Source organism: Taudactylus pleione, unplaced genomic scaffold (assembly GCF_031769625.1).
Source record: "Taudactylus pleione unplaced genomic scaffold, aTauple2 ptg000319l, whole genome shotgun sequence".
Taxonomy (NCBI): domain Eukaryota; kingdom Metazoa; phylum Chordata; class Amphibia; order Anura; family Myobatrachidae; genus Taudactylus; species Taudactylus pleione.
Window position 1 is genome coordinate 776,495 of NW_028284720.1, and position 144,179 is coordinate 920,673.

General features: G+C 41.1%; 1 pseudogene; it reads left to right on the forward strand.

Moving 5' to 3' along the window:
* Positions 1 to 8,423: 8,423 nt before the first annotated feature.
* Positions 8,424 to 90,613, forward strand: LOC148509554 (vomeronasal type-2 receptor 26-like; annotated as a pseudogene).
* Positions 90,614 to 144,179: the final 53,566 nt, after the last annotated feature.

Below are 144,179 nucleotides of genomic sequence, written 5' to 3' on the forward strand. Positions count from 1 at the left end.
TTGATATTTTGTAATCCAATGGTTCTGCAATAATATGGTAAAAAGTATGCTCTCTATAATGGAAACAGGAGGCTGGATTCAATAATATCAGTGGCAAATGCAGGATTTCTAGAGGTGGGTTTCCAAATGCTTGATTTTAGAGTGAGTGTGGCCAGTCCACAAAAAGGGTAACAAGCTTTAATATGCATCATACAAAGTATATTATGTGTCATAATTCCAGCATGTACAGGACCAGCGATCACAATAAGCCATTAAATGTGTCAATATGGCTATCCTGCCTAAGCTGAATGTTTTTATTTTAGATGTGGGCACCATTCCAGAGTATTAAAGCAAGTCCAGGATTCTGGGAGCAACCTAGCTCTGCCCTGGACATATATGTACATATTGTGCTTTATAGCAGCACATACCTAACAAGTCAAGTCAGTTACATATATCCTTGTTTGTATGGTCTGTTAGTACCAGCGTGGCCACGCTGAAAGACACCATGTGATGGATATTTTGCTCCTGTATGGAGAGGTGGCTAAAGGTACTGCCACAAGCCATTATAACTACTGAGTTTTAAAGCACAATCTTTATGGGTGGGAGACAACAAGTGACCGGAGCCAGGGTAATAGTAGTAGAAGGGGAGTCCGCAATCAATGTGATTCATCCCTTGGGATGCTGGGACTTTCTCAAAACTGGTGACCTTGATCTCTATTGTCTCCTTTTATTCCCCCAATGTCCAATTAGTTAAATCTTTAATCTATGACACCTGAAACTAGTTTAACTTCAGTTGCAGCATTTGGTTACTTTTTGTTTGTATTCATCGTTAGGTGGACCATTTATTTTTGTCAGACACTTATTTGCCTTGTATGCATATGTGTTTATACAGACAAAATTAAAATAGCAATGACCATAGAACATTATGGCAGAGTAAAAAGGATAATAAAGATAATTACAACAGCCAGCAATAAACAATAAACAATGTTTCTGTAGAATACATATATATATATATATATATATATATATATATATATATATATTTCAAGAATATCTTCAAATCTTATTTACAAAAAGTTACAAAAAACAGGGTTTCCTGGCCACATAAGCAGGGGTTCCTAATTATACATTCAGCCCTCTGTGAAGTTTGGGAAGGTGCCAAAATTCACACCTTCTGAGACCAGTGTATTTCTGTGTAAACAACTATCTTTTGATTGCTGTCACCAAAAAGGACACAGGGATCTTAATGACAAGTTTATCATGGGTCTGGCCAAGTGTCCTATAATTTCCATGGACATATTTCATAATGCCCTATACATTGTGATAGGTTTATGGCTGACCCAGGAAGACAGACCTTCCTTTAACCTCTCTTGCCCAACTTCAAAAGGCTTGTCATCTTTCCACACACTAATGATGCTACATACAAATGTACAAGGAAAAATTACATGTTTTTACCAACCCAATATCATGCGCCGTTATCCCCATGCTTCTGTGAAATTAACTTTTCTGCTATAATAGTAATATAATAAACATATAATAAACTTTGCCATATCTCATCTAAAAGGAGAAAGAAGCGAGAAAAGAGAATGTGTAAAGCATAATCTATTATTAACATGATAATCAAAGTTATAACAATTGTAATACAATCATTCACACCACTTATAATTTTATTTCATGTAAAATAATAATGTTTCTATACTCTTTAAATTATTTTAGTCATTTACTGAGAACATTAAACAATTAGGATTAATACTTGATGTGTATAATAATATGCTATTTAGGTAATGTTACCTATTACCTATTTCCCTGGCTCCTCTACCCGGCAGTAAAAACGTGTCCTAAGCTTTTTGTATTATATGCTTCCATGCAATTGAATGCATATTATCTCATGAGATTATTGTTGTTACCTATGTGATTTTTTTAATTGAGATATATGTATATATATTTAATTTGTGTTTGAATAAATATATGTGGTATTATTACTCTTGGAAAGTTATGTACAATTATTTGGATTGAGTTCAAAGTGATGTGGTGAGTTCTGAGGTGGTCCCAGATGTGATTACCTGGTCAGTCAGTCAGCAGAGACTTGGTGACATCCTTCAGACATGGGGCCTCATTCATCAATGAGTTTTATGATGCAAAATGAGTGATAAAACTTGCTGCATATGATAAATGGTGCTCCTGCCAATAAGCTCCCAACTGTCATCTATTTGAAAAATTACAGTTGGAAGCTGAATGGCTTCAGCACCATTTACCATATATGTAGCAAGTTTTATCAGTCATTGTGAGTGATACAACTTATTGATGAATGAGGCCCATTGTGTGATGATCATTGGATAAAAGGGATAAACATCCTTTTCTCTAGGCTCAGACTTTGAGAATCAATTTAATTGAGAGACTGTTCCATCATTTTATCACTGTGCCCCAGCACATAATTGGCTGCAGTTAATTTGTATATTTTTCATTTTTATTTGAAAGGTCAATGAGATTTGGGGATATATTTTTCTAAAGGTTGTTTTATTTCATGTGTGGTCAATGCTTTATGACTGAAGGTTCTGTATTGTAGAGATACACTCTAACCTTGTTACCTTGATTTCTCTTATAGCTGTTACCACACAATTAGACCCTGTCTCTTTTATAAATAGCCTATTAATACATTCAAATTGTTCCTTGAAGATTAGAAGGACTTCTCAAAATAAAATAGGTCCTGACACATTGTGTCCAATACCCTAAACTTATTTCCCTATTTATTGGTGACATTATGGTGCAGATTCAATTAGCTGTGATATTAGCGCTTTGATCCACAAAATCCTGTTTTCATCGGCATTGTGAGGTTTTCAGTACTTTTGTTTTCAATATTTTCATGAAATCCAATTAGACACCAACCTTATGGCCCTGATAGTGTAAAGTAGCCAATTATGCAACCTAGGGGGGATGGACACTTCAGAGGGGATGCAATTTTGGTGCTTTTTTCTCTGTACTATTTAAGGTCTGTTTGGGCTTTAGCAAGCCACAATTTTGATCTGCCTGCAGTGTGCAGAGAGTGTCAGTGCCACACACAGATCAATTTGTCTATTTTGCTGTTGGCAAGGACACCTTTGGTGAATGCAAGCACAGCAAATAGAGAGCAGCTTCACTGCAGCCAGGATAGAGAAGATAGCTTCTGGGAGAAGAGGAGACAGCCTTTAAAGGAATATCTCTGGACCCATTTCTTTTATTTTTAGGTAAGTACAAACTGTCAAACTTTTGTTTTGCCCATCCACCCTCACCCATGATCCCACATAAGCAGCACTGCACCTACTCACATGTATACATAACTCAGCATACCATGTACCCCTATAGCCTACCCTTAATCATGCTGAAAACATACAGACCCTTGCAACCCTATTGTTTTACTACTCACATCCATAGATAAAATTTTGCAAACCTTGCCTCCATATTGACACCCTACCTCCCATCCGTGGTTATTACACAAAAAACTCTGCACCCCTTATATTCCCCCATTAACCATGCTCATATATTTATTCACTACTCCACCCATATAGCTTTCATCACCCACCTAACCAAGCAAACCCAGAACCCATAAATTAAATTAAATAATAATATATTTATTTTTTTTAGGTTGAATTGAAGAAATGCCCAGGGAGAAACAACCCCATTCACCCCATTTGTCCCACTATACTGAAGAGTCCCCAGACACTGGTGATGAGTGAAATGCATCATGAGAATATTGGGCAAGACAGAGAGAGAGGAGAGAAGCCAGGACAATGCAGCACCACCGATGAAGAGATCCACCAATACAAGTGGAGTGTTTTTACACAAGTACAGACACATAACACTGACACTATCCTTCATCAACTCAGGCAACCCACTTTGCACTCACCAAGGCACACACATTAGTATGTGACACTTTAAACCTAGCCTTACTTCACTTAATATGCTAACAGTAGCACTCATTCTCACTCAGGGACACATAACTTGTCACCGCTACACTTTAAATATAGTCAAAAATCACTTGCTATGCTCCCACTTACACTCACACTCACCCAGGCACACTAAACATCTCACCACCACACTTTAAACATAACCACACTTCACTCATTATGCTCCCACTTATACTCACACTCAACCAGGCACACTAAACACCTCACCACCACACTTTAAACATAGCCAAACTTCACTCATTATGCTCTCACTTACAGTCCTACTCACCCAGCCACACATAACATGTCACCACCACACTCTAAACATAGCCACATTTCACTTTAATATGCTCACAGTAACACTTCCACTCACCCAGGCCTTCCCACACCCTAACTTAGTACATGCCTACCTACATTTACCTACATTCACTCTAACAATTACACTCACACTCACCCAGGCACTTCTACAACCTAAATTAATCATCTCCCTTATACATTCACACTTACACAAGTACATTCACTGCTACTCAGCCATTACCACAAAACCACTTGCTCTCACCTCGCAAACTAATACTCCTGCAAGTTATACAACCAGTTAGATTATAAACACACAAGATTATGTGCTATTTCATGTTAATAATAATTTGTCTTTTTTGTCTGTAATTTTTAGATCCAGACAGAGGATGAACGATCATCTGAAGATCAAGAATCAGTGCATGGAACACCTGAAGAAAAGAAGGGGACATGTTCAACAAAATTCAAAGACTCCAAAAATTGTGCACACATCGATGGGTTGGACCGATATTATGAGAAGATATTTGGCCACCATGCACAGAATACCACAGAGTAGGAGAAGAAAGACTTATGGAAGGAGATTGCCTCATAGGTTACAGCAAGCTCAGGGAGGCAAAGAGAAGTTGATGTCTGCAAGAAGAGGTACAACAACTGCCAAAGATGTAAAAAGAAGAAAATGGCCTAGCACCATCAACACGAGCGAGGCACCAGATAAGGCCCAGAACTGGATGTTTGTTGCCTCAAATGTTGGAGAAGATGTGGGATCGTATGAATCTCATTGTGGTCGCAGGCATACAGGGGATGTTGGATAGCCACAATCCATCAATCTATCATCTGAGAGGTATTTTTTTTCATTCAAAGATATTTTCAAACTATGAAAGTTTACTGATAAATGTTAAATACATTTGATAGAGTATCAGCCAAGACCTGCAACTGCAAGAAGACCAACAACTTCCACACAATGCACAACTGGAGAACAGGCAAGACCCTAAGAAAGACAGCCAGCAAGACCATGTGAGATGGATATACCATGAAGGACTCAGAGTGAAGGAATGATAGTCAATTTTAGGAGGGAGCTATAAATGTTTGCAACATCTTTGTTATCCAAGTTGAATTAGATTTCCTAAAAGTTGAACCTTAATGATATATATGAGGGTTGTTAAAAAAGTAATGCCTAAATGCTCATAACTCTGAAATAATAAACAACATTTATTTGAAACTTTGTCAGTTTGTACTTTAATATGTCTGCTAACTATATACAGTATGTAGTTTTGTTTAGGTAGTCCAAGAAATACCATGGAATCCAAGATGAAGCAAAGAGCCATCATTGAATTTCTGGAAAAAGAAGGCAGCAGTGCTACATAAATCCACAGAAGACTGAAAAAAGTGTATGGTGTGTGTACAAATGATGATAGCAATGTCAGAAGGTGGATGAAGCATTTTTAATCGGGAGAATCATCTGTGTGCGACAAACCTCATGGTGGCAAACCATCAACTGCCGTGACAGCAGAGAACTGACACAAGTTGATGCCATGATTCAGAAAGACCATTGTGTGACCATCCGAGATATCAGTGATGAACTGGAATGTAGGAATGGCACTGTGGAAACACTAATCAGTGATTTGGGATATCGTAAAGTGTGTGCTAAATGGGTTCCAAAGCAATTAAGCAGGGATCATAAGGCCCAGAGGTTGGAAGTGTGCAATGACCTTTTGACAAACTTTGAAGCCAACCCTGAGATGATTTTGGAAAATGTTTTTACAGGGGATGAGACCTGGGTATTCCATTATGACCCAGAAACAAAGGCCCAATCAAAGCAATGTAAACACCCAATTTCACCTAGGCCAAAAAAGTTTAAATCCCAGCGATCCGTAAACAAAAACATGGCCACATTCTTCTTGGATTGCCGTGTTGTTATTCTGATTGATTACTTGGAACAAAACCAATCAATCAACAGTGATCGATACATTATTACACTTAAGAAGCTGAAAGAAGCCATCCGCAAAAAAAGCCAACAATTCGACTGTCAAATGTCATCTTACACCACGACAATGTCTGACCTCACACTTTGATGGTAACATCTGTGGCCATTGCCAAAATGGGGTGGGCAATAATGCCACATCCACCATACAGTCTTGATTTGGCCTCTTCTGACTTTCATCTATTTGGCCCTCTCAAAAACTGTTACCGTGGTTAACTTTTTGAAGACATAGAGGTTGTTAAAAAACGCCATACATTCCTGGGTCAAACACCAACCACTGGAATTTTTCCAAAGTGGATTCACAGTTTGGATTGAGAGGTGAAGAAATGTTTGAGGGCAGATGGTGAACTTTTTGAGTAAAGTCATTCTGTTACTAAGACTTCAAAATATTTTACTGCAAATTTTCAAATCTGTATCTATAATAAAATTTGAGTTGTTAGCATTTAGGCATTACTTTTTGAACAACCCTCGTAGATTGTAGAAATGTTTGGTGTTCAGTGACACTGTACATTTATGTCATTCCTGGAGTGTGATGACATTTTGTACATTAAAATTTGTTTATTTTTGCAACAGTTTGTTAATTGCCCCCAAAAATCCTTTATATTTTTTATTGTAATTTAAAATATATTTTTTACATTCAAAGATTAATCTGCAATAAGAAGGCCAAGAACTGAGAAGGAGCACCAAAGAAGAAGGGAGGACAGGATGGCCCAGGTTCAGCCAACTGTCCAATGTGAGGAGTCTGTTGGGCAGCAATGGGAGCAGGAGGTCAGTGCATCACCAGAGATTTCAGAATGGCCCCTGCTTGAGTCATCTAGTCCCACGGACTAAATTTTTCTTGGATTTGAAGGTAAATCCCCCCCCCCAAATGAGTATTAAACTGTCAATTTTTTAGGGTTCTAAAGATATTCATTTATATTTTAAAAATTTTGAAAAACAGACAGCATGAGTCTGGATCCACAGAGAAGGGGAAAAGATGAAGGAAAAACAATATGAAGAAATCTAGAACAAGCATGATGGAATATTTGGGCTTAGGGCAGCCTGAAACTCAGGAAAAGCTGGGTATGAATTATTTTCTAATTAAATATGTGTATTTTTATTTTGTTAAAATTATGTAAACTTTGATGTGTTAAAAACTTTTCTAACATACAAATTATCCATAATAATCTGACTTTTATTGTGTGACCGTGTGCTTTGGTCATCATTTTTAATCTTCCTGCATTGCAGCTTGATCGGTGAATGTAGTGACCGACACTCAGTTTGTGCAAATGGCTGGTCTATAACTGTAGGTAGTCTTGTGGTGGTATACTGCAGTTGCAATATATAGGATGTGCAGAAAAAAACATAAAAAAATGTGTTTTAACTTTTTTTTTTAATTACAGAGGAGAGAAAAGCAGGTCCTACAAAAAGTGGTGTGGCAGCATCTGGAATCAGCCCCTACTTCCACCCATATCTTCTTGTTACAGACAATGAGGAGAACATGGATGTGGCAGAAGAACCATAGAGAACATCAACATTAGTTGGTATGAATATTTTTTTTTAAATGGTAACATCCTGTTAAATATTACAGGTCTATAATTAATTTAAAATCTCTGACCAGCCTTGATTATTATCTACCCATATCATAAAGTGATATTTTTGTTTTCCAGGAAAATATCCTGGCAATGTACAAAGGGGAAACTTGCACAGATATAGATTGTGCTGTCCTTGTGGGTTATATACATGGCAAGTTGTAGAAGCCTTTCACAGAGGTGAAAGATTTATCTGGGGAAAGTTGGCAGTGCACATGCACACAGTGTCAGCTTTCAGTGCTGGCGGGGGGCTGCGATGAGAGGAATCAAAATATCTCTCTCATGCCCCTGGAGCCTCCATTTGCTTATAGTAGTTTACACTAACTGAAGATGTGTAAACTACTGGGGCTAATTTCCGATAAACTCTATTTTTTTGAAGTTTAGTACATAGGGGTCTGATCATTGTCGCCATTGATATAAATGATGCCTGTGATCTGCAGCACTATTTAGCAATTCCGAGAGTTTTTGTGGGAATTATACTGCATTGTGCTTTTAGTACATAACTATGATACATAAAATTATGCAGAAAATGCATTTTTTTGTCTAATTTTATGTAAAATACAGAGTGAAACATCGGCCCCTTAATGTTACAAATAGCAATCTCACCCTATTTTTCATGTTTATTTTAAATTACAGCAGAACAGTTTCAAGTTATTGAGGATCTTCAGCGTGGATATGATCCAGAACATATCCAGAGGATACAGGAAATTGCTGCAGAAAAGGAGGAAAGACAAAACAGCTTTAGGGAAGTCATGGAACAAAGATTGGAACAATGGACAAAACAATGGGACGAGTGCTGGACATTATGCAAGAAGAACAGTAGCAAAGAAGACTGGAGAGTCAGGCTACAGGAGAGATCATGAAGAACTTCACTGCACAACTGAAGGTGATAACCGAAGTCCTCAACTTGTTGGTTGAGAGCTCTGTGTGTAAAGCCTCAAGCCAAATTCAGACTGCGACCAGCACAAGCCTAATCATAACATCTCTACAACAAATAAACACCCAACATGTCTCAATATCTCAGCACACAGATAACACTATTAAACTATTAAAATGATTATATATAATTTGACAAAACAGTATTTAACAACTTCATGCTTTTATAATATTTGTCTGTATTATTTTCTTATTAAACTCATTACCAGACTATTTTTTTCCAAAATGCATTGATAAATGCAGTGTATGGGTGTTCAAATTGCCAGTAAGCATTAAAGTTCAATAATTTCTATATACTATATAATAACTGTAAAGGTATTATCATAAGTACAAAGTATGAAATGTATTACTACTAAATTAAGTACCCATTGTAGCCCAGATTTAAATCTTCAAGTTATTAAATTTTATTGTGATGTCATCCAAATCCATCCAGTGGAAGGTCCAGAATAGACTCCCTGGGTCAAAGTTCTACCTAGTGCACTCCACTGTGAGATCTGGCTGGACCACACACAAACACTCTTTTAGGCATCCCAGACCATTTGCCACCCCTCTAAAGTTTCATCCAAATCCATCCCAGTTGACAGTCTAGAATATGGTCCATGGGTCAAAGTTCTGCCTATTGTACACCAACGGGAGGTTCAACCGGGATCTCAACTTCCTAATATGACTTGTGGGATCCAATGTTACCACTCTTTTAAGCTTTCATCCAAGTCCATCTAGTGGAAGGCTCAGAACAGACTCCCTGGGTCAAAATTCTGCCCAGCGTACACCAATGTGAGGTCCAACTGGGACCCTAACCTCCCTAAAAAATGGCCAGAATCCAACTAGACCACCTCATATTGTTTTCAACCCAATTGGTGCAGGGGTGTATGAATGTGTAAACAGACATATCCCAGTACAACTCAACTCTGTATGTATAATGTGCACAAACCACATTTTAGTGTAGATTGGGATGTGACACTAGAGCAGTGTTCTCAACTCCAGTCCTTAAGAACCAACAGGTCATGTTTTTAAGATTTCCATCTGCATAAACAGGTGTGATAATTTCTTACTTACTCGTCTCACCTATCCATGATTACAGAAACCCATAAACACGAGTTTTACATTTGTTGTTTTACAATAAATTCACCTCAAACTTTGCTTCAATATGCTGATTATTTTCTGAAAAATTATTTTGGGAGTTAACTCATCTTTATATTACTGTCTCTACAAAGTTAAAATTGTCTAAGAAAAAGGATTTAAAAATGTCTTGTAAATTTAGAAATTTGAGTTAATAAATTATGGTGAACACAAAATAATGTCTGGTGCCCTGCAATAAAGAAAACATAAATATGTGTCAGCATAAACATACTATAATAGGAGATGTTGTGCAAAATATAACTACAGTGGGTAAACTCATCTACAAATGTCTCATGTACTGTAGCTGAGTCCATAACTTCTATAACACAAAGTGTACTCGGAATGTCTTAGAAGAGACCTTCCTGGGTCCACATTTGCAAAGTGTGCAGCGGCCTTGAAGGGAGGGAGTTCTATAGATAAATATCTATAGAACTATATTCTAATTAGTTTGCTACTTACCAGGAATCTGTAAAAGCATACAACTAGCAATTATACTTCAATTGAAATCTATGGCACATTTTCATATTGGAAAGTTACCCAAACCCAGGTTTAACTAAACAAAGGAAACAGTTTAGTGCACCACCAATGTTGCAACTATACCAAGACTGTAATGATATTGAACTAAACCAGCTTAGAAAATATTTTCAGATTTCGTAATTAAGATATACAGTTGCAAATCATCAGAAGTTATCAGTGGGGTGAAAGTATGTACTGTACATATACCTTGTGTTAGTTGTTTGAAAAGGAAGTATTAAAGTGATTTTCAAATAAAAGGTGTATTTCAGCATAATAACTGGTAATCCAGACTTGATTAAATGAATTTTTTTAAAATTATTAAAATATAGGATTGCATTGAAATCAATGCATTCTATACAATTTTTGTAGGTCAATACATGTCTAGCTCAGCTCGTGGAATTTCTACCTAGAAACTCTGGGTCTCTGAACTCTGCATTGTCTTTGTATTAAACATTTCATCAATAATTACAAGAAACATTATTTATATGGTCCAATAATAATATGAATTAAAGTGGTAGACTAATAATTCAATTGGTTGATGTGCGGTTCGGTTCTCCAGAAATCTGAATCCACATGAATGTCATGTATCTGGATAGATCAGAATTGCAGTTCTGATCTCCTAAGAAGATCTGGACAGATGCAAGTCACGGTTCTGGGCTTCTCATGGTTTGGAATTCAGGCCCCTTAGCACCCTTGCACTCTCCTCCAGTTTCTGCTGTGCAGTCGATCACTGACTGGGCAGCATGTCAGGTCCCTCCCACTTGGTGGCTGCAGAGAATAGCAGCCACGAGGGAATTGCACAATGGTGTGAAGTTCCAATCTTCAATGATCTGATTTTTCATTTTGTCTATGTTTTAAAACTCAATATGTTATGTGTTAAAAAATATATATTTGTTATAATTAAATTATGTTCGATTAGTTATAAATTTATGTTCTTGATATAATTCAATCACAAAAAATCTAAATTTCTGATTTTTTTTTTTAAATATTATTAGCCAGTTAAGTGGTTAAAAGTACAGTAAATTAGGGAAATAATGGAAAGACTCTATTGTACAATGGTGTTTGTGTATTCATTTGCAATATTGTCTATATACTGTAATGTCACAGGTCCCAGTGAGCCTCGGAATTCAGTACATGTCGGCACTAATACAGAAGCCCTGTATTGCAGTACAGTGTAGCCATCGGGTTTATCCCCATCAATAGTATCTGTACATTAAAGAGCTAATTATACTTTAGTACTCAATGTATAATGCCAACAGATATATTATCTACACATATAATCTTAATGTTTTTCTTCCATTATCTGTCAAATTCAACATACACCACCCTCACTGACACAGCTGATTTGTCCTGAACTTTTATCAGTCATTACAGAGATGATACCTTGTATTTGTCACTGCAATAAGAAGACTTTATCATTTCCAAATCAATGTATTAGTTAAGATCAGGAAATTCCCTGAAGATGTCTACATGGTTAAAATCACAAATGAAATCAGCACTTTAATTCCAGAACAATTTTACATTGCCCTATTAATAATCATTTTATTTCCCAGGTTCCACAAGGTTTGTGTACTGAAGTCTGTCTTCCAGGAACTAGACAGGTATGGAGAAAAGGCTATCCGGCCTGCTGCTATGACTGTCTCCCATGCTCAGAGGGAGAGATATCCAATGTGTCTGGTAATCATCTAATATTTGATCAATGTACCTTCCTGCAGTTCTGTGTCCATCATGTGGAGGAAAGTAGAGATGATATATTTGACTGATCTGGTAGTTTATAATTGTGTAGCCTTCAAATCTGACAAAATTATACATTTGCTTAGAATGAATGGTTTCCTTTGGAAGAATTGTTTGGCTTACATTTATAGTTAATGATTAAAATTGCACTTAATCATCTATTGCCATATGTAAACACGGCAATAAGATCTGCTACATGGATTCATTACTATGATAGACAATTTAGATGTTGCCTGTGCCAAAAACATTTGTGGCCTAATGCAGAGATTCCAATCTCTCACTGCTGTTAATAAATTGCCATCAGAAGCACCGAGATGTGGGTGAAGCATGTACTAATTACTCGAGCCCGGACTTGTTGGAGGGGTCTTAGTCTGCTGTTGCTTCCCCCTCCCTCTTATCTGTCAGCAGACCCTCTCCCAAGCCCAGCACACTGTGTGCTGGGTTGCAGTTGGTCAATGGAGAGTAACCCCCTTAATTTGCCCCTGACTAAGGACTCACAACACACCCACTCAAGCGAGGAGGTGTGGCCACACCACCCATAATTAGACCATGTCCTACTAAAATAACTGACCCAGACAGGGTTTCTACAGGCCTGCTTGCCATGATCACCACTTATTTTAGTATGCATAAACTGAGATTGAAGCAGGGTTAATTATAAAAAACACCTGGTGTGTCTAAAAAAGAATGCAATCAAGAGTTTCTCACATGTACTAATTATTCTCAAGTTCTGCCACCACTGAGGTTTTTTCAGGTGCGGCTCCCTCTAAAAAATGGAAACATTCAGTTCTCTATACATAACTACAATGAGACCTTTTAGTAAGTTGCTCCCAGTTATACCGGTAGTTACCCAAATTATATCTGATAGTACAGATATGTAGCTTTGATTCATTCATAATTCACAGACAAATGAATCTGATAAAAATTACAGAGACCAAGTTGTATAAATGAAGTTTAATATTATAAAATTATATTTAACATTAAACAGTTTTAGGCACATCTTTTATTACAAAATGAAAGGAAAAAATAACTTTTATAAACCATAATTGAAGGGAGCTGAAAAAACACCAGAGCAATTCCCAATTTCAGATTTACTTCCAAAAATTGAACACTTCTATACATTTGTCATGCCAATTGATCCCTATAGTTGGCTGACAAATTTCCCATTTTTCTGGTGTTCAGTGTAAATGCAAATTAGGTTTCACAACATTTTCAGAGACCATTCTTGACTAATATTTTAAACATATTATTTCTCTGCATGTAGATATCAGTCAGTGTTGGGTTTAAATAATACAGCATCTCTTTCTTACCAAATAAAGTAGGAGACAACTTTACAGGTTATGATATTACCCTATTTATTTTTCTGACCCCCGGGAGCATCTTTTAAATAGGTTTAGGAGCTGGGACTTTTCACAGATCTCTCAAATGAATTTACATGTTATATGATATCTGATAAGTTAAGAAGAAGAGTTAGTAGGCTAAAGGGGCACATCCATAAGACGATCTACTCCCTGTCCAATCTCTAAACGATTTTCCCTTGATTTTTTCCCTTGACATTTTATCTTTCAGTCTGAACGATTTGCAAACTATCTTTAATAGATCAAGTGAAATTGACCTGCATGTTCAGTCGACTGACTGGACGATCAAACGACCAATGTGAGAGCCCATAGTTGATCGTTAACAACCAAACACTGCACGATTTACAAATGATTTTTAGTTGAGTGAACGATAATTACGTCGTTATCGTTCAATCGCCTACTAAAATTGTATAGTGGATGCCCCCCTTTAAATATTTACAGAGCTAATCAGAATTGCTGATTTAAGCAGCTCCAACATATCTCTGACTGCCACCTTGACTCTAATCAGGTCATGTATATGACTTGAAGAGACGGCACTCACCAGTAATTGCAGCTTAATTTTAATATTCAAAATAGGCTCATGTAGAAAGCGATGTTTCGGTCCCCAAATGGACCTTTCTCAAGCAGTCCAGCCTCATAGTCAAAGAACAGGTCCCAAGTATAGAAAACACACTTACCTGAAACCTGCTGGTCTCTTAAATGCTGTCCTCATGGCACAGGTGCTGCTAGCCGCACAGTGTGCACTCCAACGCTGGAGCGCATATCCTGGAAGTGACATTACTTCCTCTCCAGCGATAGCACTTCATCTAAAGCGGGAATGGGTACAGTATAGCGTGGTCAGTGGAAGTGTATTATCGCTCACACAAGCAATCCACAACTCCTCCTAACTACTGGCAAACAGGGCAAAACGCCCATACCAGTGCCCATCTATGTACTCATAATGACATAATACAATTTGACGCTTTTGAATTGTGGTGCTGGAGGCGAATGCTGCGCATACCATGGACAGCAATGAATACGAAAAAGACAATCCTAGAGCTGGTCAAACCAAAAGTATCATTAGAAGGCAAGATCACCCAGCAACGACTCTCGTATTTTGGACATGTCATGCGGGCTAATTCCCTAGAAACAGCACTAATGCTTGGATTGGTCAGCTGGTCCAGAAGAAGAGGATGCCAAAGAACTCATTGGCTGGACACAATAAAGGCTGACATGAACATGCCCATAAATAACCTGAAGGAAGCGGTCAGAGAAAGAGAAGCGTGGTGTTCACTGATCCATAAAGTGTCCGAAAGTCGATGTCAACTAAACGGATAATCATCATCATCATCATCATCATCAGGAAGCTCTGCATGAGGAAATTTTTGTCTGACTCTGAATCAAGTGAGTATACTATGAAATTATCCTTTAAAAAACCTGGGAACTTTGATCCCCAATGTTCTAATGCAGGTATTAAGACCTTTTTGAGGATTACAGAGGATGAAATCATGAAAAGTGATAAACAGATTACATATCATAATTTAAGTAAGGATCAACGGTCAGCTCTTAAAACATTGGTGAATAATCGCAACTTGGTGATCCGCCCCGTGGATAAAGGGGGTGCGGTGGTGGTTAATGAATTGGTTGAATTATGACAATGAGATTCAGCAACAATTGATTGACACTAATATTTACACTCCTTGTATCAGTAATCCAATGTATACATCAAAGAAAAAAGTTGATTTAATTGTACAGAGAGCAGTGCAATGTGGTTGGCTTGAGGATAAAGTAAGCAACTTTCTGATGGTAGATCACCCAAGATGCCCCATATTGTATGCTCTCGTCCATAAGACCATGCAAGATCCCCCGGGGCATCCAATAATCTCGGCCCAAGGCTCAATACTTCAGCCAATAGCCCAATTCATTGATAGCTGTTTACAACCTATAGTACATCAAAGTTCAAGCTATCTGAGGGACATGGGTGACTTTCTGGAAAATATTAAACTGATTGATTCTGTTGGTGATGGGACTTTGTTGGCCACCTTAGATATTAACTCCCTGTACACCATCATACCTCATAATGAATGTATGGTGGCAGTACCGGAAGCTCTACTTATAGCCGGTCACACTAAACCACCTACTGAGTTTTTGCATGAATTATTGGAAGTGGTACTGGTTGAAAACCATTTTCTTTATGGTGCCAAGTACTATAAACTGAGTTCAGGGACAGCAATGGGCAGTAATTTAGCGCTGGCTTATGCTAATTTATATATGCTCAAATCTGAATGCACCAATATTTTGCCCAAGTTTGGTTCCATGATTATGCAATATAACCATTTCATTGATGACATTTTTGTAGTGTGGAATGATACAGAGGAGAGGTTCTGGGAGATGGTGGAGGCCCCCAGTGAAATATACTGCTAAGACCAATAAAGACTCTATTGATATTTTGGATGTAACAGTCTACAAAAGAGGCCAGAGATTATACACAACTCTGTTTAGGAAGGAAACAGACTGCAATACATTGCTATATGCAACTAGCCAGCATCCTCCAAGATTTAAAGAGAGGTTGCCAATTTCTCAGTTCTTGCAAGACTTGCAGTTAAATTCTGAAGAGGAGATAGCGGAGAGGCACATCCTGGATATGAAGGCATGATTTGCTGAATGTGGGTATTCACATACTACCATCGAAAGATGTTTGAAAAAGGCAAGAAGAAAATTGACCAAAGCATCAACAGTAGTTGAGGCAATTAGCTACAAGATGATGATTCTCTCAAGCCAATATAATAATAAAGCCCACATAATATAAATAAATAAAACATTTAGATGACACTGGCCGATATTGGCAATGGACCCAAGTTTGAAAAGAGATATGCAGCAGCCCCTTATTATGTCCTATAGGCATGGTCCCAATTTAAGACCACTTCTAATGCATCCCTTATGCCAACCTGGCAGGGAACCAAGTGATACATGGCTCAAATCAACAAAGAAGGGGTGTTTTAAATGCCCAAGCTGTGTGACATGTCGCTCTCTGGTGGCTGGTCCAACATTTCCTCATCCCCTTAGTGGAAATTTAATTTCAATCTTTATTGTACACTGGATCATGTGATATACTTGATTATGTGTCCTTGTGGATTAGCCTATGGGCCTTATGACTTAAAATTTTAGAGAGTGCATGGCAAACCACAGAAGCTCGATACGTGCAGCCATCAATACTGGGAGCTCGATTAAACCAGAAGCAAGACATTGGCAACATAATGACCAGCAATTGTCATCATTAAGGTGCAGATTGATCGACTGGGTCCCACCCCAGACAAGAGGTGGTGACCGTGAAGCAATGATTCACAAATTGGAAGCCCAATGGATAATCAGACTGGATACCATCTCACCTAGAGGACTGAATGAACATAACACACTATGTACCTTTTTGCCACACTAAATAGAGGATTTGTGGCTTATATTGCTTCTCAGTTTTTGACTTTGTGTCTAGGTACCTTATTACAGTGCTCCACTGATATATACTTAGTAGGATTTTGTCTCCATATGTGTTATTTTTTAACACTATTTTTAAGTGTGTTTTCTACTTTTTTATGTTTATATTATTTGTATATGTGATTGATCCTCTCTTTCCTTTCTTTTGTATTGTGTCCGTCACATTGGACACTTTGTTTTTTATATAATATTTGCATAATATGTATATTCTAAAAAAAAAATTTCACATGTTATATGCAGGTAAAAGTCTAGGTGTTAACAATATTTGTATTGTATGGATTGCGAGACCTGCTGGTTACTTATATTGCTGGTCCTCTTTACACTTTATAGCTATGGGGATTACATGATAGTGTATTTATACCCTTATTCATTTTTGATATGCCCTTTATTGATTGTTGGTTTACTTATTATATTATGTCATTATGAGAACATAGACAGGAACTGGTATGGGTGTTTTGCCCTGTATGCCAGTAGTTAGAGGAGTCGTGGATTGCTTGTGTCAGCAGTAATATACTTCCGCTGACCATGCTATACTATACCCATTCCCCTTTAGATGAAGTGCTATCACTGGAGAGGAAGTGATGTCACTTCCAGGATATGCACTCCAGCGCTGGAGTGCATGCTGTGCGGCTGGCGGCACATGTGCCATGAGGACAGCATTTAAGAGATAGGCAAGTTTTAGGTAAGTGTGTTTTCTATACTTGGGACCTGTACCTATTATTTCTTTGACTATGAGGCTGGACTGCTTGAGAAAGGTCCATTTGGGGACCGAAACGTCGCTTTATATGTGAGCCTATTTTGAATATTAAAATTAAGCTGCAATTACTGGTGAGTGCCATCTCTTCAATACCTATGCATGCTGGTGAACCATGTACTCTGGACACACAGCTGATGTGCATCCCATTGATGTGACAGCTTAATCTCAGAACTATATATATATATATATATATATATATATATAATACATGTGTGCCAACAATAAACAATGCACTTGTCATGACTATCTCTGGAGGATCTCCTACTGAGGAGCTGAAAGCTGAGGTCCCAGTTTGTGGAAGGAATCGGAGGTGAGGGGCCAGGATGTAATTCCTCCTCGTCCACAGATATCAGATATTGGCGAGACCTGACCAAATGTGCAGAATTAACCTGCTGGGAGGTATTCACCAGTGACCCCTCCAAGCGAGAAATGGGTTTAAGCTGCATCCAGAAAGCATGTCACTACCCTTTGGTCAGGTGTCCGATATAGGTTGGAAATGGAGGAAAATAACACCAATGAGGCCCAGGGGAGTGCACTAGCACTTGCTAGGATGTACTGAGTATGTAGGCAAGGTGTTCAGATGCACCACTGGCACTGGAGAGTGACATTGTGGTTTGTACTCAGAGGATCTACTGAGTATGTGGGAAGATGTTCAGATGCACCACCGGCACTGGAGAGTGACACTGCAGTTTGTACTCATAGGATGTACTGAGTACATGGGCAAGGTGTTCAGATGCACCACTGGCAATGGAGAGTGATACTATGGAATGTACTCAGAGGATGTACAGAGTATGCAGGCAAGGTGATTCAGATGCATTGCTGGCACTGGAGAATGACTGGAGATGACTCGAGAGAAAACAGCAAGGGAATCTGGAATGAAGTGATGGCAAGCAAACACTAAAAGTAACAATGTTGTACAGGCAACTTCCTGCTGACCGGAGCCTAGTTATATACCCTGAGGTAGCAGTCCATTGGAGGACAGCATCAGCTGACAATCACCATGCAACCTTTGGGTAAAGGGTAATAAGGGGGTGAAGACTGTCATGATTACATCCATGATGGCAACCACAGCAACCAGGACATGGAGCAGCTCATGGATTTCTATGTGGTCCATAGGTATAATCCTCAGCGCATCACTCACTGCCGCACCTGACATATAACTGCTATAGGGATTAGGGGAAGCCAGCACTAGGGTGAGTAACTGTTGATCCTAGGCCGAAACCTGACAGCACAGATCAAGAAAATGGATTAGTCAATCTATAGACCTTAATATATATATATATAATTATGGTAAATCTCTTGACTGTTCAATTTAATTTCCTTTTCTATTTACACTACTAATTTATTTTAATCTTATGACTGGTATATTTATTGGAAATTTGTTGGTATTATTATAGGCCTAATTCAAGTAATTATTATATTACTATAACAGGAAACTGAGGCATTGATTCAGAGCTGGACACTCTGACAGAGCACTCGCTCTGAATCAGGGCCGTCCTTCCTAATTTTTAGAGTGGCCTCCTGGCCACTTGTATAGCTGTGGGTGACCACCCACAGCTATAGTGAGCGGCCAGGAAGATGGCCGCGATGGTCAAGACCATCACAACCATCGGGCTTGCGACGAGACGCTTGTGGTAGGGTCTCATTGCCACAAGCCTTGGAGTGCATTCTGCTCTATCAGAGCTGAAGGCACTCCCTCTGACATCACTTGTGAAGTCAGTAGGGCCGGCCCCAGATGGTAGATGTTCCCATGGGAATGCCTCTGTCTGGACAGCCACGCCCCCGGCACGCCCACTAAAGTCACCATCGACAGCATGCCCCCTTTGGTGCGAGACCCGGAGCGACGGAGTGCCCATTGCTATCCGGGTCTCATGCATGCGCACGATGGAGCCGGCTCCATAGTGTGCATGCACACTTGCCTACCATCGACCAGTTTGTGAGCGCACAGTGCTTGCGACAGGTCTGAATCAGGCCCTCTGACAGTTCTTTTTTCTGTCTCTCCTCTCATGACTCCTTTCCCCCCATGTGCACTAACACTAAGTGTTTCCCAAGGTTATGTTCTTAGACATCCCCTATTCCCCATCTAAATGTCCTATACTCATCAGCTATTTTGACTTACAATATCATCTCTATGCTGATGATACTCAGATCTACCATTCTTCCTCCTCTGACCTCTCCCTTCTGTCACACCTGTTTTTCTGCCATTCTCTTTTTAGAATGTAAGCTCTCATGAGCAGGACACTCTTCCATCATGTGCATCTCCTTACTTATATGTTCCTTACTACCCACCAGGGCACCCATTAACTGGTTACTTACACCCTGTTGCTTATTTAAGTGTTATAATCGTTAAATCAGCAATGTGTACAAACCATGTCCTTGTCCTGCATTGTACTGTACTGTAAATCATTGGATTATTTTTCACTCATGTGACTCATATGTACTTTGAGAGGAACTGGAGAAAACTTGTGGATCAATATAAAAAAAGGATAATAATAATAATAATAATAATAATAATAATAATAATAATAATAATAATAATCCATATCAGATAAATTGAAAAAAAAACAATCTTCTAAAATTTCAATGAGATTTTTAAAAGGGGAAACTGACAGACTTCTGGACAATAATATAGATTCAAGGCAGGTTTACAGTCAAATCAAGTTGACAATTATTAATGATATGATTATGTGAATTAATTATACTACTCTGTATATGTAGTAAACCAAAACTAGTTTGTACAGGGGGCTCCAAATTACCTTTTATTCCTCCTGGTATTCAAAGGGACTGTGTGATTTGCTAATTTGATAATTTTTATTAAAATAATCCTCCACCACTTTTGATGGTTACTGTATACTGATTGCGGTAGATAATTCAGAGATATCAGGTGCATATATTTGCAAAAATATAGCTAAGCCTTTAGGCCACGAAACGGCTTCTCTGATTACTGGATGTTCCTACATCTAAGTCAAAGTCTGGGTTGCAGAACCCCAAAAAGCCAGCAAATGTCAGCCACACCAGGGCAGCACACCAGTGAGAGACTAAGGTGTTAGTAAGTGTTAATAATAATATTAATAAATCAAAAGCTATGATTGAGTCATGGTAGAGGTGTCAATAATTCTGGGCAATTCTTTTAAACCGGACCAGATTTCACAATGTTTCACTCTGGTGCTTTGAGATAACTCATCTTCATTACAAGTGGATCTCTTGGACAAGGTCAGTTTTTGTTGGCAGCAGCATTTGCAATAGAAACTGAAGCTGGAGTCATCATCATGGCATGTGCCACTTGAACTGACAACTTTCTCACTAGGAGTTCTATGCATATCTTAAGATCCATGTCAGTTGGAAAGAAATAGATTACAAACAGTATGACTTAAATCTAAGATCAAGAATGGTTGCCAAAATCTACTAATCTAATTGTACGATGTTGCAAACCTTTTGGTCTGGTCGAACCAAAAAAGTCCAAAATATATTTTTTTCTCTTTTCCTTCAAAGTGATTTAGCTGCTTTTTCAATAGTTTAATTATGAGAATGACCTGACTTAGGCTGGGAGTGTCTGAACTGACTTAATTGGTGACAATTTCAATTGGTTTCAATAGTTTGCATAAAGTGGAGAGTATTCTTCAATATACTGTACTAAGGGAAAAGCTTCTCCTCTCCTTAGATTATGGTTAGTTATGTATGCATGAATGGCTTGTTGCTCTTCTTCTAGTCACTGGAGCATATAGAATTCCAGCTAATCACTACCTCTTTTTTCAGCTGGTGGCAATCTGCTAAATGTGGTTGATGAATGCCAAAAATGTCCAGAATTTTTTCAGGCTACAGTCAGCATGACCAGCATGCACCATCCAGTTTTTAAAGAATTCTGAACTGCCAAGTTTATTGTGTGTGCAGAATAAATGTGTGCAAAATATCCAGTTGTAATGCTTAAACTATATTACTTGTGTTACTGGAAATTACTAAGCTTGGCAACTCAATCTGCTATCACATTCCTGAGTTCTTCTATTAGATCGATACAAGTATACTTGTTAGTGAAGGCACTGATACAGAGCATAGTCTGTGTGTGAAAGATAAAAACAAAAATAATAGACAGCGCTAAATAGACAGGGTTTAATAACATAAATATTACATAGAAAATTAGACAATCACTAAACATTAATAGAAAAGACCGGTCGGTATTTTACTCAAGAAATTTACAAATATTGGACCATAATATAAATAAAAATGGTCTATAAAAATAACAGTCAATACTAAAAAGTATCAATGGAAGGATATGCTACCTGTGATACAAACAAACATAACAGACAAACATGTATAAATATTTGTATAAATTAAATTTAGCAGTCAATACTGCAAAAGCCATGCTTGTTGGTGTGCCAATATACTTGCGGGCCTGGGTGTAAGCCCACAAAAAAAGAGTCTTAAGCTTAGACTTTATACATGCAGATATAGTGTTAGTCTCTGTCCGAAGCAAGTGGTTAGTATGCAAGTCTTTTTGAAATAACTCCACATATATATTGACAAAAAATAGTTAGTAGCAAGCATGCATATGTCCAGGCTTACAGCATATCACTCACAAATACGATGTTTATATGCATCCAAGATGTTTAGAAATGCACATCTAGTCCAATCATAGGGCATATAAATCAGTCCTCAGTGAGGACGTGAGCCGATGGAGATATATGCTTAGACTCTATACATACAGATATAACGTTAGCCTCTGTCCAAAGCAAATGGTTAGTATGCATGTCTTTTTGAAATAATTCCACATACTTCTGACTAATCTGGGGGCAGATCCGATAATTAAAGGTCGTGAGTGTGACCTAACACCTTGCTCCCTTCTCCCCCATTACCGTCAGTCGGACTCCTCAGAAAACATTGCTGCTCCTTACAGATGTTAGACAAATATTGACCTTTCACTGAAGCAGGGTCCTCAGGATACTTATAAAAGGGCTTTGTCAGTGTCATGCTACATTTGTAACTTTGCTCAGAAACATAGCACCTCATACATTACTCGAAGCCTGCTCCTTCCTGCATGCAGAGCCCTGTCCTATGTGCATCTCTCCTCAGAACTCTGAGCCCCTGACTCTGATTAATAATTAAAATGTTTTATTAAAGAGTTGTCCTGAATTTTCTTTCTGGTTTTAAAGACAATGAGCCAGGAAGCAAAGCTCCTCATGTGCGCCTGTGACTCCCAATGAAGGAGTTTTACCACTTGTGACTCACAGACATCTACCTGGCCCATTTCACCTGGGACATGCATTAGCAACTAAGTCCCACAAGTGCCCCCAACAGGTCAGGTTTTCAGGATTCAGTTAATCATGCACATGTGCATTAATTATCTTTCAGTATTTATCCCACCTTGTTCCACAGACAGAAATCCTCAAAGCATGATCTGGGAAATACCTATCTGCTTCTTCACTTACCGTGGCTACCTGACTGATATAACATGGACAGATGTAAGACAAGCCTGACAAACAAACGTATCTATATATATTGATCTGGTAGTGTGTCCTCCACGAAGCCTACCTGGTGATGTCATTCGTAGCGTGGATGTCTACCTGGTGATGTCATTAGTAGCGTGGAAGTCTACCTGGTGATGTCATTAGTAGCGTGGATGTTTACCTGGTGATGTCATTAATAGTGTGGACGCCTACCTGGTAATGTCCCTAGTGGTGTGTCCTCCATGACGCCTACCTGGTGATGTTATTAGTATTGTGCCATCCATAATGCCTACCTGGTGATATCATTAGTAGTGTGCCCTCCTTGATGCCTACCTGGTGATATTATTAGTAGTGTGCCCTCCATGATGTCTACCTGGTGATATCATTAGTAGTGTGCCCTCCATGATGCCTACCTGGTTATGTCATTAGTATTGTGCGCTCTATGATGCCTACCTGGTGATGTCATTAGTAGTGAGCCCTCCATGATGCCTACCTGGTGATATCATTAGTAGTGTGCCCTCCATGATGCCTACCTGGTGATATCATTAGTAGTGTGCCCTCCATGATGCCTACCTGGTGATATCATTAGTAGTGTGCCCTCCATGATGCCTACCTGGTGGTATAATTAGTAGTGTGCCCTCCATCATGCCTACCTGGTCATGTCATTAGTAGTGTGCCCTCCATGATGCCTACCCGGTGATATCATTAGTAGTGTGCCCTCCATGATGCCTACCTGGTTATGTCATTAGTAGTGTGCCCTCCATGATGCCTACCCGGTGATGTCATTAGTAGTGTGCCCTCCATGATGCCTACCTGGTTATGTCATTAGTAGTGTGCCCTCCATGATGCATACCCGGTGATGTCATTAGTAGTGTGCCCTCCATGATGCCTACCTGGTGATATCATTAGTAGTGTGCCCTCCATGATGCCTACCTGGTGATATCATTAGTAGTTTGCCCTCCATGATGCCTACCTGGTGGTATAATTAGTAGTGTGCCCTCCATCATGCCTACCTGGTCATGTCATTAGTAGTGTGCCCTCCATGATGCCTACCCGGTGATATCATTAGAAGTGTGCCCTCCATGATGCCTACCTGGTTATGTCATTAGTAGTGTGCGCTCCATGATGCCTACCCGGTGATGTCATTAGTAGTGTGCCCTCCATGATGCCTACCTGGTTATGTCATTAGTAGATTGCCCTCCATGATGCATACCCGGTGATGTCATTAGTAGTGTGCCCTCCATGATGCCTACCTGGTTATGTCATTAGTAGTGTGCCCTCCATGATGCCTACCTGGTTATGTCATTAGTAGTGTGCCCTCCATGATGCCTACCCTGTGATGTCATTAGTAGTACGCCCTCCATGATGCCTACCTGGTTATGTCATTAGTAGTGTGCCCTCCATGATGGCTACCTGGTTATGTCATTAGTAGTGTGTCCTCCATGATGCCTACCTGGTTATGTCATTAGTAGTGTGCCCTCCATGATGCCTACCCAGTGATGTCATTAGTAGTATGCCCTCCATGATGCCTACCTGGTTATGTCATTAGTAGTGTGCCCTCCATGATGCCTACCCTGTGATGTCATTAGTAGTATGCCCTCCATGATGCCTACCTGGTGATGTCATTAGTAGTGTGCCCTCCATCATTCCTACCCGGTGATGTCATTAGTAGTGTGCCCTCCATGATGCCTACCTGGTTATGTCATTAGTAGTGTGCCCTCCATCATGCCTACCTGGTGATGTCTTTAGTAGAGTGCCCTCCATCATGCCTACCCTGTGATGTAATTATTAGTGTGCCCTCCATTAAGCCTAAATGAAGATGTCATTAGTAGTGTGCCCTCTATGATGCCTACCTGGTGATGTTATTAGTATTGTGCCCTCAATCATGCCTAAATGGTTATGTCATTAGTAGTGTGCCCTCTATGATGCCTACCTGGTGATATCATTAGATTAGTCTCTCTCATCCAGGGTAGGAGATTTAATGTGGGTAAACTGAACCCCCCACACAGGGTGACCTGATGCGGGTACTGACCAGGCTGAGCTGCTGCAGAATCAGCAACTACTGGAGAGGGATTTGGAGGGAAAAAAAATCTGAAAGAAATTTGTAGAAAAAATGTGGCTCATAGACCAAAATGGGCTGATGCCATATAAAGATAGGGGTTGGATTATGGGGCCAAGCTCCACAATCTAAGCATCTCAGTGCTTGGCAAGTGTGGCTTCTACGCTGTCCCCATACAAAGCTATGGGGACTGCATTTGTGGAGGTAAAGAGGGGAGATAGAGAAGCTACAGCTAAAATATCTGCTGCATTACCCCCTTGCTGTATACGCACAAGGTCAGAGATTGCGGCAACCCTCAGAAATCAGCCATTTTTTTGGGAGGATTGATTCATTTTTGCAGCTGGCAAATAAACCCAAAGAGAGCACGAAGCTATAGGATCTATTGCTTCTAAGTTGTAAATAGACACAAACATATATATATATATATATATATATATATATATATATACGGAAATGTAACAATAGTGGAAGATGAGCTTTTGTTTCCTGCAAAGGACCCATATATTCAGGAATGCCTGGGATAACCTACCAAAAACTTATTTAAGCAGATCGGTTTAATAAAAATTGATTCCAAAAATGAACGACCATCACTATGGAGGCTTCTGATGTAAAGGTGAGCTCCAACCATCAGCTAGTCTTCAATCTAAAGGTGGCTACGCACCTGACAGATATATCTGCAGATGATGGTCATTCATACACACTGAACAACCATCACCTGCATGCTGAAGCGGGTCCGGGGGTCGTGGCCTAATCGCGGGAGGCGTGGCCATGCCCCCTTAAAATAAAAAATAAAAACATTTGCGGAACTGGGGGGGGGCGCTGTGTGCCCCTCATCGTGTGCTGGGCTGCTGTGGATGGGGAGCTGTGCCGGACCCGGCAAAGTAGTACCCGCTCGCGGCTCCCGCCCCCCTCTCTGCACCTCTGTGTACGGGTGATCGGCTGATCGCCCATACACATTTGCCATTGGACAGATATGTCTGTGCAGCACAGCCAATGCGAAACGACGTTCTCAAACATATCATCTGTACACACTGGCCGACGGGGGCACGATATATATTGGCCAGTGTGTAACCAGCTTAAGGCACCAGTCTGATGGGAATCCCTGTATTGAGACATTTTCCTCATGTTGCCTCAACAACAACCATAGAAGTGGGGTGAGGAAAACAAGCTGCTCCTGAATAGTAAGAAAACCAAGGAGGTGTTTGATTTTAGGAGGACTAAGAAAGATGCCCCCATGACCCCTATTTTTAAATGGTTCAGAGGTAGAGATGGTAAGTGGATTCAAATTCTTGGAAATTCAATTTTCTGGTGACCTATCGTGGCCCTCACATATCTCATCGGCTGTGGGGAAGGCTTAGCAACGCCTTTTTGTCCTACAGAAACTTAAAGCTAGTGGTTCATCTAGGCCATTACTTGTAAATTTTTATTGTTGTATGATTGAGAGTCTTTTAACGTACTCCATCGCTGTTTGGTATGGGAACTCCAAATGTTCCGACCGTGGATCATTAGGGTGGTTACAGCAGCTGAGAGAACCATTTGCCAGTACCTGCCTAGATTAGAAGACATTTATAGTAAAAGGTGTGTATTAAAAGCAAAGAAGAATGTTGCTGATTCGTCTCATTCTCTCTATTGCCCTCTGGGAAGCGTTTTAGGTGTATTGGGTGTAAAACTAGCAGGGTTCGGAATAATTTTTCTCCTGCTGCAATTGTTAGTTTCAATCCTTAATTGTATTATTTTATGTAATTTTATCTGTGAGTTTTCTCGCATCACAATTTCACAGATACATTTGTAATGTGGATGTGACAATACATTTTGATACATACATACAAATATTAATGGTGCGTAAAAAAAACCCCACTGTAACCCATATTAATTTGAGTCTGTCATTTATCTTTAAGTGGTTACAAAATGAAAGCAAAGAGGTGTTGCTCTGGGTTACGGTTACCTGTCTGTTTTCAGAAATGCTCCCACCCCTACTCCTCCAGTGGAACCTGCTCCTCGGCAGCCCACGCCATGCTGGGATATATGGTTCCACACTCACTAGATGGCCACGAGTTACTTGCTCTGCATTGTATATTGCATGTGCGATGATTATAGCCGGTAGTATCAGCACTCACTAATTGTGGCACATTAATTATAAGGGAACGATCACAGTATAAACGTTAATTGTGTATTCCAATAATTATCACTCATTTGAGAAATAGATTCCGATTTGTTTCCTATTAAAGCACAATGACCCCCCAGACAAACTTTGTGGCTTCCTCTAATGACCTTGCTAAGTGGATAAATGAATCAGACCAGGCCTCCGCTTGTCGACAAACAGCGATGCTTGTCCTGGCAAAGTCACATACTCTGTGCAGTCCCCGAGCCCTGAACAAGCAGAGGTCAGCACACGGAGATGTTTGCAGATGTCGGAACCTTCGCTTGTACTCCCTCTTGCTCTATTTCCTCTCTAGTAAAAGGAGAGAAGAGTTGACTTCTTTTGAAAGTGACTAAGACGCCTCCCCACCCCACCTCCTGCGGGGCCATCGGCAGAGGTGTGACTTTTCCCAGCTCATTAGAAGATGGTGTTAAATTTTAGGCCTTACAATTAATTGCCATCTGAATGCCATCAAGTGCGCATAAAGCCAAGCAGGTAGCAGGGATATAGAAGACGTGTGTGTTCGTGAATGCATGTATGTGTGTGTGCACATGTGTCTGGGGGTGGGGCGGGGTGTGCGCAGTCACAAGACCCAACACGCTGATACAAGCGCCGACTATGCTCAACAATGTTTGCGTAAAATGGGTCATAAACACCTAATACAGCCATGGATGAGTCAGGGTGTCCCAACTAGATTTAATGGTTTAGAAATATTTTCAATAACAAGAAACAAGTTACTGACGCCGTTACTTTTCCTGTTGCCATTTTCCCATTTTGCTGTTTGGAAATACTATTTTAAACAGACGGGCCCTTCAGAGGTTGGGCAGTGCAGCCTACGTGAGGGGAACATCCTTGGTTCATGTTCTGGGGATCATTTTTTAGGCTCTCTGTGTGCATCTGCTCTACAGAAATAAGAACACAACTCATGGGCTGCACAATGCCAGTGTTACATATAATATACACAAAGAAATTCCAAGTGCGAGTTAATCAAATAATGATACTTTTATAAAAAAAAACATTATAAGCCTAGCAGTAAAATAGTATTCGGGATTTAGGGCCTGATTCAGACCCACTCGCGAGCGGCTGTCCGCTCGCAAGTGGGTCGATGTTATGCACTGAGCATGCGCACGACGGAGGGAGTTCCGTCGTGCGCATACGCCAGACGCGACGAGCGAAGGAAAGTCCTTTGCTTGTAGTGACTGATCAAAGGGGGTGTGCTGTCGATGTTGATTGACAGCACACCCCCTTTGGTGGGCGTGCCGGGGGCGTGCCTCCCTGATGGGGGCGTTCCCATGGGAACGCCTCCCATCAGAAGCCGGCCCACTGACATCACTAGTGATGTCAGTTGGAGTGATTTTGGCTCTGATAGAGCTAAAATCACTCCGGAGCTTGCGGTTGAAAACCTCAACCGCAGGCTCCTGCTCACAGTTACGATGGTCGCGATGGTCACGACCATCGCGGCCATCAAAATGCACGCTCGTATAGGCTGTGGGTGGTGACCCACAGCTATATGAGCGTCCAGGAGGACGCTCCATTTTCATGGAGGGCGGCCCTCATTCAGAGCGTGCGCTCTACTCAGAGCGTACGGCTCTGAATGAGGGCCTTAGTTATAATACCGATGGGCCGGATGCCGTCTGCATAAATCCCAGCATCAGAATCCCAATTTGGGACTAAACAAACCCGACGCCAGTTTACATACCGACCCCGGAATCCCGACAGATGACATCCCGATCTAAGGTAAGCCGGGGTGCCTTAGCTGTTAGGTTAGGGGTTTTCTCCACTAGGGTGGGGGTTAGGCACCACTGGGGGTTTAAGGGTTAGGCAGTAAGGGGGATGGTTAGGTTTAGGCACCAAGAAGGGAGGGTTAGGTTTAGACACTAATGGGGAGGGTTAGGATGCGGGGTGGGGAGGGTTAGGTTTAGACACTAGCAGGGAGGGTTAGGATGCGGGGTTGGGAGGGTTAGATTTAGGCACTAATGGGGAGAGTTAGGGTGCGGGGTGGGGAGGGTTAGGTTTAGGCACTAATGGGGAGGGTTAGGGTGTGGGATGGGGAGGGTTAGGTTTAGGCACTAACGGGGAGGGTTAGGGTGCGGGGTTGGGAGGGTTAGGTTTAGGCACTAACGGGGAGGGTTAGGGTGCAGGATGGGCAGGGTTAGGTTTAGGCACTAACGGGGAGGGTTAGGGTGCGGGGTGGGTAGGGTTAGGTTTAGGCACTAACTACTATGTGGTGTAATGTGAAATACAGACAGTACTATGTGGTGTAATGTGAATATAGAGTACTACTCAGAGGTGTAATGTTAATAACGGGCACTACTGTGTGGTGTAATGTGAGTAACGGGCACTAATGTGTGGTCTATTATAAATAATGGACACTACTGTGTGGTATAATGTGAATAATGGGTACTACCATGAGGTGTAATGTGAATAACAGGCAATACTATGTGTTGTAATGTGAATAACGGGCACTACATAGTGGTTTAATGTGAATATTGAGAACTACTGTGTGGTATAATGTGAATAACGGACACTTATGTGTGGTATAATGTAAAAAACGGGCACTACTGTATAATGTAATGTGAAAACTGGGCACTATTATGTGGTGTAATGTGAATTACAGGCACTTCTATGTCATCTAATGAGAATAAAGGGCACAACTGTGTGGTGTAATTTGAATAACACACTACTATGTGGTGTCATGTGAATAAAGGACACTAATGTGTAGTGTAATGTGAATAATGGACACATCTGTGTAATGTAATGTGAATAACTGGCACTACTTGTAATGCAATGTAATCTAATTTGATTAACTGACACTACTGTGTAGTATAAGGTAAAAACACAAACACTACTGTCTGGTGCAATGTGAATAACAGACTCTACTGTGTGCATCTTATGTGTTTAACAGGCACTACTATGTGATGTTATGTGAATAAGAGACACTACTATGTGGTGAAATGTGAAAACTAGACACTACTGTGTGGTGTAATGTGAATAACTGACACTACTGTGTGGTGGATGAAGAATACTGCACACTACTATGTGGTCTAATATAAATAACGGACACTACTGTGTGGTGTAATAAGAATACTACACACAATTGTGTGGTATAATGTGAATGTCGCACACTACTGTGTGGTGTACTGTAAATAATGGACACTACTATTTAATGTAATGTGAATAATGATTACTCTTCTGTGATGTAATATGAAAACTGGGCATGACTGTGTTGTGTCATGTGAATTAATGAATCTACTTTGTAGTGTAATGTGAATAACATACACTACTTTGTGGTGTAATGTGAATAATTGGCACAACTGTGTGGTCTTTTGTGAACAACAGACACTAATTTGTAGTGTAAAATGAATAACAGACAATACTGTGTGGTGTAATGTTAATAAAAGGCATTACTGTGTGTTGTAATGTGAATAACAAAAACTACTGTGGTGTAATGTAAATTACTGGCACTACTGTGTGGTGTAATGTGAATATTGGTTACTACTCTGTGGTCTAATGTGACTATCGGGCACTACTGTGTTGTGTAATGTGAATAACGGCCACTATTGTGTAATGTAATGGACTTTGTACATGTGTAAAACAAATTTCTATGCAGATAAAGTTGCAGCCCAACCTCTAGTACCAAGGCCGGTGCTAGACTTCTAGGCACCCTAGGCAAAACCTGCATGCGCCCCCCCCCCTGTACTCATTTAGCCCCTTAGGTAAAAATGACTTTGCACAGATGGAGTGGCAGATAAGTTCTGTGTTAAAAAAAAAATATATATATATATATATATATATATATATATATATATATATATGTAGTCATCTCATGTCCCACTCCAAGAACGAGGCAGCACTCCCAAATGTATACATATATATATATATATATATATATATATATATATATATAAGTATTTATAAATAAAACACAAAACTTACCCGCCACTCCTCCTGTTCAAAGTAATTTTCACCTAAGGGGCTAAATGAATATGAAGAGGGGGGCGCAGACAGTAGTATGCATATATACACACACATATATATACACAGGGGCGTAACTAGAACTATTTGGGACCCATAGCAAAATTTTTAAAGGGCCCCCCTAACTTAGGTCTTGCACAATGCCCACAGTAGTAGTTCCCCTAAAACACTAAATGCCCACTGTAATGTTGCCCCTTACGCAGTGCCCCCAGTAGTAATAATGCCCCCTGTTGTAATGCCCCTAAAAGTAATGCCCCCTATAGTAGTGCCCTTTGCAGTGACCCCAGAAGTAAGGGCCCCTGTAGTGCCCCCAGTTGTAATGCCCTTGTAGTGCCCCCAGTAGTAATTCCCCGTGAAGTGCCCCCCATAGTAAGGGCCCCTTTAATAGCCCCCAGATGTAGTGCTCCCAAAAGTGCCCCCAGTAGTAAGGCCCCTGTAGTGCCCCCAGTAGTAAGGCCCCTGTAGTGCTCCCAATAGTAAGGCCACTGTAGTGCCCCCAATAGTAAGGCCACTGTAGTGCCCCCAATAGTAAGGCCCCTGTAATGCCCCCAGTAGTAAACCCCCCAATGCACACACATACACCCACACATAAAAAAACAAGATGCCAGGGTGGGGGCTGGTGTGGTGTCAGGGAGAGAAGGAGCCAGGTGCTCGCTGGTAATACAATCTCAGAGTGGCACCTGGCAAATGAGGTGTGCAATCGCAGGGCCGGAGGGCCGGGAGTACTCTAATGGCCGGCGCCCCAAGGAAGCTGCCTAACCTTGCCTAGTGGAAGCGCTGGCCTTGTCTAGTACACTGTGAGGGTTGTTTTGCTGTTTCTGTGATACAAATAATATGCAGAATTTAAAGAAAAGTATTATATGCTACACCTCTCAGAGCAGCTCAGTTGGGCTGGGTGTCTCATGCCATATGGTGCTATGTGTATATTTATTAAAGTGATAGTTTTTAGAAGTGGAGATGTGGCCCTTAGCAACCTTAGCTGTTTTTATTATTTTTTTTTAGAAAAATACAGATCCAAAACAAAAATACACATGGTGGTTTTGGCAAAACATAATCCAGATCCAAATCATGAGGAGATACAAATCCAAAACCAAAACACGGAGATAGGCACACATCCCTATATAAAACCAAAACCAAAACACGGGGGTCGCGCACAGCTCTAGTTATATGTAGAGATGTGCGGGTCCAGTTCTCAGAGATGCTGAGTTTTCCCATCTAGCTCGGATCCCAAAACAAGGCAAAACTTCATGCTCCCGCTATCGGATCTTCGTGGGTTTTGGAATCTATAAATGTCCCCAGTCATTGGCACCATTTCACTCTGGCTGTGGAGATTGTAGTGAACATACATGCTGTATCCTTTCAGAGGTGCTGTGTCCTTCAGGGTTGCTCTGTCCATCCAAGTAGGGGAAGCTATGTCCTCCAGGAGTGCTCTGTCCATCTAGCGGTGCTCTGTTCATCCATCAAGGGGCTACTCTATCCATCCAAAGGTGCCCAGTGTAAAAAAAATAAAAGCTATTAATATAATTTAAAAATATATATTTTTTTGTGCTGTACCCCAGTGTACTATATATTTTTTTTTTTTACTGTGATGCTGCCGGTCAGACTACAGTGTAATATTCATACATGTATTGTGACACTGTAGGTGGTACCCCAATTTCATCCAAGTATTGTGACACTGTAAGTGATATCACAGTGTAATGTTCATACATGTATTGTGACACTGTAGATCATACTGCAGTGTAATATTCATACATGTATAGTGACACTAATTGGTACCCCAATTTCATCCAAATATTGTGATACTGTAGGTCATACTTCAGTGTAATATTCATACACATATTGTATTGTGACACTGTAATGGTACCACAGTGTAATATTGACACACATATTGTGATACGGTAGGTCATATTTCAGTGTAAGATTCATACACATATTGTGACATTGTAATTGGTACCCCAATTTCATGCAAGTATTGTGACACTATGCATAATACTGTAGTGTAATATTCATACTCTTATTGTGACACTGTATGTGGTACTGCAGTGTAATATTTTTACATGTATTATAACACTGTAGGAGGTACCACAGTGTAATATTCATACACATATTGTGATACTGTAGGTGCTACCCCAATTTCATCCAAGTATTGTGACACTGTAAGAAGTACCATAGTGAAAAATTCATACATCTATTGTGACACTGTAAGTGGTACCGCAGTGTAACATTCATACATGTATTGTGACACTGTAAGTGATATATGAGCTTAATATTCATACATGTATTGTGTTAATGTCACACTCACTGATCCGTGCATCCAGTCAGCTATCTTTAGATCTTGCAGGATAGTTCTTATGTTAAAATGTGCAGATTAAGCACCATATCATGTCCTGGAGAGCAGGGGAGAGCTCAAGGGAAATAATTCACAATATCACATCATGAGCACATCATTCTGTGAGTAGGGGCCTTAAGAATCAGTTCACAGTGCCAGTGAGACCCTCTTCCCCCGCTGCTGCATCTGTGCACTGTCCAAGTGCTGCTATTGCTCTGCACCCCTGCTGCATCCACTGTGCACTGCCCTGCTGCTGCTACTACCCCACATGCTTGCAGCCTGCCCACTCAGCCATATCTCCCTCTGCACCCCAAAACACATCTTGTATGCTGTCCCTTCCGCCACCAGTGCTAGTGTACAATTATGTTCCCCTTCTTCCCTGCAGGTGGCCCACTTTGCTGCTACCATCCCTGATGGTTAATAAATTATAAAAAAACAATGAAATTCCACAGACAAAAAATCCTTACGGTTTCATAAGTCCCATTAAGGCTCTTAGACATGATCTGAAATTTCACAAAACATACTAAATTTCTTCCACTCAACTTAAAAAAGCAATGAAATTCTGATAATTAAGGCTGACTCCTTAATGGACGTGTTCCTTGCACAATACAGATATGATATGCCATCACACCCTGTGGTTAACAGCAGAATCAGCACTCTCACAGTGTGAGATTGCTGCCACTCACAAAATAGTGAAGCTGCTAATTCACAAAATTGTGTGCTCATTGGCATACACACAAGCAGCCTATGCAACTAAGCAAAAGATAGAGCTGCACAGATGGGATAAGAGTGGTTTTGATGGGGGGAGGAGACAGAGCAGGGGGAAAAAGTGATGGAAAACAGTGTTGTGAATGGGGACAGACAGCAGAATGGATGGGGGAGACAGAGTGGCACAGTTTGTGGTGACAAAGCAATGTGGATGGGTGTAAAGATTGTCAGGAACATAGGAAGAAATAGTAGTACAGATGGGTAAAGACAAATTGGTGGAGTTGAGGGAATATAGACTAGCACAAATAAAAGAACACACAACAGTAGGGATTGAAGAAGACAGATTCATGTCTATTAGTACATGATGATCTGCAAAGTATGCAGTGTATTTACCAAAATGTATTGCAGTGTGTACTACAGTGCACTGATCTGAATACTGAGTATGAGAGTGTTCAGTAGGCGACATGCCACAATTATTATAAGTGCTGGGAGTTTCTTATGTTATTTGTTAAAAAAATATATATTTTAATCAAAAACTCTTGTGTTTAGGGTGAGGCAGTGGCACTGTGTTAAAAATAATGTTCAGTAGGTGCCATGCCACTGTTAATATCAGCATTGTGAGATGATATGGATCATAATCCATAGATAGGAGAGCAGGAGCATCAACAAAGTACTAGTGCTGCAGATGCTGACAGTCATGATGATATTAAAACTTCAACATCTACTATAGCTGGTACTCAAGGGCATAGATAGTTTAAGACATTGCACCTAAAATCAAAACAATATTTCATAATGGTAAAGAAAAAAACATCACCTCTAATAATAAAGGGAAAGTTTACATCTAAAAAACATAAAATTGCCAACATGACATGTATCACATGCAGTGGCACGGGAAGGCTTAGGCCTTGGTGTTTATTTGTGAGTGGTGGTTTTAGAAATGCAGTCAGTCAAAATTATACTTCTATAACCACACATGATGATGAAACACCTTCTCACTTAGATTCTAGAAGAGTTGTCAAATGTAAAAAAGACACATTAGTGCAGAAAAAAAGGCTGTAGAACAAACTGTTCAGAAACATCACAAATCCCTAAGGAAAGTCTATGGGTGTCCATTAGTGCTATATGTGAGGCATACATTTCTGATACTATACTATAATAACACATGTAACATTGTGAGAGTGACAATTGGGTGTATTTTAACATGTTTCATATTTTGCCATCACAATAAACTTTGTGGTTTTATATTTTTAAATAAAAATTAAAAGGGTGTGCAGCATATGCTGTTTGCAACCACATGTAGCATATTGCAGCGGCTGCAAGAATAGTTAAATTTTCCATGCCACTAACTGAAGCAAGAGGTATTGAGCAGGTGGAACTCCACTCTTTATATGATTCAGCGAAAGGCATTCAACAATGCCTTCAACAAGCCATGAGATAGGGAGAGGAGCAGAAATGTACCTTAGCCAAGCACAGTGAAGAATACTTTCCATTGTATGCAAACTACTAAACCCATTTGAACTAGCAACAAATGAAGTGATTTTAGACACTGCCATACTGAGTCTGGTGATTCCCTTAATTAAGCTATTGGAAAAGCAGCTAGAGAAACTGAAGGAGGAGAATAAACAAAGTGATTTCACTAAGAATGTTTTTTATCAAGGTTTGTATTTGCTTCAACAGGACCAAAGGGCTGTCAAGATCTTGCAATCAGATCACTTCATTTTAACAACCATGCTTGATCCCAGGTTTAAGGCAAACATAATGTATGTTTTTCAAACTGAGTGCCTGATTCACTACAGATCAAAACTGCAATTGCAATAGTGAATGTGCATGCAGTTCAACTGCGATAGTATGATAATCCACTTTTATCGCCTTGCTATTGCAGTACTACTTTACCTTACACACATCTGTAATGTTTAGCAAGACTGCTAAACCATCAGTAACTTTGAATACCATCAGAGCCTCACACACACTTGCACAAGGTTAGACCTTACTCAGAAATTGCTAACTTCATTGCTTGGTATGAGTCCTCAAGCTGCATATGGCACTGCAGTGGATAATTTATGCAGGCCCTTTCAATGGCATTCAAATGCACTGGCACCCTTAAATTCCCTGACCAACCCTGACACTTTCCACAAATGGTGCTTCCTGTAAATCTCTCTGTGATGGCTCTGCATAGTCAATGAGATCGCAGTCCTGATTTCAATGGAGGGTTTGTGCATGTGCACTGCGATGTATACACATGCGCAGATGAAAATTATCAACCGATTGCATGTGTATTCATAGTTGCAAACAGTATTGAATCAGGCCCTAAGACAGATCTTTAGAGATGTAAAAAACTCCTTGCAGGAATTGGTCAGCTCAAGTGGCACATGACACAGCAAAGTCTCCTGCTTTAGTTTCTCCTGCAAGTGCTGCTGCCAGGAAATAACTAACCTTTTCCCAGAGACCCACTGGTGATGGTAATGACTCCAGTCAGCACACCAAAGTGAAACAATAATATGACATCTGGTCAGGCCTAAAACGAATTGCCCACAATTATTGTAATCTCTACCATGAGAATCAATAGAATGGTGGCAGATTAAATGAATGACATTGTGCAAGTTAGCATGTCATACAATCCCATTGACTACTGGAAGGAAAAAAAGGGAATTTGGATCCCACTGTACAAAGTAGCTTTGCTTTACTTAAGCTGTCCACCCTCCAGTATGTACCCTACAATACTCTTTAGCACAGCCAGGGACCTTATGAGCAATTGGTGTAGGAGGCTACTTCCTAAAAATGTGGAAGAGCTCATGTTCATAAAAAAAACTTCTGTACAGATTTCACAAGTAAAACCTTTCCTAATAATTACATTGTAACATACAGTGAATTTAATGGTGGATTATAGTGAAGATGAGCTTATATTTTGTAATATTTATATAAACACTGATGATACTGATTTACACTGATGAGGGTGAAGAATTGTATGAGAATGATATCTTCCAACTCTAGAGAGGATTAATGTTAAAGGTCTTGGTTTGCAAGGCCCATGTCTAAGTTTTTTTTTCTTGTATAATCAACAAAGCAATCAATCAATCAATGGCATGCTTTACCTTGTTTCCACACTACTGTTTTTCTGGCCCAGGTTTCTGTTTTTTACTGGTCTTTTTATTATTTTCTTCAAAGCTATAACTCTTTCTTTGTTGGTATAATCATTAATCAATTAATCAATCAATCATACTTTACTGGGCTATACTCTACAGGGACATTGTTGATGGCCTCATGGTTTGCATTGTCCATGACTCTATTTTTTATTTTCTTTATAATTATATAACTGCTTCTCTTTGTACTACCTCTATTTACCTGTACTGTCCTTGGGCCTCTGATCTAGTACTATTTGATTAAGGAAAAGCTTAAAAACATTATTGGTTTCTATGGTCAGTGTAAAACAGGCTGATTTTGAGTTTTCAGCTATTCATTGCAACTATTAATTTTCATAGCTTCTCATTCACAATAAAAAAAATAAAAAAATAATATATATATATATATATATATATATATATATATACACATGGGATCCAGAAAGAATGAGAATATACTCAGGCAATCTAGAAAACAGGCGGCACTCCAATTGCAAAAAATGCAATATGTATTGATCAAATAAGTATCAACATAATCAACACATTTCAAGGCCCTTAGGCCTTTTCATCAGGACAGTCCTGATAAGGGGGTGTGGCCACTCATACAATACATGTCTTTGATACACTCCTTTTTTTCATTAATGTAGTGTACCACACCATAGTACTCCTTATACACCTTATGATACACAACAGTAGTGCCCCTTATACAATGCTCACAGTAGTAGTGCCCCTTATACAATGCCCACAGTATTAGTGCCCCGATGCAATACCCACAGTATTAATGTCCCTTAAACAAAGTCCACAGTAGTAGTGTCCACTATACAATGTGCATAGCAGTAGGACCCCATAGGCAATGCCCACAGTAGTAATGCCCCTTACAGAATGACCACAGTAGTAGTGCTCTTTATAAAATTCCCACAGATTGCATTGTATAAGGGACAATATTATAGTGGGCACTTTCACATTAGCACATGCACACAGTGCAGTAACTTTGTAACTGGGTATCAGGCTGAGATATACCATGCTGGGAGCACTGGCATCAGGCTGGAATTTATCACTCTTGGTTCAATGGGCACCAATTTCTCTCTGGCTACTAGGACATGCCAAGGATAAAAGAAAATAGTGGCAGGGAGGGGATGTATTTTATGCGGTCCAGTGCCAACAGCAGCTGCAGAGAGCATAAGGAATAACAGTGAGAGGTGAAGAGGTGGGCAAGGAGTGGAGGCAGATGGAGAGGTGGGTGCGTACAGTAGGTGGTCAAGGACAGAAGGTGGGTGAAGAGACAGGCAAGGATGCATGCGAGTAACTGGGAGAGGATTGGAAGTGGGCAAGGACTAGATGCAGGTGAGGACATGTGAGAGTAGATTGGAGTGGACTTGAGGCAGGTCAAAAGGCAGGTGGGTGGCATTAGAGAACTAAAGGCAAGTGAGAGGGTAGGTGGGAGAGGACTGGATAGAGACAGGGACGTGCTGGTAGGCAGGAGAAAACTGGAGGTGGGTGAGGATTGGAGGCAGGCAAGAAGGTGGCGGGTAGACGGGAGTAGACTATAGGCAGGTAAGGAGGCAGGTGGGTAGGTAGGAGAGGACTAGAGGCAGGTATCATCTAGAGAGAAGGTGGATGTGAGAGTGTTAGGATCTGTGGGCCTGATTCAGAGCAGGACGCTATTTGCGCTCGCTCATTCAGAAAAAGGGGCTGGATATTTAAATTGAGCTATCGCTCTTTGCGGTCTGTTGACGCCTCTATGTCTGAGCGAGCGAACGAAACATGCACTCGCTATTTTGTAAAGACGCCCAATGGCCGCACGCATCCTACATCATCTCCGCTATTTATTAGATTAATCGAGTACATCGAAAGGCGTCTGAACTGCTCGCAGTGCTTTTGGTAGAAATTTTCCTACCGCAATCATGCGAACAGTTCAGGCTAAGAGACAACCAAGTGACGTGGTCTATGATGCTGCTTTGTTAATTATGCACACCCTTAAAATGCCTGTTTTGACCGTTTGGCAATCCTGCGTTCGGATCTCCACTTCCCATTTTCAAGCACCTTCCCCTGTTACCACCCACAAACGCCTCATCCTGTCACTCAAATTAGCAGGCACTCGCTATTTTGTGAGCGCTCGATTTCTGACCGCACTGACTGGTTGGCGCATGCGCATTACGACCCATACGCATGCGCAGTTGTGCGAACATCGCTCGGAGCGAACGAGTGACTGCTTATGAGCAGCTCTGAATCAGGCCCTGTGTTTGTTGTGGACCCATGGTGGAAATAGGAGCAGACACCAGAACAGATTTAAACTGAAAAGTGGGTTGGTTAATGTAAATACTAGTAGACAAGCACAAGAATAATACTGATTAACATCTGTGACCGAAGGAACAATAGTGGTGCAACAAATGAATGTCCAGATTAGTGACAGAACTAAAATAAAGTCTTGATAACTGAGGTAACTGTGGAGTTGAAGGAAAAGTCCAGAAAGTCAGTGGTAATAGCAGGGTAGGGAAGCCGGGAATACTATAATAATAGTTGCTGAAAGGGAAAGCAGGTAATGCTGAGATGATGGCTAAATAGGTTAATCCGGAAATGCTGTGATAATGGCTAGAGGGTATTTCAAAAATGCTGAGAGTTGACTGTGCAGGGTAATCTGGAAATTCTCTAATAGTTGCTGAAAACTAAGGTGCAGGCTGGAGTAGGTAATTGGGAACTACAGGTTCAGGATGGAATGGGTAGGTTTTGGGAAATTCAGGTTCAGGGAGGAGTGGGTAGGTAGAAGGAGCAGGACTTGATTCACAGCAGGAAGCAAGGCAGTGTAGCATGGTGCAGGCTTACAGGAAGCCAGGGACCAACCAGGAGTTAGGACAAGCACCGGAGCACAACACTAAGGTCAGTAGCACAGGAACTCTCTCATAGCTGATTTTAAAACAGACGATTGCACTGGCAACTACAGAGTGCTACAAACCCCCTTCAGTACTCAGCAGAAGAGCGTGAGTGGCTGGAGAGTTCACCTGATGTATCAGGATAGGCATAGTATGTCACATGACCTAAGGCAAGATGGCAGCTCCCATGTACCGATGTGCCCCGCTATAATGTGGCATCACAGCATTATCTCTCACACCACGCATGGCACGCCACACACCATGCCATGAGTCGCGCCACAAAGAACACACAGATGCAAGGGTGTATCATCCTATTGGCCAGGATTTCACTCACCAGGGGCGCGCCGGCCGATGGGGGTTGCTGCCCACAGTCATATATTGTACAGTATCCCTGTTGCCCATCCCAATGATTTCACAGCTGCCTGACACTTACAGTAGTATACAGTACAGTAGACATACAGTACTGTATACACAGAGGGACGTTTTCAATGTAGGGGTGGTCTATTTTCTTTTTTGAGCCGGTCTCGTCTTTTCACTCAAAGGGGTCTATTTACTGTACTAAGCAGTGTTAGGAGACAGAGTGAAAAGTGATAAAAAAGTGATAAGGTGTCAGTCAATCAGCTCCCAACTGTCATTTTTCAAACACAGCCTGTGAGATGACAGTTGGTAGCACATTGGTTTGCACTTTTTCACCCATTGGAGCAAAAAGACGTGATTGGCTAAAAAAAGTTTTGCAGATTCCGTCATTTCTCCAGGCATAAAATTATTTAATTTGAAAGCTTTTCCGCCTACCATAGGCGGGAAGTCAATGCAATGTACAGTAAGACAGTATGTGAAAAAGTTTTGCCTACTGTATGAATAGCAGGCGGAAAAAATTGGTGAATTGGGGTGCAACATTGCAGGAAGCCTTCAATGTGCAGCCTTAAGACAGTCCCCTAAAAAAAGTTTACTGTTGTCGTGGATTTATTTAGTTAAAGCTTAGTCAGAGATAAAATTGTAGATAAGTAGCACCAACCAATCAGATCCTAACTATAACTGTACAGGCTGTGTTTGAAAAGTGACAGTTACTGTAGTAGCTAATTGATTGGTGCTACTGTATTTACAGTTTCTCCAATTTTATCTCTCTCCAAGCTTTATTAAATCACCCCTTAAGAGTGGTGTGCAATTAATAAAAGTACTGAATGGGTGACTTACTGTATTATATTTTCTTACCATATAGTTACAACAGTATCAATAAATTTAAATACAGTATACTGTACTTTATTCACAGAACCAAGTAAAGACAGAAAACATTGTACTGTATATAAATAATTTTAATAAAGATCAAAAATAAACAAAAATAAAGTAAACAAAAAATTAAAAAATAAATCCACAAGGTGGTGGGCAATCTGGCGGTACAGCCCTAAGTAAAAAATTATTTGTTCTGTAGGGAGAAAAAAAAGGGTATAGTATTACAGCACTAATATACAATATTGTACAATCTTGACACTACCGTAAAAACTGTACTCTACCTTGAGTCAGGCATGGTCCCTGCCTCCCTTCAGGTCCCTGACGGAAGACTGTATTGGAAAAAAATATATTCACATTAACAGTGCTGTATTTACCTTTATATGGTATGGTGCTACTGTACATGGTTTGGCTACTGTAGCTCCTAAAAAAGTACTGTACAGTATATAAACGAACAAAACAATACAATGGCTACAGTACGGTACAATGCAGGAAAAGTACTGTACAGTCTTAACATTGCTACACCGAAGGTCATTATACTGACTGATGCTTCAGGCTGGCAGACAGAGGTATACTTTAAGTGCGGTGTAGATACAGTACAGTAACCTCCCACAATTTAAGGACTATTACTGTACAGTATTTGCAAAGCATGTTTGCAAATGATTGATGACCCTGCACTGAACAACTGCTTGTTCAGAGTAGGCTCATCACATACTGTACTGACAAACTACTGCATGATTACAATGTAGTAATCATGCAGTGGTTGTCATACCGGTATCTTTAAGTGGATGGGCACCTTTAGAGTGATGTCCTTTATAAAAAATAAAAAAAAACCACAAAGTGTGTAAGGAAAAGAGTTTGGAGATGCGTCTTTGTAGCACAGAAGAGAGAGAAAGAGATGCTGTGAAAACATAAAAGGAGAGAGACAGTACAGAAGAAGACAATGTACAGTTGTGTAGGGTACAGTACTTACACAGCCTGTGAGGCCTGCTTGGCCCAGGTTCCGGCAACTGGCCGGTGGGGGGCTGAGGCTGTGGCTGGGGCCTTCCACGTTCCCGCACTGTTGGGGGGGAAAAAATGTTCCTGTTACACAAGTACAGAAACAATTAGTGTGTAAAGAGAAGAGGTTGGAGATGGGTCTTTGGAGTACTGGAGGAAGAGAGAGGCACTGTAAAAAGGAGAACAAAATGTACAGTACAGTAGTGCACGGTACCTACTCAGGGTGGCAAGCCGCATTCTAAAGGGTGCAAAGGACCCTTCAGTTGTTGATGCTGTTGAAAAATAAATATGTTTCTGTTACACAAGTACAGAAGAGGGAGGGAGGGAGAGAGAAAGAGAGAGAGAGAGAGAGAAAGAGAGAGGGAGGGAGACAAAGACAGAGGGAGAGAGAAAGAGACTGACAAGAAAAAAAAGGAGAGAGATACAGTGCTGTACAAAACAATGTGGTGTACTGCACTTACGCGGCATGGAGACGCCACTGTGTGGTGGTGGTGCCGCCGGTGGTGATGGTGGTAAGACTGTGGAAAAAGAACAGTTTCCATCAAAACCATTTGGAAACAAATAAACTGTATAAATCTTGAACAGAGCCTCCATAGCAACAAAAACAAACATAGACAGAGGGAGAAAAAGAGAGAGAAAAAGAGAGAGAAAAAGAGAGAGAAAGAGAGGGAGAGGGAGAGGGAGGGGGGACAGGGAGAGAGAAAGACAGAGAGAGAAAAAGAGAGAAGGAGGGAGAGAAAGACAGAGAGGGAGAGAGAAAGAGAGAGGGAAAAAGAGAGAGATATAGAGGGATGGGGGAGAGGGATGGGGGAGAAGGAGGGGGAGAGAGCGAGAGAGAGAAAGATAGAGAGAAAGAAAAAGAGATAGGGAGGGAGAGAAAGACAGAGAGGGAGAGATAAAGAGAGAGGGAAAAAGAGAGAGAAATAGAGAGAGAAAGAGAGGGAGAGGGAGAGGGAGGGAGTGGGAGAGGGAGAGAGAAAGACAGAGAGAGAGAAAAAGAGAGAGGGAGGGAGAGAAAGACAGAGAGGGAAATGGACAGAGAGAGGGAAGAATAGAGAGAAAGAGAGGGAGGGGGGAGTGGGAGGGTGGGAGAGGGAGGGGGAGAGGGAGAGAGAAAGACAGAGAGTGAGAAAAAGAGAGAGGGAATGAGAGAAAGACAGATAGGGAGAAAGAAAGAGAAAGGGGGAAAAAGAGAAAGAAAAAGAGAGAGACAGAGAGGGAGGGGGAGAGAGAGAAAGAGAGAGAGAGAGACTGACAAGGGAAAGAAAGAGATAGATACAGTGCTGTAGAAAACAATATGGTGTACTGCACTTACACAGCATGAAGACGCCACTGGCTGCTGTTGGTGGTAGGACTGTGGAAAAAGAACAGTTTCCATCAAAACAATTTGGAAACAAATAAACTGTATAAATCTTGAACAGAGCCTCCATAACAACAAAAACAAACACAGACCGAGGGAGAAAAAGAGAGAGAGAAAGAGAGGGATGGGGAGAGGGAGGGCGGGGGAGAGGGAGAGAGAAAGACAGAGAGAGAGAAAAAGAGAGAGGGAGGAAGAGAAAGACAGAGAGGGAGAGAGAAAGAGAGAGGGAAAAAGAGAGAGAAAGAGTGGGAGGGGGTAGAGGGAGGGAGAAAGACAGAGAGAGAGAAAAAGAGAGAGAGAGGGAGAGAAAGACAGAGATGGAGAGAGAAAGAGAGTGGGAAATAGAGAGAGAAAGAGAGGGAGGGGGAGAGGGAGGGAGAGGGAGGGAGGGAGAGGGAGTGAGGGGGAGAGGTAGAGGGAGAGAGAAAGACAATGAGAATTAGAGAGAAGGAGGGAGAGAAAGACAGAGAGGGAGAGAGAAAGAGAGAGGGAAAAAGAGAGAGAAAGAGAGAGAGGGGGGAGAGGGAGGGAGAGGGAGAGAGAAGACAGAGAGAGAGAAAAATAGAGAGGGAGGGAGAGAAAGACAGAAAGGGAGAGAGAAAGAGAGAGGGAAAAAAGAGAGAAAGAAAGGGAGGGGGAGAGGGAGGGGGAGAGGGAGAGAGAAAGATAGAGAGAGATAGAGAGAGAGACTGACATGGGAAAAAAGGAGATAGATACATTGCTGTAGAAAACAATGTGGTGTACTGCACTTACGCAGCATGGAGACACCACTGGGTGGTGGAGGTGTTTCCGCCGCTGTTGGTGGTAGGACTGTGGAAAAAGAACAGTTTCCATCAAAACCATTTGGAAACAAATAAACTGTATAAATCTTGAACAGAGCCTCCATAACAACAAAAACAAACACAGACAGTGGGAGAAAAAGAGAGAGAAAAAGAGAGAGAAAGAGAGGGAGGGGGACAGGGAGAGATAAAGACAGAGAGAGAAAAAGAGAGAGGGAGGGAGAGAAAGACAGAGAGGGAGAGAGAAAGAGAGAGGGAAAAAGAGAGAGAAAAAGAGAGAGAAAGAGAGGGAGGGGTTGAGGGAGGGAGAGGGAGAGAGAAAGACAGAGAGAGAGAGAAAGACAGAGAGACTGTCAAGGGAAAAAAAGGAGAGAGGTACAATGCTGTAGAAAACAATGTGGTGTACTGCACTTACGCAGCATGGAGACGCCACTGGGTGGTGGAGGTGTTTCCGCTGCTGTTGGTGGTAAGATTGTGGGAAAAGTACAGTTTCCATCAAAACCATTTGGAAACAAATAAACTGTATAAATCTTGAACAGAGCCTCCATAACAACAAAAACAAACACAGACAGTGGGAGAAAAAGAGAGAGAAAAAGAGAGGGAAAGAGAGGGATAGGGAGAGGGAGGTAGGGGGAGAGGGAGAGAGAAATACAAAGAGAGAGGGAGGGAGAGAAAGACAGAGAGGGAGAGAGAAAGAGAGAGGGAAAAAGAGAGAGAAAGAGAGGGAGACGGAGAAAGAGGGAGGGAGAGAGGGAGAGAGAAAGACAGAGAGAGAGAAAAAGAGAGAGGGAGGGAGAGAAAGACAGAGAGGGAAATGGAAAGAGAGAGGGAAAGAGAGAGAAAGAGAGGGAGGGAGGAGAGGGAGGGTGGGAGAAGGAGGGGGAGAGGGAGAGAGAAAGACAGAGAGAGAGAAAAAGAGAGAGGGAAGGAGAGAAAGACAGATAGGGAGAGAGAAAGAGAAAGGGGAAAAAGAGAAAGAAAAAGAGAGAGAAAGAGAGGGAGGGGGAGAGAGAGAAAGAGAGAGAGAGACTGACAAAGGAAAAAAAGAGATAAATACAGTGCTGTAGAAAACAATATGGTGTACTGCACTTACACATCATGAAGACGCCACTGGGTGGTTGAGGTATTTCCGCCGCTGTTGGTGGTAGAACTGTGGAAAAAGAACAGTTTCCATCAAAACAATTTGGAAACAAATAAACTGTATAAATCTTGAACAGAGCCTCCATAACAACAATAACAAACACAGACCGAAGGAGAAAAAGAGAGTGAGAAAGAAAGGGATAGGGAGAGGGAGGGCAGGGGAGAGGGAGAGAGAAAGCCAGAGAGAAAAAGAGAGAAGGAGGGAGAGAAAGACAGAGAGGGAGAGAGAAAGAGAGAGGGAAAAAGAGAGAGAAAGAGTGGGAGGGGGGAGAGGGAGGGAGAAAGACAGAGAGAGAGAAAAAAAAAGAGAGAGAGAGGGAAAGAAAGACAGAGAGGGAGAGAAAAAGAGAGAGGGAAATAGAGAGAGAAAGAGAGGGAGGGGATAGAAGAAGTGAGAGGGAGGGAGGGAGAGGGAGTGAGGGGGAGAGGGAGAGAGAAAGACTGAGAGAAAAAGAGAGAAGGAGAGAGAGAAAGACAGAGAGGGAGAGAGAAAGAGAGAGGGAAAAAGAGAGAGAAAGAGAGGGAGGGGGAAGAGGGAGAGAGATGGAGAGAGAAGACAGAGAGAGAAAAAAATAGAGAGGGAGGGAGAGAAAGACAGAAAGGGAGAGAGAAAGACCGAGAGAAAAAAAGAGAGAAAGAGAGGGAGGGGGAGAGGGAGGGGGAAAGGGAGAGAGAAAGAGAGAGAGAGAGACTGACAAGGGAAAAAAGGAGATAGATACAGTGCTGTAGAAAACAATATGGTGTACTGCACTTACGCAGCATGGAGAAGCCACTGGGTGGTGGAGGTATTTCCGCTGCTGTTGGTGTTAGGACTGTGGAAAAAGAACAGTTTCCATCAAAACAATTTGGAAACAAATAAACTGTATAAATCTTGAACAGAGCCTCCATAACAACAAAAACAAATACAGACAGTGGGAGCAAAAGAGAGAGAAAAAGAGAGAGAAAGAGAGGGATGGGGAGAGGGAGGGAGGGGGAGAGGGAGAGAGAAAGACAAAGAGAGAGGGAGGGAGAGAAAGTCAGAGAGGGAGAGAGAAAGAGAGAGGGAAAAGGAGAGAGACAGAGAGGGAGGGGAGAGAGGGAGGGAGGGGTAGGGTGAAAGACAGAGAGAGAGAAAAAGAGAAAGAGAGGGAGGGATGTTGAGAGGGAGGTAGGGGGAGAGGGAGAGAGAAAGACAACGAGAGAGGGAAGGAGAGAAAGTCAGAGAGGGAGAGAGAAAGAGAGAGGGAAAAAGAGAGAGAAAGAGAGGGAGGGGGAGAGGGAAGGAGGGGGAGAGGAAGAGAGAAAGACAGAGAGAGAGAAAAAGAGAGAGGGAGGGAGAGAAAGACAGAGAGGGAGAGAGAAAGAGAGAGGGAAAAAGAGAGAGAAAAAGAGAGAGAAAGAGAGGGAGGGGGTGAGGGAGGGAGAGGGAGAGAGAAAGACAGAGAGAGAAAGAAAGAGAGAGAGAGAGAGAAAGACTGTCAAGGGAAAAAAAGGAGAGAGGTACAGTGCTGTAGAAAACAATGTGGTGTACTGCACTTACGCAGCATGGAGACGCCACTGGGTGGTGGAGATATTTCCGCTGCTGTTGGTGGTAGGATTGTGTAAAACAACAGTTTCCATCAAAACCATTTGGAAACAAATAAACTGTATAAATCGTGAACAGAGCCTCCATAACAACAAAAACAAATACAGACAGTGGGAGAAAAAGAGAGAGAAAAAGAGAGAGAAAGAGAGGGATGTGGAGAGGGAGGTAGGGGGAGAGGGAGAAAGAAAGACAAAGAGAGAGGGAGGGAGAGAAAGACAGAGATGGAGAGAGAAAGAGAGAGGGAAAAAGAGAGATAAAGAGAAGGAGGGGGGGAGAGGGAGAGGGGAGAGGGAGGGAAAGGGAGAGAGAAGACAGAGAGAGAGAGAAAAAGAGTGAGGGAGGGAGAGAAAGACAGAAAGGGAGAGTGAAAAAGAGAAAGAAAAAGAGAGAGAGAGAGAGAGAGAGAGAGGGAGGGAGGGGAGAGGGAGAGGAAAAGACAGAGAGAGAGAGGAAGAGAGAGACAGAGAGACTGACAAGGGAAAAAAGGAGATAGATACAGTGCTGTAGAAAACAATATGGTGTACTGCACTTACGCAGCATGGAGAAGCCACTGGGTGGTGGAGGTATTTCCGCTGCTGTTGGTGTTAGGACTGTGGAAAAAGAACAGTTTCCATCAAAACAATTTGGAAGCAAATAAACTTTATAAATCTTGAACAGAGCCTCCATAACAACAAAAACAAATACAGACAGTGGGGAGCAAAAGAGAGAGAAAAAGAGAGAGAAAGAGAGGGATGGGGAGAGGGTGGGAGGGGGGAGAGGGAGAGAGAAAGTTAAAGAGAGAGGGAGGGAGAGAAAGTCAGAGAGGGAGAGAGAAAGAGAGAGGGAAAAGGAGAGAGAAAGAGAGGGAGGGGGGAGAGGGAGGGAGGGGGAGGGTGAAAGACAGAGACAGAGAAAAAGAGAGAGAGAGGGAGAGAAAGACAGAGAGGGAGAGAGAAAGAGAGAGGGAAAAAGAGAGAGAAAGAGAGGGAGGGGGGAAAGGGAGGGAGAAGGAGGGAGAGGGAGTGAGGGGGAGAGGGAGAGAGACAGAGAGAGAGAGAGAAAAAGAGAGAAGGAGGGAGAGAAAGACAGAGAGGGAGAGAGAAAAAGAGATGGAAAAAGAGAGAGAAAGAGAGGTAGGGGGGGAGGGAGGGGGAGAGAGTGGCTGGGAGAGGGAGGGAGGGAGAGAGACAGAGAAGACAGAGAGAGAGAGAAAAAGAGAGAGGGAGGGAGAGAAAGACAGATAGGGAGAGAGAAAGAGAGAGGGAAAAAGAGAGAAAAAAAGAGAGAGAAAGAGAGGGAGGGGGATAGGGAGGAAGATGGAGTGAGAATGAGAGAGAGACTGACAAGGGAAAAAAGGAGATAGATACAGTGCTGTAGAAAACAATGTGGTGTACTTCACTTACTCAGGATGGAGACACCACTGGGTGGTGGAGGTGTTTCCGCCGCTGTTGGTGGTAGGACTGTGGAAAAAAAACAGTTTCCATCAAAACCATTTGGAATCAAATAAACTGTATAAATCTTGAACAGAGCCTCCATAACAACAAAAATAAACACAGACAGAGGGAAAAAAAGAGAGAGAAAAAGAGTGAGATAGAGAGGGAGGGAGAGAGAAAGAGAGAGGGAGGGAGAGAAAGACAGAGAGGGAGAGAGAAAAGAGAGGGAAAAGAGAGAGAAAGAGTGGGAGGGGGGAGAGGGAGGGAGAAAGACAGAGAGAGAGAAAAAGAGAGAGAGGGGGAGAGAAAGACAGAGATGGAGAGAGAAAGAGAGATGGAAATAGAGAGAGAAAGAGAGGGAGGGGGGAGAGGAAGGGAGAGGGAGGGAGGGAGAGGGAGTGAGGGGGAGAGGGAGAGAGAAAGACAATGTGAAAAAGAGAGAAGGAGAGAGAGAAAGACAGAGAGGGAGAGAGAAAGAGAGAGGGAAAAAGAGAGAGAAAGAGAGAGAGGGGGGAGAGGGAGGGAGATGGAGAGAGGAGACAGAGAGAGAGAAAAATAGAGAGGGAGGGAGAGAAAGACAGAAAGGAAGAGAGAAAGAGAGAGGGAAAAAAGAGAGAAAGAGAGGGAGGGGGAGAGGGAGGGGGAGAGGGATAGAGAAAGAGAGAGAGAGACTGACAAGGGAAAAAAGGAGATAGATACATTGCTGTAGAAAACAATGTGGTGTACTGCACTTACGCAGCATGGAGACACCACTGGGTGGTGGAGGTGTTTCCGCCGCTGTTGGTGGTAGGACTGTGGAAAAAGAACAGTTTCCATCAAAACCATTTGGAAACAAATAAACTGTATAAATCTTGAACAGAGCCTCCATAACAACAAAAACAAACACAGACAGTGGGAGAAAAAGAGAGAGAAAAAGAGAGAGAAAGAGAGGGAGGGGGACAGGGAGAGATAAAGACAGAGAGAGAAAAAGAGAGAGGGAGGGAGAGAAAGACAGAGAGGGAGAGAGAAAGTGAGAGGGAAAAAGAGAGAGAAAAAGAGAGAGAAAGAGAGGGAGGGGTTGAGGGAGAGAGAGGGAGAGAGAAAGACAGAGAGAGAGAGAAAGAGAGAGAGACTGTCAAGGGAAAAAAAGGAGAAAGGTACAAAGCTGTAGAAAACAATGTGGTGTACTGCACTTACGCAGCATGGAGATGCCACTGGGTGGTGGAGGTGTTTCCGCTGCTGTTGGTGGTAAGATTGTGGGAAAAGTACAGTTTCCATCAAAACCATTTGGAAACAAATAAACTGTATAAATCTTGAACAGAGCCTCCATAACAACAAAAACAAACACAGACAGTGGGAGAAAAAGAGAGAGAAAAAGAGAGGGAAAGAGAGGGATGGGTAGAGGGAGGTAGGGGTAGAGGGAGAGAGAAATACAAAGAGAGAGGGAGGGAGAGAAAGACAGAAAGGGAGAGAGAAAGAGAGATTGAAAAAGAGAGAGAAAGAGAGGGAGACAGAGAAAGAGGGAGGGAGAGAGGGAGAGAGAAAGACAGAGAGAGAGAAAAAGAGAGAGGGAGGGAGTGAAAGACAGAGAGGGAAATGGAAAGAGAGAGGGTAAAAGAGAGAGAAAGAGAGGGAGGGGAGGAGAGGGAGGGGGAGAGGAAGAGAGAAAGACAGAGAGAGAGAGGGAGGAAGAGAGAGAGAGATACAGAGAGATAAGGGACAAAAAGGAGAAAGATAAAGTGCTGTAGAAAACAGTGTGGTGTACTGCACTTACGAGGCATGGAGACACCACTGGGTGGTGGAGGTATTTCAACCGCTGTTGGTGGTAGGACTGTTTAAAAAGAACAGTTTCCATCAAAAGCATTTGGAAACAAATAAACTGTATACATTTTGAACAGAGCCTCCATAACAACAAAATCAAACACAGACAGTGGGAGAAAAAGAGAGAGTGAAAGAGAGGGAGGGGGAGAGGGAGGTAGGGGGAGAGGGAGAGAGAAAGACAGAGAGAGAGAAAAAGAGAGAGGGAGGGAGAGAAGACAGAGAGGGAGAGAGAAAGAGAGAGGGAAAAAGAGAGAGGAAAATAGTGAGGGGGGGAGAGGGAGGGAGGGGGAGAGGAAGAGAGAAAGACAGAGAGAGAGAAAATTAGAGAGGGAGGGAGAGATAGACAGAGAGGAAGAGAGAAAGAGAGAGGGAAAAAGAGAGAGAAAAAGAGATACAAAGAGAGGGAGTGGTAGAGGGGGGAGTGGTAGAAGGAGGGAGGGGGAGAGGGAGAGAGAAAGACAGAGAGAGAAATAGAGAGAGGGAGGGAGAGAAAGACAGAGAGGGAGAGAGAAAGAGAGAAGGAAAAAGAGAGAGATAGAGAGGGAGGGGGGGTGAGGGAGGGGGGAGGGAGGGGGAAAGGGAGATAGAAAGACAGAGAGATAGAAAATGAGAGAGGGAGGGAGAGAAAGACAGAGAGGGAGAGAGAAAGAGAGAGGGAAAAAGAGAGAGAGAAAAAGAGAGACAAAGAGAAGGAGTGGTAGAGGGGGGGAGGGGTAGAGTGAGGGAGGGGGAGAGGGAGAGAGAAAGACAGAGAGAGAGAAATATAGAGAGGGAGGGAGGGAGAGAAAGACAGAGAGGGAGAGAGAAAGAGAGAGGGAAAAAGAGAGAGATAGAGAGGGAGGGGGGCAGAGGGAGGGGGTAGAGGGAGGGGGAGAGAGGGAGCGAGGGGGAGAGGGAGAGATAAAGACAGAGAGAGAGAAAAAGAGGGAGGGAGGGAGGGAGAGAAAGACAGAAAGGGAGAGAGAAAGAGAGGGAAAAATAGAGAGAAAAAGAGAGAGAAAGAGAGGGAGGGGGTGAGGGAGGGAGGGGAGAGGGAGAGAGAAAGACAGAGAGAGAGAAATAGAGAGAGGGAGGGAGAGAAAGACAGAGAGGGAGAGAGAAAGAGAGAAGGAAAAAGAGAGAGATAGAGAGGGAGGGGGGGTGATGGAGGGGGGAGGGAGGGGGAAAGGGAGAGAGAAAGACAGAGAGATAGAAAATGAGAGAGGGAGGGAGAGAAAGACAGAGAGGGAAAGAGAAAGAGAGAGGGAAAAAGAGAGAGAAAAAGAGAGACAAAGAGAAGGAGTGGTAGAGGGGGGGAGGGGTAGAGGGTGGGAGGGGGAGAGGGAGAGAGAAAGACAGAGAGAGAGAAATATAGAGAGGGAGGGAGAGAAAGACAGAGAGGGAGAGAGAAAGAGAGAGGGAAAAAGAGAGAGAAAGAGAGGGAGGGGAGAGGGAGGGAGGGGGAGGGAGAAAGACAGAAAGAGAGAAAAAGAGAGAGAGAGGGAGAGAAAGACAGAGAAGGAGAGATAAAGAGAGAGGGAAAAAGAGAGAGAAAGAGAAGGAAGGGGGAGAGGGAGGGAGGGAGATGGAGAGAGAAGACAGAGAGAGAAAAAGAGAGAGGGAGGGATAGAAAGACAGAAAGGGAGAGAGAAAGAGAGAGGGAAAAAGTGAGAGCAAAAGAGAGAGAAAGAGAGGGAGGGGGAGAGGGAGGGAGAGTGAGAGAGAAAGAGAGAGGGACTGACAAGGAAAAAAAGGAGATAGATACAGTGCTGTAGAAAACAATGTGGTGTACTGCACTTACGCAGCATGGAGAAACCACTGGGTGGTGGAGGTGTTTCAGCCGCTGTTGGTGGTAGGATTGTTGAAAAAGAACAGTTTCCATCAAAACCATTTGGAAATAAATAAACTGTATAAATTTTGAACAGAGTCTCCATAACAACAAAAACAAAAACAGATAGAGGGAGAAAAAGAGAGAGAGAAAGTGAGGGAGGGGTAGAGGGAGGGAGGGGGAGAGGGAAAGGGGGGAGGGAGGGGGAAAAAGAGAGAGAAAGAGAGGGAGGGGGGAGAGGGAGGGGGGAGGGAGGAGGAAAGGGCGAGAGAAAGAAGAGAGAGAGAAAAAGAGAGAGGGAGGGAGAGAAAGACAGAGAGGGAGAGAGAAAGAGAGAGGGAAAAAGAGAGAGAAAGAGAGGGGGGGGGGGGAGCTGGAGGGAGAAAGACAGAGAGAGAGAAAAAGAGAGAGAGGGAGAAAAAGACAGAGAGGTTGAAAGAAAGAGAGAGGGAAAAAGAGAGAGAAAGAGAGGGAGTGGGGAGGGAGAGGGAGGGAGGAAGAGAGACTGAGGGGGAGAGGGAGAGAGAAAAACAGAGAGAGAGAAAAAGAGAGAAGGAGGGAGAGAAAGACAGAGAGGAAGAGAGAAAGAGAGAGGGAAAAAGAGAGAGAAAGAGAGGGAGTGGGGAGAGGGAGGGAGAGGGAGAGAGAAAGACAGAGAGAGAGAAAAAGAGTGAAGGAGGGAGAGAAAGACAGAAAGGGAGAGAGAAAAAGAGAGGGATAAAGAGAGAGAAAGAGTGAGAGGGAGGGAGGGGAGAGGGAGAGGAAAAAAGAGGGAGGGGGAGAGTGAGGGAGAGGGAGAGGGAGGGGTGGAGGGAGGGGGAAAGGGCGAGAGAAAGAAAGAGAGAGAGAAAAAGAGAGAGGGAGGGAGAGAAAAACAGAGAGGGAGAAAGAAAGAGAGAGGGAAAAAGAGAGAGAAAGAGAGGAGGGGGGAGAGGGAGGGAGAGGGAGAGGGAGGGAGAAAGACAGAGAGTTTGAAAAAGAGAGAGAGGGAGAGATAGACAGAGAGGGAGAGAGAAAGAGAGAGGGAAAAAGAGAGAAAAAGAGAGGGAGGGGGGAGAGGGAGGGAGAGGGAGGGAGGTAGAGAGAGTGAGGGGCAGAGGGAGAGAGAAAGACAGATATTGAGAAAAAGAGAGGAGGGAGAGAAAGACAGAGAGGGAGAGAGAAAGAGAGAGGGAAAAAGAGAGAAAGAGAGGGAGGGGGGAGAGGGAGGGAGAGAGAAGACAGAGAGAGAGAAAGAGAGAGAGAGAGAGACTGACAAGGGAAAAAAAGGAGAGAGGTACAGTGCTGTAGAAAACAATGTGGTGTACTGCACTTATGCAGCATGGAGACGCCACTGGGTGGTGGAGGTGTCTCCGCTGCTGTTGGTGGTAGGACAGTGGAAAAAGAACAGTTTTCATCAAAACCATTTGGAAACAAATAAACTGTATAAATCTTGAACAGAGCCTCCATAACCACAAAAACAAACACAGACAGAGGGAGAAAAAGAAAGGGGGAGGGGGGTAGAGGGAGTGAGAGGAAGAGGGAGGGAGGGGGAAAGGGAGAGATAAAGACATAGAGAGATTAAAAAAGAGAGGGAGGGAGAGAAAAACAGAGAGGGAGAGAGAAAGAGAGAGAGAAAAAGAGAGAGAAATCGAGGGAGGTGGGGAGAGGGAGGGGGGAGGGAGGGGGAAAGGGAGAGAGAAAGACAGAGAGAGAGAAAAAGAGAGAGGGAGGGAGAGAAAGACAGAGATGGAGAGAGAAAGAGAGAGGGAAAAAGAGAGATAAAGAGATGGAGGGGGGGAGAGGGAGAGGGGAGAGGGAGGGAAAGGGAGAGAGAAGACAGAGAGAGAGAGAAAAAGAGTGAGGGAGGGAGAGAAAGACAGAAAGGGAGAGCAAAAAAGAGAGAGAAAAAGAGAGAGAGAGAGAGAGAGAGAGAGAGAGAGGGAGGGAGGGGAGAGGGAGAGGAAAAGACAGAGAGAGAGAGGAAGAGAGAGACAGAGAGACTGACAAGGGAAACAATGGAGAGAGATACAGTGCTGTAGAAAACAGTGTGGTGTACTGCACTTACGCAGCATGGAGATGCCACTAGGTGGTGGAGGTGTCTCCGCTGCTGTTGGTGGTAGGACTGTGGAAAAAGAACAGTTTTCATCAAAACCATTTGGAAACAAATAAACTGTATAAATCTTGAACAGAGCCTCCATAACCACAAAAAAAAACACAGACAGATGGACAAAAAGAAAGGGGGAGGGGGGTAGAGGGAGTGAGAGGAAGAGGGAGGGAGGGGGAAATGGAGAGATAAAGACATAGAGAGATTAAAAAAGAGAGGGAGGGAGAGAAAAACAGAGAGGGAGAGAGAAAGAGAGAGTGAAAAAGAGAGAAATCGAGGGAGGTGGGGAGAGGGAGGTGGAGAGGGAGGTGGAGAGGGAGGGGGGGAGGGAGGGGGAAAGGGAGAGAGAAAGACAGAGAGAGAGAAAAAGAGAGAGGGAGGGATAGAAAGACAGAGAGGGAGAGAGAAAGAGAGAGGAAAAAAGAGAGAGAAAGAGAGGGAGGGGGGAGAGGGAGTGAGAAGACAGAGAAAAAAAGAGTAAGGGAAGGAGAGAAAGAAAGAAAGGGAGTGAGAAAAATAGAGGAAAAAAGAGAGAGAAAGAGAGGGATGGGGAGAAGGTGGGAGGGGGAGAGGGAGAGAGAATGCAGAGAGAGAGAAAAAGAGAGAGGGACGGAGAGAAAGACAGAGTGGGAGAGAGAAAGAGAGAGGGAAATAGAGAGAGAAAGAGAGGGAGGGGGGAGAGGGAGGGAGGGCGATGGAGAAAGACAGAGAGAGAGAAAAACAGAGATAGAGGGAGAGAAAGACAGAGAGGGAGAGATAAAGAGAGAGGGAAAAAGAGAGAGAAAGAGAGGGAGGGGGGAGAGGGAGGGAGAGTAAGGGAGGGAGAGGGAGTGAGGGGGGAGGGAGAGAGAAAGACAGAGAGAGAGAAAAATAGAGAAGGAGGGAGAGAAAGACAGAGAGGGAGAGAGAAAGATAAAGGGAAAAAGAGATAGAAAAAGAGGGAGCGGGAGAAGGAGGGAGAGGTAGAGAGAAAGAGAGAGAGAGACTGACAAGGGAAAAAAGGAGATAGATACAGTGCTGTAGAAAACAATGTGGTGTACTGCACTTACGCTGCATGGAGACACCACTCGGTGGTAGAGGTGTTTCCGCCGCTGTTGGTGGTAGGACTCTAGAAAAAGAATAGTTTCCATCAAAACCATTTGGAAACAAATAAACTGTATAAATCTTGAACAGAGCCTCCATAACAACAAAAATAAACACAGACAGATGGAGAAAAAGAGAGCGAAAAAGAGAGAGAAAGAGAGGGAGGGGGAGAGGGAGAGAGAAAGACAGAGAGAGAGAGGAAGAGAGAGAGATATAGAGAGAGACAAGGGAAAAAAGGAGAGAGATACAGTGCTGTATAAAACAGTGTGGTGTACTGCACTTACGCGGTATGGACACACAACTGGGTGGTGGAGGTGTTTCAGCTGCTGTTGGTGGTAGGACTGTGGCAAAAGAGCAGTTTTCATCAAAACCATTTGGAAACACATGAACAGTATAAATTTTGAACAGAGCCTTTATAACAACAAAATCAAACAAAGACAGAGGGAGAAAAAGAGAGAGAGAAAGAGAGGGAGGGGGAGGGAGGGAGGGAAAGAGAAAGACAGAGAGAGAGAAAAAGAGAGAGGAAGGGAGAGAAAAACATAGAGGGAGAGAGAAAGAGAGAGGGATAAAGAGAGAAAGAGAGGGAGGGGGGGGAGAGGGAGGGGGGAGGGAGGGGGAAAGGGAGAGTGAAAGACAGAGAGAGAGAAAAAGAGAGATGGAGGGATAGAAAAACAGAGAGGGAGAGAGAAAGAGAGAGGGAAAAAGAGAGAAAGAGAGGGAGGGGGAGAGGGAGGGAGAGAGAAGACAGAGAGAGAGAAAAAGAGTAAGGGAGGGAAAGAAATAAAGAAATGGAGTGAGAAAAAGAGAGGAAAAAAGAGAGAGAAAGAGAGAGAGGGAGGGAGGGGAGATGGAGAGGAAAAGAGAGATAGATACAGTGCTGTTGAAAAGAATATGGTGTACTGCACTTATGCAGCATGGAGATGCCACTTGGTGGTGGAGGTATTTCCACCGCTGTTGGTGTTAGGACTGTGGAAAAAGAACAGTTTCCATCAAAACCAATTGGAAACAAATAAACTGTATAAATCTTGAACAGAGACTCCATAACAACAAAATCAAACACAGACAGAGGGTGAAAAAGAAAGAGGGAGGGGGGGAGAGGGAGGGAGGTGGAGCGGGAGAGAGAAAGATAGAGAGAGACAAAAAGAAAGGGAGAGAAAGATAGAGAGGGAGAGATAAAGAGAGAGGGAAAATAAGAGAAAAAAAAGAGAGAGAAAGAGAGGGAGGGGGAGAGGGAGGGATGGGGAGAGGGAGAGAGAAAGACAGAGAGAAAGAAAAAGAGAGGGAGGGAGAGAAAGATAGAGAGGGAGAGAGAAAGAGATGGAAAAAGAGAGAGAAAGAGAGGGAGGGGGGAACGGGAGAGAGAAAGACAGAGAGGGAGAGAGAAAGAGAGGGAAAAATAGAGAGAAAAAGAGAGAGAAAGAGAGGGAGGGGGTGAGGGAGGGAGGGGGAGAGGGAGAGAGAAAGACAGAGAGAGAGAGAGAAAGAGAGAGAGAGACTGACAAGGGAAAAAAAGGAGAGAGGTACAGTGCTGTAGAAAACAATGTGGTGTACTGCACTTACGCAGCATGGAGACGCCACTTGGTGGTGGAGGTGTTTCCGATGCTGTTGGTGGTAGGACTATGGAGAAAGAACAGTTTCCATCAAAACTATTTGGAAACAAATAAACTGTATAAATCTTGAACAGAGCCTCCATAACAACAAAAACAAACACAGACAGAGGGAGAAAAAAAGGGGGAGGGGGGTAGAGGGAGGGAGAGGAAGAGGGAGGGAGGGGGAGAGTGAGAGATTAAGACATAGAGAGATTAAAAGAGAGAGGGAGGGCGAGAAAAACAAACAGAGAGGGAGAGAGAAAGAGAGAGGGAAAAAGAGAGAGAAAGAGAGGGAGGGAAGAGAGGGAGGGGGTGAGGGATGGAAGGTGAAAGGGAGAGAGAAAGAAAGAGAGAGAGAAAAACAGAGAGGGAGGCAGAGAAAGACATAGATGGAGAGAGAAAGAGAGGGAAAAGAGAGAGAAAGGGAGGAAGGGGGGGAGAGGGAGGGGGGAGAGGGTGGAAGAGGGAGAGAGATGACAGAGGGAGAGAAAAAGAGTGAGGGAGGGTGAGAAAGACAGAAAGGGAGAGAGAAAAAGAGAGGGAAAAAGAGAGAGAGAAAGAGAGAGAGGGAGGGAGGGGAGAGGGAGAGGAAAATACATAGAGAGAGGAAGAGAGAGACAGGTAGACTGACAACGGAAAAAAAGGAGAGAGATACAGTGCTGTAGAAAACAGTGTGGTGTACTGCACTTACGCAGCCTGGAGATGCCACTGGGTGGTGTAGTTGTTTCCACCGCTGTTTGTGGTAGGACTGTGGAAAAAGAACAGTTTCCATCAAAACCAATTGGAAACAAATAAACTGTATAAATCTTGAACAGAGCCTCCATAACAACAAAATCAAACACAGACAGAGGGTGAAAAAGAAAGAGGGAAGGGGGGAGAGGGAGGGAGGTGGAGCACGAGAGAGAAAGATAGAGAGAGACAAAAAGAAAGGGAGAGAAAGATAGAGAGGGAGAGATAAAGAGAGAGGGAAAATAAGAGAAAAAAAAGAGAGAGAAAGAGAGGGAGGGGGAGAGGGAGGGATGGGGAGAGGGAGAGACAAAGACAGAGAGAGAGAAAAAGAGAGGGAGGGAGAGAAAGATAGAGAGGGAGAGAGAAAGAGATGGAAAAAGAGAGAGAAAGAGAGGGAGGTGGGAACGGGAGAGAGAAAGACAGAGAGAGAGAAAAAGAAAGAGGGAGGGAGAGAAAGACAGGGAGGGAGAGAGAAAGAGAAAGGGAAAAAGAGAGAGAAAAAGAGAGAGAAAGAGAGGGAGGGGAGAGGGAGGGGGAGAGGGAGAGAGAAAGACAGAGAGAGAGAGAAAGAGAGAGGGAGGGTGAAAAAGACAGAGAGGGAGAGAGAAAGAGAGAGGGAAAAAGACAGAGAAAAAGAGAGAGAAAGAGAGGGAGGGGGAGAAGGAGGGAGGGGGAGAGGGAGAAAGAAAGACAGAGAGAGAGAAAAAGAGAGAGGGAGGGAGAGAAAGACAGAGAGGGAGAGAGAAAGAGAGGGAAAAAGAGAGAGAAAAAGATAGAGAAAGAGAGGGAGGGGGAGAGGGAGAGAGAAAGACAGAGAGAGAGAGAGAGAGAGAGAGAGAGAGAGAGAGAAAGAGAGAGGGAAAAAGAGAGAGAAAAAGAGAGAGAAAGAGAGGGAGGGGAGAGGGAGGGGGAGAGGGAGAGAGAAAGACAGAGAGAGAGAGAGAAAGAGAGAGGGAGGGTGAAAAAGACAGAGAGGGAGAGAGAAAGAGAGAGGGAAAAAGACAGAGAAAAAGAGAGAGAAAGAGAGGGAGGGGGAGAAGGAGGGAGGGGGAGGGAGAAAGAAAGACAGAGAGAGAGAAAAAGAGAGAGGGAGGGAGAAAAAGACAGAGTGGGAGAGAGAAAGAGAGGGTAAAAGAGAGAGAAAAAGATAGAGAAAGAGAGGGAGGGGGAGAGGGAGAGAGAAAGACAGAGAGAGAGGAGAGAGAAAGAGAGAGAGAGACTGACAAGGGAAAAAAAGGAGAGAGAAACAGTGCTGTAGAAAACAATGTTGTGTACTGCACCTTTGCAGCATGGAGACGCCACTGGGTGGTGGAGGTGTTTCCGCCGCTGTTGGTGGTAGGACTGTAGAAAAAGAACAGTTTCCATCAAAACCACAGAGAGAGAAAAAGAAAGAGGGAGGGGGGAGAGGGAGGGAGGTGGAGATGGAGAGAGAAAGACAGAGAGAGAGAAAAGGAGAGAGGGAGGGAGAGAAAGACAGAGAGGGAGAGAGAAAGAAAGAGGGAATAAGAGAGAGAAAGAGAGGGGGGGGAGAGGGAGGGGGAGAGGGAGGGAGGGAGGGGAAGAGGGAGAGAGAAAGACAGAGAGAAAAAGAGAGTGGGAGGGAGAGAGAAAGAGAGTGAGAAAAAGAGAGAGGGAGGGAGGGGGAGAGGGATATAGAAAGACAGAAAGAAAAAGAGAGAGGGAGGGAAAGAAAGACAGAGAGGGAGAGAGAAAGAGAGAGAGAGAAAAAGAGAGAGAAAGAGAGGGAGGGAGGGGTAGAGAGAAAGAGAGAGAGGGGGGGAGTGGGAGGGAGAAAAAGAAAGAGAGGGAGACAGAGAGGGTCAGAAAGACAGAGATTGAGAGAGAAAAAGAGAGAGAGAAAAAGATACAGTACTGTACTTATGCGTACAGAGGCAATGGAGCTTTGGCTCCGGTTGCTCCTGTTTGAATTTTTTTACTGTGTGTTTAAGAAAAAAACTATTATACGGTACAAAAAATAACACCTCCGTACATAACACCAATACAAACACACAAAAAACGAGAGTGATATAGTAGAAGACAATTTATAGTACTGTATGCTGTAGTAGTGTAAGGTACAGTACTTACGTGGGCAAAAACCCAAATTTGGATCAGTGGGGGGCTGGCGACGGGGCTTTCCTTGTTGCAGAACTGTGGGGGGAAAAAAACAGAATGTTCCTGTTACACAAGTACAGTAGAGAAAGAATTACAGTAGGGCCTGATTCAGATCCGCGCGCAACCGGGTCGATTGTCTGGCAGTGCGCACGCGAGCCCTGGAGCATGTGAGATGGGTCTTTGTAGTACGGGAGGGAGAGAGAGACACTGTGAAAGTGAAAAAAAAGGAGTGCGATACAGTAGAAGACAATGTACAGTAGTGTACGGTTCAATACTTACACAAAATGGACTGTTTCTGTTTCCACGGATCTTCTAGGCCTTCTGTGCCTTGCACTGTGGGTAAAAAAAATTGTCATTTTGCATGAAAACAACATGGAAAATGTCAATAATTCAGCCTGACAGTACTATTACTACTGTATTATTACACTTTAATGACAGTATCCATTTACTGTACAGTGTGGGAACTAATCATTTGAGGCACTGCCGGGTCTCCCTGTCATGCACATGCGGATGACACTGGAGCCCGAACCCAGTGGAGGAACTCGCTGAGGACTTTGCGGGACCTCGCCAGAGGGGTAAGTACGGTATTAATAAATACTGTACCAGTGGAATTTTCATTTGTATGACAATGATACTATATGAAAATTGCCCCTGGTATTTCCCTTCGTTTGTAAATGGGGCACAGAGTGAGAAGTGATAAGATACCAGCCAATCAGCTCCCAAATTTCATCTTTCAAACACAGCATGTGAGATGACAGTTGGGAGCTGATTGGAGACCTCTGAATCTGTCCGTGATGTACAGTAATAATGTCAGACTTAAAGGGGGCCGGCCCAGCACAGAAAAATAGTGTGTACAGTACTGTAGGTTACCATAGATTTGGTCGACAGGCATTAGAATGGTGGATCAATCAACTTGCCTTTTGTTACTGCAGGTTTATTAATCAAACAAGCCATGTCGGCCACTAGTGTGTCACACTTTAGTCCATGTACAGTACAGTACTGTAGATTTAATCAGCATGTCAATCAAATGTCTGCCAGTCATGTCAGTATGTGGTAACAACTGTCAGTCATCGTCAGATACTGTAGTATCCAACACCCTACAGTGCAGTGTACAGTAATGTAGAGTATGTCAGAGTCGTGCATTGTACTGTATTCGTTATTGTACAGTATACTGTAATTCATGTGATTATACAGAAATACTGTACTTACTTCGCCTTATACGCCTCCGGATGCGCTCTAGGCGTGGCCTGTCCCTCCTCAGCAGGTCCGACCACCTGCGCTGCAGTGAGCGTACGTTGCGGCGCAGGCCGTATAGCCTGTGTATTTCACGGCTTGCACTACTGTAGGTGAGCTCTTTGTCTTGGTTTGTTGCGAAGGCTTGGTACCGCCACTTCACCAAGACAAAGAGCTCGCCGGACGAAAATCGCAGCCATTTCCACTAGTCAGTGACGAATGTCGTACATCGCACAGCGCATAATGTATGGCACACAACGCACGACGCACATCGACACTAATTCACTCATTACAGCAGGTGTCTGTGGTGCACTGTAATGTAGTAATAACCATAGTGGCAAAGTAGTGTGGGCATCACGGGATTGAAAAGTTTCTGAAGTCATGAAATCACTATTGTTTAACATTCATAGCGGCACACTACAGTAGTTGTCCTAGCAGATGTGGGATGGTAACTTTTCGTAGCCATTTTCAGGACACAAGGGCAGAGCAGACTGCTTACAGTAAATGGATTAACAAAGCATCCTTAATTATGGTAATGAGAGGCTCTTGCTTGCTTTGGGGGAAGAGAACTGATGCACTGTGTATGACTCTCGGCCCACTGGGCATGCGCCAGAAATCCCATCACAACCCTCCTACTGGGCATGCGCCCACCAGAGATGGAAATTCAACAGCATACCGACTGCAGTAATACAGCCAACTGCGCATGCACATTGATGGCATAGAGCTACATGGCATATGGCTTGGTGCCACAGATCCCATTGTACCCCCTCCATTTCTAATCCATCGCAGATGGCTGACAGCCACAATAGCGCCAACCGTATAATAAGGAGAGCTCTCTCTCATACAGATCCCACTACTGCCGTACTTAGTGTGCAAGGTTGGAACACCATCACCATTGTCATAAGTTTGCGATGCAACGTTATTTTGCGCTTCAAACGCACAGTCAGCTTTGAACACAGAGCGCTCTCTCACAGTCAGAAACCACTCTCAGACACAGTCCAAGAGACGTAGCTATCGTGTGTAAGGCCGAGACCGCATCTACATTGTCGCATGTTTGCATTTTGTGCTTTTGGTGCACAGTTTGTGATACAGAGCCCTGTCTCTCATTCCATACAGTCCATTCACTACCAGTTTCTGCAGTTATGAAATCACTATTCTGTGGTGCAAAATTCAATGGCACCATCAGTTTTTAATATACAGTACAGGCACATTCATAGCGGCACACTAGTTGTACTGGTAGACGGGGGATGGTGTCCTTGGCAATGGTCACTATTCGTAGCATTTTTCAGGACGCTAGGGCAGAGCTGACTGCTTACAGTAAATTGATTAACAAAGCATCCTTTATTATGGTAATGAGAGGCTCTTGCTTGCTTTGGGGGAAGGGACCAGATGCACTGTGTATGACTCTCGGCCCACTGGGCATGCACCAGAAATCCCATCGCAACCCTCCTACTGGGCATGCGCCCACCAGAGATGGATATTCAACAGCATACCAACTGCAGTAATACAGCCAACTGCGCATGCTCAGTGATGGCATAGCGCTACATGACGTATGGCTTGGCACCACAGATCCCATTGTACCCCCTCCATTTCTAATCCATCGCAGATGGCTGACAGCCACCATAGCGCCAAACGTGTAATACAGAGAGCTCTCTCTTATACAGATCCCACTACTACCGTACTTAGTGTGCAAGGTTGGAGCAGCATCACCATTGTCATAAGTTTACAATGCAATGCTATTTTGCGCTTCAATCGCACAGTCAGCTTTGAACACAGAGCGCTCTCTCACTGTCAGAAACCACTCTCAGACACAGTCCCAGAGACGTCGCTATAGTGTGTAAGGCCGAGACCGCATCTACATTGTCGCATGTTTGCATTTTGCATTTTAGGCACACAGTTTGAAATACAGAGCCCTCTGTTGGTGCTACTGATCCCATTGTAACCCCTCCACTGGGCATGCACATGAAATCCCATTGCAACCCCTCAAAGCAGACAGCCACCACAGCGCAGACATTGTCGAACGTTTTGCACTATTTAAACACACAAACAGTTTGTAATGTCTTACTTTTAAGCAGCCATTTAAACAACAACACTACAGTATTACAGTACAGTACAACACTACTAAAGTAGTTTCACTATAGTGTCTAGAGCAGACAGTGACAATAAAAAAAAATATATGGTACGGTATATTCTTTTCCAGAGATCGAACCCGGGTCCATAAATCTACCAAAGTGATCACCTAACCACTAGCCCACACGACAGCTACAGTGAACTGCACAGAGCGGCCTCATCCTTGTGCACTCCTCCCGCTGCTGTTTTTAATGAAAAAAAATTGTCGTACTGTAATTCATCCCATCTCAGTGAAAGCTGTGCATGCATCTCATTAATCTACAGTATCGGTTATACCGTGAAAACAACTCGGGCAACTTCTCTTCTGTTCAGTTACTACTGATTTGCATCCTGTTATAAGATCTTACTGTACGGTACAGTACTGTACTGTATGTACATTATGTGACATTAAAAATACAGTATTGGTTGTGCGAACATGCAAATGCTGTGAATGTGATATCCATCCAATTTACTGTTAGTTTAACAGTATGGCATTCAGTACAAGGCATTCAGTACAAATTACAACAGTGGAGCACTCACAACCCAGCGGTTAAGCACTGTATTACATGCAATTACAAAAGTGGAGCACTCACCACCCAGTGGTTAAGCACTGTATTACATGCCATAGCATATCCTTCGATGAAGAATACCACGGTATTCCACAATTCCATGGTATGACTCAGAGGCCTTCATGCCATGCCACAAGTCCATGGCACGAGCTGGGCAGATCTGTACCTGTGAGACTGAGACACTGCTAGACTACCCTTGCCAGGATGGCAAAGCACTGGCACACCCCTGCAAACACACAATGCCAGTCTCCATGCGCCAGCTCCCTCACTGGAAGGACATGCCACAGTGCCCCCAATGGCAAGGACCGCAACTTCCACACCGCGAAACCCTGGTCATGACAAGTGAGGACAGCATGGGGGCAGGGAGATGGGCGAGGAGGCTTGCTAGTAGGCAGTAGATGACTGGAGGTGGGTGAGGCTTGGAGGCAGGCAAGGGGGCAGTGGGTGGGAAGATGGCTATATTCCAAAGCCCCACAACTCATGAACATACTCCCGAGCCCCACCATACTCGCAGCCATACACCCAACCCCCCTGTGGCAATACTCCTGAACACCCCCAGCTCTGCTCATGGCAGTATTCCTGACACCTGACACATGATACAGTACACATCAGCCAGGGCAAACTCCGCTGTCTGGATCCAGGTAGCAGTGGCATGAGCAGTGGAGGAGACAAATAAGCTCTGACTGCGAGAAGCAGCGCACCTTGTCTATCAGTGAATGAACAGCTTCCGGAGTTTTCAGCTGCCCTCAGCCAGCCCCCCCCCGGATCTGTGACCACATACACTGTAGTAAGAGGGCATGATAAGACTGTTGGGGAGATAAGGAACAATTGTTTTAATTATTAAAGAACAAAAAGCACTTACTCATTCCCTCACATTTCAGCTGGCTTTAGGGGCTATCCTAGTACACAGACACTGACAGCCTGTGAGCAGTGTCATCAGGGCTGGATAAATGCTTGTGTTGGCCCTGGGGCAACTAAGTTTTTTGGGCCCCCACCAAGCCACGCCAAAACATATGCTCCCTCCCCTGCCACATGGAGCCTACCCCTACCCTCCCTGATAAATTAACTTCTGGCTCCATGTTGTATATGCAGAAGCACAGTAAGAGTTGCTACATAGAGCGCAGAGCGACTCCTGAAGCCCGACATCAGTGATCAGCATTGTGGACAGGATTTGTCATGTGATGCTGATGAGGGGATTTGGGAGCTGCTCTGTGCTCTATGCAGTGCTGACTTTGCTAACTGTGCATTCAGAACACAGATCAGCGGCAGCTCAGCCCCCATCCAGGAACAGGGTACACTGGACACCTGCTCTCTGCAGGGTCACCCTGAGCCTTTGTGGGCAGAGGCAAATACAGGATTTTCTGGTTGAGGGTTTACATATATTATAACTATATATATATATATTTTATTTATGCACATGTGTATAAACACGCACACACACACACATATTATATATATATATATATATATATATATATATATATCAGTAGCAAACGTATATTATATATTTAAAATACACACATATACAGTATACATGCAAACACATACATACACACTAACACATATACTCACACATATACAGTATACACATATACAGTGTACACACATAAACATATACATACACACTAACACATATACACACAGATATAGAGTACACACACATAAACACAATACATACACACATATACAGTATACACACATACTATATACAGTATAAACACATACATACACAATAACACATATACATACATACAGTATACATACACACTAACACATATACACACATATGTACAGTACACACACATAAACACAATACATACACACTAAAACATATACACACATATACAGTATACACACATAAACACAATACACACACATATACACACATACTATATACAATATACACACATAAACACATACATACACACTAACACATATACACACTTACAGTATACATACACACTAACACATACACACACATATACTGTATACACACATAAACACATACATACACACTAACACATACACACAGCTGTTTACACACACACTAACACATATATACACATTAACACATACTGTACATACACATATACACTAACACACGCAGTATACTCACACTAACACATACTGTACATACAATAACACGTACACATATACACATAAACACATACATACACATATATACACAATGAAACAGTACATATACACACTTTTTATGCAGCTGCTGCTCACATCCTTAGGCTCTGCCCCCTCGCACTGTAATGCGTAATGGGTCATTTGGTGGCAGGGCTTGCCGTATTTGCTCCGCCTAATTCAGCCATGGTAGCAGGGGGAATTGGTCCATGAAAGGGGGGTTCTAGCTACTCACAACCCCAACCCCCTGTGTGCTCTAGAGGTGGGGTCCCCTTTGTGTGTGGGGGATGACCGCCCCTGTTACACCCTTAATCCAGCCCTGAGTGTCAGTATAGTGGGTGGAGGCATGCACTCTTTCTTCCCAACTCAGCACTGAAGCCATGTCTCTGCCGGTATGCCATACTGTTGTTTATCAGCACACTTCCAGCACTGGACCTATAAAAGAACTGCATATAATTAAGTTTGTGGTGGCATTAATGCTGTATTATTATAATTCCAAGTGTGTTTTAAACATACTGTAAAAATGTACGATGTATTGCAGATTAGATCAATTAGATAAAGGTTTTGCCATTTAAATTATAATTCATATCTTTTAAAACACTTACTAATTGCATTTTCTGTTTTGTTTTGTTAAAGCTGAAACACTTTGTAAGTAAAATGAATTACATAGGTCCATATGGTAAAACAATATTTTTTGATGAAAAAGAAGAATATCCTGAATTTCTGTACATTGAGAATTGGAAAAGTAAACAAACAGGCCATGTACATATAATGTATCGGACGGCTGTTGGAAAGATTGATCCATACATTCCAGAAGATCATCAGCTGCTTATTTTACCATGGATAATCGCATGGAAACATGGAAAGGTAAAGGTCTTGTATGACTGCTACAGAATGTTCCAGATAAAGCAGATACAGTACCACCATCTCCAACTCACTGCCTGCACCAAGCCCTTAGTTTTTGCCACCCTGCTGTGTATTTGGGTACTATAACTGCAGATGTGGCAATGGTTTTACCATCTCTACGTCCTGCAGTGTTCTGTTCTGTGTCACCTTTTTTCATAGTGTTGTTTACGTACTTTGTAAGGTGCTGATGTTGTCTGATTTGCTTCTTGATTGTTTTTTGAAAAATGTTAAATATGGAATTTTGCTGGTGAAGAAAGCATAACATTTCTAATCCTAATTCAGGAATAAATATACCCTGATCTGTACTAATGAAAAGCCATAACTCAGGAGGAGGCAGCCAGATTGGCATTGCAGGGGGGAGTGATGTGAAATTTGGGGTGGGAAGGGGGTGTGCTTTCATGATTGACTCATCGCAGCCATGCCCTCGCTACACAATGCTAAGATTACCAGCATTATGCAGCCAGGGGCGGGGCCACAATGATTCGAGTCATTATGAATTGTGTCATCAGCTCCACAAGACTGCTCACTTTCAAAGGGGAGTGGACTCCATCAGGGGGGTAAGTGGAAAATGTTGGAGGGGTACAGGCAGGTGCTGGCAGCGGGGAGACTTGCCCACTCTTCTGGGGGGCTCGGTTTTTCTGGAGGCTCATGACCATCCCGTGAGAGTAAGCAATACATGGCCTGACGCACCAATGAACGGAATTGCAAAGTCACACACTAGAGGCTTTATAATTCTGTCCTGTTAAAATTCAAATGCTGCAGAAAGCATGTGAGGTGAAGAGATGCCTCCTGTCAGCATCTGCAATCCCAGCGCTGTGCCCGAGGTTGTGATGTTGTGTGGCACAGTTTCCAGAATGCCGACTGTCCCTGCCCCAGCACCAACCCCAAAACACTTCTGCCTGTCAATCAGATAGAGATATAGGGGGTCTGCATGCAATCTCTGCAAGATCGCACATGAGTCCCGATTAAAATTTGAAAGTGTCGGCCTTATTCAGTATGGATAGCAATAGCGATTACACACACAGGACTTCATTCATTCTGAATGAGGGCGGCCACATCTATTTTCTGACCCAGCCTCCTGGCCGCTCACTACGCTGTGGGTGACCACCCAAAGCTTTAGCAATTGCTAGGTTGATGGTTGTGATGGTCAAGACTATCGCGACCATTGGGGTTTGCGACGAGACCCTTGTGGTAGGGTCTCATCTACCACAAGCCCAAGTGAGCTTTTGGCTCTATTAGAGCCGGAAGCTCACCACTGACATCACAAATGATGTCAGTGGGGCCGCCCCCAAATGGCTTACATTCCATCAGGAACGCCTCCGTTAGGCAAGCCACCCTCCCGCCCTGCCTAAAAAATGGTGCAAACTGTCGATCACCATCAACAGTCGCCCTTTTTGTCGTAAGCATTGGAGCAAGAGAATTTCTCTCTTGCTCAGGGGCTTGTGCATGTGCAGTGCGGCCGCAGCGCATGCACAGGGCCTCTACATCGACCCGCTTGCGAGCACCTCGGCACTTGCGAGCTGGTCTGAATGAGAACCACAGTCTCACTGTGATGATATGCTAATCCTCTGTGGTCGCAATGCCATAGCAGCAATACATAAGGATGCCCACTTTACCTTACACACATCTGGAATACTTAGCAAGACTGCAAAACCATTGGTAACATCGAGTACAATCGCAGCCTCAACGCACACTTACACAAGCTCTGACCTTTCTCAGAATTTGCAAACTTCAGCGAAAGCCCAATCTGCGTACGGCATCTCAGTGGATAATTTTTGCATGCCCCTGCAACGGCTTTCAAATGCACTGACATGCCTGCATTTCTCCGAACACCCCCCCTCACCACCCCCAAATTGTACTTCCTATCAATCACTCTGTGATGGGTCTGTGTAGTCAAAGTGATCACAGTGCTAATCACAGTGATGTGTTCATGACATACACTGCAATGCATACACATGCGCATAATGCTACAATCAGCCAAATGCATGCATAATCGCAGTTGTGATCAGTAAGGAATAAGGTCCTGTGACCGTTGCTGAATCAGTATTACAGTCCTATTCTAAGTAGAGATGAGTGGGTCCAGCTCCTTGAGAACCGTACCCACCTGAACTTCCAGTTCCAAGATGAGATCCGAGTCTGGCTCAGGTTTTCCTGCCTGACTCGGATCTCAAAGCGATGCTAAATGTCATCATTCCACTGTCAGATTCTTGTGGGTTTTGGATTGTATAAAAGTCCCTCCCTCATGGTGATCAGAGCCATTTGCATGCTGAGTCCTGGGATGTTAGGTTTGTGCTTCATCCAAGAGGGGCTTCTGTGTCATCCAGGGTCTGCTGTGTCCATTCAGGGTCTGCTGTGTCCATCCAGAGGTTGCTGTGTCCATTCAGGGGTAGTGGCTGCTGTGTGCTGTGTCGATCCACGGGTTGTTGTGTCCATTCAGGGGCAGTGGCTGCTGTGTCCATCCAGGGACTGCTGTGTCTATCAAGGAGTTGTTGTGTCAATATAAGGCAGGGGCATTTGTCTCCATCCAGGGGTTTCTGTGTCCATCCAGGGGCAGGGGTTACTGTATCCATCCAGGGCTTTCTGAGTACATCCAGGGGCAGGGGCTGATTTGTCCAACCATGGGAACTCTGAGCTAGATTCTGACCCACTCATGAGGGCACAGTGCTCATAAGCGGGTCGATGTTTGCCCACTGTGCATGCTCAGGGGCTTGCTACAAGACAGGGTGGCTGTCGATGGTGAGTGACAGCTCACCCCATTTTGTAGGCAGGGTGGGGGGTGGTTAAGCAAGTGCAGGAAATTCCTTAGGAATGCCTGGCATTTGTGGGCGGCCCTACTGACATCACTCATGTGAACAAAGAGGGCAGACAGAAGAGTGAAGGGAGATGAGATCAGAGATGTAAATGGGAGAGGAATGGGGGAGGGCTTTGTAAGTGAGTGTGAGAACCTTGAATTGGATTCTGAAAGGAAAGGGGAGCCAGTGGAGGTCTTGTAGTAGAGGGGAGGCAGATATGGAGCATTCGGAGAGGAAAATGAGTGGAGGCAATAATTGATAATTGCTGCAGACACTGGCTGAAGTAAGAATAGTTGATAGTTGATAATTGGTGCAACCACTTGCTGAAGTAAGTACTGATAGTTGGTGCAGTCACTGGCTGAAGTAAGAAGATTCGATACTTGATAATTGGTGCTGCCACTAGCTGAAGTAAGAATTGATAGTTGATAGTTAATTGTTGATGAAGCCTTTGGGTTAAGTAGTAGTGGAATACAGAGCTCTGATTAGGAACCAGTCTTGCAACAGTTTGAGTAATGAATTGGCATGAAAGGTGGCAGGTATTAAGTGAGCAAAGAGGGCAGATAGAAGAGTGAAGGGAGATGAGATCAGAGCTGTAAATGGGAGAGGAATGGGTAAGTGCTTTGTAAGTGAGTGTGAAGACCTTGAATTGGATTCTGAAAAGAAAGGGGAGCCAGTGGAGGGCTTGTAGGAGAGGGGAGGCAGATATGGAGCATTTGGAGAGGAAAATGGGCTGTGGTGATACTTGATAATTGGTGCAGCTACTAGCTGAAGTATGTATTGATGATTGATAGTTAATTGTTGATGAAGCCTCTGGACTGGTAGTAGTGGAATACAGAGCTATGATTACAGTCCTGCAACAGTTTGAGGGCTGGAACTCTTGGCAAGTTGTGGCTGTTACATTCTTGAGGGCTGGTGAGGAGTCATGACAGGTTGAATTTTGACCATTAAGCAGGATGCAGCCTTATGGCCATGTAGCAGCCTTAAAGGGCTGAGAATTATTGGCAGGATGTGGCCTTTGTGCCATGCAGCAGGATGTAGCATTTGGGCTGTGTAGCAGCCTTGAGGGCTGAGAAATCTTGGCTGAATGTCACTGTTGTGCGACTTGTGCCACCAGGTTGACATTAGCAGCAGTACACTTGAATGTGCCAACTTGACACTAATGTGCAGCTTATGCCACTGGGTTTACACAAGCGGCAGTATACTGGATTGTGTACACTTGACACTGCAATGTGGCTTGTGCCGACAGGTTGCCACAAGCAGCAGCACACTGGATTGCAAACACTGGGTGCTAAGGTGTGGCTTATGCCACCAGGATGACACAAACGGCAAGTGACTGAAGTGCGGACAATGTCACCTGGATGACACAAATAGCAGGAGCAAAACTAGGCAGATGGCAGATGGCAGAACTGGATACTTGACTTGAACATGAGACTTACAGCAGAACAGGCAGAAACACATGTGAATGCTATCACCGGCACCTGAACAATGCATAATGCAAGTGAGAAAGGAGGATGCACCAATACTGTTTCAACAGAGGTGATGTCAGTCATATGGCCACCCCATCAACTTGGTGGTTCAGAATTTTCTTTAAAAAAATGAAAGGGGCATGCAGGAGATGCTGTCTGTGGCCATTACAATTTCTGGACATTCATAAACAATAAAGTTAAAAATGTCAGGCGGCAATGCCCCAAACAGCACATAATGCAGAGAAAAGCGGTGCAAGATAAAATTATCCTTGGGACCTCCAACCCACCCTTATGTTGTATAAATGAAACACGAAATTCAATGTTTAACAAACTAATCACTTCAGCAACAAGGTCTGTCACTTGCGGCTGAAATGATTGGTTTGTTTGGACCCCCCACAAAACATACTGCCAACGCACAGTGGACATTGGTCGGAATGATCCCATATTCAAAATGGCTGTACATTGGTGGAAATGATCCCATACACAAAATGGCTTTACATAGGTAAGTTCAGATGTTGTCATAGACATCATCATCCCCATCAGCTTGTACATTGTCTTCTTCACACAATATTCATTTGTCCCCGTTGTACTCCACCATTACAGACGCTTCTTTTTTTTTTACTTAATTGCTGGAAAAGGTCTTCCTCATGGAATTTGTCATTTATATTGATGAACATCAACTTTTCGAAATTCTGAGGAAGTTACCTCCTATGCCAGTCACTGACAAGGTTCCCGTCTGCACTGAAAACTCTTTCAGAGTACACACTGGAGGGTCGGCAACCAAAAGTTAAGTAAAGCCAGTTTGTATAAGGGACTCCAAATTGCCTCTTTTTCCAGCAAGTTGTGAAATGGACTGTCTGACTTTCTAGCCCTAAAAAAAATCCACCATTCTATGAATGTTGACCATATAAGTCAAAGTAACAGTAGACATGTCACTCATTGTAGAAATTTATTTCAGACCCAACCAGATGTCATTTGTTTTTGCTGACTGATCTGCATCACCACTAGCAGTGGGTCTCTTATGAAAATGTAGTTTTTTCCTGGCAGCCACAGAAACTGAAGGAGGAAATGCTGTGTTGTAATGTGCCATTTGAGCTGACAATTTTTTCACCAACAGCTCATTGCATCTTTTCAGATTTATGTCAATTAGAAATATAGACACTAGGTATGACTTAAACCTAGGATCAAATATAGTCACCAAAATATAGTGATCTGATTTCAAAAGATTGACAACCCTTGGATCCTGGTGAAGCGAATGAAGGGCTTGATCCACAAGTCTGACACACTTAGTGGAATCATTTCATTTTAGCTCCACCTTCAGTTTCTCCAACTGCTTTTGCAAAAGTCAGATTAGGGGAATGACCTGACTCAAGTTGGCAGTTTCTGAAATAACTTCACATGTGGCAAGTTCAAAGGGTTTGAGAACCTTGCACAACATGGAAATTATTATCCACTGTGCTTGACTAAGGTGCATTCCTGCTCCTCTCCCTATGTCATAGGCCATAGTGTAGCTTTGGATGGACTTTTGTTGCTCCCCCATCTGCTGAAGCATATAGAGGGTAGAATTCCACATAGTTACTACCTCTTGCTTCAGCTAATGGCAGGGAAAATTCAACAGTTCTTGCTGGTTCTGCAATCTCCAAAATGCAGTTGCTAAATATTGAAAATGTCCAGAAATCTTTTGGGCCACCGAGAGTATATCCTGCACGTCCCTGTCATTTTTTAAAAAATGTTGCACTACCAAATTAATTGTGTGAGCAATACATGAGACGTGTTTGAATTTAACCACATGTAATGCTCGCACAATATTGGTGGCATTGTCAGAAATCACAAATTCAGAGGAGAGTCCAAGTGGGGTATGCCACTTTGTAATGATTTCACTGAGTTTTTCTAAGAGTTTCTCAGAAGTATGCCTCTTAGTGAAACCAGTGATACACAGAGTAGCCTGCATCTGAATGAGCTAAGAATGGGGTAAGAAAAATGGGGAGACATCCAACACTTTGTAACCCAGGTCCTTCACTGACAGATTTCCCTGAGAGATTTAGCCAAGGTTATGGGGAAAATGAGAGCACTGATATTGCCTCGGATCTGCAAGTTTGGGTGGGTCCAACCCGCTCATCTCTATTTATACTAAAGTATTATAATAGATAAATAGATATAATTGATATAATAGATTGAATTCATCCAAATTCCTTTAACAATAACCTTTTTCTGTATCAGTCTTTGGAGCCTATTTATCATTACATATGTATGGGATATTCCCTGAAAGTGGCTGTATCCACTAATATTGAGGATCATCAAGATGTACTTTGGAGGGATCTCAGCAGATATCTCCAATAAATAAATGTTGTCCATAAATGCCTCACCTAATGTATAAGTTTTTATAGGGGCTCCTTTGTTGCTGTATTTACCAAGCTATGGAATGTGAAGCATTCCGGGGCTTGGCCACAATAGGTATCTCCAGATGGCTTTGTTCTATAGTAGCCTATGGGCTACTGTTTCATAACATTTAATGGAGAGGGATCATTCAGAGCACTCTCCGTTGGCTTCTGATGATGCATGTGGTGACTGACAGCTACACATGCGTGATGTGGAATGAGAACATGAACCAGGATGCAGTGTGAAAGCTTTACACTATCACGTTGCTTCCAGATCTTTGCCAGGGTGGGCTTGTCCATCTCCTGACAAAAGCAGAATAGTAAATTTAAGTAAAAAAAACATTTTTTGTGTTGCAAATGTACACATTAAAAATACAGATTGTGATATATATGCTCTTATATAATGGTCCCTTGATTATTAAATACAATAGAGCTTAAAAATTGCAATTTTGTAAGCCAAGTTCCCTGCCGTTGTGAGCACAGGGTAAATGCTCCTTTTTATTCCATGTATTAGATATGCCCTCTACCATATTTTTAAAGCACATTTTCCAGGAATCTCTCTTAGACACAAAGATGTTTCTTTAGATTTAGACACAATTTTTCCTTCAAATATACATTTTTTGTACTGTGTACATGCATCAATAATGCTTCTTTATATACTACTATAGCTCTGTAAGAGGAATGTTGCCTCACCTTGAGGCAGAGTAGAATAAGAAAGGAATGTGCACCCCAGGACAATTATTATTATTATTATTATTATTATTATTATTATTATTATTATTATTATTATTATTATTATTATTATCCTTTATATTTATGGCTTGACAATGGCTCTGCAGCAACTTACAAATGATCAAAACAAGAAAACAGTGACTTACACTACAATACAATGCTGGACAAGGACATGGTTTATACACATTGCTGCATTCACAAAACTCAAATTAGCAGCAATAAAGCTTTGTTCATTTAATTGTGAATCACTTAGAGGTTGATGCATCCATAGCTGAACCTTACAGCCATTGTGTCACTTCTAGGTGATCATCAGTACTGACTTTGACTGTGTAAATAAAAATGATTAATTTAAAAAATGTGTGAGAGAAAGCCGTTGTGATTTATCACCACATAGCGTTTCGATAACAAAAACTGGTACAATGACATCAACTGAACACCCCATGTGAGGTCACAACTAACCAAATGACTCTTTTTGGAATTACTAGTACAATAAATTGGGGAGTCATCATTTAAAATAAATAACTATTTCATTGGTGTTTGTATTTTCAATATTGTCTATATAACATAAAAGGTCCCAGTTTTCCCAGACTCCAGGGCATGTTGGAACTTGTACAGTAGTTCTGTAATACAGCTAAGTACAGGGGTTTACTCCACCCATAGATCTAGAGCTAATTATACTATAATACTACAATTATATGTGACAGTCACTCTCCACCGGGTATATTCTCAACACAGATAATCAAAATATTTTTCTTCAATTATCTGTCACCTGCTCTATAACTCCACCCTCACTTACCCAGCTGATCATCCTGAATGTTTATCTGTCATTATGGAGAAGATACTGTCACAATCCTGGTTAGTTTTTACCTTTCGAGACTTACTTCTGCCAGCTGCTCCATGGATCTGTGTTTGTAATTCTCCTGGGAGATCTGCTCTGGCTGAATCATGCTGGCTGTGACATCTCTGTGTGTGCAGACTGCGCTCCTTCCCACACTGATTAATCACCTGGACTCTGCTCTGTCTGTGAGCATTGCTAGTCTTAATTGGAATCACAGGTGTGGTCCTGATTCTCAAGGGCTGTAGAGATGATTACTCCCTCTGCATGTTGTGCCTTGCTCCACTCAGAATGCCACTGCCAGACCACCTGTCTGTATCCACCAATTGCTGCCAGACTCTAGGTATATAGACCTTCCTCTGATAGCACTCTGTGCTTGAACATCTTGTTTTGTCCCGTGGTATACAACTTGTGCTATAGCTGTACCTCTGAGAACAAGTATGTCCCAGGCTCCTGCTGTTTCCTAGACAGGTGTTATCTGTAAACCTGCTGCGTTCAGCTATCCACACTACCAGCCTCTCACCTACAGCTCCCAGGCCACTCCAAGTAGCTTCTACGCTACCAGCTTCTCCACATGGCTCCCAGGCCGCACGAAGTAGCTTCCACGCTACCATCTCTCACCTACGGCTCCCAAGCCACTCCAAGTAGCTTCCACAATACCAGCTTCTCCCATGGCTATCCATCCGCTCCACGTAGCCACCCAGCTACCAGCGTCTACCCACGGCTATCCAGCAACTCCATATAGCCACCCAGCTACCAGCATTCACCCACGGCTATCCAGCTGCTCCACATAGCCACCCAGCTACCAGCGTCTTCCCACAGCTATCCAGACACTCCACATAGCCACCCAGCAACCAACGTCTACCCATGGCTATCCAGCCACTCCATGTAGCCTACCAGCCTTCCACCACAGCTATCCAGCTACTCCACATAGCCACTCAGCTACCAGCATCTACCCACGGCTATCCAGCCGCTCCACGTAGCCATACAGCTGCCAGCGTTTACCCACAGCTATCAAGCCACTCCACATAGCCAACCAGCTACCAGCTTCTACCCATTGCTATCCAGCTGCTCCACATAGCCACCCAGCTACCAGTGTCCTCCCACAGCTTTCCAGCTGCTCCACGTAGCCACGCAGCTACCAGGAATTCACCCACAGCTATCCAGCCACTCCACATAGCCACCCAGCTACCAGCGTCTACCCACAGCTATCAAGCCGCTCCACATAGCCTCCCAGCTACCAGCATCTACCCAAAGCTATCCAGCCACTCCAAATAGCCACCCAGCTACCAGTGTCTACCCATGGCTATCCAGCCATTCCATGTAGCTACCCAGCGAACAGCGTCTACCCATGGCTATCCAGCCACTCCTCATAGCCACCCAGCAACCAACATCTACCCACGGCTTCCCAAGCCACAACAAGTAGCTTCCACACTACCATCCATCTGCAAGCCCATCTACTAGTAACCCGACCTGCTCAGTCAGTTTTCCTGCCGGTCCCAGTCCGGTTCCTCCAAGTCCACTCACTTCACGGCTCATTAGCTGCACCAAGTAGCTTCCATGCTACCATCCATCTGCAAGCTCATCTACTGGTACGCCGAGCAGCTCAGTCAGCCTACCTGCCGGTCCCAGTCCGGTGCCTCCAAGTTCCTTCTGGTCTCACTCAAACGTTTCAAGTATCCAGATCCATTCACTCATCATCAATGGCAGTTCTCACTGCTACCCAATTCCTATATTAAAAGAGCTATTCATGTTACACATGGTTCCAGTCCAAACCTGCCTACAGTTATTCCAGTTCATCACCTGAGACAGGTAACTCACTAGCACCGACTGTGACAGTATGTTCAAGCCTAACGATGGTGGTGGATCAAGCACCTAATTCTGGATCAAGTACTTTCCGTAACCTAATCACTCGCTTGAATTCACAGAAGGCGGCACAGCATCAAGTACTACAGCTTCTGCAAATTCTGACTAACTGACTAGATGATACCCAAATCTTACCTGAACCCCTAACTACTTTCCATCAGCTGCTGAAACAGCTACAGTCTCTACTCAGCAAAATCTTTCACATCATTCCTGAATTTCTTAGAGCTACCTCTGTCTCAACTAAAAACTCTGTCTTGGAATCTCTAAGAACCAAAGATTCTTCCTTGCCAAGTAAAGTGAGACATTGAAGTTAGCCGCACGCCAAGCTCTCTGTGGCTGAACACCAGCGGCATAAAGATTTACATCTCTGTCACTATTGTGGAGCTTCTGACCACTTTATCAAAGGCTGTCCACTTTGCAATTCCAGCAGTAAAACTATGTGGCAACGTCTCAATGCCTGTTCCGGCCTCAGCCCAGATTCTGCCCATTCCAGTCCTGTCCCGGATTCTGCCTGTACCAGTCCTGTCCCGGATTCTACCTGTTCCGGTCCCGTCTCGGATTCTGCCTGTTCCGGTCCCAGCCCAGATTCTGCCTGTTCCGGTCCCAGCCCAGATTCTGCATGTTCCGGTCCCATTCTGGATTCTGCATGTTCCGGTCCCATTCCAGATTCTGCCTGTTCCGGTCCTAGCCCGGATTCTGCCTGTTCCGTTCCCAGCCCAGATTGTGCCTGTTCCGGTAGGGGACTCCAGTTGGCAACCCCAGGAGGGGTCTCCAGAGTCTCAACCCCAGGAGGGTCCTCAAGTCTCATAACTCAAGAAGGGGTTTTGAGTCACTCACCCAAGGAGGAAGTTTCAGTCCTCGCATCCCAAAGGGGGGTTCATGTTCCATACCCCAAAAGGAAAAGTCGAGTCAGCTTAACCAGAAGGGGATTTTGGGTCCCATACTCCAACAGAGAGTGTCAAGTTCTGTACTCCAGGAGGGGACCTTAAGTCTCTCACCCCAGGAGAGGGTTACAAGAATTATGCCCCAGGAGGGGTTCTCAAGTCTCGCACCCCAGGAAGGGGTCTCAAGTCTTGCACCCCAGGAGGGGGTTTCAAGTCTCACACCCCAGGAGGGGGTCTCAACTCTTGCACCCCAGGAGGGGGTCTCATGTCTCGCACCCCAGGAGGGGGTCTCAAGTCTCACACCCCTGGAAGGGGTCTCAAGTCTCTCACACCAGGAGGGGGTCTCAAGTCACACACCCCAGGAGGGGGTCTCAAGTCTCATGCCTCAGGAGTGGGTTTCAAGATCCAGTTTTCAGAGAGAAGAGTCTTGTACTACAAAATCTGATCATGGTGCCTGTTCAACGTCTCCTGCTTATATTGTTCCAGAGGATGACAGTTTCTGTAGTCTGTTCTCAGCCTCGATTGTTGAAGCTGCTGTCTCTGGCTCCTCAGGACTCCTTCCATTTCCTTTAGTTAGTCCAAGTACCGAACATCTATCAACTTCAGTTGTTTAGACTCCTCATCCATCGGAGCATCCTCAAGTCTCTTCCAGCTCTGCAACTGATTGTGCTCCACAATCCTCGAACACACAAACTTCATTGGATACTCCAGGATGCATATATTTCGATGGGGACTTATCACAATACTTTGCATTACTGGAGAAATATGCTGCAATCATGGAAGCAGATCCAGCTTGTGGTATCACTCCTACCAACTTTACTAAGTTCCTTCTCTCTTCCTTTAGAGGTAAGGCGTTGGACTGGTTCAACCCTTTCATCGAGTCAAGAGATCCTGTGCTTCTAAGTATAAAAACTTTCAGTGAAGCTGTTATTAAAGAATTTGCTCTTAAACCTGTCAAAGGAAATTCTAGTGAAATTCTCAGTTCTGAAAATTGGTCCAAGCAGTCTATTGGTTCTACTACGGAATCAACCTCTGCTGAGTCCTCCACTTCCCTGAAATCCGAACAATGTCAAGTTTTCAAGGGCCAACGTGCTGAATTCGAAGCATCCAAGGAGAGTGGCACTATAGAATCGGCATCCCTGAACAAGAGATGTGTGCCCACCTCCTTGTCCTCTTCATACTGCGGTACCTCCCAAAACACCATCAAAATTGGTTATATTTCACTTAGTTCCCCCCAGGAGTCCTTTCATTGTTCAAGTTCTACTAAACCTTCCATTATACCTTTAGAAACTGACTCGGAGTCTGAACTTGATCTTGCATATGAAATTTCTCCATTCCCTGAAAACCATCTGCCATTTGACCCTGTCCTTTTCAGTCATGTATTTCCACGGGAGTTACCAGAGGTCCCATGTCCGTTGGCTGGCACAAAACGTTCTCACAGCAGAAAGAAGAATCGACAAAGGTCTTGAACCATCCCCTTTGAAGAATTTCCACTCCTGGTATCCCAATAAATGTAAGAATTAAGAATATGTCTAAAGAGATGTTTCAAAAGTGATGGTGTCCCTATGTTTGAAGCTCCTATAATGTCATGTTTGGAAGAAAGTTTTTCAGTTTCCTGGGTGTCTAATTTTTTCATGTTCTCCTATGTATTTATTTGGGTGTTCAGAGTCCACCCATGAGAAGGGGGTACTGTCACAATCCTGGCTAGTTGTTACCTTTCGAGACTTAACTCTGCCAGCTGCTCCATGGATCTGTGTTTGTAATTTTCCTGGGAGATCTGCTCTGGCTGAATCATGCTGGCTGTGACAACTGTGTGTGCAGACTGTGCACCTTCCCACACTGATTAATCACCTGGACTCTGCTCTGTCTGTGAGCATTGCTAGTCTTAATTGGAATCACAGGTGTGGTCCTGATTCTCAAGGGCTGCAGAGATGATTACTCCCTCTGCATGTTGTGCCTTGCTCCACTCAGAATGCCACTGCCAGACCACCTGTCTGTATCCACCAATTGCTGCCAGACTCTAGGTATATAGATCCTCCTCTGATAGCACTCTGTGCTTGAACATCTTGTTACGTCCCATGCTGTACAACTTGTGCTATAGCTGTACCTCTGAGTACCAGTATGTCCCAGGCTCCTGCTGTTTCCTAGACATGTGTTATCTGTAAGCCTGCTGCATTCAGCTATCCATGCTACCAGCCTCTCACCTATGGCTCCCAGGCCACTTCAAGTAGATTCCATGCTACCAGCTTCTCCCACGGCTATCCAGCAGCTCCACGTAGCCAAACAGCTACCAGCATCTACCCACGGCTATCCAGCCACTCCACGTAGCCACCCAGCTACCAGCGTTTACCCACGGCTATCCAGCCTCTCCACATAGCCACCCAGCTTCCACACATGGCTATACAGCCATTTAACGTAGCCACCCAGCTACCAGCATCTCCTCACAGCTATCCAGCCACTCCACGTAGCCACCCAGCTAAAAGAGTCTACCCACGGCTATCCAGCTGCTCCACATAGCCACCCAGCTACCAGCATTCACCCACGGCTATCTGTAAGCCTGCTGCATTCAGCTATCCATGCTACCAGCCTCTCACCTATGGCTCCCAGGCCACTTCAAGTAGATTCCATGCTACCAGCTTCTCCCACGGCTATCCAGCCACTCCATGTAGCCACCCAGCTAAAAGCGTCTACCCACGGCTATCCAGCCACTCCACATAGCCACCCAGCTACCAGCGTCTACCCACGGCTATCCACCCGCTCAACATAGCCACCCAGCTACAAATGTCTACCCACGGCTTCCCAAGCCACAACAAGTGGCTTTCACTATACCATCAATCTGCAAGCCAATCTACTAGTAACCCGACCAGCTCAGTCAGCCTTCCTGCCGGTCCCAATCCGGTTCCTCCAAGTGCACTCACCTCACAGCTCATTAGCTGCACCAAGTAGCTTCCATTCTACCATCCATCTGCAAGCTCATCTACTGGTACCCCAACCAGCTCAGTCAGCCTACCTGCCAGTTCCAGTCTGGACCCTCCAAGTTCCTTCTGGTCTCACTCCAACATTTCAAGTTTCCAGTTCCAGTCACTCATCATCAAAGGCAGTTCTCACTGCTACCCAATTATTATATTAAAAGAGCTATTCATGTTACCCATGGTTCCAGTACAGCAGGCCTCCAGTGATTCTAGTTCATCACCTGAGACAGGTAACTCACTAGCACCAACTGGAACAGATACATTGGGCCAAATGTAATTGGATGAGAGTTTAGAAATTGTGTGTGAAAACTGTCACGTTTTTAAACTCAGCCAATGTAATAGTCACAAAACATGTTTTTCAGACTCAAAATACTCTCAAGATTTAAACTCTCATTCAGATGCTTCCTGTTTTAAACATACAACTCGGTCAATGTATTAGTGTGAGGGTTTTACTGCTAATCTCTCACATTTTCTAAACTCTCACCCTATTACATTTGTCCCATTGTGTTTGTTGCTGCAATAAGAAGATTTTATTATTTCCAAAACAATGAAACATGATAAAAATACAAATCAGCACTTATTTTGGAATTAGTTTTAACCATTTTATTTCCCATGTTCCACACAGTTTGTGTTCTGCTGTTTGTCTTCCGGGGACCAGACGGGTACGGAGGAAAAGATCTCCACCTGTTGCTATGACTGTATCCCATGCTCAGAGTGACAGATATCCAATGTGTCTGGTGATAATCTTATACTTCATTATTCCTGCATCTTTGTGTACACTGTGTGGAGGGAAGGAGAGATTATATAATGGATTGATCTGGTAGATTATAATTGTGTATCCTTCAAATTTAGCAAAATGTATACATTGGCTTACAATGAAATAATTATTTAGGAAAAAATGTTTGGCACATGTTTATAGTTAATGTCTATAAATGTCCTTAATCATTTGTCACCATTTGTAAACAGGACAACAAGATCTGCTACATGGATGCATTAATGTGATAAAGTATAATAGACAGAGTTGTTGTCTGTCTGATAAACATTTGTGGCCTGATGCAGAGTCACAGACCCAGTTCTAAGAGTTTCCGACATCTAACTGCAGAGAATAACTGGTTACATCAGTACTGGTCTGAGCCTGTGTGATGTGGGTGTGAGACAGGGTTAATGAATAGGACCAACAACACCCTGGTCTGTGTAATAATGATCACTCTCCCCAGTCTCTCACACACTTACAGCCTGATCCTTGGTCTGATACTGCAGCATCTGAGTGTTGGCCTTTTGTATTTCACTTCATGCAAATACAGCTACAAATCTTCCCTGGTGTACAGACGGACATCTGTATGTGCAAGGTCTGAGACCCCCCATACTAGGTGCTGATTATCCATTAGGCTATGGCCTCCATTATGAATGATTATGCATCTGAGATAACAACTACTTCCCCAACGCAACCATGACACTCCCATAACATGCCCACAAGATGGACAATCTCAATGCGGCATAGCCATTAGCCACCTCTTTGTCACCTGCCAGTCCTGGCCCAGGAATGCTCAATACATTTTCAAAATATTTCTGAGACTGTGGCACATGGATCTTAGATATTGTGTGAGATTCAGAATCACATCCTTACTATTAAATCTAAAGTTCTGCCACCACTAATGTTTTTTCATGACCAAATTACAGTTCCCCCTACACAACTATAAATAGACCTTATGTCAGTCCCATTTATAATAACCCAAATAATAGCCTGTACTATAGATAGCACCATAGCTGGTTAGCTGAATTCATAAACAAATGAATCGTATAAATGGTTCAAAGACCAGGCGATATAGATGCAGGATAATATCACAAAAAACAATGCTTAACATATAAATAATTCATAAAAATTACATACAGAGATAGTCTCAGGCACATGAGCATGTATTATAAAACAAAACAGATAAATTAACAGAAATACTGCATCTCACTTTTATCATAATTGTTTGAGGGGAGAATCAGATGTCAGATTAGGTTCCAAAGAATTGAACTCTTCTTTACAGTAGAAATGGCCCATTCTGTGGTGCTCAGTGCAAATGCAAATTAGGTTTCACAACTCTTTTCAGAAACCATTCTTGACTAAGGAACATTTTAAACATATTCAAACATATTATAAAAATAAGGATGCCTAAAGATTTACGCCCCTAATCATAAGCTGCTATTTGTTTCCTATCTAAGCAGCTCTAGCATAAATCTGGCTGCATATTCCACCCCTTAGATTCTAGACAGGTCAATACTGTTAATACTGTTTAAAAGAAGGAAGTTAATTAACCTTGCCAGGTCGGAGGACATTGGAATACCTCTGAGGTGGAACGTGTCAGTCATGTTGCGGAGTCTCCCTCCCCTCCCCATTTTCTCACAGAGTTTTGAGAAAAGGCACCTCTAGACAGCAGCACATAAATGGTGTTTCTTCAAGAGTATTGCCCATAGTTGGAATACCTCTAAAGTCTACAGCAGAAGACAATCTCCTGAACATGGCCGGCATACCTTTCCTTCTTCTAAATGGTATTATGAGCAACAGCACTCTCTTAAGGTTGCTAGTAAGTACTATTTGTCTCCTGCTCACTCATATACAGATAGTAGTTGCCCCTTCATTGACTGGGAGTCAGAGGTGGTCACGAGAACCAGTGCATCCTCTCACTGAGGCGAATACAGTGAAGAGGACCAGGGTAGCCTTAGATGGCAGAATGCCACTTTCTAAATCATATATGTCCTCTTGGGCTCTTAGCAAGTGCTCCCTGGTATATCAGTTTTCTCAATTGGCCTTTAGAACTTCCCACATAAAGGAGGACAAGATGGTTCTCTGCAACCATACTGGTATTCCAGACATTCCTGTCCTGTTCACTCTGGAGATCGATTCGGCTCTTGATTCAATAGTCGGGGATAAAGCCCAGAGTGACACAATAGATAAGTTACTGAGAAAGATACAATTTTAAAGTCTCAGATGCAGTTGGGCCACTTTTATTTGTCTTAGACAAGGTTGAGAAAGAAGGACCCTCTAGCATTGCTCTAGAATCCCTGGTAGCTTCCAAAATGGTCCTCTTAAAGGCTATTTGCAGGGCTACATTAATTATTGGCCAAACTTTTGACTTAATTTCCAATACCTACAGAATGCGCTGGTTAGCTAGTTTGGATCTGACCAATCTAGCTACCAGGCCTGTGGACGTTCCCAACCTGACTCTCTATAAAACATGTAAATCCTTTGCTGATTTGTGGGACCCTCAGCCTCCAAAACTGCCCTTTTGTTAGGATGATTATTCTGTCAGAGCCAGCAGTTCGACTCGAGATCAGCGCAGCGCCCCCTGAGCACACATGAGTGGCCAAAGGTGCAGTGACTGGCAACTCCAACTCCTCCAGGAAAGACAGAGGATACAGTAAGTAACTTATGTACAACCACTTTTCCCTTTCTTTCTCAACCAATAGATGTCTGGAAGCAGATTACCACAGACAGGTGGTTGCTAAAGATCATAGAAAAGGGTTTGCCCCTTTCTTTTTTTATTTCCACACCAGGTTTTCTTCTGCACAAAGAATTCCAGTCCTCTGTTAAATTGGATCCTATCCCTAGCTTTACACCAAGGCAAATCAAGCTAGCGGACATCTCCAAAAAGTTGGGTCAGTCACCATTTTTCCCATGAAGAAACAAGACATTTCCTAAAGGTCTATTTTAAACATTAAATACCTGAACCAGTACATAAAGCCTCGTTCATTCATACCATGGAGCCTAGCAGACATGCCGTTCCTGCTTGTCAGGAATGATTTTTGTATAAAAATGGATCTCAAAGTGGCCTTTCATACAATCCAAGTTCACCCAAATGACAGGAGACTCCTAAGGTTCCTCTGGAATGATGCCTTAAATCAATGGACAGTGATGGTGTTTGGCCTGTCCAATGTCCCATACACATTCACCCACCTCATGAAGGCTGGTGTGACACACCTCCTTCAGAATGGAGTCCACTGTGTCTTCTACTTGGACAATCTCATGGTTATCCAACCAGATATAAAAGTATTTCTCTCTCACAGGGGCATCATTTTGTCCCTCCTTAAGAATTTAGGTTTCTCTGTGAACCTAGACAAATAAGTTTTGACACCTTGTCATTTAATAATTTTCCTGGGAATTCTCATAGATTAGATTCCTCTTCTTTCTCAATTTCAGTTCCCTCAGAAAAATTGAGAGACATTCAAGACATTGTAACCCAGGTCCTTTACTGCCAGCTTTCTCTGAGAGATTTAGCCAAGTTTATAAGGAAAATGAGAGTGCTGGATTCAGGTTTCATCCACACTTCCCTCATATGCATACACTCTTAAGACCTTCTTTCTGGTCTCCTCCAGCAAGAGTTTGCTTAGTCAGACATCATTCCCCTGCCTCCCACAGTTCACAGGGAGATTCTCAGTTTGAGAACTCTTCTGCTACCTCATTCCAGACCCCTTTTAACCCCTCCCCTGGAAATTGTCATTACCTATGGCACCTCTCTTGCAGGCTGGGGAGCATTAACAAAACAAAAAGCAGTAAGGGGGAGATGGTCTTCTCTTGAGTAAACAGCCCACATCAACATTTTGGAGTTAAGGGCTGCCAAACTAGCCCTATCCTCCACATACTCGGGAAATATCGGTTCAGCTCTGCCTGGACAACAGGACTGCAGTCTCTTACCTCAACAGAATGGGAGTTTCATGATCCCACTTTCTCTGCCAAGAGACAGTAGATATCTGGAACTGGGCGGTGCATGGGTCCATACTCCTTTCTGCCATTTACAGTATATTCCAGGGGAGTTGAACATGATGGCCGACTCCCTGTCCAGAAAGCACCTCACATAGGATTGCATATGTCTTAGGTCAAAATCCTTCTTTTCATTGTAAAGGCCTTTGTCAACTGGATGTGGACCTTTTTGCAACTCCATCCAATGCACAGGTCCTAATCTACTTGTCCAAAATCTGGACCCAAGGAGCCCTACACATGGATGACATTTGCTTTCCATGGACCAATCTCACTCTACCATATGCCTTTCTCTCTTCTGCCACGCTACTGAAGATATTTCATAAGGTAAGCATGGACAGACTGTCTCACCTCATTCTGGTGTACCCTTTCTGGCTCTCCAAAATATGGTTCACCTTTGTCACCCAACTATGGAAGGGACCCAAATTGGACTGTACAGGGACTTCTTCCAGGGAACTCCAGATCTACTGAAGTGCTCACACAATGAATGTGGATAGCAACATTATTTGGCTGCTAGCCATTGCTGCCCCTGCCACGGCTTAGATAAATGCTTCCTTTAGGCCATTAACAAGGTCCAGATATCAGTCTAGCATAGACGATTTTGTTTCCTGGTGGAACTCACACTCTTCGACCTCAGGATCCCATTCTGAACTCAACTCAGAAATAGATTTTTTGAACACTAAGTTCTAAAAAGGCCTAGTTGCCACCATGATACAATCATATGGCTCTGCCATGGTGCTTTTAATCCCTGGCCTTACAGATAATAAGCTATACCTTAGGTTACTCGAGGGCATTTTCCTGTCCATACCATCATGCCCATGATTCTCTTCCATGTGGGATATTAACCCTTTCCTATACTGTTTAGCTACTACCCCTTCCTTGGCTGACATTTTTTGCCATTTACTGAAGCTAGCTTCTTTATTGGCTTTGGCCTTTGCTGTCAGAGGTGGAGAACTTTCACTGAACCACACTTCAGAGCCATGGATAACCTCCATCCCAGAGGGTTTTTATGTCATTCTTAAAGGGCACACAAAAACAAGCTCTTTTCATAAAACCCTTGTGGAAATAGACCTGGTAAATGACAAATCTGATCCCAACCTTGGCATAGTTGAGTGTTTATTCACTTACATCACAATCACAGCATCGATTAGAGGTGACATTTCCAACTTATTCATCACCTGTTGTAAGCCCTTTTGCCTACCTAGGCCTTCTAAAATCAGGGGCTGGATTGTTTCTGCCATGCAGAGCTCAGGGTTAGACACCTCTCTTTTTGAGGGTCACTCCCTATGCTGAGCAGCCATTACTTCAGCTGCCACCAGGCAGGCTGCATGTTGGTCTTCCACACATACTTTTGTTGGAGGCCTTCTGACACTCAGAGGTTAGAATTCCTTAAAAGAACCATCAGGTATGTAGTAGTCTGCCCACCAGCTGTTGCTAGGTGACAAGCCTACCGATGAACAATCAGTAGTTTGCAGGAATCTATGATCTGCAAACTCTATTTGTTCTAGGGAATAGGATTGTTACATAATAACAGCTCCCACCTTAACTGCCCTGTTACCTTTCTAGGTCCCTGTCTGTGTGAGAAGTTAAGGGCAAATTTATTTAACTTTACCTTCTCTGCATAGTCAGGAGGCTTGCATTTAACCCACCAACTGTTGCTAGGTAGCAAATATATTCCCTCGAACAGGGGTGTCCAAACAGTCAGAGTCAAAGAGCCCAAAAATATCTGTAGGTTTGTCAAAAAGCCAAGATCATACATGCTCCAAAGCAGCACATGCAAAAAGGAGTGTGGTCTTGTTCCAGATAGGGCACTCAAATAGTATGATTTTTGTAGGAGCATGTAAAAATGCATGGACACAGTCAACATGGAGGTAACTATTAAAAGAAAAGAAAAAGTCAGAACAACATAAAAACGTAAAAAAAAAGATCCACATAAAAACCACTGAAACAAGCTAGATCCACATAAAATACACTGCAAAAGCCACATCCACAAATAATGCACTGAAAAAGCCATATTAACATAAAATACACTGAAAAAGCCACATCCACAAAACATACCTTGAAAAAGAAACCCAACAGATTCACATAATACAATCCTGCCCCTCCATGTGTCACTCCAGCCTCCCCATGTGTCACTCCAGCCTCCCCATGTTTCCCATCACATCTCCATGTGACACTTCATGTATCACTTCAGCAGCCCATCATGTGTTTTACTCCAGCAGCCCATCATGAGTCACTCTAGCAGCCCATCATTTGTAAGTCCAGCAACTATAGCCCCCCCTCTCTCCGGACTACTCCACCCCACCACATGTCACAAATATAATGAATAGACAAATAAAAAGCCCTCACAGGTCTTACCTTGCTGCGGACTATCTGTGCCACGTAAGTAGGCTCTGGCATCTACTAACACATCCTCTTTGTGGCTGTAGGTTCAGTCACAAGTTGAGCTCCACCTCCTGTTTGTGGCGTGACATCACCCCATCACCCTTACATGCCTCCGGAGTGGAGCAGACTGCTGCAACAAAGGACAAGCCTCCTCTGAACAGCTGCATGCCTATCAGAGGAGGCAGCCAGTGTCAGTCAAGGGATCTGCATCAGGACAATGGAAGAGCCAAAGCTTGGCCACCACTGCCCTAGATCAAAGAAAGTTTGTATATCATAGATTCCTGCAAACTAGTGTTTACCCCTGAAAAATTAAGTAATGCCTATGTCCACAAGAGGCTTAATATGGTAAATCTTTGTACATTGTATAAGCAAAAACAATAAAAGAATTGCAAAATGTACAATTGTCTATGTAAAAAACAACTAGAAACATCTGCACGTGATATTATAATTACTCAGACAGATTTAGTATACTCCCTATGTCCACATAAGAGACAGGTAGAGAAATATTTTATACCTGCAATGAGCAACACATAATCAGAAATACAAAATATGTAGTCAAATTCATTTGAAGGAATAGTAACAAGATTCAATACAAATTTGTCCTCACTTACTCATACAGTGCGGGGTTCCTGGTGTAAGTGCTGAGAGTAGTAGCGACCACATTTTTTCAAATGTTACCTCTTAGCTCCATTGCAGATGCAGCAAAAAGCTGCTCACAATGTACTAGAGATGCTAGGCTGTGACAATGACAAAGTCACAGATGAAGCACAGATCTCGGCATGAAGAAAAGCTGTGACCGCTGGCATCGCTTGCCCTTCTTACACACAATCATATTCAGTAACACACAGATATACAAATGATGCACATGAAATTGATCAGTGACTGAGTTGGCCAGGACCTGATGAGCTGAGAGGGGCTATTTGGTGTGAGTGAAGTAGTAGTAACAAGGTCACATGTGTAACATATTACTCTGCAAATATATTACTTTTCATAACTTTTAACACTTCCAGCCCGTAGCTTGTTTTACTAGGAATGGTTTTTAATACTCTACTAAGTAGTCTCATATGGGTATGTTTTCTGTCTGTAAATCTCTTATTTCTTTAGAATACATAAAATAAATGTGACCATTTTGAGATACAATTATTTTAAATTGCAGTGAAACAAAATTTGGGAGGTGTATAAATCTCTTTGTTCTAAACAAAATAAAACAGTGACACAGTAGCAATAACATCCTGTTTTAGTGAACAAATATGTTGAAACATTGTGTCCTGGTCTGTCATTTCCTTTATAAGAGACATGTGTGACAATCTGCATCTTACATCTTATGTGTGTCACAGTTAGGGGCTGGTTTCTGGTTTGGAACTTGTTCTTTATTAGAAGAATATGGCTGATAAACTGTGCAGCAAACTGACCCATGATATGATATAATATAAAAGTGAATCATTTGGACTGTTATTTATTACTGCCCCTATTCTGAAGCAATTGACATATTATCTTAAATATTGATGTTCTAATTATATGATCTTATGAATTATAGGAAATAAGTTTTCCAAGTTTTTAAATGTTTTACTCAAAACAGAAAATTTGCAAATTATTTTAGGACAATCAGAAATCTGTTGATACAAAGTGAACATTTTCTCAAGAATACTCAATGACATTACTAAGTAAGAGATATATATTGGCCAATGTGGTAATATTATATTTTATCATAACATTTATTTCCTTATTCATGTTTTTAGACAGTGAAAACTGACAGAAATGTCCTGAAGATGAATGGCCTAGTGAGGATAAAGATTTGTGTATTAAAAGGATACAAGAATTTCTATCATACAAGTCAGACATGATAGCTATAGTTTTTTCTTCAATATCTGTCCTATTTTTTATCGTATCCATCTTTATAATTGGAATATTTGTTTCATTCCAGGACACTCCCATAGTAAAAGCCAAAAACAGAAACCTTAGCTTCATTCTTCTAATATACCTTAAACTTAGCCAACTCTGTGTGTTTCTGTTCATCGGTAATCCTGTGGACATCACCTGCATGCTATGCCAAATCTCCTTTGGAATACTATTCACTGTGGCCATGTCTTCTATCCTGGCCAAGGCTATCATGGTTTGCATTGATTTGAAAGCCACCAGACCTGGAAGCTCATGGAAAAAATGGCTCAGTGTTAAATTGGTGAATTCTGTTGTGTTGATCTGCTCAACTGTTCAAGTTCTCACCAGTGCTATTTGCTTGTCAGTTTCTCCTACCTTTCAAGAGTATGACAGGAAAACAAATCCTGGGATTATCATAGTTCAATGTAATGAGGGTTCTGTCTTTGCCTTTTATTTCATGCTAGGTTACATGGGGTTTCTGGCAACTCTGAGTTTTGGTCTAGCATTCATGATGAGGACATTACCTGACATCTTTAATGAAGAAAATACATCACATTCAGCATGCTGTTGTTCTTCAGTGTTTGGGTCTGTGCCATCCCAGTCTATCTGAGCAGTAAAGGTAAACACATGGTCACTGTGGAGATTTTTGCTATATTGGCTTCAGGTATTGGAATACTGAGCTGTTTATTTTTTCCTAAATGCTACAATATTCTGGTAAAACCTGAATGAACAGTACCAGACACTTGTTAGAGAAAAGTTCTTCATAAACGTAATCATTTTTAAATGTTCCTCTTTTATAGCTTTGTTAAAATTAAAAACTGCCAGCAATTTACAGTAAAAAGTGAAAAATATCTTTACACAGCTTTTCTATATCCATGTTATTAAAATAAAATTATGTAAATGAAATTATGTGTAGCTACAACATTAAAGAGGAGTTTGTCTGTTGCAATTTTCTGTGAGCTCAAAGTACCTGATCCTTAGATATGAAATTTGACAGTGATCTATGACACAAATATTTTTGGATATGAGACAGAATAGAGAAGATTTCGAAAAGTTCATTGTAATGTTTTTTTTTAGTAAGATGTAAAAATTATTACACAGGAAATAAACTGTGATGACTGAACCTGATATTAATTGAATTATCACAAATTTTAAAAAGCTACACTGGCAAAATAGTTCCAATCCACAGAGACATTGAAATGTTTCATAAAAGAACAATAAAATTACATAAGTTATATTTTATTACATTTTATACAGTATATTACATTTAGAGATGAGCAGGTCTGGTTCTCCGAGAACTGGACCCACCCGAACTTCCCGATCCTGGCTGGGATCAGAGTCCAGGTCGGATTTTCTCACCAAACTCAGATCCCAAAATGAGGCAAAATGTCATCATCCTGCTGTCAGATTCTCACAGGTTTAGGATTCTATAAAGGTACCTTTTGGCGCCATTTTCAATCCATCTGTGGAGAGTGTACAGAACAGACATGCTCTGTGCTGCTCTGTCTGTGCATGTGTTTTCTGCTTCTCTTTCTGTTGTTCAAGGGTGCAGTGTTGTTGGGCTGGGGCTGCAGTACATTTACAGGGTCTGCAGTACATAAAGGGGTGCTGCTGTGTCACTTTTGTCCTGTCAATCAATGGGCTGGGGCTACAGTACATAAAGGGCTGCTGCTGTGTTGTCCATAAAAGGGCTGGGGCTGCATTAATTAAGGGGCAGTACATAAAGGAGTTCTGCTGTGTTTTCCTGTCCATCAAGGGCTGGGGATGCAGTACAATCAAGGGGCTGAGGCTGCAGTACATAAAGGGGCGCTGCTGTGTTGTCCATAAAGGGTCTGGAGCTGCAGTACATAAAGGGTTGCTGCTGTGTTGTCCATAAAGGGTCTGGGGCTGCAGTACATAAAGGGTTGCTGCTGTGTTGTCCATAAAGTTGCTGGTGATGCAGTACATAAAAGAAGGCTTCAGTAACTAAAGGGGTGCTGCTGTGTTGTCCTAACCATCAAGCATCTAGGGCTGCAGTAAATAAAGGGGCTGTTGCCTCATCCAGGGGGCTCCACCCTAGTGTGAAAAAATACAATTTAAATATAATTAGCATTCCACAGAAAAAATCTCTTTATAAAGTTTTATTTTGTGTGCGTTAGCTACATTATGCTATTGTTGTTTGGTGACACTGCCGGACAGACTGCAATGTAAGATTGTTAATATGGAGGAAAATCAAATAAGAGGAGAGCAGGAACCACATACTAGTGTTGCAGCTGCTGCCAGCAGTTATGATGACGATACAAGGCCGTCAACATTATCTACAAAGGCCGATGCCCAAGGGCTTAAGTCAGGGCATCTAAAATCAAAGAAGCAATCTTTTACAGTGGTAAAGAAAAAAGGGATTGTTAGCTGCAGAAAGACATAAAATTGTCAATATGCCTTTCACCACACGAAGTGGCAAGGAAAGGTTAAGACATTGGCCTTTCTCCTTTCTTTATGACTGGTGGTTCTGCCTCTTATTATGATGTAATCACAAGTAAACATGCTGAATTAGAAATTGAGGATGCTTCAGCGAAAGTGCACCAGGATGAGCAGGATATTTGTGTAGCTGACACTAATAATGATGTTGATTATGAGAATGTTGATGATGAGGATGTTGTTTGTGTAAATCAGGTACCATTGGAATAAACAGTTCTTGTCCATGAAAAGGAAAAGCACAATATCATGCCTTGGCACAAGACAAAAAGATCCACTTCTTATGTGTGGAATTATTTATACACAAATCCGGATAACAATTATCAAGCCATCTATACCCTATATAAAGTCAGCGGAAGTAGAGGTAGGAACCTTAACCATCTAGGAACCTCCTCCCTGTGACATCATCTTCAGGGCATCCATCAAAAAAGTTTTTTCAAAATTCAGAAACTATGGCTAAAAAAGTAACAAGCAGTCCAGCTTCATCTAGCTTCCATCTCTCTGCTAGGTCCAAGCACCTGCCATCTTCACCACCAACACATTCATCAACAATATCAGTAATGAAGCAATTGGTTTGTTTTGGCCCCCACAAAAAAAGCTACCAATGGGCAGTTGACATTGCTGGCAATGATCTCTATGTGCACAAAATGGCTTTACAGAGGCAAGATGTTGTAGACATCATTATCCCATTCCTCACCCTCATCAGTGTGTACATCATCTTCCCGGAATCCCCATTATAGGTGCCTCTTTATTTTTTGGATGCAATTGGCATAGAATTTGTAGTTCATTTTGATGGACATCTCTTTTCCACATTTTGAGGAAGTAGCCTCCTACGCCGATTGCTGACAAGGTTCTCAGCTGTGCTGAAAGCTTTCTAAGTACACACTGGAGGGTGGGCAGCTCAAGTATAGCATTTGCATTTTGTGAAAGGGCCTCCAAATTGCATTTTTTCTTCAAGCAGTGAAACAAACTATCTGACATGCCTATTTGGATGCTATCATTACATTTGTTTTAAATATTCCTCAACTATTTTTTGTATGGTGTCTATATCAGATTGAGTCATGGTAGAGGTCTCATTAATTGTAGGCAATTCTTTTAGACCCAAGCAGATGTAAAAGCTTGGTTGTGTTGACTCATCTGCATCACCAGTGAGTCTTTTGGGAAAGTATTTTTTTTTCTCTGTAGATGCATTTGCTGGAGAAACTGAAGGAGAAGCCATCATTGCATCATGTGCCACTTGAGCTGACAATTTGCTAACCTACAGATATTTACATTACTTCAGATCTGTGTCTGTTGGGAAGAAAGACACAACATAAACCTTAAACCTAAGATTCAGCATGGTTGCCAAAATGTATTGATCCAATTGTAAGATCCTGACAATTCTTTGATCCTGGTGAAGTAAATAAAGCACTTGATCTCAAAGTCCAACATACTTAGTGGAATTGCTTAGTTTCAGCTCCTCTTTCAGTTTCTCAAGCTGCTTTTTAACAGTCTAATTAGGGAAACTACCTGACTCCAGCTTGCAGTGTCTGAACTCATTTCACAGGTGACTACTTTGAAGGGTTTTTAGTACTTTGCACAACACATCAATTATTTTCCACTGAGCTTTAAGAAGGTATATTCCCCCTCACCTTCCTTTGTCATAGTAATCTGTGTAGCTTTGGGTGGATTTTTGTTGTTCCTCCATCCACTGAAGCATATACAATGTGGAGTTCCATTTTGTAACTACCTCTTGCTTCAGCTGAAGCCAGGGTAAATTCAACATTTCCTGCAGGTGCTGCAATCTTCCACATGCTCTTGCTGAATGGCCTAGGAGAGCATTTCCTGCATGACCTTGTCATTTAAACAAAATGTGCACCACAAAGTTGATTACATGAGCAAAACATGGGATGTGTTAGAATTTGCCCAGCTGTAATGCTCTCATAATATTGGTGGCATTGTCAGAAATTACAAATCCTGAGGAGAGTCCAAGCAGGGTAAGACATTTTGCAATGACTTCCCTGAGTTTTTCTAAAAGGTTCTCAATGTTAAGCCTAGTAGTGAAACTTGTGATACACAGAGTGGCCTGTCTCTGAATGAATAGCTGTTTCTAAGATGCTGCTGCTGTTGGTGCAGCTGAAGGAAATACACCCACAGAGTGGACTGTTACAGTCATGTTATCTTGTGTTTGCTCAGTTCCACATGTCCACATATCTGTGGTTAAGTAGACAGTGGGTACAATGACATTTTAGAGTCCACTAATTTATTTTAATTTTTTTAACATCTCTTTACAGGTTTGGAATTGGTAGTGAAGTAGAATCTAGATGAGATTTGGAAGCAGGACCTCAATTAACTGTCTAAATGCCAATGTATTATTGGTGGATATTAGCCACACATCTATTACCAGATGTCATGACATCAGTGATCCGCTGTGCAACTAGGTAACTGCTGCCATATTTGCTCCCCCTTGCAAAGGATTGTTTAAAAGTCAATTGTATTTTAAAGTACTACTAGTACTGGTTCTCTTCTGGGATATAAATACACTCCAAGCAGCAGCAGGCATAGCACTCAATGATTCTTCTGGTGCAAGGACTGATATGAATGACTAAATATTTTTTGTAAATGTCTTCCCTCCTCCCCTCCCCTCCTCCCTCAAAAAAAATAAATACAATTTACTACTAATCATATCTTCTTTTGCCTGTCTTCAACTACATACTTACTGCAAATCCTTCATGCTTCCTAATAAAAACATTGGTTTCCTGATGTGTCATGTTGGAAGTTGAACTGCCATTGCAGCTGCAATTTTTGACATGTGGTTGCTGAATTCCAATAATGTCCAGAAAATGTTATAGCCACAGACAGCGTCTCCTGCAGCCCCTTTAATTTAAAAAAAAATATTCTGAACCACCAAGTTAATTTTGTTTGCAAAACATGGGACATATTGTTCACCAATGCTCTCCCCTCCTCCCTCATAAATTTGTTTTGGAATCAAAAACTTAAAATTAAATTTACTACCAATCAACCCTTCCTATCACTGCCTTCAACTACATACATACTCCATCTTCCTTAGGCCTCTTTATTAAAGAAAACATATGTTTCCTTATGTGCCATGTTGGAAGTTGAACTGTTATGTGTTTATGCCACCCACTGCTGCCTCTGAGGCCTCTGTAACTAGCATTTACTTATTTATCTTGGGAAAGCACCTATCTATGTATCTGGGAGGAGTCACACTAATGTCACACAGAGCTGTAACTAGGCATTCCCTTACTCAACCATCTAGGGAGAGTAACTACTGTATGTATGTATCTGGGATGAGCTACACTGATGTCCCACAGGGCTGTATCTAGGCATTCCTATAAACACTCATCTAGGGAGAGCATGTACAGATGTTGCCATGCTCATCTATGCCACAATGTGAGCATGGATAGCGCAACTTGCATGTCCACATCTATGGTGTGTACTTGTGTATGCATGTGCGCACCATAGACTTCAATGGGGAGAATGCTAGGCTTGCCTAGTTACCACCCGGCTAGAGCCCCACCTTGCAATGATGCGTTGCACTATGCATTCACATTGCAGCAATGATGAGGGTAGCAAGATCTGTATGTATGTATGTATCTCTGAGGAGTAACACTGATATCACACAGAAATGTAACTAGGCATTACCTTACACACCCATCTAGGTAGAGCACCTATGTATGTCTATGGTAGGAGCCATACTGATATCACACAGGGCTGTATTTAGACATTACCTTACCAATCTAGGGAGAACACATATGTTTATATCTGGGAAAAGCCACATGGATGTCACACAGAGCTATAACTAGTCATTCCCTTACTCACCCATCTGTAGAGAGCACCTATGTATGTTTGTGGGATGAGCTACACTTATATCACACAGGTCTGTAACTAGGCATTCTCTTAATCATCTAGGGAGAGCACATATGTATGTTTCTGGGAGAAGCCAGACAGATGTCACTCAGAACTATAATTAGGCATACCCTTACTCCCCCATCTTTATAGAGCACCTATGTATGTATCTGGAAGGAGCCACACTTATATCACACAGGTCTGTAACTAGGCATTATCTTATTCACCTAGGGAAAGCACCTATCATTGTAGCTGGTAGGAGCCACAATAATGTCACACAGAGCTGTAACTAGGCATTCCCTTTATTTATCCATCTAGGGAGAGCACATATGTATGTATCTGGGAGGAGCCACCCTGATGTCACACAGAGCTGTAGCTAGGAATTCCCTTACTCAACCATCTAGGGAGAGCAATTATTTATGTATCTGGGAGGAGCCACCAGAATGTCACAGATTAATAACAGAACTGAAAATCTTAGAATAAATTACCAGATGTTCATAGTATAGGAATAACCCAAACAGGTTCAACAACTAATTATTAATTTAGAAATGCCATTTTTATAGTAAATTACTGTTCTGTCCTTGACAAATGTGTTAACATAAAATAAACAGTGTTTACTGTGACAAACAGGCAGTATGCAGCTAAGTTTAAAATTGCTAATCAGTCATATAGTATCCAAAAATAATATATAGGCATAACATCATATAGATTAAAATATAAAATAAAACATATGAATAAAATATAATATTTCTGACTGAGGTAAAACTGGAAGGGTTTTACAGCTCCTGTCAGCTTCCTCAAGCAGTAAAAACTCACTAGTTTTACCAGCACAAGAAGTAGAGGAGAATGTAGATGGGGCTCAGGAGAGAGGTAGTCAGGCTGCCCCAGAAAAAAATGCAGTGCACTTCTGGAAACAAAGGTTTTTTGGTCTCCAGTATCACTTCTCTACTGTATATGACTGGATATTAAGGGCCCTATCTGGTAAAATGTTCTTGCTTAAAAGATAAACATGTGTTAGTGATGTAGTCAGCGCTGCTGGAGATATGATAAGACCCATAGACAATTGTGGAGGTGTTTTTCTTACATAAAGATATGTGGTTGGGAAGAAATGGCAAAATAGTGGAACATTAGGACTAAAGGTGGCCAACCCCTAAAAAATAGAGTTTGCATCCTATGAGGAGGATCTGCAGCAAAACTTTGCCCCTTAGACTAAATATGACACTTATGGATGAACCCTTTGCTGAATCTGAATCTGATGCATCCATACAACATTTTCTCATGGAAAGCATATTTTATAGTATAATTTTGTATTTACTTTGAAACTACATGTTTGTGTTAAGTAATCAAAATGCATCATTTGGCATAAAGAAAGAAAGTTAAATTTCATTAATCACCAGGTACATAAAGAAATTACCTTTAGTTACCTTTAGTTGCATTATTCTGCATATAAAAATAGCTTAAATTCAAATATGACTGCCTCTTCTTCATGTGTTTACATCCAATAAAATATGGCTAAGATATAAACTACCTATGATGGTATCTAGGCCCTCATTCAGAACCGCTCGCTATTTGCGGTCATTCGTTAAAAAACAAGGGGTGGCTATTCAAATGATCCGTTCGCACATTGCAGTCTGTTCACACCTCTAAGTCTGAACGAGCGAGCAAAACTTGCGATTGTAATTTTGACAAAAACGCCCCCTGGCCGCTCGCACCATACGTCATGTCCGCTATTTATTAGATTAATCGAGTACATCGAACAGCGTATGAACTGCTCGCTATTCTTGTGGCTGGTTTTTTCAACCGCTATTTTGCGAGCAGTTCTGAGTAAAAAAAAACCAAGTGACGTGGTCAATGACGCTCCAGTTTTAAATATGCACACCCATAAAACGCCCGTTTTGACCATTAAGCATGCCTGCGTTCTGATCTCCACTCCCCGCTTTCAAGTTGCATCATTCTTCATACACAAAGGAATTTAAATTGCATCTTTCGGCCTAAAGTAAGTCACTTACATGGCATCTTTCTGCATAAAGAAATAAACTTAAGTTGCATCATTCTACACATAAAATTTAGCTGAAATTGCATTATTCTGCTTAAAGAAAGGAAATTAAATTGCATTAGTCTACATTAGGAAATGGGCACTTGTATACTTTACAGACTCATTGCAGAGAGAACCCAATGAATGTTTTAAATGGTACTTGTGTACTTTACGTATACAAGTAGTGAAAGTTGTCTCCTCACGGGCTCGCTGCACTCGGTTGTTTGCTACGCTAGCCACAAGGTTATATTCCCCCTCTATGCCCACTTGGATGGTAGGGAATGATGCTGGACACTGGGAATGATGCTTGACACTGGCTGATGACGTCAGGGTCCTCTCCATGAAGGTGATTTAGACATTACCATGATTAATAATAATAATGAGTGTAGGACACTTAGGTTCTCTCTTCTGTAAAGTACACTGTAAAGTACACAAGTACCAAGAAATGAACTGAAATTGCATCTTTCTGCCTAAAGAAAATAAATAAAATTGCATTATTCTGCCAATAGAAATTATCTTAAATTGTGTCATTCTGCCTAAAGGAAAGAAATTAAATTGCATATTTCTTCTTAAAGAGCAGAAATTAAATGACGTAATTCTATATAAAGAAATAAACATAAATTTCATCCTACTGTACATAAAATGAACTGAAATTACATAATTCTACATAAGGCAAATACAGTAAATCAAATTGCATCATTCTGCAAATAGAAATGATCTTAATTAGCATCATTCTGCACATAGAAATGAAGTGAAATGTCATCATTCTGCCTAAATAAAATTACTTAAATGAATCATTCTGCAAATAGAAATTAGGTTAGCTTGCATAATTCTGCCTAAGGAAAGGAACTTTAATTGCATATTTCTGCACATAAAAAATAGTTTAAATTGCATCATTCTGGCTAAAGAAGTTAATGTAAATTGCATCATTGTGCCCATAAAATGAATTGAAATGACATTATTCTGCATAAAAGAAGATCTTAAATTACATCATTCTGCACAAAAAATGAGTTGAAACTGTATTATTCTGCCTAAAGAAATAAACTTAATTTGCATCAATCACATAAAAATGAACTTAACCCCTTCACTGCTGATGGTTTTCTCACCATTGTAATATTTTTTGTGGTATTTTTATCACATTTGCACTCCTCTCATTAAAACATCAATATAGATTATTTTTTATGCTATATCCACACAAAGTATGTATTGTATTTTTCAAAATACTTCATCATTTCAGAAAATATTAATAATCTTTTTACTCATTCAAATGCATACAAAAAACTTTAGCCAAAATGGTCAAACATTGTTTTTTTATTGAAATTTCCAGAACGTGAACCAAAAGTAAAATAGATTTTATTTTGTATTATAAACACCAATAATTCACCTATCCAAAATAATGGTAAACATGAGTTTTGTGTGTGGGTTTTGATGAGAAAAAATCTGCTCTATTTTCTAATTTTTGCAGCCTCAAATTAAATGTTTACTGTGTGTAAGGAGAATATAGTAGCCCAACAAGGTCTAATATGTTATAAAGTAGACAACCTACTGCATTAAATGAGGGACCAATTTAATGTCACACAAGATGGGGGAGATATGGATTTTAAATCCTCCACATCTGTGGAATTTTTTTTGTGTGTATTGTTTTAGTTATTGTTTGGTGGTCATAAGAAAATATCTAATAAAAGGGCAGAACATTTGAAAGAAGAGACTCTCCTCTTTCAAGACATGGTGTTCACATAATTGAGTGGGCCAGTATGAAGGAGAATGGGCACAAAATGCACTGGGAGATATATTCACTGATGATCACATGACAATAGCTGCTAAGGAACCACATACTGAGAAATATAGTACTCTCTTTTATATGTGAGTAATACCACATTTACAGGTTTTATTCTGTGTGATAAGGAATGTAGTGCTCACCTACATATATATTATTATTAGCTATAGTACAGTGAGAGATAAAGGAGGTGGGCAAAATTGGAGCAGGCAGAAGGAGAGAGGTAGCAGAGGAGACATGAAGACATAGGGTCAAGGGGGGAGGTGGAAGGGGGAGGACTGGATGAAGGACATGACATCCTCTCCAGATACAGGGGAGGTGGATGTCAGAGTCAGAAAAAATAATGGGGAGGGGTGTTCTAAGAAAAGGAGGAGGTGGAGAGGTTGGGAACTGGTGGGATATGATGTCCTGATGTATGGAATACATTTTTGATGTAAAGTAGGTAGCAAAGTCAAGGGCAGAGAGTGATGAGGGGAGGCAATGAGGGGGTGGTCAGGGGAGGGAGTTGAAGGTGGTGATGAGATGCTGGATATTTGAGGACAAGGAGATCTAAACAGACAGAAATATGTCTGTTTAGAAAGGGAAAGGGCAGCACTGTAGGATGAGAGCATAAATTTGAAATAGTGAAAATCTGCCACTGGTGCTCGGCAGTTTGTGAACACTTTTGCAGGTATCTGGTGCATGTGGAATGCCAAAGTTGAGTTGCAAGGGTGAGTAGTGATCACTAGAGCAACAGAGTCCAGAGCAGAAGTAAAAGAGGCATTGTATAGGGAAGTGGTTTCTTCAGGCCAGGAGAGAGAGAGGATAGGGAAGAGAAGTGGGTCAAGCAGGGAAGAAAATTAAACTGTGTCAATAGCCTCAATGTTATACATATAGATGGTGGCTTTAGGAGGTAGGGGGGATGAAGGATAGAGGGTTAGGATAAAAGAGAGAAGGTGATCATCAGAGAGAGAGAATGGGGAATTGGAGCAATCAGAAATATCACAACAGGGAGTGAACACCAGGTCAAGTGAATGCCCACTCACATGAGTGGGTGAGGAGGTCCATTGGGAGAGACCAAATTAAGATGTGAGGGTAAGGAGTTTGGAGGCAGAGGATTCTGTAGGGATGTCAATTGGAATTTTGAAGTCACCCAGGAAAATGAAGGGATGGTTAGATGAGAGAAAGTGAGGGTGCCAGGAAGCAAAGTTGTCAAATGAAAGCTACTTTTAGCTGTACTGGTTGGAAGAAGCGTATGGCATGAACCTCAAATGCAGAGATAGTAAGAGAGGGTTCACAGGGTAGAAGTTGGTAGGAGTAACCTGGTGATAGAAGGACACCTTGAAGGCCCCCAGAGGAGAGAGCTGCAGGAAAGTTGTGTCAGAGAGTGAAATTCAGATTTCAGTACTGACTAGGTGATGCAGGTTTTTGGAGACAGAAAGGTCAAGGGTGGGAACATGTTTATTACAGACTAATCTGGCATTGCAGAAGGCACAGGTTAGAGGTTACAGTCTTTGTGAGATGTGAATAAGATTATAAGGGTTACTGTAACGAGAAGGTGATATTAATTTGGGTGACCCAGATGAATGTAGTGGAGAGATTGTGCCGACACCTGTCCTGGGAAGGGTACCTGTAGTCAGTAGGCAGGGAGGGAGTTTAATGAGATATGGCTAGAAGTGGGGTGGGGTGACATGGAGATGTTGTTTGGAGGAGGAATTAGCAATGGGGTAGTAGGTCCCAGGAGGGGTAGAAGAGAATAAAAGTGAAGTAATGAGAGAGGAGATGATGGAAGGCAGAGTGGAGGAAAGATAAAGGAAAGAGAAGGTGGAGGAGACATGAGGAAATGATAAAAGTTGATTAAGGGGGAAGAGCAGAGGACTAGGTATACAATGAGTGGAGGGGGAAGTGGAAGAACACATGTTTATGGCATGATAGAGTTCATAGAGTTGAATAGGAGAGGGAAACTAGCTGTAGGAATAAAGTATGACTGTGAGAGAAAGTACTTGTGATTTGCAAAGAAGCAAGTAAAAGTACGGTGGAGGAAAAGGTGTCTGCGCAATTACCAAAGTTTATTATTGAGTGGAGATTTAATGGGGAATAAATTGAATATTAAAGTAAACTTTATTAGAAAACAGATGAAAGGATAGACAAAGAACAAAGGTAGGAAGACATTAGTACTAAGAGATAAACTTAAATTTGCACACAATACAGTATGTTTTGAGGTGTTTGTAAAACCAGAGAGCCAGTCCAAATATTAGCAAGTAAAGTGTTAAGTTCGAATAGTGAGCAAACTAATTCAAGTGATGTATGTCCAATTTGTGAAGATAGCAGTTGCTTGTAGTGAAAAGATTGTGAACTTACATTTCTTGATTACACTTAGTCCAAATGTTCTGGTTTTAGAATTGTTTGAAGTTAGTTTGTTCTCCTTCTGTTTAGCTTTGGTTTAAAGCTGGTATAATGCTGATTTTGGTAAGAAATGTAAAGTGTACTTTTAAAATTATACACTTACAGTATAAATGTTATGCACCAGCAGCCAAAGGCCTGCAGCCTAGAGTGTAACTTAAATAGTGATATACTGAAAATATCTATTTTATTTTGTTAGTTTAGTATTGTCAGGTGATCACCAGACAATAGCTACTAGTGGGTCACATAATTTGAAATAGCAAATGTCATGGTCCAGTGGAAATTACCCTCCAGATACGGCAATCTGAGAATTGCTGCCCATGACTTTTACAGGTTACCTTAGCATGTGTGCTTAAATAAACCGGGTAACTGCCACTAGCAGAAGAAAACTATAATGCTAAAGCTTAAGGTGGGTTTCTGCTCCCACCTGCACACAATTATCAATACTTAGAAAAATAGGTAACATGAGCCATAGGAGGCCTTGGGTCATAAAAACACAGGTCCAGAACTAGAATTAATGTTTTAGTTCAAGAATATCTTCAAAGCTTAGTTACAAAAACTTACAATGATATTAATGTTTAAAAGGAATCACACTGTTACTTACAATTTTCAGAAATAAATTAAAAGAACAAAGAACAAACCACTCCATTGGACAGAATGGTTTTGGAATGAGGCTGCCCCAATGTAGATTTCTGGATCATCTGTACCTTTCAATAGCCTGACTTAGAATGAACACTGAACTACCAGTTTTTCACATTTGTATGCCTGCTTCTCTAAGCATGCACCCCTCACCCCCCTCCATGTGGTGATTTTAACCCTTGTCAGCTCAGAGTATATTGTCAAGCTGGATGAAGCTATAGGGTTTCTCAGTAAAGTGAGTAAGGGTTCTTTATATTATCCATTCAGTTCTTTGAGAAGTTGAGAAGTTTTGGGATCACAGACTTATGTAAATAAACAAACACACTCATCCAGTGAGTGAATACAAACCCTTGCAGACTGAGTGTCTGTTGGTATAAACAACCACTCTTTGATCTCTGCTTCTAAACAGCACATAGAGTTCTTAATGACTTAGTTTAGCAGGAGCTTGGTCAGATGTCTTGTAATTTCCAACAACATATTTCTTATGTGCCATACAACTGGACATTTATGGCTGGGCAGAGAGACATAATTTCCTACAACCTCTCTTTCAACCTTTACTGTTCATGTTCTACACACAAATAACATTATATATACATTTACAAGGGAAAGGTACATGTTTATGCCAATGCGGATGTGAAATCTTTTTTTCCTCCACAGCAGACCACCCTCTTTCAAATATAGGTACCACATAGTTCCTGGTATCATAGTGCCCTCCCAAAAATAAGGAAATATGGTTTCTGAAACAATGTAATATTGTCAGGAAATCATAGGTAATCACCTGACAATTAAGGACACCCATCATTAAAAAGTGAAGTCCCCCTTCTTTCTAAAATGCCCCTTATTTTATTAATGCCAAGTTGGGGGGAGACCTCCCCCATCCATAGACTCCATGATTTTTCTGTAGTGCAGGTGGTTTTGCCTGGTGATCCCAATGATCATCAGGCATTGATCGCAGTGGTGGTCATAGTTTGAAAAAGAGGACTCACCTCTTTTCAACTATGGTGTCCATATTTCTAGATGATGTTTTTAATTTATTATTTTTTATGTTTACAAAAGTGACTTTGGCACTTCCCAATATGGCATTCAAGCTGCCAGGGGTTCCCACCAGTCACTAGGACCAGTGGGTCAAAGGTAACATTTTTATTTTCTATATTTCAGCCCCTCACTGTGGAGAATGAGTTGGGCTTGTCCTCTGAGCCCCACTCCTCCCCCACAACAAAGGGGTTAAATCATTCTTTATAAAGAAATAATCTTAAATTGCATCATTAAGAGTAAAACATTAACATAAACTGTATAACATTGCATGACAAAATAAAGTAAATGCTCTGAGTGTTACTGTTTTACTATTGGATTCTGTAATACAAGTTAGTCCATACTTTTTCAAAACTTTTGGAATGTAAAGAGTTTCAAACATAAAGTCCACATTTCTGTTCACTGAAACCTACTGTAGGTTCATCCTATAGTTGTCAGGTGCCATCCACAAGGAAACAAATTCAGGAGGATTAAGGGGAAGAAGCCATTGAGTTTGCCTAGAATAAAAAAATTAAACTTATTACAAACTTGTCTATAACTAATATAGGCCCTCATTCAGAGCCACTCGCTAGCGGCAGTACGCTCGTTCCGAGCGATGTTCGCACATCTGCGCATGGGTATGGGTCGTAATGCGCATGCGCCAACAAGTCAGTGCGGTCGGAAATCGTGTGCTCGCAAAATAGCAAATGCCTGATAATTTGAGTGACAGGATGAGGCGTATGTGGGTGGTAACAGGGGAAGGTGCTTGAAAACGGGGAGTGGAAATCAGAATGCAGGCGTGCTTAAAGGTCAAAACGGGCGTTTTATGGGTGTGCATATTTAAAACAGCAGCGTCATTGACCACGTCACTGGGTTTTTTTTAAGCCAGAACTGTTCGCAAAATTGTGGTAGCAAAAACCAACCACAAGAATAGCGAGCAGTTCATACGCTGGTCGATGTACTCGATTAATCTAATAAATAGCGGACATGACGTATGGTGCGAGCGGCCAGGGGGCGTTTTTAACAAATAAACGAGCGTATGTTTTGCTCGCTCGTTCAGACTTAGAGGTGTGAACAGACTGCAATTTGCGAACGGATCATTTGAATAGCCACCCCTTGTTTTTGAACGAACGACCGCAAATAGCGAACGGCTCTGAATCAGGCCCATAATGTCCTAAAGCTGACACTACTATAAAAGCATAATGCAACAGCTTGTGAAAACATAACATAATAAACTTAAATATTTTTACTTGTGTTACATACTGGTGCTAAACTTTCATCTGCTGTGTAAAATCAACAGTATACAGTATATTTCATCTTGTGCCCAACCAATACTGAATAAGGCCATGTTTGAGGGCTGTGATAAGGAAAATGTTGATTTCTTACTCTGGCCTCTTAAATGTAATTGGTCATTCTGTATATTTAATAATGTGTTCTTGCTGTTCTAGTATTTCTACAGGAATTTTTGTCATTTTGCCTTTTCCAGGAATATATAGTTATTTTTGTGTTTGGTGTTTGAAACATTGGTAATAGGACAAAATGATACCCACACAGGTCAGTATTAGTCATCTGCACAACCTTAGAATGAAGAAGAGATCCAGGAGCATGTCATACTACCAGTGCTTCCAGAAGATACTCCTGTAGGTTAAACAATGCATTTGCCCCGATCATCTCCACAGATACCACAGACACCACAAGCTTCACAAGAGGCATCAATTGCCAACATGTATGGAGCCCTGGATGATTTCAGGAAATTAAAAGTCGAGTTTATGACTGACCAAAAAAAAACAACTAACACTCAGTAACAATCATTTGTGCAAAAAAATTTGCACCTTGTCAGATTTAAAAAAAACCAAACATGTTTAATGCCTTGCTAATGGTGTGCAGAGAATTTACTATACATTACTGGAAGTGCATCTAGATAGGCAAGAGCAATAACATGCATTTCAGCTGATGACAAACATTATCTATACATCACTTACAGTGCAATAATGCATCATTTAAATGGAGTTCTATATCAGGTAGAGTTTTGGTTCTAATTCATTGCTGTTTTGATTTTGCCAAAACTGACCTCATGTGTTTTGGTTTCTGGATCAGTATTTTTTCAAAAATGTATACAATCACATAATTTGAGCCTATTTTTGTTCTTACTAACCTCAATACTATTAATTTCCAGTCATTTACAGTCAATTTTGAACACCTCACAGCTCAGAATATTGTTTTCACCTAGGTTAGGCCAAAAAGGTTGCACTGCGCTAACTGGCTGATTAAGCTAAGTGTCAGCAGTCTGTGGCACAAGCAAACAAAGTTGCACTGCAGTGAGAGTCAGGATGGCAGTTTAATAAACTATATGACCCCATATTGGAAACCAATAATATTTTCATTAATCAATAACTAGATTAGAGGCCCTAGTGAGGTGGTATATGTATGTATTGGAAGGCAGGGAAAGGAAGTAACAACAAACTATGGCCCTCATTCAGAGCCACTCGCAAACAGCAGTACGCTCATTGCATTCCGATGTTGAATAACCGCGCATGCGTCGGTGTAACACTGCGCATGTGCGTACGGCAGATTGCGAGTTTTTTTGGTCTCGTTCGTCAAATAGCGTACAGGAAGTGACATGTTAAATGTGATTGACAGAACAGGGCATTTTGGGGTGTTGACGGGGGTGGAGATGGAAAAACGCTGGCGTGGCGAGGCGTTTTTGGGGCGTACATACATTAGCAAATGCGAGCGTAAAATGTGTTCGGACCGACTCATACGTCACTGGATGATCCTCTTTCCCTTCAAAATGCTCACACAGCTTAAGGTCTGGATTACTCGAACACATTGGCGATGGCCTTCTCCTCCATCCCGGGACTCCACGATGTTGTTGCGATTAATCGCGGGAGGGCTGAAAAGCAATTAGTGTTGGATTGAAAACCGGCTTGGTATGTGTTTTGAAATCAGTTTTTTGGGATAGCACAAAACCGTACGCAGGTGGAACTCAGAGCTGCTAATGTCAGGATGACACAATCAATTTGCGTACATTTGTGGGGGTTTATTTTGCCCTCAATTTGGTGGTTAGGGCCTATTGTAACAATAATGTCATCATGTTTTAATTTTCGCACCATTTTATTTTTGCCTCTTGAATTTGCCTCGTTATATGATTTTTTAAACGTTCCTTATAGAGCCCATTTCTTTTTTTTTTTTTTTTCTTGTTTTTTGCAAGTTTTTGCCTTTTGGTCCAGGATTAAATGTAACCCATTTGTACAATAATTTCACAATCCAATGTCAGATTTTTTGTTTCAATTTATTGCTCAAACAAAAAGATAAAAAATTAAAATATTGGGGACATCTTTTTTTGCCAAAGATATGTCCCAAAATCAAACAAATTGGCCCAACATAACTGTTGACATAAACATACATCCAAAATTTAAAAACATTTCACAAGAAAGGATAGGGAAGTTTTGACCAGAAAGGAATATGAGCCAAGCACAGAAGGATTGTAGGAAAAGTCACCATTGCTGTCACCGTTTTTTCACCCGTTTGGAAGGGGGAGGGAGGGCGCCAGACCGGGTCCGGGATGTCATCGGCAGATGTTGTGGCCTCTGGACTAGGTACAGGGCTAGGCACATTTGGAGGATTGGCTGATGTTGTGCCAGAGGAGGAGGATCCTGATATTCCAGCAGGAAGGGAGGTCGGCTCCACCATGTGCTGGCGAATGAGCTGCTCCAGGGCATTGGCGATGCGGATGTTGGCCCTGGTATTTTCCGCCAGGGCCTGACCAATGGTCACGTTGGCCGCAGCATTTTGCTCCAGGGCCTCAGCCACCCGTACCAGACTGGCGTCCATCCTCTGCAGAATCTCCATATGGAAATCCGATTTGAAGGAGGGACACTGCCTGCGAGGGGGATTGCCCTGGACTTGCTTCTGCAGGGTCCTCAGCCGGATGTACTGGTTCCTCCCCTGCTGAGCCAGCAGAAATTCGGCGGCCAAGGTTCCCCTCTGGAGCAGACTCATCCGCCTGTGCCTCTATTAGGAAAAAAGAGAAAAGCCTCACATTAGAATCTATATATTGGCACAATAACATTTCAGAGTTGATGACATCAAAAGATTTACCTGGGACAAAATGAGGAGCCACAAAGTCTGGCATGTCCGTATCCATGTTGGACACGCCAAACACCTCCTCAGGCTGCACACACCCCTGTGCCAGCTCTTCTAAATCCGTCAACTCCATTGACACAGGGGTGGGACCCCCACCTGTCCCCCTTGCATGCCTAGCCCTGTCAGCGAGTTTTTGCTTTAGGCAATATTTGAAGTCGCCCCATCTGTGGGAAAAAATGGAAGCCATTATCCTTTTGTTTAAAATGGTGTTTGTTTTTAGGGGGGGCAAGTGTTTACTTACCGCCGTTTGACATCCAGGGCTAGACGGACATAATCACCCACCCTATTGACAGCAACGGCTACCTCTTCCCACATTCTCCCCTTCTGGCTTAGACTCATATTCCTGTCTGCCTGTGGCAGGATGTCCACACACTTCTGTATCAAAACCTCCATCTCCTTTCTTGTGAAATGTGGCTGCCTTTTTTTTTGGCAGCTTTGGCCGGAATACTGGGCCCAGCAGCCTCTTCCATGTCATCCTCCTCACCTATTTGTGGAAATATTCAGATTTCACAAAATCACAACGTGCCCAATCTTATGTTTCAAATTAATCATTGATACAAAATGCATGAAAGACTTACCTCCTGACTCTTGGGCATTGTTTCCCTGGTCTGTCGCCATGTCTGATGTCCAAATAAGAAATACACCAGAATTTTAATGTGTTTTCGTGACGTATTTATACATGCGTCCTTATTTTGCGGCCGCATCATTGATTGTGCGTTCCTATGATCCCTCCTTAATTTGTGCGGGAAACGAAACACTATTTATGGCTTGGTGTGTCTCGAGTCGAGGTGGCATTTTTGGATTGTTGGAGGTTACCTTGGCTGGAGTGTATTGTTTGCGTATAAAGGAGTTGGCGGTTGGAGATTATTTTGTTTGGTAGATTTGCGTTTTTATTTTCCATTCTCTTTTTTGCTTTTTATTTTTTTGACCTCGTTTCTTGATTTGGTAAGTTTTGTGAAGTCTAACTTTTGATCAATTGTTGTTTCATTGCGTTTCTTCTTTTTTTTTAAATTTTGGATCCCTAATTTCATCTATTTTAGCTTTTGATTAATTTCGGACCCAAAGACCTTTTGATTTGGACTCTTATATATTTGCTCTTGGTAAGTCCATTTTTTATCTTGTATTTGTGAACTAATTAGCGCATTTTTACTACTTACTATTGTGACTTGTATTTGCGAACTAATTAGCGCATTTTTACTCCTTACTATTGTGACTTGTATTTGCGAACTAATTAGCGCATTTTTACTACTTACTATTGTGACTTGTATTTGCGAACTAATTAGCGCATTTTTACTCCTTACTATTGTGACTTGTATTTGCAAACTAATTAGCGCATTTTTACTCCTTACTATTGTGACTTGTATTTGCGAACTAATTAGCGCATTTTTACTACTTACTATTGTGACTTGTATTTGCGAACTAATTAGCGCATTTTTACTCCTTACTATTGTGACTTGTATTTGCGAACTAATTAGCGCATTTTTACTACTTACTATTGTGACTTGTATTTGCGAACTAATTAGCGCATTTTTACTCCTGACTATTGTGACTTGTATTTGCGAACTAATCAGCGCATTTTTACTACTTACTATTGTGACTTGCATTTGCGAACTAATTAGCGCATTTTTACTACTTACTATTGTGACTTGTATTTGCGAACTAATTAGCGCATTTTTTATACTTACTATTGTGACTTGTATTTGCGAACTAATTAGCGCATTTTTACTACTTACTATTGTGACTTGTATTTGCGAACTAATTTGCACTTTTTAAAATGCTTATTAATCATTTTAATAGTTTTGAGGTTGCCCTTTCGCTTTTTGTGCAAACATTTCAACCCATTTTGATGTACTGTGTGCAATGTCGTTTTGCACTTTTGCCAAATGTGTGTTTTTTGCATATTTTAAGTTTGGTCTAGCACAAAATTTAGAAACAAAAATGCACAGAGTGAAATTTGTCAAATAATTTTTGTGATTAATTTCAGTTTGGACGTATCATGACAATACCCCGGCATGTAAGCAGCAATGGATGGTATCATCAAGCTAAGTTGTTTTGAATTTTCTTTTGGGGTGGGTCCAAAGCCTTACATTCCAATCTTGCCATTTCAGGTTGATCTAGGGCGGATTGTTCTGGCCATGCTCCCGGAAGCCGACCAACCTCAATCTCGTCCCAGGTGTAGGCATCGTAGGCGTGCAAGGCCCCAGATATTTCGAACACGTGTCACCCTTTTTGGAATGCCCGATGATGAGGTTTTAATATGCTACCGTCTTCCTCCCAAAATCATCATAGACACTCTCTCATTAATAGAGAGTGATCTTGAGCGGCAAATTGACAGTCCTACAGCAATACCACCAATTGCGCAATTTATGGCGGTGTTACATTTATGTGCCTCAGGATCGTTTCAAACAACGGTGGGAATAGTGGCGGGCATCTCACAATCCTCCTTTTCCCGGATCCTGAGGGCAGTGATGGAGGCACTTTTCAAGCGCCTCCATCATTTTATTCAAATGCCTTTGGATATGGGTGCCCTTAGTGTTGCCAAGGCCAATTTTTACCAAATAGCTGGCTTCCCACACATCATAGGGGTTGTGGATGGTACTCACATACCACTTCAGCCTCCAGCACGGCTGGAGGCCATATTTTGAAACAGGAAACACTATTACTCCCTGAATGTATTGGTGGTATGTGATGCCTCCCTCCAGATCCTGTCCCTGAATGCAAAATTACCAGGAAGTGCACATGACTCCTTCGTCATCCGGCAATCAGGGATATGGCACAAATTAAACAACCTACAAGCTGGTGATGCGTGGCTTCTGGGTAAGTGGAGAACTTTAGTACATAACAATGTTAAGCTTGATACACAGTGATCCTGATGTTGTCTATTCTTTTTCACAGGAGACAGTGGATACCCTTGCATGCCCTGGCTGCTCACTCCTTACTTGGCTCCAACACCAGGTCCACAAAGTGAGTTTAATACCGCACTTACAGCCACCAGGCAAGTGGTGGAGTGCTGTATCGGCCTTTTAAAAGGCCGATTCAGATGCCTCCACCGCTCTGGTGGCGAGCTCATGTATTTGCCGGATATGGTTTCGAAAATTGTGGTCCTGTGTGGGATATTTCACAACATCGCCATAAGGAGTGGTGTTCCAATGCAGCCAGAGGATGCCTTACCTGAGGATGGCCCCCCCGAGGTTGGTCGGAGGTCAGTATGTGGGGGGGCCATACGCGATGATGTGGTGGCCCGATATTTTAGGTAATTATTGATCAAACAACAGTGTGTATACCCAATGTGTTCCGTTTTTTTAACGTTCATCTTTTTTTATATTAATTCTTGCACCATCTTCTGTTTGTTTGCATAATCTTTGGCACTCCCACGATGACTACTTCCTGCTACCCTTCCAAAACCTTTCTGTGGAAACTTCGGGAATATATGCTGACACCAATATTGCAACGCCATATTTTTGAAATCATGTGGGCATGGACCTTTGTCAACCAGTTCTTGATTTGTTGTGTGTTTGTTTAGTTTTTTTGGTATGTCGAGTTTTTCTGATTATCACTGTGTGTTTTGTTTGTGAGTGACCACTTTGGATTTTGATTTCGGTTGTGAATAAATATTTGGAGAGTGTAATTTGTTTCCATTTTGGGCACGTTAGAAGCAAGTGTAAACAAACTACCAAACGTTAATTTTACCTAAGGGGTAACCCAGTAATGAAGCAAGTGGAGCTAAAATGTAATATGTTTTCGGGGTACTAACCAACACAACAACGAATCGTGTACAATCAGTTGCCTTCGTAATATTGTCCTGAGCAGTTTGGCCACCAAGTAGGAACCTGAAAAATGGTGTAAACTATCATGTTGACCACCACAAAAAAGTAAAATGACATTGGTACTGGGAGGTGTTTCTTGTGCCTGTTTGCATTCAAAATACAACACACAATCTGTAGTGAGTTTGTGGGGCAAACCTTGCTTGAAGAGTCTACTTATGTCAGTGTAAAGAATCTTGGATTTACTCTAAACGCATGAGAGAGAGCTTGATTTTAAACAGATTTATTAAGAAACAATTTGTAAAAAAAATAAAAAAAAAACTAATTCCTAAGGAGGACCAACAGATGCTCAAGGCCCTGCATTAGCTCGGTGACCTGCTCCCGCATATGGCCCACACAATTCAGAATCTCTTCCCGACGCCTCTGTTCCTCTGTGGGTGACAAAAGTTTGGGGATTAATAAATCGATAATGAAGCAACATTGTAAAAAAACAAAAAACAAGCAAACACAAACTTACAAGCTTGTGGGCCAAAAAAAAAATTACCCGGATAAAACCCTGAACCCCAAACTGTCGTTTGCCAAAAATACAAGGGCCCTAAAAAAAGGCACACAGGTGTGATATGTGTATGGTGACATAAGCAGGAACAGGTAAAGACAACCCCCAAAAATACCCAAAGGCGAAAAAAAGTAAAAAAAAATGGGGACGACACATGATTACATACAAACAGTTTGTGGTGTCCAAAATAAACTTTAAAAACATACCGTTCTCCAAAACGAGAGAGCCAGAAGCCACTCCCTGGACCACCTCGGAGGTGGCTACATTCCCCAACCCGAGGGGCAAGGTGTTTTCTTGATCCTGGGAGGGGGTATTTGGAGGAGGGATGGATGGAGGAGAGGGGGAATTGGGCTGGAGGGGAAGTAGGCCAGAAATATCGGCCACAGGGTCTGGGGAGGAGGGGGGAATAGAGGAATTGGGGGTTGGAGAGAGGGGCCGGGACCGGCGTCTTGTGTTGTGATGCTGCCGTAGTGTTTGCTGTGCCCCTAAAAAATGACCAAAAAACTGTTGTTAGTTTCAACAGGAAACCAAAAAAAAATAAATAAAAAAAAAACAATAGGACAGACATGAAAACATGCACATGCAGATATGACTACAATGACTCAATAGGACAGATATGAAAACATGCACATGCAGATATGACTACAATGACTCAATAGGACAGACATGAAAACATGCACATGCAGATATGACTACAATGACTCAATAGGACAGACATGAAAACATGCACACGCAGTTAGGGCCCACAAGAAAAACTTGAAAACCACAGTCCAGAACACTTACTTTCCGCAAACTGCATGCGAAAGCATGCCAGCAAGCGGTGCGTCCGCCGGTGCAGGTCCGACAACCTGCGCTCCAGCTGGCCAATAAGTCGGCGTGAGCCGAAGGAGCGCAGGCGTCGACGTACCTCCACATATGCAGAACGCTTGTGCCTATTGGAGATGGGTGGAGGCTGACTGGCGATCCTCCTGTCCATCACCTCCGTCAGCACCAGCAGTTCGTGCCTGGTGAATGCGGCGGATCTCATGATGGCAATGGTGTTTTTTTGACAAAATATTTTTAATAAAGCACCCAAAAAAAATTTGATTGGCTAATGTATTTGGGAAATTAACAGGACCAATTCTATTGGTTAGTGTATGAGTCATGTGTTCGACAGGGCCTGAAATCTCTTGAGAGTTATGATAGGCTTGATGCAGTGACATGCGTAAGCTAATTTAAATAAAGAAATGAACCACAGAAAAATTGTGGGGAGACAAACAAATAGAACAATTGTTTAATTGGGGCTAACATGTCTTTGGAACAATAAAAGCGAAGGTTTCAGCCGTACGTATTCTGCGAGCAAATACAAACACGGACAAGATTAAAGTTTATTGCATTGTGTTGAAAAAAATAAATAAATTAAGCTAATTGATATATTGATTGGCATGATACGATTGAGGGAGGTAGGCCGAAAAAACGAGCAGGTAATCGGAATCTGACAGTCCCTCTTCCGGTTTGTACTTGTGCGTGCATTCCCTTCAAGCCATTTCGGGGATGTACGCTCGCTATTTGGCACGCTCGTTAGTCAGAGGAGGGGTCACCTGAGTTTGGGGCGGATTTTTAGCTGCATAGGAAAAAACGAGCGAGTGCATGAATTTAAATATTTTTTTACGTACGGCGAACGTGCGTACGCCCACTTGCGAGTGGGTCTGAATCAGGGCCAATATTTCCTATCACATGCAAACACTAGGTTTTTTTTTGGCAGCCAATAATTAACCTACCAGTATATTTTTAGAGTGTGGGAGGAAAACAGAGTACCTGTAGGAAACCCACACATGTACAGGTAGAATATACAAACTCCACTCATTATTAGTTGATAATTTACTCATAAAAAAATCAAATAAGAGAAGTGGAAAGCTTGTTAAAAAACAAGAATCCAAAATATAAGGCCTAGTCAAATTGAAAAATGTATTATATTATATGATTTGATGATACTAGTCTGCATCTCTTTAATGGCAGTGTGCTTATTTGCAGCAGCTCCATGCTCCCATATGTGGGCCAAGGTGCTGTCACTTACCCTACTTACTGCAGCTTTGTTGGTGGCTGATGTGGTTTGTCCTCTAAATTATAGCTGGCAGGAGCTACTTATTTCAAAGGAGGCAACTGAGAGCAGAGGTGGAGTGATATTAGGCAGGGCAATGGGTGAGTGGCTTTCCAGGAGAGCGACTGGAAGCTGTGGCCAGTGATGTCATAAGTGGGAACCTAGGCTGGTATGAGCACCAATAGGGTGGATGTAGATGTCAGACCTCTGGCAAAGGAAAGGCTCGGCTTGCCAGGAAAGATAGCAGTGAGAATTCCATGCTCATGTAAGCAGGTGAAACTGATAAGAGATGCCCACACTGGGAGAGAAGCAGAAGCGGGGTAAGAGGGCTGGAGTCCTGGAAGGGCTGAAAAAGTGCCCCTTCAGCCCCTCCTTGCCTAGTATCTTCTTGGCTAATGTTTGCTCTCTGGAAAACAAGGTAGATGATTTGCTTTTAAGAATCTCTTGCAGTCATAATATGAGATCATGCTCTAAGCCTATCTTTACTGAGAGTTGGCTTAATTCACATTGTCTGGATTCTGCTGTTCTGCTCCCTGAAAGAACATTGTTTAGATCAGATAGGTCAGCTAGCTAGATAGCCAAGGAATACCAAAAGTGGAGGACTGGGTGTTTATATTAACAATAACTGGTTCACTGATGCTGTCATCCTTGAAAGTTACTGCTCTCATGATTTGGAATTTTTAACAATGAAGTGAATGCCATTCTATATGCCTTAGAAGTTTTCTGCTATAATTGTGACTGCTGTTTATATTCCATCTCAGGCTGACACTAAGGTGGCTTTGGAGATCATATATAATGCTATTTCAAAGAGGCAAACAGACTACCCGGAATTAACTCTTCTTGATGCTGGGGATTTTAAGAAAGTTAATTTAAAATCTGTCTTTCCAAAATTATATCAGAATGTGTTTTCAGCCACTTGGGGTGACAATATTTTAGATCAGGGTAACAGGTGCATTAAGAATGCTTACAAAGTTATTATGTGTCCCCATGTTGATTTTTCAGATCATGTATCCTTGCATTTAGTTCCATTGAATATTCCTCTTGTTATACGGTTCAAATCAGAGATTAAAACTGTTTGTTTGTGTCCTAGGGATTATATGCCCAGGTTGCAGGGCTGCTTTGAGACTATTGACTGGGGACTGTTTATTTTGTAATCTGTGGAGAATTGATGTTACTGTTGATTATCTGTCCTCATCTATCTTGTCATATATTCACTGGTGTATTGGGAATGTAACTGTTATGAAGCGTATATATGATGTTCTGTAATGAAAAGCCATGGATGAATGGCGAGGTATGCTTTCTTTTGTACTGTATGCTAGAAATCAGGCTTTTAAGGCTAGGGATCCTGTTTCATATAAAGAATCTAGATCTAACCCAAATAAAGGTATTTTGAAGGCAATAATGGAGTATTCAGCAAAAATTTAGTCTATATTTGATAATGACCTGGACTCTAGGAGCATGTGGAAGGGAATTCATAGTTTATTTGATTATAAAACTAAATTTCCTTCTACTGGACATGCAGATGTTAACTTAGTTGAAGAGTTGAGCATTTTTTTTCCTTCAGCATTTTCCCTGGTCACACAAACAGACAGTGCCCTTTATTCACTCCTACCATTTCGCTCTTCATAATTTCCTATAGACCTAGTGGGATAGGTCTCTTGGTGTGGATTGTCAGAGGTCTGCTTGCTGCACTATTCTCCTTTCCTTACATTTGTTTTTTATGCCCATTATGACAGGGAGAATAACTCTACTGTTGTTAAATTGCCTTGTTCACACAATTATCCTGTACTAGTTTTTTTTCAGAGTGTGAGGTTAGAAATAGCCTACTAGGTGCTAGCACTCAAAAATCGCATAGTCCTGATGGTTTTCCAGGGAAGGTGTTAAAAGACTGTGCTAGTGATATTTCACAGATTTTTGCTTTTATTTTTAAATTATCTCTAGCCTGTTGCATTATTCCAGATTGTTTTAAGAATACATTGGTGATTCTGGTCCCTAAGCATGCCAAGGTTATGAGTGTCAATAATTTTAAACCATTTGTGTTGACCCCACTAATTATGAAATGTTTTGAGAAGCTGGTTGTGATGCACTCGAAATGTCATTTGCCAGCTGGCTTTGATAATCATCAATTTGCCAATAGGCATAATATGTCAACATATGAAGCTATGATTTGTGTGGTGCATTCTTCCCTCAGTTATTTGGACAAGCCTAATACATATGTTAGAGTTATTTTTGTTGTTTTTAGCTCAGAGTTTAAACCTCCCAACTGCATTAATAAGTAAATTACTGAACCTGGGATTTCAGTAACCTATGTAATTGGATTTTAGATTTTTTAATTAAAAGACTGCAACAAGTTAAATTGGGAAATGTGAGGACATCTGTCATTAGGTCTAGCACTGGTACCCCTCAGGGGTGTGTTTTAAGTCCACTTTTATTTTCCCTTTTCACTTATGACTTCATCCCTTTGTTTGAATCGAATTCTATTGTGAGGGTAAAGGATTTTAAATTATTGGGTATTATTATCTCTGATGATTTATCCTGGCATTCTAATGTTGTGGCTATATTAAAGAAGACACAACAATTTCTATATTATTTGAGGAGATTATAGGCAGTGAATCTATCTAGGAGAATTTGGTGATTTTTTTCCGCTGCATTATTGAGAGTGTGCTAACCTTTTGTATTCTGGTATGGTATGGGAATAGTACCTAAGAATAGTGTATGTAATCAAAGCGAGTCATTATTAAGGCTGAAAGTATTATTGGTGGTGAGTTGCCCTCTATTGAGGAAATGTATATTAAAAACAGTTTATGTAAGAAAAATAGCATTATAAAGGATTGCCAGCATCCGGATCATAGCGTGTTTTCCCTTCTACCATCAAAAAGGCGCTTACGGTGTATCAAATCTAGAACCTTGTGGTATAGGAACAGTTTTTTTCCCATCTATTATTGCTAGAATAATATGAATGGAGATTTTAACTAATGTGATTTGTTCCATGCTGTGACGTGTATGTGGTTTACCTAGTTCTTTGTTATTTCATTGCTCTTTCAACAAAAATTAAAGTATTTATCTTATCTGATAAGAAGCTGCAGGAAATGGGGCATATATGCCTGAATGAGAAGCTGGTGATGGATGGCAGCTAACAGTGTTGTTAAGCCAAATGCCAGCTAAGCTGCATGGCTAGTTGTGTTATAGTAGATAGGTGCAGCAAGATTTGTTATCACTGAGCTGAATATCTTACTGCTAGTACAAGCTGACATAGTAATATGCTATATATGAGCAAGTACAGTCTATTCCATATAGCCACACATCACCTACACCTGCATGGTTTCCAAGGTTCTGGCAGCACTCTAACCTGCATCAAGGAAAGCAAGGAAAGGAGTGGATTTCCCTGTGTGCTGCTGATATGACCACTCATGTCTAAAAAAATTAGAACATACCTCCTTTCTGTTTTGCAATTCTAATTTGATATTTAGGCTACTCACATCAGAACTAACTAAAATATGTTCTTATTTTCATTTGATTTTTTTTCACCTTTTTTAAAATATGACCTGTATATTTCACATAATATATTTGTTATTACCACTGGCCGTAGATAAAAGTAAATTACAGCAGAGAGGATTGACTATATACTATTTTTCCCACAGATTATTAGGTGGCATGCTGGCTTGATGGGTTTTTGTGAGTTTTCAGAAGGATATATATGACTGTTTTTTATATTTATAAAGTCCACCTCCTCTTTTGTTATTGCACCTTTATTTATGGCATTTGTAGTTAAATCTGTAATTTTTTTTTGTAATTTTGGTAGTAGGGTAAAATCCCAATTTTATTTTTAATAAAAGTCATGAAGTCAGTTAACTGTTCTTCTATTTCTTTTGCCACTATTTTTGATCCCCCTTATCTGCCAGCTTAATAATTATAACATTATTTTTTTTCAAATTAGGGGATGTCAATTATTTCCCCTTTTTTGTATTTAAAAGTGTTCATTTAATCTATGGCTTGTGAAACCACTGTACTAAGCTATCAATACAGCTCCCTTTAAGGTGACTTGGATATAGTTATTAGTCCCTTGCTTTAATTTTTTTAGAACAGTAAACTGTTTTTAACAGTCAACTTTCTTATAAACATTTGTAGATCTACAAATAGTTCTAAAGAATTTAATTATTTTGTAGCTTCATATTTTCAAGGACATTCATTTTGGTATTTGTAAATACCTGAGTACTTAAATAGAACACCTTTCTTTTTTTTTATAAACTTATTTAATTTATAGTGTGATTTATGGAATTTTTTTAGTTTTTATACTCTGTTTCCCTCTTCTTTTTCCACTTGAATGATTTTTAATTATTCTAGGTTTAATTCATACTCCCTCCTTGAGGTACATGTTCACCATTATAAAAAAGAAGATAGTGATGGACTGGGCTTTTTTATACAAATCCATTATCTGATTTGGTATTGGATGTACAGTAAAGTCCTTCTATTATCCATACATGTTACTAAATAATGAGCTTTTTTATATAGATAATGTTTCTTTCTTTGTCCATATTTCCTTCCCTTAGACCTAAAAAAAAAAAGTGTGTCTGGTTATTGGGAATCCGGGCGGTATTCAATTGGTTTAGTACCCAAAATCTCCCATTTAAAGTGACAGGAGATCGCGGGGGGCTTTTCAATTGATACCGGTTATTGCACTAATTGCGCCCATAGAGGTCCGGTTTAGCCAAGTAAAACTGCTACCCCTGACCAAAGTGCTGTGTTTGATCGTGAAAAGTGCCATTTGGGCACCCAAACTGGTCACATTTTAACTATTCAGCTCGCACCCCCCTGTAGGTGCGAACTGAAATGGTCTGTCGACAGATGACTGCTCCCAACAAGAGAAACATTTAAATAGCTCAGTTGAGCATGGAGGGTGCTGTAAACAATATAATTCCATAATCAGAATCCTTTTTTTCTTCTTCTTCTCTTTAAAAATCTACTATTTCTCTTTGGATTATTTTTCCATAAGATTTGTGTACTGTTTGGTTTTCTCACAAATTTTTCTCTAATTTATTAATAGTGATGGGTGCTTTTTCATGGTTCACTTCATAGAGTTGTTTATTGCTTCCCTATCTCTATCTTACATCTTTTTTTTTCTTAATCATAGTTCCCTAGTATCTTTTTTCATTGTTTTTAAAATATCAGTCTCCTTTTCTTTAAAGTCTTCTAAATCTGTGAATGTTTCCACCAAAAAACATGATGAATTAATTTCCTCATCTAAATGTTTCTACTTAAATCTCCTTTCCTTAATTATTAAATAAGTATGAGCGAATGAGCAATTTTTCAATATGAGTTCCCAATCATGTTAAAACTTTCTCTTGCATTGGTGATAGATGGAGTTTTATTTATTGATAATCCTTTTAGAACCAATTGGTCAGCTTGATTTTGCTCAGATGTAATAACTTCCCATCAAATGCAATTATTTTCTAATTTCCTCAAGATTGAGGAAAGATCCTTATCAATGACATTGATAATCTTCTTTAAAAAAAATTGAAAATATATTTTTACGTATTTCATTAAGATTTTCTCTAAAAGAGAACATCCCTGCAGCTGATCAATAAACCCAGTGATCATAAATGAACTTTTAAAAAAATTAATTGGAATATGAATCTGCAGAGTAAACAATGAATACTTTCTTCATATAATATGTTCACTTGGTGATGTTCTAAGCCATACAATAAGAGACAAATATGTTTGCATGGAAATTCCATCTCATGTTCCCTCAATGTTTCCTATACTTGGAGTGCATGATGGAATGCCATGTTCCTGCATCAATCAATGTAGGTGGAGTGCATGATGGAAAACACCACCATATTGGATGATGTCATTTCCAGATTGAAGTCTGCCAAAGCATTGGGAATTGCAGGAATTTGCTGGTCTAATATAGCTCTGTTTATTGCTGGACTTATTGGCATGTGTGATAGGCTAAGGCAATGTTTTTGATTTGTTTAATGGCTACCATGTTTTAAGATTAATGCAATTTGCTATAAATGACGTTGTTTCAAATTCTGTGACATGCAGGTTGGAAAGCAGAAACTATATCCATTCCTGTATTAATGCTACCATGAAGGGAATATATATTGTGGTGAGAGGGGTTGTCTTTCACCTGAATTGCCCACATTCCTGTGGGATCAGTACCCTATAAGGGAGTACTACAGTGAAGCCTGTCCAGTTTGCAGCAAGGTAAGTTTGGAACTCTTGGTTTACACAGTTACACAGATCCAACTGCATTTAGTCACTCAGGAACAGGAAAAGTTTAAAACTCTCATACACCCTGTTAGGGGTTTATTTGTTTTTTCCCTCTGTTTATGTTTTATTGCCTTGTTTGTCTTTACTTCAGTTCCCTTTCTGCCTGGGATTCATTCTTACTGTATATGCCTGAAGCAAATATTCTACTTTTATAATTTACTCGAAAATTTTAAATTACCTTTAAATCATCAGGATCATTTAATTTCAATAAGATTTGCATACCAGATGTACTAACGTAAAAGTGTATTTACATCAACAATTTATGCTCATAAAGTTCACATACAGTATATCATAAAATAGTATTAGTCAAAAACAATGTAAGATATGGAGAGATAAATAGAAATAAAGAGAAATATTGATAAAGCATTAGTGTGGGGGGAGTCTTGGGGTGCGGGGGAAGAGATGCCACATGTTTATTTGCTTCCAAGCCGAATGGTCCAAAGCTAAACTCCTTTGATCCTACAATCTTTGTAATTCCTGCCTACAACTCTGATATCAGCCAATGATTGTAACTATGATACTATAGAAACTTAACATTGTATAATACATATAAGCTGATTTCACTATATAACTATCCCATCTAAATATATCCAACACAACCCACAAAATCATATCAGAATACAGCCAATATTCACAAATCTACAGTATACATCTCAAGCTGTACCATTGTTCAGTACATGGTTCAATGGGGGCAAAGTGCAATAGAGTCATCCATAATAGACAATGACTCCACTATGTATCACCTTTCTGTATACTGCCCACAACACACAAACACTACTATCTTTTTTTAAAATCTTTTTAAGTTTTTTTGCAAATTTTTTACCTATATCAATAGATATGCTTGTTGAAATAAGATCGATTTATACAACAATACACAATAAATTCATAGGGTACAACACATCAAGTTGTAACACCAAAGTATTTCACTGTAAGTATAATAAATATACAATACTTGAAAGAGTCATGAACTGCAAACAGATAAAAGGTAAAAATAGGGGAGAGGGAGAGTGGGTGAAGGCCCGTCTGGTCACCATTTTACATTTTTTTATACCTCATTGTTGTCAATAGCTCAATAAATGCATATCCATACATTATAGCAGCATCAATAGACCCACTCATGTGACAGAAGAAGAAGGGGGAGAGGTTGGAGAGAAAATGTACTCATCTGTTTATGATGAAGTGGTAGACAGTCTTCTAGTCAAAAACCATGTAATATTTTCAAATATCTTCATTATATCAGATTGTAATGAGTTATTTAAATGATGAATAAAAATTCCCCATCTGCTAAAGAATCTCTCCACTCCCTTCTCTATATCTGGAAAGGTGGATCGTCTATCAAAGTAAAGAATCTCCAGCAGATTAGCTTGAACTGCTGATAATAAGGGGGCTACCAGTTTTAAACACTCCACAGAATCAATTTTTTCACCATCGTCAGTATGACAGCGAGAAAAGGAAACACTTCAGATTTGTTATATTTCTGTAGATAAGGTACCCATATCTTTAAAGCTAACCAGAAACAATCAGTATCTACTTAACAGAATGCCACCTAATTGCCACACTAAACAGCATATGAGATGGCCTATATCAAATAATTAGCTCCACCTGGGGATCTTTTAAAATGTGTCCATGAGTAATGACTGCACCTGTGCCCCTGCTAGGATACCTACAAAATGTGAACTGTGTGGGGTCCTGAGGATCAAGTTTGAGAACCACTGGCCTAGATCATACCACAGAACTGTTACAGCACGTACTGCATGCTAACACAAATCACTACAGATTTACACATATAAAATAAAACATAATTACACAAACTAAAGCTTCACAACTTTATGGTATGTGAACAGAAGAAGACTGTATGCTGCCCATGTCACACAAAGCACCACAGAACTACAATATCTAATATAGAAGATTTACCATTATCTAAGTACTTGTAAGCCATATTTCAAAACATTTAAACTATGCAGTACTTGTTCATTAAGATAGCCCAGGAATGTTGAGCTCCATGATGCTGGTCTGGATGTATCAGAGAGAGTGTATTCCTGTGGGCTAATTCATGCACTTTGTCCAATAAGAGAGTTTATGAACTCCATGTGTGTGGGATCCAACTGATGGGTATGGCTATATAAGGTGTGTTTCAAACCTTTTGTTTTAGGTATATTGGGCCTCAGGCAGGAAGTTGTCTTTGATTGTGGACTGGCTATGTGTCTTCAAGTTCTATTGGACCAACTTCACTAGTTTTTAGGCATGATTGAATTTAATATTTATAAATATAGTGATTGATAAGTACTGTAACAATGGTGTTATAAATGTACACGTTAACACACCCACTGCTCTGAGCACTGATGCCAGCAAGCATCCAGTTTAGTAGGCCAAAGTTCTATAGTGCCAGTGACTGATGTTTGGCTGTGTTGGAAGAGCATGGCAGATTGTGACTGCAGGCCATTAGAGCAAATTGACCTCTAAGCAATGGAAGTGCTGAGACATTTACTTTTGTTTGTTTACTTGTGTAATATGCTTGTGTGTCCATTCCTAAGCCTATGCATGCTAAAGTGCAGTGTCTGCAGCTATTAAAGACACTGCTTTACTGAGTACCTGTCTGTCTTGAATCCTCATTTCTACACCATGTGTTAAAATATTATTATAAAGAGGAGGAAATGCTCAGCAAAAGGCCTGCACTTGACAAAGAGGAGTACCCCAAACATTTTGTGTGGCTATTGCTGTCCCTATTTGGACTGATGGGCCTGAACTATATGTGTGGATTGCCATCTTATGCATGCTAACAATGGTGGTGTAAGCTTGAAACTGGGACTTGTTCTCACTACTTTGTGTGATGTGCCTTATTGCCACTCATTTCTTGTAAGAGATCCACTTTTTATATAGGATAATTCTTTTGAAGTTTTATGTGATATTTTAACTTTTTATGTAAGTGTTAAATTATTTATCACACATATATCTACAGGGGATGAAGGTGCTTTTAGTCATGGATGTGTGTAGTCAGGATCCTGGCAGTCGGGATGTCAGTGGTCACAATACTGGTACCGGAATCCTGACACCAGTCATCATAGGTTATTAATATAGTTGCATCTGGTACAAGTATTCCTAAGAAACGTATTCTTTCTGAAATCGCAGGTAACCATTTATATGCCTTTCTAACGCATATGTAATGTTTCCATCAGGTAAGGTAAATGGAATTTTCCATAGTGCCTCATCTTTTCCAAGTAGGAAGATATTACATTGCTCCCCAGTGCAGTTGTTTGTTTTCCTTACTTCATGGAAGGAGCACACTGGTTTTAACTGCTTAGTTTTATCATCACAGAAACATATAAAGTTAAGGCTCATTTGGAGATTTACAGTAAATCTGTTGTATTTACCTTCTGGAAGAAACTATGAAGAGTATGTCTACACCCCTAAGAGTAATGGGGCTCCACTGGCCCTATGTTGGGTAGCCTTTTCTATACATTTATTGGTGGACATTACAACATCATCTTACAGGCCTGCAGTTTTATTGAAACACCATATCTCTCTGCCAAGGTAATACCCAAAGTACTCAGCTCTAGGGATGCTTTGTTGGTATTTTTAAAAGTAGGAATTGTACAGTTCCCACATTATTTGTTTAACTCAGTCATATTAGAATGCAATGGCATTGGCAGCCACCCAAGACTATCCATTCTATGAGCACCGAAGTACAAACCCAAGAGTTAGTGACATTAAGACCTTTTACTACTGAATGTTGCATGGTGTCCAAAGAAGTACTATTAGATAGAGGATCTCTGCACCATTATTTACACATTTTTTCTGGGTTTGGTTCACTGTATCTGCATATACATTTAGCAATTGGGGTAGACACTCACATCTTTCTTTTCTAATTTTATTTTGTTTCTTACAATTCACCATAACCTGTCTCCATGTTCCTATCTTCTTCCTTTTAGTAATGGGATCAGCGATTTAGCATTTTTCATCCTCTTGTCCCCTCATTGCCTTTGTTGTGCTATTACAGTCTAATTGTTTGAGATCTGGACATCACCGATATTAAAGAATAACATATTCCCATCTCTACCTTATTCCCTCATATATTGTATCACTTATTTGCCATGTTATTCTTTCATATGCTACAATAGAGAAATTACCTCCATTCTGGGTGCCTTCTTCTGCATTAAGTGCTCTTTAATTCTGTCTTCATTTCCATGGGCTCACAAATAGTCTTTCTTCACTTCTTTGTACAGATATATCTTTCTGTATTCCAAAGGCAGGGTACACACCTAAAGATTTTCTGTCCAACCAGCCAACTAGTTGATTGGTATGAAAGCAAATGACAATCAGTAATTTGCTTCCAAATGCCAGAAAATGGACAAAAACTGTTGTTTAGATCAAACATTTAACAAACTTTTCTGAAGGACCATTTTCATCAGTTTTCTGGCATTTGGGAGCAAATTGCTGATCATCATTTACTCCCATACGTTACCAGATTTTCATTACAACCAATCAACTAGTTGGATGGTTGGACAGAAAATCTTTAGTTGTGTACCCAACTTAAAGGTAAATCTTATCTGTAATTCCTCACAATCTGTGTGGATTTCTAATTTGGCCTTATTTCTGTTAGAATTGTTCTAACCCTTTTAGCTACTTTTGAATATATGCTATATCTTTAAGCCCTTGGTAATAGCTTCCCAATATGAATAATTCTATGTCAGTTCATTCAATCTGAATTTCTATCAGCACTAGGGATTACCCCACATATGTTTATTTGGTACATTGTAACATGTGTGGTAGTCTGTAGCTTTGTGGCCATTCTCTTCCAAACTATGAGATATCCTATATTATATTACCATAATTGTATCCTTACAAATTGTCCTAGTTTTGTATGTTCTGGTTTTATCCTATCTAATCCTACCGTTTTTCCTCCGTCTTTCCAAAGTATGTACTAATTTCTTATCAATAGGGTCCTGATATGTTTTTATTTTAATTAAATCCTGTTTGCTGTTGAGGAATGAATCTGTGTCTTTTATGAGTCCTATTTCTATCCATTTTGTTTTTTTGATTACTCCAGTTGTTTCTGTCATAGTTATGGGTAAGGCGGAGACGTAATTAGGGGAAATCCTTCATTTTTTAACCTTTTTCTTGATTTATCATGTCACTCTCCTCCAATCTTTTTTTCATAATAAAAATAGTTAAAACAAGTAAAGCCGACATGCCGACATGCCCACAGCTGCACACAATGGCCAAACGGTATCATAATCCGTGCCTGATTCAGCAAGGATAGCTTTTGCTATTGCAGCTCTGTAATTGCATGAAGGTCTGCTGCAAAAATATGCTAAAGAATCCTACTGCAATGCCATCGCACTGCCAGCATAGAGACACCCACTGCCTCCCATTACCACTATCTCACATCCATAATACCTTGCAGTCCTGTGTACACATCGGGAACATTGAGTACCATCGGCCCCTCATGCACAATTACAGCAGGTCTGACCTTACTCAGGAAGTGCTAACCTCATCTTACGCAGTGAGCACACAAGCTGCGCATGCAATCACAGAGGATAAATTATATGCGCCCATGTAACTGCATTAAAACAGAATGGCATGCCTGCATTTCTCCGACCACCCCCCCGTCACCACCCCCAAATGCTGACTACCTGTCACTCACTCTGCGATGGCTTACCGTGCTCTGCATGATAGCAGTATGATCAAAGTGTAGCCATCGCGCACGTGCACTGCGATGCATATACATGTGCAGTATGTAACAATCGCCCTGCTGCATACGCTGTTGCAGTTGTGATGCATAATGAATGAGGCCCTCAGCCCATATCTATCTCTTTTCCCTCTTCTCCATTGGGCCTATAATTATACAGTAGGTGAATACAAAGGGTTAAGTCCTCCTCAGGATCCACATCTTTTACTGCTTCTGAAGGTGAATTGTGCCCCGGGATTGGCGCCTTCTTACATTGTAATCGTGTACAAAGAAGAGAGAAAATAATACATTGCACTGGAAAATAATATTTTCATTTAGGTGACTCAATAATGTAATCCCCTAATAACAAAGTTGTATTGCTATATAAATCTATTATTGCATGGGGCGCGCTACCACAGACCAAATATAGTACAATTTTTGAAAAAGAGGGAAGAATTCTGCATTTGGTGCACACAAAAAAATAAAATAAAATATAACCTTTATTGGCTTATTTAAAATTAGTAGTTTGTCAAAATATGCAACACTATATTTAAAAGCATAATATGAGTAACGTGCTAAAGATGATGAAATTATGAGTAAAAAAATTATTAAACTATTGAACCAGCTGTGTCTCCATGTTGTCTCCTGTTAATATAATTAGCGTGTGTTTGTGTTCTGTTAATGATAAATATTGTATCTCATATTAGGGTAGCGCTCACCTAAATTGTTTAAGTATGGCATGAGATGATTATTTGTTAGAATGGATATTGTTACAACATTGCAGTAATTATTAGATTTTACTGCTTTCAAAATACCATGTATGACAATGAAGACATTTTTCCGCATACAAAACCAGCAATGTAGGCGAAAACCTCGCCATGCGAAAAGGTATCGCGGGTGTGAAACTAATTGAATACGGCCCCTAAATGTCTTACTGGTAGCCTTGGGTATTGGGAGTATCAGGATATTACAAGGACTGTGTGTACTAAGGGGTTTATTCAACTGGGGGTGAGAAAAGCAAAAAGCTTGCATTTGCGAGGTTTTTCCTGCAGGTGCGGGATTTTTGCTATTCAATTAAGTGCAGAATTTTTCTTTTTTTGCACGCAGGGAGCATTTTATTCTCGCACCTCCAGAGCAAGTGTGATTTTTTTTCTAAAATCGTTACTTATTGGAAAAATCAGCAGGACTTGCTCTGGGACCCCAGCATCACCCCTCCTAATGACTGATTAAGCAATTGGAAGTTTCCAATTTGCTTAATTAGTCAGTAATACTAACCTTCCAAAGTGCTGTCTTCTGCATCCAGTTTCAGGAGCCAGAATCCAGCAGCATCGGTGAGTATGTAGTGTGAGTATATATGAGTGAGTATGAGTGAGTGTGTGTGTGCATTAGTGTGTGTGTGACCCCTGGTATATGTGTATCCCCCAAGTTCAGTGTGCCACCCTGAATGGGCACTTGGAGAACTAAATCTCCCAGCAGCCCTTGACCCTCCCACCAGTCCCTGGAGCCTCCCAGAAGCCCACGGGACTCACAGCAGCCCCTTTTCCAGTGAGAAGATGGAGGGGAGGCCACCGGGAGCTGCGGAAACTACCAGAGACCCCCGGGCAGGTAAGTGCAGAATTTTTATTAATTTTGTTTACATGGAGCAGGGTTTTCAGAGCAGAAAACCCTGTGACTACTTTTTTAAAATTGGAAAATGCATGTTTTGGGAGCATGCATACCCACAGTAATCTAAATTTGGGTGCGAGGCGCGCAAGATTTTTTCCATGCTAAACCTTGTACCGAATTGAATATACCTCTAAGTACAGTATAACTTTTTGCAACAATCTCTGAATGACTGGGTACAATACTGTGGCAACCTGGGAGGCTTAGAACCAGATTTTAGAGTGAAACAGACTGATTTACATCTTTCATTAGCCCCGCCTCCTGAGAACCCATGGGCCACTAATGTTCTGACATCATAGTCTGTACATTGGGGGAAATTTTTGAAGACCTTGTGAAAAACAAGTGATTAGAAAAATGCAGGTTATCAAATATGCTTTGTGTTTGCTCAGCATGCATCAGAGGAATATCTAGAAAGACTCATTCTGGGTAACAATAAATAATGTAGTGTAAGTTGGAAAGAAAATATTTTCCTAACAGGCAGACTGGAGCAGAGTCTTCTAAAATAAATACATGTCCATGAATGAGTGGATCTATAGTATAGTAGTGGTGTTTGGTTCAGTGATAGGATATTATTATTATTATTATTATTATTATTATTATTATCCTTTCTTTATATGGGACCACAGTGTTCCACAGTGCATTAGAAAGTAGATAGATAAGTGAACAAGAAATCAGTGACTTACAGTACAGTACAATACAATGCAGGACAAGTACAAGGTTTATATACATTGCTGCATTAGCGATCATAACACTGAAATAAGCATAAGGGTATAAGTAACCAAGTGATAGATGCCCTAGTGGGGAGTGAGGATATGAGGGAGACTGATACATGAATAGCAGTGCTATGTCTAGCTGTCAGTTTACCAGTATCTACATCTGTTCTACACTCCAATCTGCACATGACTTATTTCACTTGTGCTCTGTGATAACCTGGTCCAGCTCAAAGCTCCAGGATTGCTCTCATGTTGCACCTAAACTCTAGAACTTTCTTTGCCATGCCACCAGACCCTTATCAAGTCTTCAAATCTTTAACTGATACTTAAAACAAGTTTTCTACAGGACTAAGTCCTCCCTCTGCCCTTTTGGTTTTTTATTGTCACCAGAGTGCTGCTGTAGTCACTACATCTGCTGTCATGGCCCATCCGGCTCCAGAGTCATATCTTCTCACTGATAGTGGAAAAAGCTGTGGCTATGTATGTACAGTAACTAAAAGTTCACAATGTCTCCTTCAAAGAGCATACATTTATACTTATATATTTATTAGACATACAATAAAACAAGTTCATAAAAATATAACTCTTTGCATAAGAGTATAAATCACAATAATACAGTTATTGCAACAACTCACATGGCCATTTAAAATTATCCATTTAATAAATCATTGCCCATCAGGGAATTTATTTCTTGATTTTGGGTTCAATTTGTGAAAACATAAACGTTCAAATGCTCACCATTTTCCACATACAAAATGCTTTTGAAAAGCCAGCAAATGCCTTATGTAGGTTAATTTCCAACTGGCACTTGTAGTGCGCTGGAATTTGCTGATGGAATTAGCACTGAAGATAGTGGAGAGGTCCGCATGACTGCGTTGCACTCAATAGTAGAAAAGCCGTGAAATAACCACCTGGTATGGGAAGCAAAGTGACGGCTGTATTGAGGCCAGTGTCCGCCCGACACCTCAGTTTGTGTACCAATCTCCTGATGCCAACAACAGTATGTGGAGCGGCACCACGCTACGTCCTAGGCTGTTGCATTCTAATCCTCCGGTCTGATCATGAGCTCCCACTCTACTATGTGTTTGTGGATGGTGGAGGCAGAGGACAGGATGTGATGAAAGTTGCTGCACACTGTTCACAATGTTAATACACAGACCGCGGTGTCGGATGGACACTGGCGTTTATATTTTCACAAATTGAACCCAAAATCAAGACATAAATTCCCTGATGGGCAATGATTTATTAAACAGATATTTTTAAATGGCCATGTGAGTTGTTGCAACAACTGTATTATTGTGATTTATACTCTTATGCAAAGAGTTATATTTTATGAACTTGTTTTATTGTGTCTAATAAATGTTGTTGGTTAATTTTTGATTCAGAGAGGCTCATGTGATTTTCTGATTAATTAAGCACATGTTATTAATCCAGCAACAGTAGTTCAACTTATCTTTCTTTATGTGGTTGTAGTTTTTTATGTCAGAACAGCAAGCTGAAATTTAGGCTTTGCAGCACTTTGTACTGTGATACATTAACAATTTTCAATATAATCTGGATATATTTTTGTATAGTAATATATTATATATTTTATTACATCTGTTACATTATATAACACAAATAAAACTGTGTTCTTCTGAGCGCCGGGTGTTGGCTGAGGACGTCTGTATTTGATTGACCTCAGGTTATTTAGTTTACAAATAGTGAGACTGGTGCACAGGAGCTCCCCCTAGTGACTTTTTTTCATACTGACCAAGCATTGTGTGTTGCATATGTGTCTAAGCCAACATATGTATGATTAAGAGCAGGACATATTTTAACCATTTCTCTATGACTGCTAAAGGGGTGATTCAGAGTAGTAATTGGTTGGCAGTGATGAGAACAACTGCCAAGGAGCTGTCTCATGGGTGTGTCATAGACATGTAGACCAGTGCCTACACATTATAACAGGCATAGGTACATTAGCATTTTGTTTCCAATTCATTTGCATTCCACTTGCAGCTGGCATGCAGAATTGCATTGGCATTACTTATGACTCAGAAATAGAGATCATAACAGACACCCATGTTTTGGTTTGGTTCTAAATCATCATCGTGCTTTGGTTTTTGCAAAACTACCATCAAGTGTATTGATTTTGCATCTGGATTTCTTTAAAAATTGTGTAAAAAAGCTAAAATCATGTCATTTGGGCCTGTTTTTGTTCCTGTCATATTATTAACTACAATAACATTCATTTCAAATAATTTCCACTTAATTATGACCACCTCACAGCTCACAATATTGTTTTCACCAATATTGGCCAAAGGCTGCAGTGAGCTGACTGGCTAAAGTACACAACAGAGCAGAGGCACAAACAAATGTCAGTTTAAAACAATATACAGAAGTAAATCTATGAAAGACAGTGGCACTGCAGTGCTATGTTACAGTGTCAGTGGCTGTGACACTGTAACGTAGCATTTAGAAAGCAGATACAGCCACAGTCACATGCAGAATATAGGCAATGCTACATATGATTGTAATCAGCATAAGCTGCTTGTGCATCCTCTTCGCATCAATTTGTGAATAAAATACATTTTAAGGGAAAAAGTTGCGTTAAAAGATGTTTGGTGCTACTAAGTCATGCAATGGAGAAGGGCATTTTAACATGCAAGGAGGCTAGATGTATGTGGACACATTCATACTGACCAATGATGTCTCATGTCCCACAGGAACATAATTTAGAGAGGTATTTATAGGTTATTAGATTCACAATGGTGTTTTTTGTATTTTGTCTTATGGATTATTTACTTGTTTTGACACAACCATCCTCAACTGTTTTGGTTTTGGATTTATTTAAAAATTGATAAAACAGCAAAAATATTTAGACCTGTTTTTGTTCCTTCAGTATTAACATTAATTTCCTGTCATTTTAAATCAATTTTGACCAGCTTACGATATTGTTAATATTGGCTAAAGGCTGCAGCAAGTAGGCTAGATAAGTTAAGCAACAAACATGGAATTTTTTAAAAATAGAGCACATCTATGACATAGTTGCACAGTAGTGGCAGATAGGATGGCAGTAAACTACAAAACCCTATACAATATTTTCATTAAACAAGAACTAATAGCCTAAAAGTAAAATCCAAATAGAAAATATATTAGCAACACACTTCTCCATCAAGCAGAACACAGACCTTAAACCAATACAAGTGATTTCAGGTGGAGTACAGAATATTTAGTAGATGGTAAAGCATTGATAAAAGAAAAAATAAATTGGAAACATGGAAAAAACTATCAAAAAACAAAAATACAAATGTAATTAGAATGTACACAGTATAAAAAAAGAAATTGATAATTATAAAGTTAATAACAAATGTATTGAAATTGCAAAGTACAGGCCTCAGACTAATGCAGGCAAGTTAAGCAAGAGTAACAGTCTAGTAAAAATGTAAAACTAATACATTATAGGATCATAGTGTTTATAAAAATGTGTAGACTTGTAATCTTGTCTTAATGTGATCAGAATTTTGCATTGTATTAATTTAATATAATTTTGATAATTAATTACAGAAATAAGACTATAGTGATAATTGCATGGAGACTTTTAACCTTGTCTTGTCTGTTGTAAGAATTTGGTTTGATAATAATTAATATAATTTTGATTTGCACAGAATGTAAAATGGTACACAATGAAATTTTCCTTGTGCCCTCCCACCAATCATTATGTTGTATATTAAAAAGAACATGCACAGTTTAACAAACCAAGCACTTCAGTGAGAGAGACTTCAAATTTTGTGGCTGAAATGTTTGGTTTGTGTTAGCTTCTATAAAATAAACATTTTGGTGGTTTGGTTGTTCCCAGCTGTGCTAAAAACTCTTTTCATTTGCACATTGGTGGGCAGCTTAAGTCAACCATAGTTAGCTCTAAATTGCCTATGTTTATACCAGTATTCAAAGGGACCATGGGAGATGCTAATTTGTACATTATAATTAAAGTAATCCTCTACCATTGTATTAATGCTTGCTACACCATATTGTGTCACAATAGAAGAGGTCTCAATATATGTGTGCAATTCTTTTAAGCCTTACCAGATGTCATAGTGATTGACTCTGGTGCACTGAGTTGAATAATCATCATCACCATCTCTTGGAAAAGTTCATTTTTTTTCCTTGCAGCAGCATTTACAGTAGAAACTGAAGCAGGAAATATCATGTGCCACTTGAGCTGACAATTTGCTTAATAAAAGCTCTCAATATCTGTGTCAGTTGGATTAAAAGGCATTCTAAAGGACTTAAAATTAGAATGGTTGTCAAAATGTTCTGATGCAACTGCAAGATGCAAAAACATAATTTGATCTTAGAGTCCAACATACTTAGTAGATTCTATTAGTTTAATTTCCTCTTTCAGTTTCTCTTGCTGCTTTTCTAGTAGTTTTATTAAGGGTATGACCTGACTGAGGCTGGCAGTGTCTAAACTCACTTTGTATAATACAATTTCAAATGTTTTTAGTAGCTTGCATTAAAAAGAGAATATTATTTAGTGTGCTGGTAATATGTTTCTCCTCTCCCTATCTCATTGTTTAATAATGATGTGTGCATCGTAATGGTTTGTTGCTTTTCCGAATGTCGCTGAAGCATATAAAAATGCTTGAATTCCACCTGGTTACTACCTTTTCATGCAGCTATTTCAATCATCTATATGTGGTTGATAAATGCCGAAAATGCCCTTAAATTTTTACAGGCCACAGCCAGCATCTCCTACATGGAAATTTCATTTTTTAAAAACATTCTGAACCACAAAGTTTAGTTTTGTGTAAAACATGGTAAGTGTTCAAACTCACCCAGTTGTAATGTTCTTACAATTTTACTTGTTTTATCAGAAATGACAATTCGTAAGGAGAATGCTTTCACATTACTAATTTTTTGCAAAAGATTGCCACTGGTATACTTCTTAGTGAAGTCAGTGATACCGAGAGTAGCCTGCCTGTGAATGAGCTAGTATTGTGTGTTTCTGACAGTGATGCAACACTCAGTTTTCTGTCACTGTCATGTAATCTTTAGTTTGATCAGTATGGCTTGTCCACATGTCTGTGATTAAGTGGCCAGTTGGTACAATGATATTTTCTAGGCAAATAATAATCTTTAGTTTAATGCCCCAGTAGAGGTGAGGAATTACTGTTGTAGTAAAATTGAATTGATATGGAATTTGGTAAAATGGACACATGACATAAACTAATCAGCTAAAACCAGATACATTGATTGTGGATATTGGATGCAGATCTAAAAGTAACATAGCCATCATGGCTTCAGTGATCCACTTTGCAGCAATATGTCAGCTGACATACTTGGTTCCTTTTGCAAATTATTGTTTCCAAAACAATTGTTGTGTGAAACTACTAATCTTCTTGATCTCCTTTTTTTGATGAAGATTATCATTAACAGCAGCCTTAGCACAATGTGATTCTTCTTTGGACTCTTGGATAGGGGAAACAGTTTGCCTAAGCAAATAAGATACATGATTACCCTTGATCACTAATGAGGTGGTTGAAGATAAAATTGTTGGTGGTGGAAATTGCATGTGCTGGTATCTAACCATTCTGCTGGTAGCTGATGCTGAGCTTTTTGCTTTTTATATGATATTTCAGATTTGATAATCAACATGAATCTTGCTGCAAATTATGAAATATATGCCTAGATGGCTAAAGTCCCTACCTAATCTCTTTTTGGCACTGCAAATGCAATAGATGCCTTGACAAATTTTGGGATTTTGGTAAAAATAATTTTACTTGGATGAGTTGGATTTTCTTAATCTTTTACCCCAGCATGACAATGTGTTTTTTCCTGTCACTGGCATGATACACTGCCAATGGTGTCTGACTTACTTTGATACAAGACACATCATCTTCCTGAATTTTATCAACTTGTTCTTATCCAATAGACTCATCATTACCACCCTCATTTTGACCTGATTAACAATTACACCCCTCGTCATTTTGGACAACCAAAGTAGTATCTTCAATTTGTACATCTAAACCATCATAATTATTACTTTAGTTTAGTTTTACTACTAATTATGCTAACATTTGCAGAGGGTTGAGAAATGGTGAAAGGAGGCTTTACTAGAAGTACAATTTCAGAATCAGAAATGTCAGACTCAAACATATAATTCATAATCACCCATATAACATCAGGAATCTGTGAAGTTTATTAACAAATAATTTGTTTTGCATCCTCAGTGTTCTTTTTGTGCACTGAATTGCCTGTTTTAGATGTGACACATCTAGACTCAGAGCAAGAAGGTGGTGCTTTCTATTTGCATACTTTATCTATGGATAACTAAACTTAATCAAAATAGTGACACCACTCTGGATCTTGGACATACACTTCTATTTATAGTCATATTGAATCATCTCTTCTTTACCTACTATATATATCTTACTTGAGAGAATACAGAGATTCCCTTTCTCCTTTCCCCCCTACCCTCTTTTTGCCTGTATAGACACAATAGTCAATCTGGTTAAACATCATGTCCTCCTTTTCCTTAAAAAATGAGTTGATTACTAGAAAAAAAACACTTGAGAATTTAGATGAAATCTTTCCAGATATCCTGGCGGAAGAAACACAACTTAAAAACTGGGGTGATGATTTCTATAAACGTAAATCTCTCTTACAGAGAAGAATCAGAGTTTTCTGGGACATATCAACTCTAGAAAATTATTCAAAACACAAAATCACACCCAGGAGCCTCAGACCAAAAGTGTTTCCAACCTTTAAACTCACAACCGATAACTTGGTCAAAGACTGGGTATCGACCTTACTCAAATGTTCAAATGACTTGATGTCTATTCTTATTAAACATAACCATCTAATATTGGACATTTGCGAAAAAGAGATTGAAGATCTAGGCAACAATCTGGAGACCTGGGAAAAGGACCTAAATTTTCAAAGAAATTTAGAAAGAAATAAGAAACACCTAGAGACATATAAACTGAATATCATTGATCGTAAGAAAAATAAGTTTAACCGGGATAAGAAAGATTTTCAATCAGGCAATATCTTTAGATGGAATAAGTCCGACTTACAAAGACCAACTTTCAGACAACAGGATTATACTTCTTTGGAACCACAATCATCCGGAGGTGAATAATTTCGGGAAGATACCAGTTCTAGCACCTCTACGTTCAGAGGGGATCACTATAGCGATAATCCATCTGTGCCTTTTTTAGGATTGGGGAGAGGTGGCAGAGGCAGACACCATCCAAGAAGAAGATGAGGAGAGGGAGGAAGAAACCTAGAAGAAGAAGGCTGGGACCCCCAATTAATACCGAGACACACAATGAGGACATGGTAAGGCAACTGAAAACTACCAACCAAAACTGAAAAATTATCAATCTCTCTGAAAGGACTTACAGATATTGAAATAAAAATTTTGGAAAAAGGTCTCACTTTCTCTCCCACAAGAATATTTAATCGATTCATGTGGGAAAAGGACCTAAAACTTTTTGGATGCAAATTACTTCTTAAAAAAATATTTTCCAATAAAGAAAGGAATATGGAAAATATGGAGGATGGTATGTCACCACCAGATACATCCTCACAAATTTTGGAGGAGGATGAACTTACTGCACTTAAAATCCTGGATGATCTGGAGGAGGAGAATATGCCATCAGTCTCCACTACATTATTCAAAAGACCTCTGTGCAAAAAGAATCTGTTTTCTTTCCACAAGAACAGTTATGTCCTGAAGTAAAGGTATTTCAGGAACTTGTGTCTCGAGATCTTGATACATTACAAGATCACTGTAAGAGAAATAAAAGACATGGATGTAGTAATCTCTATTACAGACAAACCAAAACTCTTATGGAAATTAAAAAGTGGCATGATGTGGTGATCAAACCCTCCGACAAGGGGGGCAATATTGTGATCTTGCCCACAGATATGTACATATAAAAGAAGCCATATGCCACTTAGGGGATGATAAGTGCTATAAAAGGATCTTATTAAATCCAACTGATAACTCCAATGTGATACTAAATTTGATATTGAAAATAGCTTTTTCAAATGGGACTATCTTAAAACAGAAATATGAGTACCTTATAACATCATATCCAAAAACACCTACCTTTTACCTCCTTCCGAAGGTCTATAAAAACCAAAAAGAACCACCGGGAAGACCTATTGTCTCAGGCATTGGTGGCGGAGACAAAAAAAGAGGGCAGGTTTGTTGATCTCCACTTACGACACCACATTTTGGGGTTACCATCCTATATCCAAGATACAGCAGACATATTATGCAAATTGCATGATGTTAAATTAGAGGAACACCATCTGTTGGTAACCCTTGACATTGAATCACTCTACACGAGCATTGAACATAATTTTACCATCAAATACTTTCTCATGATGGAAGGTTACAATGATTTTCATCAATTTCTCTTAGAACTGCTTGAACTTGTACTCACAAGGAATAACTTCACATTTGGAGGTCACCACTACCTACAGATAAGAGGCACAGCAATGGGGGCAGTGCCCCCACATATGCTAACCTTTTTCTGGGGTGGTGGGAGAGAGAAATATTATTTCATGATGACAACGAGGAATTCAGAAAGCATGTCACAGCGTGGTGGAGATATATTGACAATTTTATGTAATTATGATATAGGAAGGAGAAAAATAACTTTTGATGTCATTCATCAAAACATTAAACTACAACTCAATTAATTTGCAACTGACACATTACATCAGTCATCAAGCAGTGCCTTTTCTTGACCTTAAAATCTTTAACGATTCTACAGGCCTATTGCAGACAGAACTGTTTCAGGAGGAAACGGCAACCAACAGTTTCCTGCATCAGACAAGTTCACATTTCCCACCACCTATAGAGAATTTGCCCAAGGGGGAATTTCTCAGACTAAAAGGCAATGGTTCTGATAAAAAAACATTTGAATATAAGAGTTGTGAACTTACTGAAAGACTTCTTGAAAGAGGATATAGTAAACACTCTTTAAGGAAAGCTAAAAAGTATACATCATATATCCCAAGAGAATCTCTGATTTTTCCAGAGGAACAAACACAAAAAAAGAAAAAATTGGAAAAACTACATTTTGTGGGTGACTTCTGTCACGAATGGAGGCAAATACAAAACATTGTACAAAAACATTGGCACACTCTCCACTTGGACAAAGATCTGTCTATCATTCTGGATGATAAAGTTTCCATGAGTTGGAGATGCTCAAAAAATTTGAGAGACGAACTTGTGAGGAGCCATTTTGTCAAGAATCCACCCAGACAAGTCAAACTGACAGGCACTTTTCAGTGTGGTACCTGTAAGGTCTGTCAATTTATATTAAAAACAAATGAGGTTAAGGACAAACTTGGCCAAACAATTTATATTATTCACTTTATGAATTGTAATGCAATAGGGGTGGTTTACTGCATAACTTGCAGTTATAATATGAAGTATGTTGGAATGACATCTCAGGCTTTTAAACATTGTATCTTGGAGCATATTGGTTCCATCATAAATGCCCTAACAAATTTGACAAAACACAAGAAACTAACATCGGTAGCCCGACACTTCCTAAAACACCATCATGGATCAAGTAAAGAATTCAAGACTTTCGGCCTAGAAAAGATAAATCTAGGAATACATGGAGGTGACCTGGTCCAAGGACAATTAAAATGAGAGAGTGCTTGGACCTTCAAACTTGGATCACTCACACCAAGTGGACTGAATGAATACATCAACTACAATATATTTGTGTAGGGACAACAGTGATTTAGGAACAGCCCTACCACACTCTCCTAGATTACTAGTAGATTAGACAGGATCAATCCACTCATATACCATAAGATATTTTGGCAGTATAGTACAGCTCCCTTATATCGATGGTAGGATAATCTCATTATGTAGGACTACACATCTATTCTATCACTACACTACACCCATACTCATTGTGATAGTCACACTATAATTTTATTACATAGAATTCTTACAATTTCAGTATTTAAGTAGGGATATGGACAGTTTTCTGTTATAGGCTGTCCACTTCTAACTCTAATTTTAAGTTTATTTATTTAATTTTATTTCTTTCAGCAATGTAAGGACACTCTATTGTTATCATTATTCTCTTTCTCATCACGTTCACAGTATAATTTAAGTTCAATACTTTTATGTGGCATAGGTTTTGCCTAGCCCACGTATTCACATCAATATTACTCTCTACACTCCCAAATGGATACACATGGAACTTCTCATACCCTCTATCACTATTATAGGATTATCCTACCTCTCTTTATCAGGGTCATATGTCAACAATATTTTGTCCATCATGTTATCGGTATTGACTTGTCCAATGATACATGGAAGAATATGTATACCTCTCTCACTAAAATCACCAGTTTAACTATGGCTATCTCTTTAATCTCAAGCATGCAACAAAAATAGGAGGAGGATGACAACCACTCTGCAATGCTATTAGTAACAGAGCTAACCCATCCATTGGTACTGTTATGTGAGCAGCTTCACTTTCCTTCATTCCAAACCATATTATGCATGGCCTGATTGCTCACTGATCATCAAGGTCCTCTGAGAAATATGATCAGAAGTAGCACTGGTATCCGCCCCTGAGATGGTACCTCTATCATGTCTTTAATCCTTACTATGGGTACTCTCATTACAGATTTTCAGGGAAGGATCCTGCAATGTTTTCATCTGGATCCTTCCAGCTGATACAATGTAACAGCAGATGCACAGTCTACTCTTTCCTACATCTACAAGGCAGAGGAGGTATGCTCACACATCATTCTATGTCCTTACACAATGATGTACAGTTGCTGCAATCATCCTGCTATATATGTAGGGGTCACTATCAAATTCTTTTTCTATTCAGTCCTCCTTTCTCTTAAGGGACATACTCTCTCCTTCTGGAATATGAGGCTCATTCTCCTTCCTAAATATGTGGGGAATTTATACGTATATATACACTTATTTATGAAGATTAATTAATCAATTTACTACGTGAGTCACGGAAATGATACCACCCAAGAGTTTTATTTTATTTTATTTTATTTTGGTATAGTATGTTTCTAAATGTCCATTGTGGCCCCTTTCTTTGTGTTCTCTCTGGAAGATCAATCTTCCGCTATGTATATACATTTATGTAATAATTGTTTAGGATTTGACTTTATTTATGTATGCATGATATTGTATTGAGTTTTCCTATATCCTCATAAATCCTGTTCAGTTAATATAATATGATAGCTGCTTTAAATAGCAGCCTTTTGTAATCCTGTCACTTATGCTGCAGCAATATATGTCTAACATAATAACAATGAAGACTATTTCCCTCTTAAACCAATAGGAAGTTGGTAAGATATGGATATGAAATAAGAATGTCTACTATAATAAGTGTATTTATTAACTCATTGCCTTACCCTCTTTTCCCTACATATTTGAATGCATTAAGAGCTAAAGGGGTTAACTCAGTCAGGGGTGAAACTAGTTCGTTTATCGTTTATGACACAGATAGAATCCATTACTCTATCCTTATTGGTTGCTAGCACACATATGAACCAGCTGGACTCATCAGCTATGCGGATGACACAGTGTAAATAGCATATGACCAGATGAACCTATAGAATATGTTCTCTGACACTGTGCATACCATGCAACCTGATTATCCAATGGATGCTGGTTTCTCATATCCCATGTGACCGGGAGGAATACCCAGAAGTAGGTATTTTAACAGAGAGCAAAGGCTCTCTATTCATGCAGGGGTGAACAAGCCCTACAGGTGAAATGCGCGTCCCCGAGTGGCACAGCAATGGCAATACACGGTCCTGGTTGGGCAGGTCCACATGCCAACCACTTCCCTATCCATGTGTTTCTATGAAGGGTAAAAGTATCAGTTGATGCAACTTTAACTATGTCACTATACTCTGCTGCCATGACTTGTGGCATTTATTCATCTATCTGTAGGAATATGACAACACAGCAATGATACCTCTTTGTATTATTATTTGTAAAGATATATGGCTATTTTGGGAGCCACAAATGCCTATATGTGTCATTGTTCTGTATAAATAATACATATTTGCCATATAATATGTCATTGTATTGTAGAGATAATTAGAGCTAATATCTTTGTATGATGTTGTGGATGACCAAGTGGATTCTTGGCTAAACTCCACAAGTGCAGATCTAAACATATTGTTCTACTGCATGACAACAATCTATACATGTGCTCTGAGTTTAAACACACCATTAACCGACTGTTACTACCAACATCTTCCCCTTTGTTGAAAGTTTGGGGTCTGTCTACATATACATCTTATGGATAAAGGTACGGATTGTAATACCTCTGATGCAACCATATGTGTATATCTTTTGTTACAGATACTCATCATGTATGAGGTGAATTGTGTATGAGAACTATTGGTCTCCATTCATTGCCTATAATATTTTCGCCAAATTTTCTCATGTATGTTCTGTGTGTTGTTTGTTAAATTTTGTGGTAGAAAACATATTTTGCTATAAATGCTGGACTTATCTTCTTAGATATTAATTTGAGATGCAGTAGTTTAAATAACATTATTAAAAGTTATATTTTAATACAAACAACTTATACAAGAGTGCCCCAGAAAAAAAGAGCTTCTTTTTCTCTTTTGCTTGGTCATACTCATACTTTGGCTCTAGGGACCACCACCAATTGGGAAATCTGTCATGATTTTTTTAAAGATATATTTAATTGTTGGTATACTATATATGGCATAATACACTTGCTTTCTGTGCGGAGTCACTCCCACTTCTTTCACAAGGTTATAGAAGATACCTGACTATGTTTGGCCCCAGGTTTCACAATAGTCATTCTGTATGAAACAGAAATAGCAGGACCATCAATCACAGAGGGGAGACCAGATCAGCCAAGCTATTCTTATCTGCTGTCAGATTCTATGTTTCTATGTTTAAATAAAGTCCATGGTCTGAACCTTTCTTTGCCGCAGCATGTGATGTCATTTGGCAGTCATTTTTGAGTTCATAGTTAGAGGTGATGTTTTCTTAGACTGTCAAACATTGTTTAGATTTGGATTGCCCTTCTTTACACCTACTTACCCCTTTTACTTTGTTTAAAAGTTGATGTTAAAGAAGTACTATGACTACCAGCACAAGTGCTGGAATGAAGCTCTTTTTCTTTATACATCATCTTCCTGAATTTTATCAACTTGTTCTTGTCCAATACACTCATCATTACCACCCTCATTTGTACCAGATTAACAAATACCCCCTCATCATATTGGACTGCCAAAGTAGCACCTTCAATTTCTACATCTAAACCTTCATCATTATTACTTTAGTAATAATGATGCAAAAATTCTAATACACGCACTCATTATTTCCTGCAATGACTATTGCAATAGTCTCATTATTGGTCTTTCCAAAACAGGCTCTCCCCACTACAATCCATTTTGAAGACAGCTGCAAGGTTGATCTTTCTCACCAAATGCTCAGTGTCTGCTGATCCACTCTGTCAGTCCCTCCATTGGCTGCTGGTCTTCTACCATATTCAACTTAAAATACTTACACTCACACATAAAGCTATTAACCAAACCACACCAACATACATCTCTTCACTTATCTCAAAATATCTTTCAAACCGACATCTCTGCTCTGCACAAGATCTGCGTCTGTCATCCCCGTGCATTACTTGTTCCCATGCACAGTTACAGGGCTTTTTTTGGGCTGCACCCACCCTGTGGAATGCCCTCCCATGCACAATAAGACTTTCCACTAGTTTCCAATCATTCAAGCGTTCTCTGAAAACTCATCTCTTCAGACAAGCTTATCAGATTCCAGTACTGCCCACCTAACCTTTTATAGCTCCCTATCTAACTTTCTTCTTATAGTAAACACCTATCACTTCTTCTCTTTCTTCAATTTAACATCCTCCTAACCCTAGGCAAACTTTCCAGTGTGATTGGCTTATACAGCCCACCAAGAAAAACTGCAATCGGGCTGTTCCAATTTGCAATATGTAGCACCTATCCTTGTGTATAAACACCTATTTCCCTATAGATTGTAAGCTTGTGAGCAGCGCCAACTTATGTATCTCTTTTATGTATGTATGTATGTCTTTTACAACCCAGTAAAATGTTAATTCAAATTGTAAAGTGCAACTTAATTTGCTGTGCTATATAATAAACTATTAATAATTAAATAAATAATTATAAATTTAGCCTGATCCACGATTGTATTACACCAGGACAAGAGTAAAGCTACTGTACTTGGACTTAACTTGTTACTTTTATCATGCAGTTTTATTAAAATATTGTTTTAAACAACAATAAAAAATTATTTAATAACTTTAATTATTTTGCAGTGCAGCTGATGGGAACACTATAACCAATAAGTACAGTAATATAAGCTGCCTCTCAAAAACACACAATCTTCCTTTTAAATACCTAAATTAAGCTAAAAGTCTTGATATTTATTTTTTAACCACAACATTTTATTTCCATCTATTACTATTTTGTGGTACAACTGACATGGACATCCAGCAGGTGTAGAAATATATGCTGCCTCTAAAAATATACAATCTTCCTTTGAAATATGATTTAAGATTAATTAAAAAAGATTTAATATATTTTGCACTTTTTATTGTTGTGGGGTGCAGGTTACGAGGGCACGTCCATCCAGCAAGTACAGTAGTATATGCTGCCTCTCAAAAATATACTATATTCCCCAGAAAATTAATTAATAAAATATTTGATATTTTTTTGACACTAGAATTTTTTTCACACTTTTATAACTTTGGAGTGCAACCGATGGGGACATGACCACACCCAGTAAGCACAGTTATATACACTGAAGCTCACAATCACACAATATTGCCTTAAATATTAGTCACATTGAATTATAAAATACTTGCCATTTTTTTGACACCAGATATTTTTTTTTTAAGGGTCTCGTACATCTGCATGTCTGACAGCAGCTGCTGTGCTTCTCTGGTGTAGTCCACTTTGTTGAGTATGACTAGCCTCCCTCCCTTGTCTGCTGGTTTGATAATGAGATTGTTATTTCTTTGTATTTGTATCAATGCTGTTTGTTCATTCCGAGTGAGGTTTTTGATGTATTTCTTATTTGGTGTTGTTATTTTGTTGATGTCTTCCATGACTAATTTTTCAAATGTATGGGCTGAATGTCCTTTGAGGTGGCTGGGGTAAAATTGGGAGGGTAGTTTGAGTGTGGAGTGTTTGTATTTGTCTAGTTCCGTGGGTTGTTTGTTGGCTGGGTGTTTTAGGTAGTATTTCTTGAGGGTGAATCATCTGACAATTCGGTGTAGGTCC